Here is a 144179-nt window from a genome sequence, read left to right on the forward strand (position 1 = left end):
TTATGAAACAGCAAGTTTTCTTTTAGTTTATGCTCTATGTAAAACTCACACCATTCATAATTTGGAGAAGCAGGGGAGATTCTTTGTAAATCTCATCTACTTAACTAATAATGAAAAAAAGCTGAGAGAGACTTTGTCCTCCTGCTGCCAACATTTTGAATCACTGAGAAAGGGTTCCGGACCTGACCCCGAGAGCTGCATTTTGGCATTAACAGTGACTTCATTAGGACCACTTGTGTGCGAAGAGATGCCCGTGAAAAACAATTTGCACGACTAAGTCAGCAGAACAACTGCTTTTCCAGACACGCTGGCTTCCTCCGCGATGCAGATCGGCGGAGCGGGGAGCGGAGGGGCTCAGCGGCGTGCGGGGTGCCCGGAGCCCCGCGGGCGGCGGCGCGGCCCGAGCGGAGCCCGGGGCGGCCCGTGCGGGGTCCGGCGGCTGCTCGGGGGCGCGGCCCGCGGGGCTCGGCGGCTGCAGAGGGCGGCGCTGGCGGCGGGGCCGGGCCGAGCCGAGCCGAGCCGGGCCGGGCCGGGGGGCAGCGGGCGCCTTGTCCGCCCGGCGCCCCCGGGGCTGCGCGGAGCGGGGCCGGCCCCGCCGCCCGTGCCTGGCTGGAAGTGAAACGCGCCCCGGCTGCTCCTTTTTCTTTTTTCTTCTTCTTCTTCTTCTTCTTTTTTTTTTTTTTTTTCCTTTTCCTTTTTGAGCCTCCAAAAGGCTCACTCGCCCCTTTCATCTGCCGCCGCGGCCCAATGGGAAGGCGGAGGCTGCCTGCAAGTGGTCTAATCTCAATGAGGTGTCAATCATGTTCCCCGGTGGGTGAAGTAAGGTCTTTTGTAACCGCCTCTGTCTTTGGGAAAGAGAGGAGAGAGGAGGAAGGTTGGAGCGGAGAGGGGGACGCCGGACCGTGCTGCAGGAGAGGAGCTGAGATTTGAGCTCGCTCGTGTGTTAGCAGGGAGAAGCGGAGCACATGGATTTCTGAACACGCTGGGATTTTATATATCTACAAAAAATAACAACAAGCGAACCTGACCCTCCTGAAAACAGTCAAATGAATCGTAATTGCAGATCAATGCAGAGAGATGGGGAAACTTCATTCGAAACATGGTTAGTTCCTTTCACTTGCTACTTCCTTAGCCCCTTCCCTTTATTCGGATTTTACTCGGTTTGTTGCTGTGATTTTATACTGGTGTCTAACGATCTTCCTTTATTATTTCCCTCACACACTTTCCTCCGGATCTGCCTAGCTGCCGTTTGTAAACCCAGAGAAAGTCCAGAAGGTAGGGATGGCTCCTCACTGTTAGTAACTTTGAACGCCTTCCCCCGGTCCGGCCGGCTGCCCCCGGCCCCCTGCCCTCTCCCCTCAACTTTCCGCCGCGCTTTGCTCTCTGCGGGGCCGCCCCGCTGCCAGCCCCAGCCCCGCTGCCAGCCCCGGTGCCAGTCCGGGCTCCAGCCCCGGTGCCAGTCCCGGCCCCAGCCCCAGCCCCAGCCCGGGATGGCCGCGGGGGTCGGGCGGGCTCTGCGGGCGGCTCAGCGGCGGCATTGTCTCCTCTTTTCTAGGTGATAGTTTTGCGGTGAACGCCTCTCTGGCTCGCAGAGGGCTGGAGGACTGGATGGTGAAGCAGAAATACTCCGGGGGCAGCAGCAGCGGCGGCAGCAGCTCGGGACTCCAGCACGGCTGCCAGCACCGCGCCGTGTGCAGGCTCTCCAGCGCCAGGGTATGTCAGCTTCCTCGCTGCCCCCCCGCCCCTTCCCTTTGAAATACTGAAAGGCAAAAGCTCTTTCTACATCCCTCCTTCCCTCCCAAGGGGCGGTTGTGCAAAGGAAGGTTTTCTTTGCCCTAATGTTGCTCCGAGGCGCTGCCCCGTGGGTGGTTTCCTTCAGTCCTTTGATGAAGTTAGAAGCTGCAGAGCAAACTTGGTGAGGGTACAAAAGCCAGAGGAGTAAGGGAACCTGACTGCTGGTGTCTGGGCAGCAAGATTAGAACAAAACCTTTCACAAACAGGAACAAACAATATCTGGGGAAAGCCCAGCACCCAGCCAGTGTGCGATAGCTTGTGAGCCCTGATCAGTGCACAAGTTTGCCTGTGACATTTTGGCAGTCAAGGAGAAGTCCCCGAAGAGTTACTGTTATTTATTTGCTCTTTGCTAATAACGTGAGGCTGACTTTCCCCGCCAGAGTTACTGTGCCAGTTGCTTGTCCCGGCTGTTTCACTGGTCACTTTCCACCCCTTCTCTTCCCTTCAGTCCTCCCTGTAAAGCTGGGCTGGAGGAAACATTTCAGTTGCCGTTTTCTTTTATTTATTTTTAATGTTGTCTCTTTAAACAAAGAGGCATGATGGGAGGCAAACAGACTTAACATTACTTAGATATGGTCCTCATAGTGTTTCAGGGTGTGATCCAGAGCTTATTGATGTTTACTGAAAGACTTCCATTGACTTTGGATCAAGCCCTGAAAGTTTCATCACTGGAAAGGTAACCTGAGAGATGGGGAGATTGGAATCTGTGCTTCCCAGCAAGCAGTGTGGCTCTGAAAGCACAGGCAGAGACAGGGCCACCAAACCTCCTGCAGGCTCTTTGCTTTGTCAGCTACCAGTTGTATTGTCAGAAGCCTGGACTTCTTGTGTCTCAGGAAAAATTCACTTGCAAGTCAAGAATGCTTCATTTTAGGTGGGATGTGTGAGTAGAAGATGTGTAGTATGGGAAAAGCTAATGATGATTTTTCATATTCCACCAGTATTGTATTTTGAGGAACATTAATTGTGTGAGAGTCACTAGAAGTAAAGACAAAGGGGTAAGATATTGATTTGTTGTAACTGATGAATATAATCGCCTTCAACTTGCAGGTATGATTGGTTGAAGTGATATTTATTGTGCTTTACTAGGAAACAATATGTTCAAAGAAAGAAGTTCTCATTAACAAGAGTATGTACTATGATACAGATGCAAAGAGTAAGAGCACCTGTTTTTAATTATTTTCTAATTATCCCAGTTTTTGTAAGTCACGTTCTTTACATATGTTCTACCTTTCACATGTATGTTTTCTAGAAAAGAAGCCCAACTCATCAAACTAAACAAAGATTTAATATAAAGAGTTAAAGCTGAAAACTTTGACTTTAGTTTGTGAAATGTATTTTCTTCCACAAGGGTGATTTGCTTTCTGAAAAGAAGAAAATATATTTTGTCAAAGGTCCTTTCTATTCACAACCCTCTTCAGTTGGTGAGGTCTGCTCAGCTGGAATGGCAGTAGAACAGTATTTCCCCCTCAAGAGGAAGTCCTCCTCTTGATGGCTCAGCAATTAGCAAGCCGTTACCTAAATATTAGTCTACAGTTTTAGTACATTATAAAACTGTAAATAGGTTTAAGTGTGTTAAAAAGCACTGTTCCCATGAGGCCTTTTACTGTCATCCTTATTGAGATGTTTCTGAATGTTCAAAAATATTTGCCATTTATTGGCTAATGTATAGGTAGTACCTGTGTGCGTGTATAGCCTGCTTGTTGATTTAGTTTAATTGTCATCCTGTCACAGGCACACTGAGACAGCTACATTAAAGTTCCTTTAAAATACGAACTTTTGGAATATGGAAGGATGCGTTTCTAATCCTACATTGGAACCAGATGTGCCATATGTACAGTCATTTTGACAAGGATTACGGAGTCACAGCTATTGACTCCATAACTGAGACTGCATGGCTGCTTCTCTTCTGAGATCTCTTTGATCTCTTGTATAATTATACCAAGATACAAAGGGAATTGTAGCCTAACCTCTTGGTTCTTTGGTCTCCTCAAGATGTACAAATAGTAGTTTCTTCTGCTAATGGTTAGTCATGGGGTCGTGTGGGACAGTGGTGTAGTCCCCAATAGTGTACTAGTGTTGCACTTTAATATACCTTACTGCGCTTGAATCTTCTCCTTACTGCTTCAAAATTCATCCTAAAATGTTCAATAAGCTTACAAGGCACTGTGGAATGGTACGGTTTTATTGTGTCACAGCTGAAGCTGTGACTTCTCAGCAAAACATAGTTTTTCCCCCCAAAATAGATCCCAAATTACCGTGTTTGTGACTTATGGCAGAAAGGGCTAGATCAGACACTGATGAAAATACCTGCATTCACAGAAACATACAGCTGTGTTAAAAAAAATAATGGTCCTAGAAATAACTTTCCTAGTAGGAATTCTTAACCAGAGCTTTGTTGATGATGATTTTGTTAGAATGTAGGGCCTGAATTTGGTGAAATTCAGTTTACTTTCAAAGAGCTGTTGATGGGAGAGGAGAGGAGAGCACCTAGCCTGAAGAACTCCCAAGACTGAAAATTCAAAATTTGAATAATTTTAATCAAAACTTGGATGTGATAGTACAGTTTGATTTATTTTACTGTCTGCAAGCCAAAAGTCCTGTCTTGGTTGTAGGTGGAAGGCTGTTTCTCTCAAGAACAGACAGTGAATTGTTCTGCTAAAGTTAGTCATCCAGGGGAGATGACACTGAAGTTCAGGCAATTCATGCAGTATTTTACAAGAGGAATGAGTAACTAATACAGGAAAGCAGTAAAGTTTCATTTGTAGTCCTCTCTAGAATGATTGAATTTACAATTGTTGTGGAGGGGAGGTCTTTACATCACTTCACTCAAGGAGAGTTCCATTATACGACACCTCTCCTTCTGAGAGTTTCTCAGAGAAGACTTCCCTCAGCTGATGTGTTGTTCCTGTTGTGTCCTGACCCTGTGTCTCTCCCCTCCAGTTCACCGGTAGAACAGTGATTGGCGTCCCGCTGTTGCCAGAGGTGCTCTGGGAGGGCTCTGCTGGTGGACGCTCGCTCGGGTGAAGGTGTTGTGGTGGGTGCTGTGCTGGGTGGGAGCTCCGGGCTCAATAAACCATTGCCACCCGCCCGGCAGGGGCTGCTCTGCCCCAAGGGTTTCAATGACTCTGCTGGCCTGCAGCTTCCACATCGTGGGGGATTAAAGGGAAAAGGAATTCTGTTGCATCCATGAAAAGTATGAGGACCAGAGTCATCTTCTGGTTTCAAAGCTAATTGAAACCACTGAGGCTGTAAATCTGCTAGCAACTGAATACGCTTCTTTTGCTGCTTTATGAATGAGTTAACTTGTATCCAGAAAGGTTTTTCTGATACTGTGGATTATCCTGTATAATTCTTACGCCTAAATTTATTCAGTGTGTTTACTTTTACAAACTATTTTTGGAAATCAACATTGTTTGCAAATATTCATGTATTTATTTATTTAACTGAGAAATGGTTCTATGCTAGAGGGGGGAATATTAAATATGACATTTGCTTAGTTCCATTTACTTTTATCTTCAAAGCCATAAGAAATTTTGCTAGGTTCTTGTGCTCTCATTGACATCTGTGCTTGGGAATGGAAAAAATATCCTATTTTTAATTAGATTTCAAACCAACTCTCAGTGAACCACATTGTAGGTAATCATTTTAGGTAAAATAGAAATGACTTTAGCTTACCACTTCCACTGGGCTTGTTGGTACTAGTGATCCCCATGTTCAACCCTAATTGATATTAATTAGAGTTGAGTATCTGGTTTGGGACTGACTCAGTATGAAATTCTGAGGCGCATCAGTCCTTCAGAGGTGGGGCTTGTTCTCCATTTGTTCTGTGCCTGTAACTGCCAGTGACATTAATGGGCATTCCTTGCATGGCTGAGAGGAGACAACACCAGTGTCAACTTCACTGCTCCTCTAGTATGATCAATCTTAAATTAAAAAAGAAGCTCTTCCTAGTCCCCCACTGTTAAATTGTGTGTGTGTGTGCATATTAAAAATACATCGCCTTACAGAAGACACAGCTGTAGGTCATTCATCCAAAATGAAAATAATAAACAGAAATTAGATTTTTTTTGGTGTTATGTACATAGTATGGCTTAAAGGCTGTTGAAATACAGGATTTAATTGTAGCACTACTTTGGGGTCATTTAGTGGGTAAAGTGACATTTGAAAGTCTGCCTTCTTACTGGTATGGTGACAAGAGCAATGAAAGTTTCCTTGGATGTTATCTCGAGTGATTGCTTGAAGTGATTTTTTTTTAACTGAAATGTTTTCAAGTCCATTAATGTCAGTACTATATAAATAATTATTTTTATTGACTCTGAAGATGAAAATAAACAACAGGCCCAGCAGTTCTTGATATTGGTATGACTAAAAAGTATTTTAGTACATAAAAATATTATCTATGGCATTTAAAATAAAATTACCAAACTTTGTATTGAGGGAGAGAAAAGCAGAATCTTATTTAGTGTTGAAATTTGGTGCCAACAAACCAAGATAATTTAATTAGTGGTGTACATAGTATATCTTGACAGCTCTGGTTTGGGAAAATTATAATATGAATATTAACAATCAAAGAGTCTCTGCAAGTATTAGTGCCATGGTGATGAGATTAGTGAATTGGCCAATACTGTAGCAGAAAGCTGGATTCCAGGGGAATTATCCTTGAATGATACCAGTTGGTGCAATTAAAAGCCACAATTCAGTTGCCATATGGAAAGTGTTAGGCATCCTTATATGGTTTCAAAGCTATGTGCCAGAGGTTAAATTGACATATGAAGAAAAGCATAAATTAAATATTTTGTGTTATGAAATTAAAAGTTAACTTTGCCTGAGCCATATGGAGGAGGTAGATGGAAGACTGTCTGTATTTCATCAGGGCTTGTTTTATAGGTGTTTCAGATTTAATGTGGTGCACTTTTAATTTGGCATGTTGATTGGAAAGCCGAATGGCCCATGAAGTTTCTGCAAACAATCTCATTAAAGGAACTCTTTTTTTGATCTCTAACAACCCTCTTTCTCCCACCCCCGCCAAAGTGCAGTTACTTAGGTTGGTGTTTGTAAGAAGAAAACATTTTCTCTGTAGTAGCTGGGTCAGGTCCTCATCTGTGTCTCTTGAGCTCCTGATAGTCCCTGTTGGCTTAGTGAAACTTTAATTCTTCTGAATGAGAAGGCCTTGGTTGTGGAGTGTATTCTCTTCTGTAATCTGGGATGAAAAGTAACAACAATTCGTTATATTCTTTAGTATCTTAAATGTAAATAATGCAGTCCAGACTTCACACTAAAACTTTAGTTATAACAAAAAAGAGATGTTTAGAGCACATGATAGTTGACATAGGGGAATGTTCTTTACAGCAGCATTCATTAACAGAAGGGTTTTCTGTAGGTTTTGGGATCTGTAATAAGACCCAGGAGCAGCTCAGTAAGTAGCTATTTGTATGCACCCTTCAGAAGAAGATCGCAGTTGACTTTTATGGTTTCTTTTGAGTTGAGTTATGAACAGAGGAAAGAGAAGTCTCTTGAGTACTGAAACTTTGTAGGAGTTAGTTTTTCCAAAGTTCGGGAAATAATTGTTCAGCAATGATATTTAAATCAGAATGGAACATTGCTCCCAGTGCTGCAGATGTTGGCCTTTATAGAAATCCTTGCAGACGGATTTTGCTTCGTGAATGTCAGCATCAAACCTTGGTTGGAAAGCAAATGGTAGATGTTCAGACATATGAAATACTTGAAGTTGTTTTTTTGGGTTTTTTTTTTAATGGAACTAATTTTTCTTCATATCCCAGTTACTTTGAATACTTGAGAGTTATCTATAAATATCACATAGTTTAAAATCTTTTCATGGAAAATGAGGTAAAGTTGTAGTTAAAAACATTAATGTGAAGGAAGGGTCAAATATACTTTCTCTGTGAATTTATTTAATCATATCTGCCAACATTGGCAGCAAAACTAAGCCTGTATTTACTCCTACAGAGTAACTACAGCTAGGGGAGACTGAGTTGGACTGTATTGCATTCAGGAATTATTAACAAAGTTCCAAATGCAAAATCTTCATTGTGTCTGATTTTTGAGCCAGCAAAGCGTGTTTGTATTGCAGTATCTCATGACATTTCTCATTGCAGTGGTGGAAAGCCAGTGGTGTTAGCTGTGGTGAAAGGGTTGTGCTGGCTTTTATTGTAAGCTAAGAGAAAGGGGAAATGATTTGTGTGCCTTCAATCACTACTCCCCTGGTGTCTCTGCAAGGGGATCTGTTGTACAGGGCATTCACTTTCTGTAGGCTTCTGGATTTATTGTCATCAGAGCAATATGGCATGTTTTTTATTGCCTTGTAACTTACTGTCCACTGTTTAATAAGGTGATCCATTGGCTTGCCATGGGACTTGGCTTTCCAACAGGCTTTTGCCTGTAAGCAAGTGTTCAGCTGGATTCCCAAATGTCTTTGTTTTGTGTCTCACATCACCTGATAGGTGCCTATCATACCTCAGGAGTACTTCTGGTTTAGCCATACAGAATTTAATTGTTTAAGGAGTGCTGCAGTGTCTTTTGGGGTGGTCCTGTAGCACTTTCAGAAGGGGTGGCTGAGAGGGGCCCTCATCACTGTCTATCAGTATCTGGAGGGAGGGTGTCAAGAGGCTGGAGCCAGGCTCTGCTTGGTTGTGCTAAATAATAGGAGAAGAAACAACTGGAAGAAACTGATGCACAGAAATTTCCACCTGAACATGAGGAAGAACTTCTTGTGCAGTGACCAAACCCTGGATCAGGTTGTCCAAGAGGCTGTGGAGTCTCCCTTCACTGGAGAGATTCAAGAACCTTCTGGACACAATCCTGTGGCCTGTGCCTAGGGATGGCCCTGCTGGAGCAGATGACCCAGATGATGTGGTTCCTTCCAGCCTGAACCACTCTGCAATTCTGTGGTTTGGCCTACTATATATTATAGAGCAATAAATGATCCTATTGTTTTGGTCTGTAAAACTTCTGCTGGTATAAATATTTTTGCTCCTCCGATGACCTGACAGTGGCCACAGGAGACTGAAATGCTATCAGTGCCTGAGATGCTCCTCAGTGGCCAAGAAGAGCCCTGTAAAAATACACCTAAAGGGTCCCAGCAGTGACCAACCCCTCAGCAGGGGAGAAGAATACCCTGTGGTTCCTTGGTTCAAACCAAGGTCCCTGCCAAATGTACATAGAAGGTAGTTGTTCCTTAAACCTAGGGCTATTAATAAAGTTTAATACTTGTCAACAAGACTTATCAGGCAAGCAGTTTTTCAGCTTTTTGTCAATGTTACAATAATTTGGTAATTTTATCCATTAACCCTCCTCAGTCTGAGAATTCAGTGGACTCTGAAACTCATTGAGTTGGCTGGTGGGGTGTGGGTGTCTCGATTACACCTTGAAAGGGGACATCTACCAGCCTTGCTTTCAGTTTGAGTGGGTTTGGATTTAAATGCAGGCTCAATGGCTCTTGTTTCTTTGTGTCATTTGCAATGAGAATGGCTTGAGAATGTGAGATCCTCCCTTAAATGTTCAGTTATGTTTCGAGCAAAATTTGCAGCATAGGACATTTCAGGTGTCTGGAATTTTCAGCCATGTATCCTTGGACTTCTGACTAACAAATGCAGGCAGTGTATGCTGCTTTAGCTCAGAGGTGGATTGGCATGTGGTCAGAACAGTCTGTGCACTGTCCACCCAGAGAAATACTTTGTATTTTGCGATTAGGGTGGAATTTAATGCATTTGGGGGCATTACTGTGGCAGCTTTAAAGGGATTAAGTATATTGAGGTTCCTATTAAAGTATAACATTGTGATTCAAGATCTGTGAAAGAAAATCATGCATGGGTGTTTGATCTTGGGGTGCAGCCACACATGCTGTGAGGCATAAAATAAGGGGATAGACTCAGTAGGGAAGTGACAGAACAAAGTACCGTCTTGCAGGAGAAATGGGATTTGGGAGCAGCCTCGGATCTTTTGATCCACACTCTGATGCGGATGATGAGTGGTATGGAGGTGACAGATTTGTCTTGGGGGAGGAAGGAGAACGGTGGGTAGTGTGTCACATTGCCCTCGGAGATAGTTTGCTGTCTGATTCCCCAAAGATTTGATAGTGGTAGGTAAGGACTAAGCTGCTTCTTGTCCTATCTTAAAAATCTTTCATACTTCCAGGACAGTTAGTTTCAAGAGAGTTGGGTAAAGAGGGTAGTAGCTGTAAGGCTAAGCCTTGTGCCTTTTGTGAATAGGAAGAACAAATGCCTGTTTGGGGGAGTGGGGATTTTCTCAGAGCAGAGTCCCAGCCCTGAGCTCACAGAATAACAAGCAGTCTCTGTATTGCGTAAGATGCTGCGGTTAAGCCTGTATCAGTGTTGCTGTAATAAACTGCTCTTTTTGAAACAATAAATAATAATTTTGCCTGTGAACTCTCCAAGTCTCTCTCTGTTCGTGTAGTGTACGTGTGTGTACACTACGGACACTCATTCCCCTGTAAAGAGAGAACATCACAGTCCAGCAAACAGAATATCTGTCATTCCAGCTGAGCAAAGGTCTAAGGCAATAACCCAAAATATCCTGGAAGAAATTCTAAAAAGCATTGAAGAAATCAATCGTCTGATCCTAGAGGAAGGTCTTTGATGTACTCCTGGTAAGTTTATACTGGGAGCCTGCCTATTTATGGTCAGCCATAGACTTTCTATATGAAAAGTGGATCAAATAATTTCATAAGCTCCTGCTGTAAAAAAAGATGGTTGATAATTTTCTAAAGCGTACACACTGTTTAAATGTAGATTGTGGCTTTTAGCAGAAGGCCAGGTGGGGAGGAAAGGCTTTTCAAAACAAGTACCTACAGGAAAATAAATAATACTTTGATATTTTTTCCCATGGAAAAACTGTGCCTCATTTAGCCATCCTGAATATTTAATTTTATTTTGAGGATAAACTTCATAGGTTATCTCAGTTAAAGCCACTTTTATTTATGCAAAGCTTATGTGCAAGGTCTTGTTCCTGATGTGGATTTATATGTAAAAGGAGTTTTTTCAAATCCCATAAATAAATTACATTTAAATGTATATTTTTAACTAACTCGGTGCAGTCAGGTAAGACTGTTTCTATAATTTTTAAAAATCCTGCATTATTTCTGTGATGCTTTATGCAAAAGTCCTGCTGTAATAGAGGGGAAGCTTCTCATTGGTTTTAGTGGTTTTGTATTGGGTTCTCTGCCACATCAGTGGAAGACGAGGGAAGGTTCACGAGACTAATATTCTTTTAATCTGGCAGCTACATTGCTGGTGTAATGGCAGTGTATTTTCCCCTGCAGATGCAGTTTATCTGATCATTTTATGACAGGTTCACAAAAGTTTTTCCCAGCTGTACTGCCACTTAAATTCCCATTTGTAATTAGCAATGTAATTTTCCAGATAGGTTTAAAAAGCATGTTTTGAAAGAGGCTATTCCCACAGCACTGCTTAATACCCATTAAAATGCCACATTTTTATTGTATGAAGGTGGTTTTTTATCTAATTAGGTTGGTTTGTTAAAGTATTGAACCACATCTCATTTTTTTTCCTTCTACTCTAAGGGTGTTTTCAATCATTTATTTATGACTAATAGGAAGCACACAAAATCTTTAACTCTGGACTAATGCACAGCATAAAGAAGTAAATGAGATCTCTTCCTGTGTAAGCTATTGTACAGGGCTTTACTTTGAATGATAGTTGCTCTCAGACTGCAATGTGGTGATGTGTAACAAAAAAGAAAGAAAAAAACCCATAGCATTTGGAAAGGAAGTATTGTATTCACTGATGCTATATAGACTTCACTGGAATTTGGTCATCAGCCTTACCATTGCACTCTTTTCCAGATGAGTGTTTGATTTCTTTTTTTTTTTTTTTTTTAATGCCATATAGGAAAAAGAAAATTGTGAGAACTCTGTACTGAAATTCAAAAGTAAGGCACATTGAAGTAGCTCTGTGTCCTTGGGCATTTGCTGCTATCCAGGAGGGACCAGCTAGACTGCAGCATGCAGGTGTTTGTGCTTATTCATTAAACATACATGTGTTCAAATACAGAACAAACCTCTGCTAAAACAATCAGCCCTTAATCTGTGACCACCTCTGCTTTTCCCCATTTTGGAAAGACAGAAAGCAAAGGCACTGCAGTGGGAAGCCCCCTAGATTTGTCAGTAATTGAATAACAGACAATGGGTAATGTCCTGTGGGAGAAGCAGAAGGGCTGTGAGGTCCCTTATTAGCTCTGCCAGGGTAATCTGACCCTCCTCATGTGTTTCTGATGGCAGCACTGGCAGTCCTGCCTCCTCAAAAATGAGGGGAATTTCACCACCACTGGGGAAAGTAGGAAAGCTTGTCAAAGAGAAGAGCAGAATGGTTAGATGAGAAAGATGCTAATGATGTGCCTTTAGGGGTATGTTTTAAGGAAGGAAAGAGTCCTGGCCTGGTGTGCAGTCTGAGTGTCTCCTGATAGCAGCAGGAACCCTGTCCAAAGGCAGGGTGAGGCTTGCTCCTTCCACTGTCTCAATGGACATGGGCTCTAGTCAAGCTCATCTGCTACTGCACATCAATTCCAGTATCCAGCAGGGTGAGGACTGGGCAGCCACTGCTGCCTTCAGTTAGAGACTCTTCTGAGAGGCACTCCAGCCTGAGAGTGCCAGATCAGGGGGTGGATGTGCTTTAAACTGGGCTGGCACAGCTCACTGCTGCTAGGGAGCTGGGTGCTAGTAGCTGGTGGCAGAGCTGGGCAGAGGGAGCTGCCTTTGCTAGAAAAGTCTTCTGATGTTCACTCTTATCTGTGTGTTGGTGGGAGAGGAAAAACCCCTTGTGTTACCTGGACTTAGCCTTCCACAGCCAAGCCTCTTCCTTCTCCTGCCAAGGGTGATGAGCAGTGTTCTGTGTCATGCCTAGCTGCATTCCTGACTCTGTTGTGCCTTGTGCAGCTTTTTAGTGGCCCATCCCTCTGTGTCAGCACTGCTGTGGCCAGGGACAGTGGCCTTTCTTCTGCTGACCAAGGTCTGCTTGTGGCTGGGTTTCCCCAAACTTCTGCTGGAACTGCCTGCCTGAGCTGTACAGAGAGGGAAAGGTGCATGCTTTGCCACGCAGTTTGTGACTGTGCTGTTGATAGGAGGGATTTTGGAGTGAGTGATCTTGGTGGAGTAGAAAGGGTTACGTTGTTGAAGTTGCCCAGGCGCCAATCCGCTGGCACACCGCAGGTGATCGCTAGTGAATGTTGTTTAAAGCGCCTGTCCCACGGCTTCACAAATGTGCTCTGACCAGAGGATGTTTTTCTAACTTCAAAGGGCTTCTCAGGCTGGCTCGGTGCCTCACAGACTGAGTCCACAATTCCTCTCTGCTCATGATGTGTTCTAACCATGTGTGATTTTTTTGGTATGTGATGTTTTCTTAAAGAGGCATTGACCTGTGTTCAAGTGAAACTTGCTCTTAAGCTTGTAAACACAAACTTGTCGTGTGGGCAGTTTTCATCTTAACTTGATGTGTGTATTTTTATTTTTTTTTCAAGAGCAAGAATAGATATCAAAAGGAGGGATAATTTATAGGGAAGGAAAAAAAAAAAACAAGAAATAAACTTGCAGCAGCCTTTTGAGTTGCACCATCCAGAGTCTTTTCCTTGAAGATCAAAGCGTGTGTCCTTTGCTGGCCATAAGGCGAAGAGCCTGTTCCCACCTGGGCACTGTGAGTGTTACAGTGGCTGCTTTGTCTGAAATGTGCCGCTGCACAAGGAGAGTGCAAGGGGGAAAGCAAGGCACACAGGGGTAGAAAGCAGAAAGAACTTAGGACACTTGTGAATGACCTGATTTTTTTTCTTTTCTTCTCTCCTTCTTTAACAATGTTATATTAAATTAAACTTTTAGGAACATGTTTGTATGTTTTTAAATATTTAAGGTTTCTTTTCCTTCTGTAGTACTTTGTAGTGGAGTTTTTTGAGGGGGACTACATTTGCTTTTTAGCAGTGAGAATTAGAAATGGCTGAGATTTTGTAGGCCAAATCCTTTTGCTATGGAAGTTCAGTAACTCTCTGTTAATTCTGCTGAGAGCGGGATTAGGCCCTGAAATATCTTCTGAGGTACACTCTGCTACATTTGCTGTGGTTGTGGATCTGGGAAGGTTTAGTTAGTGTTCACCTAAGTTGCACTGGTGGACACTATTTTTTGCAATGTGTTTTTGCATTTAGTAAGTCTAGAAGAAGTAGGCTAGTTTGAGGTTTCAAAGTAATAATTCTTAGTTTACCATTACTGCTATTATTGATGTGTTTGAGTTATTTAAAAAACCCCAAAACCAACAAAAAACACAGCAGCAAAACAAACTCTTTCTTCAAAGAAACCAATACCTTGTAAGCCAGACCATAATGCTTTCTGTTTGGCAAGGGATTAGGAAGTATCATCTGCTGTGGGAGTAAAACACCACACTGTGAATGGCATGCCGTGAACAATATATCTCAGCTGTGCAATGAAGGTTTGCTCCTCTTGAGTAACAGGACTGCAAACTAGCACTTAATAATTAATCCAGCTTTCAGATGCAGCTTGATCCCAAAGTCTTCATCCAGATGAAATCCTGGAGAAGTTAGTGATGTCTGGGACCTGAGCCCTGGCAGCAAATAACCTGTGCTGCCCTGCCATCCCATGGCTATCAACAGGAACCATCCCACCACGTTTATTTTGGCTGGTTTTAAAGCAGGTGGCCAGAATGAGTTCCTAGTTTCAAAGTCACAGCTGCTGCTTTGAAATTGTGTAAGAAGGGCTTTGGTTTCTTAACACAAAATAACTGAGCTGCTGTTTAGTATTAGAGCATCATTATTCTGGGAAATGCACTCTTCGTTTTAAAAATATCTTCCCTGTGGAAGTTGAAAGTTTATACCTCATGATTCTAAGGTCAAAGAGCTGAAATGGTTCCTTGTTTGACTGATGATTGTAAATACTTAAGAATTGCTCAGTGACTTGAAATGAGTGAAGGTAGTATTAAAATTGATAGCAGTATTAGAAACACAGAATTCACTCCAGGGATCTCTTCTTTGTTGGCATTAAGTAAATTAGGGGAGGACTGTTTTGGGCAACTATAATTTAAGATTTTACTCCTTTAACTGGATGTCTTTGTGGGAGTTATCCCCAAAATATTATATGTTCATCATTAAATCAATTAAAAGACCAAATGGACTTTATACCATCTCAGTAATGATGCAGCAATTAAGTAGAAGGAAATGTTCCATTACAAATCCTCATTTTGTCTCCTTGTAAAATTTTATTTTAAAATGAACCATCTTGGGTGACTTTTTCAGTAGTGTCAGCAACAGTGTCAGCAGAATGGTGAATTTGTGTCGCTGGAAGTATAAAGAGAATTCATGAAGGAGTTTGTGTTAAGCATAGTTTTCTTTTTTATAAAAAAGGATTCTGTTCACTGTGGTTTTTTTTCTTCTTTTGTATCCCTTGCCACCTTATGATATTATAATGTTTTTTGCCTACTTTCAAAATTTCAATATATATATATTTATAAAAAATATATGTCATGTAAGCCTTTTTCTAGTGTAAGAGAAAGTACATTTTATGCAAGGTACACAGCATGGGGCTTTCTGGGCCTTCAATCTCATTTGATCCTGTCTCACAAGAATTGATCAAACAGGTAAGAGCAAAATGCAATCCCCTCAGACTGGGTGAAAATGTTCTCCTAAGAAAGAAGAGAGAGAGGGCTGGTGAGAGGAAAGGCTTGACCTGTCCTCTGAAGGGAGGCCTGAAAGAAGCAAGTGGACAGAGGAGGGAGTGCATCTTCAACTTATGTAAACAGGCTTGGTAATGGATGGAAAGGCAAAATCAGGGTATTGAGGACACAGTCCAAGACATGAGTTCAAATAGCATGCATATAACTTGCAAACAACATGCAAACATGCAAATATAACAAAATCATTGACTTGGTTGTTAAGGGGAGGAGGTGAGAATGGGCACATCAGAAGTATAGCCAGTACAGATGGGATATCTGGGCTGTGCCCCTTTTTGTTTCAATCGTAAAATAATTTTTTGTATTTTCTTGGGACTGGAATTTCTAGTAGCTCAGTCTGCTGGGAACTGCATGTTCTGGTGCAGCACTTCTCAGAGTTATCCATTTGCACGTGGAGCTGGACCATGTTTTATATTCAGGTTTGTGTGGCAGGAAGATCCCTGGGGGTTAAAGCTGTCTGTGGTTCAGACACAGGCTCTGATAACAGCATGGGCCTCTCCTAACTGGGCTGCTGGTGATGCCCCTTGGGTCTCTGCTTAGTGGTTGGGATTTTCATGGCTAGGATGTCAGCCCTGTGGTACTTAAGGAGGTGGAGTAATAGGTTAAACACAGCTTTCTTAAGCTCCCTGGATTGCAAGGCAGGTAGGCTTTGAAGTCATCTGAGATTAGCAGACTGGTCTGGGCTGGGATGTGGGGCTGGGAGGTGTTTGTGATGTGGGTGGCCAGGGATGGATAGCCACTGCTGTGGTGCTGCCTGCTCTCTGAAACTCTGAATTTACGGTTTAGGAGTGAGATCCAGGGGCCATGCATTCTAGTCCAGATCCTAGCTTCAAGTGTCTGTCTTTTCTAAGGTTGTTCATATCTTCACAGAAATACACTCTTCACCCAAAATAGCTAAACACTTGCCACTCCTTTAGTCTCATTTGTCTTCTCTTAGAACCTACTGATTTTATGCACTTTTTCCCACCTTCTCCATCAGAGAAATATTTATAGTTCATTAAGAACTTCAGTGTCAGCTGTACTCTTAATTCATTGCTATGTTTTTATGAACAAGCCAGGTATTTATCACCTACCTTCCTGAGCAAAGTAAGAATGAAAAAGAATGTTTGAATTCTCCTTGAAGTTTATATAATCTCCCCTTGCAAAATAGCCCAACCTCTTACATTGTTTCTTTTGATCTACAGTAATCTTCCTAAAATGTTTCTGAAAGGGGCCTTTCTGAACTGTCCAGCTCTTGTTACAATCCAGTAGCTCAAGAAGTCTAATTCTAAAAAGTTTTTCTTAATCAAAGCAGTTCTGACATACAGAGAGAAAAGATATTTTACTTCTCAGTCATGCTGATGAGACTTTGGACAAGGGAGTAGAAGGTGGTGAGAAGGATGTGTCTTTCATGTATGAGCTGAATCTCCACTCTCATGGAGGCCTGTCCAAGGATTTGTGCATACAAGTGATGTCGACTTCTTGCTTTTTGCTCTACCTTGCTATTGGTGATGCATATAAAGCCAGGGTAAGATTAATAGGAATGTAGGGATGGCATGTGTGTAACTAGAATAGGTATAAAATACAGCATGAGGAGAATGCCAGACTTCCACCACTGTTACTAAATGAAACAGATTACACAGACATAACTAAATTGGGAAGGAAAAGGTTTGTTCAAATTCGACTGAGGACAGGCTCTGATGCACCAGCTCGACTGGAAGCTTTGCAAGGAGATGAAGTTTTTCTGGTGTTTGCTTGAATAATGAAATTACCCTCTCCTGAAGGTTATTCTCTGGAGCAGCAGAGTTTGTCCATGAGTGAAATGCATGTCAAAATGTTTACAAAGAACTGAAGTGGGGTGGTGAGTCAAAGCAGTAGGCTTTTCTTTGCACTGGCTTTGTAATGGAGAGCCTTATAATGAGGGTGAACTATGCCTCCGATCCGGCGGCCCTTTGTGCTGTGTGGAGCACAAAGTGGGGCAGGTTTACAGGTTAATTAACACCTCTTCCCTCCTGCTTTGGTGCTGTCTGTGATGCATCACCCACGGTCATGTTTAAAAGGCCTGATGGTGACTGATGGTTAGTGACTGATGGTTAGTGATGGGTACTCCCAAGCTTTTTAGTTGGTCCTGCTAAATTCTCTGCTGCGAATGTGATTTGTTCTTTTAAACAATAGAGAGCACAGCTAAATATATGGTGCTGAAGAGGCACTCATTGTCCTGTCAGCCTGGCAGCAGTGAGCACAGCCCCAGAGCTGCATGTTGCAGCCAGGCACATCCCAGTCTGGAGCTTCCCTGCTCCCCACTCCTTGTAAATATGGAGAGAATTCAGGAATATTCTGCCTGTCTAAGGAGGATTTTATGGCATCTCAATCCCTATTATTATGTATTTAAGGATGATTTCTCTGAATATTGAATTGTAAGGATGGTTTTAATCTAGCAGCTCTGTGGTTTTGGAGAATTTGGTCAGTCTGGCTGGAATCAGGGTTCTTAGTCTGTGTGTTTTTATTGTTGTTTTCAGGGTTTTTCCCCTCTCCCTTTGGACACTGAAAGCTGTCTTAGCCACCTATGGCTCACAGATCACACTTTCTCAGTCCTTGCCCTGTGCCTCCCTTCCCTCCCAGTTCCTCAGGCCTCAAAATGTGTTAGATGCTTCTATTTTAACAGCTGTTGCCTTTCCTCTAGCTTGATTTAAATGCTACATTCTTCAGAAACTAAGTCTTGGGGGAGAAACAAAGCCATGTGGTGGTCTAACTAGCAGGGTGTGCATTTGGTGTGGAACACCAGGAATCCTTTGCAATCATGTCTTGTCTAGCACACCAAACTAAGGCTTGAGGCAGGTACACACCGCATCTACTGAATAACCACACCTTGCTCTACTGTACAGATGGCTAACATAAAACATGTGTAGCATGTGCATATTTCTGGAGCTTAAAGAATTTCTCCTCAAATCTCCTACTTCCTTACTTGCCTGGTTTTGAGTGGAAAGACAGTGGAGCATAGCCCAGCTCATGAGCAGAATCATTTAGGGAAGAGGACAGTGCAGAGGCAGTGCTGGCTGTGTTACTTGAGGCAGAGTGGAAATTGGAAAGGAAACTGTGATTCAGTGAATCACAGTCATCTCTCAGACAGCCCCAGGCCAGTGCAGCTCTCTGCTGCTGCCTTGCTCACAGTGGATTACAGGGTCATAATACAGCCCACTATGCTGAAGCAGAAAAGCAGTAAATTCATCCTCAGGAGCTGCTTTATGTTGTCTAGAAATGAGGAATTCCTCTGCAAGAATGTAATACTTTTTATCCAACTTCCCAATTCCCATGCTTCAGCTGTATATTTATCTTCACCATTTTCATGCTGTGAATAGAGGGAGGCCAAGAAACTTGTATAAAGGACTTCCTTTGCAGCCACTGATATGTGCACTGTAGCATCCTATAAAGTTAACAGGGATTAAGGTGAATGAGCAAGGGAGGCATCCCATCAGGAAATATGTCTATTTCTGTGTAGCAACTAAAGCAATACTATCTACAGACTTTGAATCAAAGGTTTGGACAGCTAAACAAAGCTAATCCCCCAAGATGTACTATTAAACTCATTTCCTGTGTATGGAACAAATATTGTAGGAGATTCTAAAAGCATTTTCCAGCCATTGTTAAGAGAGGAGTTGGGCTGTGAGTTATAAAATTCAGATCTGCTTTCAGACTTTCACCATATTTGTGGTTTTTGGTTTGAGCCTGTGTCTAGTTAGCAGGGATATAAATGTTAAAATTCACCCATGTGGCTTGGGAGATGTCCTGTGCTAGTAGTGCAAGTCTCACTTTTTCAGCACGTCTTTGTTTTAGAAAGTTTTCTTTCTGCTGCAGTCAGATCCTTTCTTTTACTAGGCAAATTCTGAATTTTCAGACAAAAAGGACAACTAGTCTTGTAGAGCAGAAAACGTACCATTAATTGTCTGTTAAAAATTGTAAATGTTAAAAATAGTACTTCTATCATATATTCTCTTGAAGTGAAAACTTGTATGTTCTTACAGAGAAGAAAGTAAATGTCCTGTCATGCTATCTTCTTAGGAAAGCTTTTCTTTCTTTGTTTCAGTTTGATAGTCTGATATATTTCATTGCTCAAGTAATTGAAATTCACTGTTACATGGTAAAGGGTTAAACTAAACATGAACATCCTTGGTTTTGGAGAACTTCAAACAGGGAAGAGGAACACTAAGAAACTCTCTAAGCTGCCTGCTCAGATCTGTTAAGCTGGGTCTGACTCAGTGATGTGTTTGTAGAGGGGGAGGTTAGGAATTAAATCAGAATTCTCTTCAGAAGACATGCTTTATGAATGGCAGTGAGAATCACGTACCCAAAAGTGAACAGGACAAATCAGCCGGGCACAGAAGATGCTTTTCCCTGTGCTGTCACCCATCGTGTCTGTAGCCTGATGTGTGACACTCAGTGTAATTTCAGACTGGCCTCGACTCTGAGCAGAGGCTGATAATGTGTGAACACGTGTGAAGGTGCTGGGATGGTGGGCAGAGAGTCCATGGGCCCTGCAGGGTGTCTGCTTTCAGAGGGGCTTTAGTGCTGACTGCCTAGAGTCAGCCTCTGGCTGTTATAATCATGTAGCAGAGAATATTACAGAACCAGCGATCTCAAATGCTTGGCACTTTGTTGTAAATTTAATCTATTTTCATATTTCCTGTGCCACTGTACAAACAAACCAGTGGGCAGAGTCCTGAAACCATTTTCTCAGGCCAAGTTCCAATTGATACCAAAGAGGTCAGAATTGAAAGTAATCGCTCATTTAGAAGCATTTGAATGTGACCTTTGGAGAAATCATTTTCCTTTTGTGGACTTTTTGCCCCCCTCATTAGGGAATTATTGAAGGTCAGTAGGAAATCTCAATGAGTGCAGGCTACAACCCTGGCTGAGTTGTTACTTGCTGTTCCTTTTGGACTATGGCAGGGGCCATCACTTCTTCAGAAACTGGCATGGATCTAAAGCATCGTTACTCTGCCCTCCCTGTCGTTCCTTGTGGAGTTTGCAAATGCTCACCTTGGCCCTATGAGATCTGTGGGTGCCAGTGTGTGTGGGCATGCACACTGGGCTGTACTTCAGTGTGGATGCTGAAGCAGTCCAAGGCTGGTAGTGTGCACAGGCAGTGTGCAATTTGCGATTGTCTGCCACCATTGTAATATCTTTTTGTTCCCAGAAAAAAAACCAAAACAAAACCAAAAAGATAATGGGCAAGCTTGAAGAAGTTCACAGAAGAGCTAAGGGTGGTTGAACCAAGAAGACTGAAAGGGCAGATTATTTACTGCTTGTTTATGTAGGGAAGCTGATAAGACCCTTTGTTATAGACATAGAATGAAAGAATGAAAAATGCTTTTATTTGTCAGTAATTAATGTGCTTACTTGTGCAGACTTTTATTGTGATACAAAGTGTTTGCAGAGCAGCTTTTCTGGAATACCTATTGCAATCTGTTTCCATGTGTAAACATGCCAGTAAATACTGAATTAGAGACTGAATGAGAATTTAGTCTATATTGTTTGATGCCTGAAAAAAAGGTTACTCAGATCTGTGAAGGAGAATGATGAGAAATAACAGTAGGACTTGGCAAAAATTGGTTGTAAAGATATGGCAGTAGCAGTCTGTTTGAATGTGTAATAATTATTGGAAAGTGGTGCCGATTTTAGTTCCACTCAGAATTGTTAAAGGTGCAGTTTACCTCTCTTAAACTTTCTCAAGTATGTAATGGAAAAGGATCTTCAAAGTTCAGTTCATTGAACTCTGTCCATTTCTCTTTCTTCTACTGAAAATACAGAATAACTGTGTGTATCTATGCCAGCAAAACTGAGATGTATGGGATTTTTTTTCCTTTCAATGAATATATTTTACATGATACCGTTCGACATAGAAGTGTTGTTACTTTAGGCATGGCTTTAGCAGTTAGTTATAACTCAGAGCTCTGTCCTTTATAAAGATTAATGATCCTTGAAATAATAAATATATTGGAAATGCCAACCCTGGAAGTTGTTTTCAGTTCATAAATAGAATTGTTTGTGTAGGAGCAGACATCTTTGCCTGCTATTTCCTATCCTAGAGCAGTAAGGTTTCAGTATCTCAAAGGTGCTGTTGGAGAGAAAAGATCCCTTCATGAGGAATATATGTGTTGGGAAGGGCAGGAAGAGGGTGATGACAAGCCATTTTGCAGTATCACATTTGCTTATGGCTTATGGGGAGTGCTGCAAAGAGCTTGAAGCTTTTAACACATCTGAGAATTGTTGACTTTTATTCTGGTTGCCATCATTCAGTAGGCAGAAAACAGCTCAGCAGGAACAGGGACCAACAGCTTGGCTTTTGTGGGTGGGCATTGTTTGAGGGAGAACCAGTAACTTAAAAATAAGTTTGTTACAATATAGTCCTAACAGTAAATTAATCATGACATTAAGGGGGAGTGTATGCATAGACATTACTTCACAGAGTTGTCATAAATTCTGCTCTTGCCATATTTTAATTTCCAAAGCTTTTGAATCTCGGACAAGGTGCTATAGATGTAGTTATTAAATTCTGCAGAAATATTTTTATTGGGTAAGACATTGCTTGATGATGTAGCTGTGAAAGGCAAATTCAGAGACTAGCAAAAGGTTCTTTATCCATGCATTTAGGAGGAAAAATACCATTTTGTAACACTCACTTATTATTGAAATACTTGTTTTAAATTTACCTTCTTTTTCCTGAATGTGTGCATATATATGTAGTCACAGTCTTGACAATGTGGGGTTTATTCTCTTTGTTACTGGGTCATCAATAACATTGTCACTAATAACACACAAGTGAAAACACAGCTTTGGAAATAGTGAATTTTACTCTTGTGGTGCAGAAGACAATTCCTACTGTAGAGTCACCTGAGGAGATGTTGCCCTTTTCCAGCTTTTTTGAATACTCTTGAGAGAAGACACTGGTAGGATATAAAAGAAAGAAAATGTTAAAAAGTTTACACAGTGTATTTCTTTCAGTGCAGAAGTGATTGTAGGTGGAGGCTGAGTTAGACTAAATATTGCTGAGAAAAGAATATCTAGTTCCCTGCTTTTCCAAGCTTTTTCCTTTGTGTGCCTTGAAAGGGAAGACCACGTTCTCTGCACCCTTCTGTACCAAAACACGTTACTAATTATTTGGTTTCTCCTAGGGACTGTTCTTTTGCATGGTGGTCTGCCATGCCCTTCAAGCCTGTGGGGACAGCCAGTGTCAGAGGGACCTTAAAATAGGTTGTTTGCACTGAAGATGTTTGGCAACCAGGCAAAGAATGGTTGCCAAAGAATGGAACGGGGTGCTGGGAGAGGTGAAACCCCCTCATCCCCTCTTATCCATGTGGCAAACTGTGCCTGGTTAGGGGGGAGATCTCAGGAGCAAGTGCTTTGGAGGCTGCTCTGAGAGTCTGGTTGCAGTTTTGGGCAGATGGTCTCTGTGTGAGTGAGGTAGTGGACACACCAATAACTGGCTGCTCCATGGAGTTCTGTCTGCATTCCCCTAGACCCCACAGTAAATACAAGGTAATTTGAGGCAGCTTATGCCTTTATTTACCCCAGTAGAAGTGTTGACACGAGCTATTACTGTGGAATGCCTGCCATGTAGCCATACTCTCAGATGTCCTAATGTTGAGAAACTAGCCTGTAGCACTTTGCTGAGGTCCATCCAGTAAAATTTCATAGCTTAGTCATTTGCTCCATAAACCATGATAACAGAGCTGTATCAGATGGCAAGGTCCTACAGCTACTAGCTTCAAACAAAATTTAAGAGTTGTTTTGAGTTTAATTTGATGCAATAATAATTTATATAGTGTAAACACACTAGACATATATCCCATTGCTGGGATTAATCAGGCAAAACTCTTGTAAGTAAAATTCTCCTCTTTTAAAAACACAAGCTCACTCATGATTCCTGTTTAACAGCACTGGTTAAATGAAGCCTTTTGCCACAAAACAGGTGTAAGCCACTGTCCTGCCCTGGCAGCACACCTTGGTCACAGCCTGGGGAGCCAGGGCTTGACCTGTCTGCTCAAGCTGCCAGTTGTGTGTTGAAGGCACTTAACAGAAACTGGAAGTGAAATCCCGATTTCATTCAACATTGGCCACCTGTTGGATAATAGCTTTCACCACCATTAGACTGGGCTGACTTTGGAACAGCAGCCTGTTATTGAAAGACACCATTTTGCTTTCTGATCTGCTGAGCCAGCTCGTCCTCCAGAAGCACTTGAAAAAATGTGAAGGGCGGGCAAGAACATGAAATTTTCCTCCTGCTCCAAATGGGTTCGCCTGCGACTCGTTCTCACACAAGCTGTTTAAGTCTTCAGTTCACTGTTCAGCCTATAGCTCTCAGGTGCCATTTGGCTTCAATTTCTGTTTAAAGTTTTTGGAAATCAGAGATGATTTGGAAGCGGACAAAGCCCTGGAAGACCCTTCCTGAAGCAGGCAGAACGTTTCCTTTCTTGAGAGGAGCAAGTGCGTGTTCAGAGAGCCAGCTTTGATCCTCACTCCCTGCTCTCGAAACGCACGATCCAGGACGCTTCTGCCAAGAGTTTTACTTGCACTTATGTTAGTGGAAATATCCCTGATAAGAAGGAGTTGTTGTTGAAGTCTTGTGGCTTCAACTGTGAAGGATTTTAATTTTTTTTTTTTGCATGGAGACTGCTGATCCATTTGTTGTTACATAAAAATGTGAGTGAAGGTTTATCTTTTCCTTTGAGATGTATGGCACTAGCTCTGGAATTGCTTCCAAGTTTACAAAATGAGTCTGTGGTTTAGACCTCTCTGATAAACATTTTTTTGTTGTTGCAAAGTTGGATCAGATTTTTGTTGTCATAATGGTTGGTGCACTTGGCAGCTTGCATTTTAAATAATTAGGAGATAAAATTGGCCTGTACTGGAAATCCAGCATGTCTGGTATTTTTTTGCTTTACTTAGTGATGTTTCTAATCCCCCTTTTAACTTTGAAGACTAATGTTAGGCAGTTAAGAACTGAAGGTTGATAATTTTTTTGTCATTTTTGAAACCTAGATCCAAGCCAGCTTCTCTTGCAATATTTCAGCTTCAACCTCCCAGGACGCTTTGAGATACATCTGTGTCTTTATCAAAAGATGTAGCCCTTTTGTGGTGGAAGCAGTGTAACATTAAATATTCAGTCTAATTTGCAGAGTTGAGACAATTATTTTGAGGTTCCCAATAAAGTTTATTTTGGAATTTGAAGCTTTGAAAATATGCTGCTTGCTTAATTTCAATTACCAGTAGCCAGTGATGGAGTTTAATACTCAGATGTGTCAGAATCTAGATGTTTTGAAAGGCATACATTGAGGTGTTGAAGATTTGGTTTTTTGTATTTTTTTCATTTTAACCCTCTTCTTTTTGTTGCCCACAGTGCCATAGGAATGGTGACGGAGGAAGCAAAAGATAGGGCTAAATTGGGAAACAAGTTTCCACCTTAAAGAGTCTTTGCTGTATGAAAAGTATACGTTGAAAATGTCCTACAGAATTTTGAATTCACATATAGGAAAAGGATGCTCACTTGCAATATTGTTCTGCACTTTTTAGGAGCCGTTCCTTCCAGTTCTGGCCTACAAGTGGCTTCATCTTAGCAGCTGAAGTAGTAATTCACTGTATCATTACCATCACATTCTTAAAAAAACAAACAAACCCCCACAAACTTGGTATAACTGACCATAATTTCACAATTACACTCTGCATTCAACAGAGGATTAACAAGACAAAAGTTGTGTGATGTGGCTTAGGCCATATCTGCTATATCCAGGCTTGGGAAAGGAAGTGCAGTTTGGAATTAAGAAATACAGACTGCAAGCATCAGTCTAACTCCTATGCAGATGATTTTTTTTTTTTTTAATTATTGTCTTGATTTTACTGAGTTAGCCTCTTTAGCCCAGAATAAATCATGTGAGGAAGGAGAACTAGAAGCTAGTCCTGGCTGCAAATACTTCCAAGAAAACATTTTTTGTTAACAGTCTACCAGCTATGCCACAGGAGGACAATTGTGGCACCTGCTTTCATGTCAAATTCCTGTAGTCATCTTCAAACAGAAAGCACAGAAATTGAGGGACTTTGAATTCAACTTGTTTCCTTTGTAGTAATGGTCCCTCAAGTACAGAATTGAACATGGCACCTTGCTCTTGTCTGAGCTGAGCCTGTTCAGAGGATAAATTGACTACTCAATCTGCTTTCTTTCAAAGGGTCTAAATTCACTTTAGTGTTTTTACAGTTGATTTTCTGTAAAGATTAGGCTTCTCAATTTTTTCCTCTGGGCAGCATATGGGAGGACATCCAGATGCATGGGCAACTGGCAAAGCAATTTTGTTCTGCTGCTGCTGGTGGCCTTAATTAATTATGTCTAGATTAATTAGCTGATCCATTTGTGAATGCGGTGTTTAGGGAAGAAAGTAACTGGGAGCATTGTGAGCCAAGAGTTATGGCACTTTCTCAAATATGAGTATGAAAACATATTCTAGCTGGTATTCTCAGAGCAAGTGGGCTCCCTCTTCATATTTCCTCTGCTTAGAAATACACAGTTTTTAATGGTGAAAATAGAAACTTAAAAAAAACCTCACTGAAGTTTGAATGGTAAAACTATATACATAAAATCAAGCTGTTTCTTTGTGGAATGTGACTTATGGAGAGGAACACCCAAGTTTTAAACTTCCTCCTTCAAAATTTATGGAAGCCTTAGAAACTTTCCTTTTTCCCCTTTTTTTCCTCATGTTTTTAATATGTCAGAATCTTTTTAAGATTTAACTTTTTTTAAAACACATATTCCAAAGTATATTTCACAACTTGATTTAATGTAGCTTCCATGTGTCTTGAATACAATAGTAACTTCTGAAACCAATATTTCTTTAGAGAGCAGTAAAGTTGTTTCTTCATGACACCAGTAAGTAGTTTTCTTGCCAAGAAGTATATTGTAAGATTTATTAGACTCTCCATTGCCCTCCCCCAAGTAACCCAGATTTTAGCTTCAAGTAAAGCAAACATGTTCAAAAAGTGCTCTTTAACTTTAGGCTAGGCGGATACAAAATAAAATCCTTCAGGGGTATATTACAAGTAAAAGATTCACAAGCCCTCCAGGGGGTTTAACTTTTTAAGTAGGCATTTCACAAGTATTTGTTGCATAAACCATTGTATGCTCCAGGCTGGGGTTCTTGTAGAATTTTATTTTTTAATTTTTTTTTTTTTAATATAAGGCATTCAGCAATAAATGCATTTTTGTGAAAAATTATCATCTCATCTTTGCTTAGAAGTGATGTTATGTTCTGTTCTTCAAAGCATGTGTTTGCTTCATTTAATATCAAATCTCTTGGACTGTCATTTTAGTCCATTCAGTACCTTGAGGTGCTGCTGAGTGGAAATGGGGATCATCCATTCCAGTTTACTCCTTTCACTCATTTTTCAATACCAATTGCTTTTGGTCTTCTGCAAGTTCCATCTTTGGCACTTGGAAAAACAGATTTTGGAGACTGCAGAAGTCAAATGACAGTTATTTATCGGTTGGTCTTTCATAATTGAATAGTTCAGATAGGCACAAGTGCCCTGGGAAAGAGAATATCAGAGAGAGGAGATAGGGAGCCTTTCAGCTCTAGGAGATCTGGCCTCTCTGTCTTACAGAGACTTCCTTGGAAGCTTGGGCAAGTCTGGTGTCTGTATTTTGCTTGCTCATCCTTCCCACAAAGATAATGATCCTTTCTCTGTTTCTTTCCATCTCTAACTCCTGGGGCAGAGCCCCTCTATTCCAGAGCTGTAATGTGCAAACCTCTTCTGACAGTTTCATCAGGACCTCCGAGGGCTACTGAAGTGCAAATGACAAAGAAGTACATGAAGAATGGAAAGAAAGTAATGCAAGACACAAAAAGAGTCCTTTTAAGATTGTAACAGGAGCAATATAAGAAGTTTAATCCAACCTTGAGTCTTCTAGAAGTGAATGAGGAGCTGTAATTCAAAGAGATTTTGGAATAGAAGCCCTTGAGTATTATAGGCTAGCAAGTGACAAGGAAATGTAGGAAAAGGAGTCTTGATTATCTTTTTAGACAACTTGTTAACTGAACTGTTGCATTTAAATCAGAACGATGATCAGTTCGGAGTCAAAAGAGTAACAGAAGCACTTGTAAGGAGGGAAATGATGTGTCTGTCAGAACAGTGAGATTCAAATATCAGACATGAAGGATAAAGACAGAATACCAAAAGCTTCAGAAAAACAGAAAGGGAATATAAATCCCAGCAAATTTCTTCCTTGCTAGATCAGAGGCCCTTACAGAAGAAAAAGGAGAGCCCTGATACCTGCAAGAATGTATTCTTGAAAGAGGGGCTGAGCCTGATGTACTGTGTGCATCAGAGTTGGGAGTCATGGAATAGAAAGGCTCTTTGATAGACTGGAGAGGGGTGGGCAGCCACTGTCATCTTGTATCCAGAGATATTCTGAGATCCAGATGGTGGAGAATAATTGCTAGACATTACTGAAGTGAAACAGTACTTGTCTTGAGACTTCAGTGTTGGCAAGGCACTTGAAAACACAAACTCTAAAGTGGTCACTCCCTATACCTCCATTTCCCAGAAAAGCCTAATTCTGCCTGGTTTTTGCAGGGGCATCCTTTTCTCCAACAGGAGCTCATCAAGCTCTGGCAAGAAGACAGATATGTTTGTTTCTGCCAACCACTGTTTTCAGAAATGTAATCCAAGAGCAAGCCTTGCTGCATAAAGTTCAGTGCTGTATTGTCTGATTGCCCAAGGACTCTGCTTATGCTGTGCCTCACACAGGAATCTGAAATCTGTTCATGAGAGAGCAGATTTGCTCAATTATTGATTCATTCCACATGCTGTGTGATTTTTAAGTCATATTTTGCATAAAAGCACTCAGCTGTCACAATCACAGGGATATCAGTAGTTAAACTACCTGGCATCATATCCCCCTGGATTTGTGCACAGCATAAATAAACTGCTCCTGGTGAGGGCATGTACTGGTTAGGGAGGAAAGAGGTGGCAGTAGAAAGTTACTATTAACTGGTTTTGGGGTTTTTCTTATAAACAGAGGCATGCTAGTTGTGATAAATCTCCTTTTCCCCCCGCATCCTGACTTCCGGATTCTATTTTGCCTTTCCTGCACTGGAGGAACTAATTTTATTAACAGGCTTGTCCTCATTTATTTTCAAGTTCGTTTCTCTGTAATTTCTGTAAGTATTTTGATGTCTATTGCAGATCCTCTTTGAGGTTTTAGTGCTCTGTCTCTGTCATTTCCATTTGTATTCTTGCATTTGGACCTGACAAATTATATCCATTTCTGTTGTGGTTTTAGCTGATGCTGGTTTTCCATTCTATGGGCCAAATAAGCTTCTTGGATTCATATGTGCAGTCCCCATTTACTTCAATCTTCTATATATTTTATTTATAGTATTTTTTTTCCTCCCAGATGCTCAAGAGTAGTATGAGAGTAGTATCCAAATGTTGCCACCTCCTGGTCTTGTGTGGCCTAAATAAAGTGAAAATGAGCCAAATATTTTTTCATGTTTACACTTTGGGAGTGAATGTGTGAAAAGGAGAGATTTGTTTCAGTGTGCCAGAGGCCTTTATGCCTCATCCTTGTTGATACAACTTGTGCAATTTTTGCAAACTCTAGTTGCATTAATTACAAAGCAAATATGGTTATTGGTTATTAGGAAGCAGTGCTGCTAGTCAAATAATGTGCGGGAATGAGATAGTTGGCAATAAAAACTGGTATTGTTTGAACCCTGTCTCATTGAAAGTAACTAAAGTGAAGTCTAAATTGTATAAATAAAACTGCTACAGGGCCTTTGAGGGCATCATTGTTACAAAGCAGCTCATTCATTGTTCACCTGAGATGGACAGGAATACTTGAATTTGAGAGGATTCTGTAATTCAACCTGTCTTGCTTCACAAGTAGAAATAAAGCACAGAGACTGTTCTGCATGTTTAGATATGCATTTCTAGTGTCTTAATGATCGTCTAAGAGTTTGTTGGTTTGGTTTTTGTTTGCTTGTTTGTTTTTTTCCCAGATTCTTACTAGAAATAAACGCCCCTGATAAATTCACTTTGCATTTAATTTGTTCATGACAGTTTACAGGGCAAACAGTTCTACAAACTGGAGATTTAGGGCACAAGATCAGATTTTTTCCATCTGTGGGAAATTCATTGCAAACTTATCATGAAAAGAGGAAAACTACTATAGGTGTCTTTCTGGTGAATGTCTTCATTTCCGTGAATTACTTTCTGAAACAGAAGGAAGCCAGGGTACATTTGCAGAGCCAGAGAGGTGCCTGGATGCTGCCCCAGCCTGGGCTCCTGAGAGCTCTGCTCTGCACAGTGCCCTCTTGGCTGGGACAGGCTGTCCTGACAGTTCATGGAAAATCTAACCCAATTTGAGATTGCATTATCTTTCCTTGGGGACTAAAGAGGATTTGGAAGGGAGGCAGGATGATGAACCTCATGAGTTTTCTTTCTCCATGGGTTTCTCTTGCTGGCCATGTGACATGAAGCATTTCCTTACAACTGCAGAGCAGCAGTCACTGCTGTGGCTGCAATGGAAACTCATTTTTGTGTTGTAGATCCAGCTAGACTCCTTTCTACATTTACTTACAGGAGGAAGGGGGAAGATTAACCTCATTTCCCTGCCAGCCTATTATCTTGAACAGTCTGGACTGAAATCTGAGCAGTGGCTATGGCTGAATTCTTCCTGGCTGATTTTTATGGAAAGCTTGCATGTCTCATTTTAATTTTTCTTCATTTAAAAAAAATATTTCCCGTTGATTCTTCTTTTTTTAGTCACTTGAAATAGGGAATGTAACTTGAAACTGGAAGTAAAAAATTTGCTTTGAGAGATCAAGAGTCTTTTTAAGCAGCTTACTGGATCAGCAGTTGCAAAGTTATCATGAGGCCTGAACTCTTTCTATGGGTTTAAGGGAGGCAGCACAGTGCAGGAGCAAACATCACAACTCTGTATCCTCAAGGGAAGACTTAGTGCTTTACACATACAAGCAGAACTAAATACTGTACTTTGATGTACTCCTCTCTCTTTTTTTATTTTGTTATTGGTTTCAACCTGTTGGGAGCAAGTTTTTCTGCACTCCTGGTTAAGATTTCCCTTGATGTTTTGTGGATCTCATGTACATTATATAAAGCTGAAAAGAAGGACACTTCATGTAGATAGTAAGCACCCTAATAGCTATTAGCTATGGATTTGTGTCAATGTGAGGGAGCTTTATGCAGTCCCACATGTAAAACAGAGTCACCACATGACAGAGCTGTTGCAATGTGTAATATTTGATGTTTTCCTGCCACTCTGAGCAGTGTTTGGTGGAAGCAGAGTGGATGCCCAGTGTCCACTCCACTGGGGTGGGTGAGATGTTGTTCCCTGTGTTGAGTAGACCCAAAGTGTCAGGTTCAGTACCAGGGCCCAGTTCTCAGACCTGTGTGTGGGTTTCCTACAGCACACTGTGCTTTGTCCCTAGTCAAAGTTTGCTAGTTTGTATTGTCTGTCAAATCTGGGTGTTGGCAGTGGGCGTCACTCCAGCAGAAGAATATTTGTAGAACTCGGAGGTCTGAGTTGTGTGCTGTCTCAGGGTGGGAGCAGAGCAAACACAAGGTGCTGTACAAGGAGCTCCAGCTGTGCCTGGGGCTTGGCCACACAAGGCCAGCCCCAGCCAGGGGTGGCTCTGTCTGGTTTGCCAGATATTCTAAAACCTTCTGTCTCTACCTTGAGTGTCATGTGTGCATTAGAAAAGTTGAGGCAAAATGGAGTAATCCTCTGGTTTTTCCAGGTTATCCCCTATGGTTACAGCCAGCCATATAAGCACATTTATAAACTGACCAAGATCCATTAAAATAAAATAACCCAATAATGCTGCAAGGGTTTGGATTGCTTTGGGGGGCAGGAAAAGAGAAGGTTTCCCAGTTTTCCTGTTGGGAAGGTTCCTCTTTTCTTAACCATTGGGTAGCAAACTATGTCTAATTTTAGCCTAAGTTAGTTATCTTGAAAGGTAGAAACACCTTTTTAGCAGGAAAAATAAGACCTCAGAGAAAGAAAACTAATGACTGGTTGTTGGAAGCATCAGGTTTCAACCTCTGAAATGCCCTGGCACAAGAGATCCAAATCCTGGCAATGTCTCTGTTTGTCCTTCAAAGGTAAATAAATTAAGCACTGTGGATTTCACTGGCTGGAAATCTGTCACGTGAGTGTAAAATTTCCTTTTGTTCTTTTTCTTTAAGAATGTAGGATAATCTCCTTGATAAATACAAATTGCCCTGATGTCCCTAAATTCAATTTTCTCTTTCCCATTCTTCACTGTGTAAGGCATGTTGAAAACTTCCATGATGTGGAAATGGTAACAGCTGAAATACATTTGTTTATGTGAAACACAACATAACAAAAAGGTATTTTAACCTTTTTCAGGGTTAGTTTCAAAGGGAAAATTTTATAGGAAAAAACTCTGTATCTATCCCTTGTGAGGTTCTGCAATATCTGTGGTGCTTCTTCACATGCCAAAATCTGGACTCAACCAAATTTTCTACTGAAATCAGCAATCTTGCTTGAATAATGTTACTAAAGAGAGTGGGATATCCCAGAACTGGTTTGGGATCTTGTGGTGAATTTTATTTCCCAGACAATGTAATCTGTCAAAATAGACAGACTGTGTCACCAAAGTCATTCTTAAAAAATCTGACATTTTATTCAAAATTGCTGAAACATCAGATTTTTACATGCTTGAAACGAATCTTTACTTCTAATGTTTTTATCCTTCTTTAAGATGTAATTTTTCTGAAATTTTAAAAGTTCTTGTTCAGCTGTCCAAGTTTGTTGGCTCACATTCCTGTGGGTAAGTTGTGGGATCATCACAGAATGGTTTGGGCTTTAAGGGTCTTTAATGACAGTCCAGTTCCAACCCTCTGCCACAGGCAGGGACACCTTCCCCTGGACCAGCTTGCTCACAGCCCGTGTTTAAAGTTGGCTTTGATCTCTCCTGGTGTGTAGGACTGTGTGCTATGAACATTTTATAGTTTGTTTGTTACCCAGGGTAATTGGGACCTGCAGTGACTGTGAGTGCAGCAGCTCTGTAGTGGAACAATGCTGAACTTGCCATGTGCAGCACAAATGTTGCCTCAGATCCCAGGGCTCACGTGACAGCTCCTCAAGAAGGTTTAGCTGCACTTGGCTTTAAAGGGTGTCTGAGCTAATTAGTGTATTAGAACTCATGGGCCACGGCTTGTGAGTTCAGAGCTTCTGCTAATTAAGTTTTGAATGTAATTTTAGTTAAACTATTAAAGCTTTGTCCCAGGGCTGTTCTCATTAAGCAGAACTCCAGCTCTCCTGGATTTTCTTTGTTCAGAGCTCTCTTGCAAGTGCGTGGAGGCACATCTGGTATTGGCTATGGCATTCACATGGGTCTAAAACTGCTGCAAAAGAAACAATGCAATGAAATTTATCTGGGAAAACAGTGAGATCACAGCATAACATTTCCCTGGAGAAAAGCCTGAACCTTTTTTATGATCTGTCTTAGTACTTAGTACGGCACTTTTAACCATCAAACTTCAGGGCGTATGAAATCCCAAAGGGTGGAAATGGAAATATTTTTTTGTTTAGTGAAGGCTAAGTATACCAAGATAATTATTTCATCTCCTCTTCCAGGAAACATTTAGGGGCACTAAGCTCCAGTGTGTAACATATACAAAAAAGTACAGTAGGTAGTTGCTGCAAAGGGGTTCATGGACTGTGAACCACCTGTGACTTGAGTTACATTGAAACCTCTCAAAACTGTTATATTTCTGGTGTCATAATATCACATTGTTTACCAGCTTTGGGCTTTTAATTAAATTTTACAGGATACTTGCCCACAATATGGATTAGGCCCATTATGCTACTTGGGGAAAAAAAAATAGTATCAAGCAAAAGGCTTTAAATTTGGCAGTTGCTCAAATTTATTTTTTCTAAGCCTTAATAGGCATGTCCAAATGAACATGGCAATTTCCTTAGAATAGAAATGAATACTCTGTTTTGTTGTATCTGAGGTCTGTGCAATGGGCTGTGACAGTTCCTGCTGTGATACCAGGTGAAACCCCTCTGCAAGGGCCAGCCCCTGGCCATTCCCCCTGGAGGCAGCTGCTCTCTGCAGCACCCGGGGTGCAGGTGGCTGAACCCCACACACACAGGGAGAGAGAAAACTGCCCAGCACAGACAGGGAGAGAGAAACTGCCCCAGACAGGGAGAGAGAAACTGCCCCAGACAGGGAGAGAGAAAACTGCCCGGCACAGACAGGGAGAGAGAAACTGCCCAGCACAGACAGGGAGAGAGAAAACTGCCCCAGACAGGGAGAGAGAAACTGCCCAGCACAGACAGGGAGAGAGAAACTGCCCAGCACAGACAGGGAGAGAGAAAACTGCCCAGCACAGACAGGGAGAGAGAAAACTGCCCCAGACAGGGAGAGAGAAACTGCCCAGCACAGACAGGGAGAGAGAAAACTGCCCCAGACAGGGAGAGAGAAACTGCCCAGCACAGACAGGGAGAGAGAAACTGCCCAGCACAGACAGGGAGAGAGAAAACTGCCCCAGACAGGGAGAGAGAAACTGCCCGGCACAGACAGGGAGAGAGAAACTGCCCCAGACAGGAGAGAGAAAACTGACTCAGGAACTTGGAAGCTGATGTGCTGTGGAGGTGAAGGGAAATAGTTAATTCTAAATAGAGGCAAACATTCCCCCCTTTTTTTCTCCATAGAGAGCCCTGTGTAGTAGAAGATACTTGTTGCTGTTTGTCTTCCTTTTCAGCTCTTGTGTACTCCAAGGTTTTCATCCCCCTCTGTGCCTTCTGAACGTGTTTTCTTTCCTTGTTGTTGTGCAGTATGTCTTATTCCTGATTATTATTTTTGTTCCCTCTGTATCTGCCTTTCCCCAGATCATTCTTTTCCCCTCTACTTCTCATTTTTTATTTGTCATCTTTCTGTTTTCGTGTGGAGCAAGAAGCTGCTGGAGTGGCAGCCCAGGGATTGGGTGGCTCTGCTGGGGCTGCAGCTGCTGGTTCATGCAGTGGTTCAGCACCTGCAGGGAGCTGGAGGCAGGCTTCCAGGTGGGAAGTGGACAGGGAGGAGCAGAACCTCACTTGGTTTGCCACAGCAAATGGTGCCCAGCACCTCTGTGTGGTGATCCCACCCTGGGAGATGCTGAGAGGCCATTGCCTGTCCTGGGGTGTTCACCTGTGTTTCTGTGTGTGTGATGAGTGAGCTTTCTCTCTATTGTTGAGTTTGGCTTTGAGTCCCTGGACTGAGGGGGAAATGAACTTTAGAAGCTGCTTTCCTAGGAAACCATAGCCATGACTTTGTTTTATCGGAACAGTGGCACCTCTTGGAGAACCTTTGTTCATGTTCAGTGATGATATTAGCCCTTACACCTGGCTCAAGTGTAACCTGTTACCTCACCTGTTCACTTCCCTCCATGTGAGTCACAGTCCTACCAGTTCTTCCTGAGGCAAGAGTTCAGCCCAAGCACCAGCAGCATTTCAGATTCCAGCTCTTTCTTCGTGTTGTTTCTCTGACAGCACTTGTTGGGACCGTGGCATGTTCTACTCAAATTTTGGTTTTCTTTTTTACCAAGGAAAAACCACACTATTCCCTCAGCTGGCTTGGCAGGCTACCCCAGGGAGTTAGCAGTCTGAAGCTCTTTGAGGCTTCTGTAACTGCCCAGATTTTGAACCCTTTCATTTATTATGTGTCTGGGAAGAGTTGTTGCTTCTGAGACTGCAGAAAGATAGCTCAGCTCTCATCCTGTGAGCTGATTGTCTGGTATTGCATGTTTGCTTCATCTAAAGTGCCAGTACTGAGAAACAATATTGCATATAAGGTTTATCTGTTTCACCTTGCATTGTTTTTTCTCTTCACATACCCCAGGTTAAACATCAAAAAGAAGATAATGTCTTGTGGGTTTAATTTGTCATGTAGCAAGTCTGATCTTTACTTACATCTTTGCTATTAATAATATGCGATACTTTTATGGTGGCAAACAGGTTTTAAGGATGAATAAACTTCGTTAATGTGAGACCAAACACAAGGATAGCACTTGTCCTCTGACAAAAGAGATGTTTGCTTAACAGATGTATTGTTGTATTTATTGGATGTTGCCTTGGGATGAGAATGCTGCTCTTGGAGGCAATGAACCATTCCTCTTGTCCTGTCAAAGATTAGCACCTGATGGATAGCAAAAGCAAATGCACCAGCAGATCTATGTTTTGTGTAAAATATGGTTATTGAATGCTTTACTTTCTCTAATTGTTGATCCTAAGGAGTGTGATCATGTTGAGGCAAAACCTCACAATTATTTGGTGTGAGATTATTATTACTAATAATAATTGTGTCTAGGTGTTATTTGACATGATAGCCTGAAACTGAGCAGTGTGGATGATTAGAATGGTGCTGTTGGCAAAGAAGATATTCTTTGAATGGTTATAATTGTGCTCGGAGCAGGTCAGTGTACACCATCAGACTGAGGGGAACTGCAGCTTCCATGGGGAGAGAATGAGCTGGAGCTGGGCACGTTTCCCCAGGCTTTTCATGCTCCTGTTCCTTCCCTGCCCTGCAGTGAGACATTGCCTCCAGCACCGTGTCCAGGTGTCCCCACCTGCTCAGTTCCTGGGAGCCTCCTCATTCCTGACTGCTCAGTGCAGCCTGGTGTATTGGCATGTCACTGATCAATGTGCCAGAGAAAAGGAGAAGCTTCCCTGGAGTTCTCTTGAGAGCCCAGTATTAAGAAGAGCTCTCCTAAAGCCATGGACTAATATTTTGCTTTTGCTTAGCCATATTAAGTCTTTTAATCAATATTTTCATTTTTTGTCTCTTGTCACTTTCTTTTCTCCAGCTCAGCTTCTAACCTCAGCATGTCTTGGACATTCATTTTTCTCTTCCTCTTCTCTGACTTTTCTTTCTCTCCATGTCTTGGTCTCTGTAAAACAGCAAAATTTCTTCTGTGTCCTAGGGCAAAATTTTATCATAAGAGGTTTTTGCTCCAGCACACCAAAGCTGCACCTGAGTCTGCCTTTTCTCCCTCTTCCTTAGAGGCATGAAATATCCAATATAGAGATGTGGGAAAGAATAAAAATTTCACTTTTCTTTGCATACTGCTAAAACTGCCTGGCATTGTGTCTGTGTCAATTCAAGAAGGATGACAAAGCAAGTATTACATGGAACATTTTATTATACTTCTGTAATTATGTACAGCCTCAGGGCCATCATTCAGGAGATGGGATGGAAGGACTTCCACACTATTTTCAATTCTCTATTGAATCCTTCTGTGACTGGAAATAAGTAGTTTAATTTCCTTTGGATCTTTTTCTCCAGTACAGTGTTTACTTTAATGTCCCTCACCTCCTAAGACTGTGTATGGCAGAATAAATCTTCCACTTGTGTTTATGAGTGAATACTTGGATTTTTAGACATTTCCAAAATGCAACTGATAATTTCAAAGTTTGCTTAATTGTGTAATCAACTGCATTACTATGATCATAAAGTTCTCTGGTTTTGGCCATTACAGCTATTCTCAAATCTATCATAGCTTCCATTTTCGAGGAAGTAGACTTCCTTTTGTATATATCAGATTTGTTTAGTGGAATTAATTCTGGTAGGGAGAATGGTTATTTTGATGACTTAATCTCTGTGGAATTTGTTAGAAAATGTAATCTTGTTCTTGCATGTGGCACTTTAGTTATGATCTGCACAGCTGTGAACTGGGTTTCCCTTATTCCTGTTTGACTTCCCCTGCCTCTGTTAATACTAATTTGGCCAAGTGTGGTTTACAGTTCAATTTCATGCTCATTACAGTGTGACATGAATTGGTAGCTGGCTGAAATGGGCATTCAGAGACTTGAGAGTAGGGAGGCTTGCTAGTGCATTCAAAAAATAAACACTGTGAGGATGTTTCTTCATTAGATGGAGCTGGGAGCTATAAACCTTGGGAATTTGAGAATTATCTATGTACATATCTGAGCACTTAGAGCTAAACCAGGGAAGGTGTGAGATTTCAGCTAAGTCATACCTGTCAAGGGTTAATGGGAGTTGAAGCTGGGCTACTTCCTTTGCAGCAGTATCCTTTTACACACATGCTTTTAAAAACCTGCTAACCAAATACGAGCTGGCCCTCGCTTAAAAACGCATTCTCACTTTCCTGAGGTTTAACTGGGGCTGACTGTGACTGTCCAAACCTGCTCATGGACCATCTGATATCACATGAAAGAATCACAACTACCAGTGCAAGAGGCCACACATTTATCCAAAGGGCAAAGTTTTCCAGGAGTCCATCTTCTAAATGACACCTGAGCTGAGAGCTCAGGATTGTACCTGCTTCAGTTTCCCTTAAATTTGATACTTGTACACAAAGTTGCCCCACATTTTATAAATACATAGGAAGAATATTTTCTTTGGTGTTTTTCAGAATTTGCCTTTAACATATATGGTGTTCTCCTTATAAATTTTTTAAGAGGTCATCTGATGGCTTGAATGATTGACACAAAGAAAAAATAACAACTTCAAAAGCACTCAAGCTGATAAAAATGGCTTTTTTAATGATTTGGAGTTAGAAAGAACTTCTGCCAAATAGAGGTGTAGGCTTGCCTGTTACAGCCTTCTCCCATGACCAAATTTGTCAGAGGAAACTGTTCTCTTTTAAATCAGATCCATGAATGATTATCACGAATGTTAAGGAGAGCTGTCAGCCAGAAGAAGTTGAGGGCTGAAAGAGTTCCACAGGTTACCAGATGTGTGTGAGTTCACCTTCCTTTGAAAATTCACAGTTTTTAATCCTTTCCCTGGGACTGGTATAAATGACTGCTCAGATCAGTTTGAGGGATGGATAGGAAAGCCTGTTTAGTTTTAGTTTTTATAGGGCATGGTGAATGGTGGAAGCCTCTAAAGTCTGTTTTCCTACTGCAAGCCCAGCATGTGGCAGAAAACGTAGTGTCTGAACATGTTTCTTACCAGATAGGGGTGAGAGTTATTTTATTTTGCTTCTGTTATTTTTTTCTTCCTAAATAATATAACAAATTTTCAATAATCTAGTTAGCTCCAAAAATGGCTCGGTGTTTGTGAAACAGTGAGAGAGTTTGACTCTTACCTTTAATTTAAGCACAGCAGATGCTGCTAACAATACTCTGCTTCCCAATGAAGTTAATTCACCTTGGAGATGAGAAGTAAAAGCATGTTGTTTAAACAGCTGACTGGATTGCTCAGAAATGAGGCTGACCAAAATGACTTGATGACTTGTATCTGAGGACTAGGTTATTAAACAAACTAAGCATACAATAATACCAGCAAGAGCTGTCTGGGGGAATCAGCCCTCATTGCAATGGGGATGTTATGAGCATTTTTTAAGCAAATAAGCATATTGAATCAAGCAGTAATGAAAGTAATGCTGTGATTTGCTTTCAAAATTGTCATTAAAGGTTAGGAATGAGAATAAATGGGAAAAACTGCAGAGCAAAGAAAGAGGGTACTGAAGGCACGAATGTTGTCTTTAACAACAAATGAGAAAAATGTGCTGCATATGACACAATACAGAAAAGTGTTCTGGATTTGCTACTGACTTGAGCTATGAAGAGTTTTGTGACTTATGACTAAGCTAGAAAAGTTTTAAATCTCAACTCAGAGAAGCTGCAGACAAAATCTGCAGTACCTACTCAGATAAATTGCCATAGTTTTCTTTATTCTAAGACTTTCACCTTCTACAGATAGGATCTCCATTTCTAATTTGACAACAGTTTTGTCATCTTATTTGAATAAAATGGGCACAGGAAGATGTCCAGATTTTATAGTACTCCCATGCAGAACCTGTGTTTAATTTCTGGTTACCCTTTGTCTTTACCAGCACCCCTCATCACAGCCGCAGGGGCGCTGTGCAGTGCTCTGTACTGCTTGTCATGTCTGGGGCTCAGTCCAGCTCAGCTAACTTTAGATGTCTACAAGGTAAATGTTGACATCTGAGCCAGCCATGCTGTCTCCTTTCATCAGCGGCGAGCAGCAGGAGCGGCAGCGAGGTCAGTTTGGAGCTGGGGCTGTTTCTGGGAAGCCGCGTGAGCAGGGCTGTGTGATGTGCCGGCCGCGCTCCGGCCGCTCCTCGGGCGCTGCTGTATTTATAGACCTGGGGTGAGAATTTTCTTAGAGCATGGAGAACGCTGTTATTTTTGAGTATATAGCAGGAGGTAAGTAAGGTAGGATTAGCTGCTCAGTGTCTAGCTGCTTTGAAATTTTACAGTTAGTTGTGCTATTTTAACCAGAGGAGATAGATCAGGTTTCCACGGGTAGACTCATGTCCACTCTGTGTCCTGCAAGTCACTGTGTCCAAAACTGTCACTGTCTCTCAGGGGAAAAGAAAACCCAACCATGTCCAATGGCTCAGAAGGGAGAAACTTAACAAAAGAAATGCTGTGGTAAAAATCTGGTAGAGGACATGTATATGTATGAATGGAGAGGAGCAGATGACAAAAAAAAAAAGGAGAAAGGAAAGCTGCTGATTGTCCTTTATTCATTGCTTTAAGGAAGACCTTTAAGCTGGAGAGCAAATTGGAATGTCAGCAGGCTGACACGAAAACATTAATCTCATCTATCTGAAAAGGGGTAGATTTAGGACCCTTTGCCTGTGAAGCTTGGCCTCTGTTGTACTTTGTTAAGTGTGGTGTTTAAGGGACAGTGTGTTTGTGTGTACACATGTCAGAGGGAGAGAAAACAGAGGACCAGGGACTTATCTTTGCAGAACTAGAACATGACACCCATTATCAACAGTGGGTGCATCTCTTCTGCAGATAGGGGGGTTTTGTCCATTGATCAATGTGTTCTCTATGTTTTCAGTGTTTGCCTCTGTGTCACAGAACTGGATAAGCACTTGAAGTACTTCTCAACTTTGTGTTAAACTCTGACTTATCCCATATCTCTTTGTATCTGCCTTTTACAATGAACAGACAGAAAATCCTTGCATTTTCCCCAGCAGCACAGCTCAAAATAACAGCTCCACTGTGTTAGAGGTGAGACTTGTGTATCTGTGTAAATAATAACAATGATAAGCTGTTTTAGTTTGTGGTTTTTTGTTTAGAGGTTTTGTTGGGTTTTTTTTTAGTTCTCAGAATGGTTGAAAATATTGGATATCTTTTTCACCATATGTATAATTAGCATAAGGAAGAAGTAATAACCCTGTCACTTTGCTGTGGAAGGATTATTGGTTGAAGGTTACAAAGTAGTTGAGGTTATAAGAAATCCTGAGTCCTCTCATTGGTTCTCTCAAATTCTTTAGCTTCTGCATGGCATACTTTATCTCTCGTGAAAATGCCTTAAAGTTTTTCCAAGCCCCCTGCATTCTGTACCAAGCTATCACTTGCCATCACTGCTTATACCATAGCTGGTTCTCGTGCTTGTTTTAGAAGGTTCTCCCAATGTGTGTAAAGCAGTTTGTAGTTATTTTCAGTCAAGGATCTCAATACTTTCTTTGTATCCTCCTGGTGGCAAGGTATTTAGGGACAAAATTTTGTCTGTTGAATAATTTTCCGTTTGAGAGTGAGTAATACCATTGCCAGAGACTTTCTTGAACAAAAGATGATGTCGGCCTCTTGCAGGAAGGAAGAAGCCTTGCCTGTATTTCAGTGGCAGAGATAAGGGGAGGGGAAAAGAATTCCTTCCCTGAATAGTTGTGCTTGAAGTAGGAGGAGCTCCTATCACTCAGATCTTGAGCTGCTTTATTGTAGCCTGCTCTTCCTCTTTGATGCCTTTTTTTCCTTTAGAGCCCTGTAGTTAATTAACTCACTTGATTAAAAGCAGAATGTCCAAACTCATGGGTCGCCACAGTTGGGAAGTTTAGATGTCCTGTTTAAAAATAGGCATCAGCACCTGATATGCCTTTTGAAGACAGCAGGAGCCAGTCCTGCATGAGCTGGCTAAATATAGTGGCAGCCCCAGCACTTGCCAGAGAGATTAATAAAGGGAAGAAATTCCATTTGGCAGGTAGGGTGCAGCAGATCCAGATCTCCCTGCTGCACTGTCTGGTGGTGTGGGCTCTTAGTTAAGAGGAGAATTGCTTTGATTTCTGTTTTTTCAGTATAGCAGTGTAGAGAAACTTGTTCTGTCAGATGTTGTCAAATTGCAAACAAGAAGGGGTTTAGATCCCTTTTACTCAGTTATTACTTGGACCGAGCAGAAATACTTGAAAATTGCTTTTTTACTTCACAGTCACTTGCAGAGATCAGCCCTGTGCAACCTTCACTTAGTGAAATAGAAAATTAAATGATCCTAATTGCACAGTGCACCATGACTCCATGTTGCATCTTTCTTTCCTTTTAGTTTTATTTTTGCTATCATTTCACACAGACCAATTTTTCATTTCACTTGTATTATTGCAAATTATTGGTATCAGCTGAAAGGAGGCATGATGAAGATGAAATTAGAGCAACTGGTGTGGTAAATTACTTAAAGTTAAATTCTGCAAATTTATTTCTTGTGTTTCTCAATTTAGGCACCCATTTTAAGTAAGTGAGGTTTGGCATGTAGGAAGGTTTTGATGTATGTTGACTTCTGTACATAAACACAATCTTCCCAACTGTCCAGAAAAAGAAAAGCTAATGTGGTGAGATTTGAAATGAGAGATGGAAAATGTGGGGAGGAGCAGAAATGGGAAAGATTAGACATAATAAAGATGCAGGAACTTCTGAAGGCTGACAGTTTGGAGTTTTCACTAGGTAACCCATCCTTTGAATTAAAGCTGAAAAAATTTACCTTGCACCAGCCAACAAGAAGCCCCGAGTGAAGGGGTGGGAGTCCTACTGAGGAAGTTTTGATCTCTGTGATCAATACGAAGTTCCTTTGCCTGACTGTACACTTAACCCAACCTTCCACTTCTGGACAGAGTGCTGCTGAGCAGGATGTCCTCACACCTGCCTTTGTCTGTAGGCAATGCCAGAGCTTCTGGTAGCTTCTGCAGCACTCTTACATTTCAGAAGTGTGAGCAGTTACTGTCTAGGGCAGTTTGGAACAGCATCAAACAATCTCCTGCTGCTTGGGAAAAAATTGTAAATCATTCATGTGTCATGAAAGGTGTAAAATAAACTCATTGTTGGCCTGATTTCAACACAATGCTTTACAACAGTTCACTGGCATAACCCAAATTCATCAAAGATCAATCAAATGCAGCAAACAAATCCAACATAGAAGGCCCTGAAACACTGTCAGAGACAGTGCCCTTCTGTGAGTATGGCACCTTCAGCAACTGAGAAAGAGAAGGTTGATTATCTACCATAACCTTATCTCTCTGCAGATACAAAAATAAGTTGATATAATGACATTTGGCCCTATCATTGCATTTGGTGTATAGTGAACAGCTTAGGGGTGTACATAAAGCAAGTCCCTTGGGAAAGACATGTACATAAAGCAAGTCCCTTGGGAAAGAGCTTTACCTGAAAAGAAAATTTTAACCTTGATTTGTAGGGTTACTATTTGAAGTAAGTGATGTGAACAAATCTTTCACCTTTGCATTTGTAGATTATTTCATCTCCAAAAATCTGATATTTAGAAACACACCTACTTACTGTGTACAGATGTTCTGATCTGGGGACCCTCTTCAGGTGGTAATTTGGCCTCTTTGAACTTTAAAGCTTTGATATTCCCCACAGACCACTTGAAGCTGAAACAGATGCCTGCCTGACCAGGAGGGCATGCTGATGAACACCAGACTGTCTAAATACTAGTGAGAGAAGGAAAGAACAGTGATATGAAATGGGTGGGGGAAAACTTATTTCAACAAACTTGCTATGGCCTCTGGGTACATGGTCAGAATATGCTGAGAATGAGTTCAGGCACCCATAACACAGTGGGGGCACTCCTCTCAGTGAGCTGTGTGCTGTATTTCCTCCCAAGAGATGCGTGATGCAGGCAGGCAGATCCAACATTTCACATGGGGCTTCCCTTTAATTTTTGGGCTCAGATTAATGAATATCAATTTCTGATAGAAAATTTTTAGCAGTGCCACCTTCTCATTCCATACTGAAATGTGCTGTTGAAATAATCCCTGTCCAAGAATGTAAAAATAAAGACAATAGAGATATGGAACTACTAAAGGTGGTTGGTTTCAGCAGTTGCATGAGAGAGTTAGGATCCAGATGAGTACTGAAACTGAATGGAAAAGAGGCTGAAAGAAGTATGTATTCCATGGGGACCTTCAAGTAAATTCTTTTCCCTTTCATGAGAAGGAAAACAAAAGCATGTTCCTCAGCTCTGCTTCTGTGTTGTTCATTCTCTGTTTAATCTTTTAGAAGGCAAAAGATAGAGAAGCTGTTCCCAACAATCTGTCTGCATTGGGCAAAAAAATAAATGTGTTTTTGGTACTTGAGCTGCTCTGGCTGTGGCTTGTCTTTAGGGAGCCTGGTGTATTCCCCCCTGTGATAATCTAGTGCAGTTGGGGCAGGGTGGTGCTGACTCCTGGGGGAAAGCTTTTCCTGTGGGATGCCAAGGCGTCCTTGCACAGGGACAGCCAGGAACCTGCCAGCACTCACAGGCTCAGTGCAGTGCTCAGAGTGAGGGGCTCCCTGTGTAGGCATGGCTGCAATGCCAGTAACTGTGGTTACTGTCGCATTTCGGGAGTGAGTAGGCATGGAGGATAAGATGCCATGTGAAGTGGAGTTAGATGGAGGCAGCAAGGAAGAGCTTTATGGCCACTTTATGGCCACTATTGAGGAGAGCAGCACATAAAGGATGTCAGGCTCATCTACTTTGAGGGGGTCTTCCTTTGTGCAAAATATTCATACAGAAGTTAATTCTCTCTATAAAAATCTTCTAATGTTGAAACCTCCTAGACTCTCTTCTTAGAAGTTTTACTTTTGGGAAGACTGAATAGAGGAAAACTCCCTTTCTTTTCAGAGTATGTGCTGGTAACATCTTCTGAATACCCAGCTGCTTAATTTTTTCTTTTTCGTTACACCCTTTTCCCTTTTGCAGAAGAGGATTAAATATTTTAAGTGTGTTGTATCATTTTTTTTCTTAAAGAAAAAGAACATATGGTTGAAACTATGCAAATATCAGATTAACCTGGGTGGTGGTTGTTACTCTCCTGAGATGTTGACAGCATTTCTGATGGTAGCTTCATTTTATACTGAATTTATACTGATATTATTGAAACATAGAAAACCTCAAATCTTCTGAGTTTCTTCAAACTCACATTGTCTTTTTGCCTGTATTTCCCTTAAAAGTAGTCAACTCTGATGTCTCATGAAATTGCTGAAAGTAACTTTTTTCAAAAGACATTTGTTCTTTAGAAGATATTTTTCCATTGTCTGTGTTCCTAAAACAGTAATTCCCTTTCTGAACTCTTGAGCTCCTTTTGCTTCGGTTGAAAAACTTGGCCAAATCAGATTTAAGGAAAAGAGAAAGAGAATAGAAGATCAAGAGAGATGGAAAGTATTTAGTGGCATGTTTTTAAAGAAAGTGTTGTATGAAGTGTTGTACAAAGATACTGCAGTATCGGTCTGAGTTCCTGTGTAGTTTCTAAATGTGTATGTTTCATGAGTTTTACGGTAAGGAAATTACATCTTTTTGTAGGAGTTGTTTATTTGGACCCTCTCACAACTTTTCTTTAGGTCCCAAAGAAGGTGTATAGAAGCTTTTGGAAATTTGCAGCATTCCCCTATGCAAACTGTGGGACAGATAGGTAAATCCTGATAGACCAAGACAAATTACATGCACTTGCCTGTCTGTAAGAGACAGTGATATACTGGAAAAATATTTCTTTGCCAGCACCTTTCCTGCTTTGATTCATCTCGTTCCAGCAGCTTAATCATGGCCATTTAAATGTGCTATTGCCGATATTAATTCAGTTTGACACATCTATTTTCCATACACTTGGGAAGGAAATCTCTTTCTACTGGTTGCCTACTTCAAGACACAAAGCAAAACAAAATACAAAGGAATGTTATGTGATTGGTACCAGCACCGGATGCTCTACTTGTTTGTAAGTTCTTGTTCTTTTTGAAATAAGCTGCAGTGGCAAGAGAGGCCTTTAGACAATCTGGAGGGGATATAAAGAATGTGCTTTGTTTATACTGAGATAAAATAATTGAGCTTTTCTGTTGCTGCCTGAAAGCCATGTCTCCAGTTTCTGGGACCTGTTTACTGTGTGCTGTGCAGAGCCTGCAGCCCTTCTGGAGCAGATCGGGACTCCCCTGGCCTGTCTGCTGCTTCCTTTTTTATGGCTGGGCTTTTGAGCAGCACTGGTATGCCCCAAACACCTGCCAGATTTGCATATCATTCTTGCTTGGCTTGAGCATCCACTGCAAAGTTGGCACATGAACTGTGGAGAAGCAGGGCTAGTGTTTTGATTGCACGCCAGAGCCTGATACTGAAATAGGCAGTGGGAAGGAATCCAGTAATTGTTGGCCTCTGATCAATGAAAACTGTCGTTAGGCCAGTAAATCGTCGGTATGTGGGCTTAGTTCTATATATCATCTCTGGGCTGGTGTCACCCTGACTCCAGGACGAGAACATTATCAACATGTCATCAAGTCTGCCGGGAGCTTTTTATTACTTTTTCTCCCTTTGATTTATATCCATTCTCAAATTTCACACAGGTCAGGTTCGACAACACACTGGAGGGACGTTGAAGGGATTGTTTCTCTGGCACAGAAATAGATTTGCCAGCCCCATCCAGCAGGAAGCCCCTCTTCCCTGTATAGTCCAAACTGGTCTTCCTCTGGAGTGAAGAGCCTTCCTCCCTCATTGCTAGCTGCTGTGACAGGAAGCAGAGGTTGCCATTATCTCTGCTCAGGCTGTTTGCTGAGATTGTGATGAGACAACACTTGATTAGCTTTGGCCTTGTCCATGCACAACAACTTAAGTTTAAATAAACTGCTACTTTAATTGGGATTGAATGGTGAAGACTCTATTGTGGGCATTAAGGATTCTGGCTATCTTTTTTATTTGGCTTTAAATGATTCAGAATCAATTAAGCCAAATAAAAATAAACCACATGAAATAAATGTCCATGTGGCTTTTTGCACTTGAACTCTGTTTAAAACTAAGCCTCCTGTTTAAATTCAGCAGAGCTTCCTTTTGCAGACAAGCCCATCCACAGTAATGCTGTGGGAGCAAGGCCAAGCAGCCTCTCTGGAGCGTGCAGATGTACCTGCTCAGGAAAAACTTCCCCCTCTTCCCACTGGGAAAATTAAATCTGTACTGGCTATAAAAACTGCAGCTTCTGTGGCTTGGCTGATGTTTTTTTAAACAGCTAAATGGATGGTCATTGCTATGTGTGTATGTGGGATAATGTAATTTTTTCTCTAGGTAACTTTCTGTGAAATAAAGATATTTTCTGCAGTAACACCTGCAAGAAGGCACTGCTAAAGTAATTGCAAAATAATAGTAATTGTGATAAAGACCTAAACCTGCTTTTAAATGAAATTGTGGATATTCACAGTGTAAAACAAAGGCCTTATCTTTGAGTTGGAGATGAGAAGTACATGGTATTTCTTCAGTAAATTTTTTCCTTATTCCTAGCAACATTCTGTATTTTGAAGGCCAAGTGAGGCTATTTCTCAGTTGCTGCTCTTGAGAAGGATTAATGTTTAAAAGTATGTGGTATATACAATTAGAGCCTATTGTAGCATTAAGGTTTGAATTCAATTCCTTTTGCATGCAAGTAACGACTGAAATCTGGAAAAAATCATAACTGAGAAGAGCTTGGCCAGAAAATACAGATGTTGCCTGTTGGGTTACAGAAGCAAAGCAGCACATTCAGAGTTAAGGCTGAATGCCCAGGTGGCTGTGGTACACCAGGGGATTATGTGCTGCTGCCTTCTACGTATAGGCACAGCAAGTCCGGATACAGCTTAGGGTCCAGGCTCTGATTTTTCCCAGATTTAGCTGAACTTGAAATCTTCTGTTTAAAATAACTCTCAGTGGATTCCACCCTTGAATGAAGGATAGCTTAATTTAAAAGCAAAATTAGATAAAAAGTTGCTGGTTAAGGTGAATGGCTGGCTTTTAACAGGCTGAGTGGCTTTTCTTTTTTTTCCTAATGAGTAAATCCTCATTAAAGGACACTGTTTAAATCTGATCATGGCCCCATTTCAGCAAAGCACTTAGTGTTTCCTGAAGAATGTGGGAAGTCAGTGAGATTACTTACTTGCTTTAAGTTAAGCAAGTGCAGTACCAAATTGGGATGTGCATGAGCACAAGATTAGTTGCTACACAAATATAGACCTTATTACCCAAAGTTAAATATTTTGAATTCTTTTTTAATCTTCTTAATGGGAAAGTGAGTAGGCTGCCTCGAAACTCCTTTCTTGCCAAATTCCATTTCTTAAATCAAAGCTCGCATTTGAATTACATGACCACAAAAAGCATTATAAACTAATAAACCTCTGAATTTGTTTACAGTTGTGTAAATTGAAAAAGACAAACCAGCTTAAGATTTCTTTGTTCTTTTTTTTCCTTTTCCTGTTTTTTTTTTTTTTTTTTGGTTAGCGTTTGCTCTGAGGCTCAGCCTTTGAACCGTGCTCCTTCCCTGGCTGTGTTTCACTCTTGCCGAGGTCGAGCAGGCAGGCAGGGCTGTGGCAGCCTGGTTACCCTGCACTCAGACTGTTCCAAGGAGCTGCATCTGCTGGCAGTGCAGTTTCACGTGTCCAAGTGACAGACCTGCCTGCCCTGGGCTGTGAGCAGAAGGCTGGAATGCAGCCCTGGCCACAGAGTGTCCTGGAGAGGTGACCTGCTCTGTGTGCACTTGGGAAACTTGTTCTCCTCCAATTCCCCTCCTGCTTCCATGACATGAGGAGAATGCACGCTGCCAGGGGAGAGCTCAGGCTCTCTGTGCAAGGGCATAACAGAAATAAACACAGTGACCAAAACCAAAAAAGAGCAGAGGTCTCTAAACAAGGTTTTGTGTGTTATGTCCAGCAAACTTGTAAGAGAATTCACAGCGTGAATCTGTGTATGTATGTGATCAATGGCATGTGGGCTTTAAAGTCTGGTGCAAATTGTATTTGTTAGCATTGTCCCTTGTCCTAAATTCTATCCAGAAAGTGAGATTTTGAAGCTATGATAGTTTCCTGGTCCATTTATTTATTAATTTTTAAAACTTTTGAATTTGTTACTCTTTAATGGAAAAGACACTAAAGTAGAGGGGAAGGAGCTTTGCCTATCAAAACAGGCCTATGGAAATATTTCTAGCTAAAATAAATGGAGCTTTATTGGATACATTCAGGATTCAGGATGCAAAGGAGTACCCAACCCATAACAGGCTCAGAAGCTGCAAAGTTTTCTTTGCAGGCATTGTCTAAGAGGTTCACAAAATTACGCTGTTAACAGGGACTCTGGTGCCACATTACAATGGACAAGTACTGGGTATCCAGAGTTATTTGCCATAAAAGCAGATGAACTTGAGCTAAAATGCTCTGGGTTTAGTAATTTTAATTTCAGCGTGAAATCCATATACTGCCAGTGTATATGAAACACCTCAGCCCATCCTAGGGCAGAGGATTTTTAATCTGGTGTGCCAGAACTATCCCACAGACTGTGCTTTGTGATCTAAGACAGGTTGTGTTCAGGTTTCCCAAAGTCAAAAGCTTGTCACATATTAACAGTCTCCCCCAAGGGCTTCCCAGCAGCATTTGAGTCTCCAGTATCCATCAATTCAAATGGACCAGAAAATTGTGTAAAGTTCTGTTCCTGTGCTCTCCAAACCCTCTGTATCTTGTTTGCACAGCCTGCAACAGGTGAAGTTTTAGGGACATTCCTCTTAACTGAAGCTGCTGGGGTTTCTCCTTTGGCCTGGAGAGCCTGGAAATACTGTGGGATTACCATAAACATCAGAGCAGTTCATTTTTCCATCAACTTGATGTGACTTTCAGGACCTTTACTTCTATGATATGTGTTTTTCTAGCCTGTCTGTGCTTTTCCCACTGCCCAGGTCTTTTTTGTTCTCTAGCATCCCTGTTATGGATTGTTATGTTTGAGCTATGTCCCTGGAGACAGTTTCTGCTTCTCTGCCACATTCAGGGGTGAGGTCTGTACTGAAACACTGATGTGAGAACAGCTCATGAGGATCTTTGGGGATTGCTTTGACATGGGTGCTCAGGTACTGCTGACAGTGCAGGGCAGCCTGGGTGAGGACCTGCACTGTCAGCTGCCCACGCTGTTAGCAGGGTGACACCCTTGGCAGAAATTTGTTCAGAGAAATTTGACAGAGAATTCACAATTCATCTGCCTCTCTTTCCATAATATAAGTTTGTTGAAGAGCTTTACTGAAAAACATCATCCGTGGAATTATTTTCTTCATATCCAATTTTTTTTCTGTTGAATTCTTGCTAATTTGTTTTGTTTTTATTTGAAGCAGTTTCATTTATGTATTAGGTGTTGATACCTAACCTATATTTTACATATACATGATCTGAGGAAATACCATTTACATGCCACAGCAATTTTCCTCACTAGGGCAGTGTTCTGAGTGCTCTCTGGTGTCAGCCAGGAGCCCATCTCATTTCTGTCAGATGAGCAGTAGAATTTGTTCGTAATTTCTTGGAAATATTAGTCTCCACTGGATATCTGCCTCTGCATTGCACCACATTTTGTCACACTCCCAGCAGTTCATTCTCACTTGGATAAGGCTGTGGCTGTTGGAACCATATTGAAGAAATTTGGAACTCAGAAATGGCTGTGAGCTAATGATCAAACCCTGCAGATGCTCATGTGTGTGCTCATTTTGAAGGGATGCCCCTGCAACTCCACATCTAGGAATATCCTTAAGAGTTAGACCCAGGTTGTTGAAATTCACAGTAATGGCTGTGGTTTTATTATTTTCATCAGGTGTCAAATGTTTGCAGGTTGTGGCCCTGAATAAATCAGGAATCAAACATCTGGGCTTGTTCTTCATGTACATACATCCCATCTTCCTTCCTGCTTGTAGTCCTTGCTGGCTTCCCTTTTTGCTTTAGTCTTTCTGATTATTCCCTTTTCACTGCATGTGCTATTCTATACCTTAGCCTTGTTTCTATCATCACTTTTAAATCTTGCCTATATTACCATTTAGACTTTTTGTTCCACTTTGAAGTTTGTTTCTAATAAGGGATGATTAGTATTAGTGTGATACAGTACTGGTATTCTGATATCTTATATCTTTCTTCCAGTTATTTTAAGCATTCATTTTAGATGATTGATCCAACAAATTTTAATTTACTCCTTTAAGGAATCAAGTTGGTTTCAAAAGAACTATTCATTTGAGTAAGCTTAGTGCCTGTGTGAAGGTTTCCATTACTGGGTGCATTTAATTTCTTCTCTGCATCTGTTTTCCAGTCACCATGTGTTTTTTAAGCCTTGCCTCTTAACTTCTTCCATCCTCAATGTTTTTTGTGTTTTTAAAAACAGCAATAATTAAAAAAAACATTTAACTTCTCCTAGATTTCTTACTTTATCGTCTTCTGTTGTCATTATCCTGGGTCTGTGTGAAGCTGCCTTGCTCCTTCAAAAACAGTCAGTTGGTAGTTTCCAGTAGTAACTGTAAGGTGATAGTTGAAGCAAATGAAGGCAGATTGGCAGCAGTTTGTTTGGGATGAAAGACAGTTGTACTCTAAAGTGAGATCTGCAAGGCATGACATATGGTCTAGGGCATTAACCTGCAGCTGGCCTATGCAAAGCATTGGAAATAAGGTCTCCTTCCATGAAAATCAATGACAAAGCTTCATTTACTTAAATGGGAGATGTTGCAAATCCACAGCATGTATTTTGTATATTTGCACACATCAGAGTAGACTCATACATTGAAATTTCTGTTCTAACATTTTGAGGAATTTTGTATTTTCCATTGCAATGCCCAGGTGAGTTAGTGTGGTAAGATTGTTGATGTCTCATCTGGGAGAATGTGGAGGTGAGCTGTGAGGTTCCAAGCTATGCTTCTCCTTGTCCAAAGTCCCCAGCTGCCCTCTTACTCCACTCAGTCATTTTTCTTTCTCTCTCTCATAACTTTTTCTTTTAGAAGCAAGAGAGCAAGGCAGGCTTTTATACAAAGCAGGTAAATAGAGCAAAGTCTGTAGAATGCTTAAGGCTGTTGGAGTGAAGAACACTACCTTTGATAGATAGTTCAGATATTGTTCTCTGGTTTTTAGGACCTGCAAGTGGCATAGATCTAAAGAATTAAGCAGTTGGTTAGGGACAATTGTTGACCAGCCTTGCTTCAGTTATATTTGTGAGCTCCAGAACAATTCTTCACACTTTGTGCAGCCATGTGCCCTCAAACCAAATTGTGCAATAGAAAACTTGGTAGAAATTGATAATGAAGTAAAAAGTCTGTCATGCAGTCAGAGCATCCTCAGACTGTATGGGAAGAATTAACCAGTCCTTGTTCTGGTTTTCCCATAGAACACTGAAGGTTGTGCATTTGCAGTATTGAACCTTAAATTTTGTGTGAGTCTGAATCAAATCTGCATTTAGTTGAAAATGGCAGTGTATCCTAACTGGAGAACAATAACCTTTCTATAACTGTTGTTGGGATTTATGAGTGAATTTTTATCTTAAGGCAATGCTTTGTTCAGCTATTGTACATGGCTACAGCTCTGGGCTGGGGCACTGTTAGCAGTAGTGCCTGGGACATCTGGAGTAAATTTTAATAGTATCAGGAGGACAGACTGATCAAAGTTTCAGGTCATTTGCAGCCTTGTGCTTCCTTCTTGTGCATCAGGAATTTCTTGCTCACTGCCCTCTTTCTTTTCTGTTTGCAATACTTTCCTTTATGGTTGAAGAGGAACTGTAGCCTCCCAAGAGGTAAAGAAAAAAATGAGGAAACTCTTCAGTGACTAACGTGAGCAGACAACTGACTCAGTAATGAGGTTCATTAAATATGGTGTAAATAGTGGTGCAAATGCCTTCGTCAGGCACGTGGCCCCCTAGAAGACTTAGGAGCCAGGATATTTTCTTTCATCATCAGGCCTTTGTCGAGGTGCACTGTTGATTAGGAGCACAAATGTCAGGTTGTCAGTGTGCTGAGTTGGGAAAGCATGTCTGAACAGACTCCCAGCAGGAAAATCACTGAGCTCCACTTAACAGGTGAAATAAGGGAGGAACTGAGAGAGAAAACCACTGTTAATGGAAGGCAGCTGACTGGGGAAGAGTTGTTGCAAAAATCCTCATTATTATTATTTGTTTTATGATAGATGTCATCGTCTCTCACTGTGTAGTGTCTTCTGAGGAGAGACAGTGCACAGTAAACTGAAGGTTCCTTTTTGCACCATCACTGAGGCTCTTCACCAGTCACTGCTGCAGACACTTGGGATGCTCTAAGAAAGATCTTTTGCAAGGTGCTTTTCCCCATTATATATTTAAAAGGCAGAATGACTGTCCTTGCAGACAGTAGGGATACTGCCTGGCTACTTATTGAACTTAGACATGAGGATAAGTCCAGAGCAGTGCAAGGGAGTAGGACATGAAAGTATTTTACAGTAAAGTCAGTAATTTAAAACCAAACCCCTGTTGTATGGCTTTTTGATTTCCACTGTATGTCAAAAAAGAGTGACCCACTAGATGTAAATATTTCTTAAAAGATAAAAGAGTTGACACGACTTTTCTAACACAGGGTTGTCACAACACAAACCTCAGCAGAGAGGCAAGATGGTGTGCCTGGTGTCAGTGCAACCACTCCTGGTTCTGTTATGGTCTACTTAAATATCGTGAGGCTTATCTGCCCACTGCTGGCAGGGCAGACTCCCGGACCAATGCTCACCTATGCTGTCGCATTCATGGGTTACTGTGTCATTTGGAAGTATTGGCTTATGCCTAAAAACATTTCTGTTCCCTGCAATGCAGTTAGAACTAAAATTTGTCCTTGCAGTTGAGCTAGAAATATAAGCTACTGCAGAGCAGACCACAGGCAAGTGCTGCTTATACTCAGATTTTGAGACCTTTAATACAAATATGTTAATCTCTGCTTGTTGCTTCTGATTTACTTGGTTGTGTTGGCCCCCGAGTGCACTTCTGGCCCTGTCAGTTATTGTATTTCCACAGAACAAAACCTCAGGCGCAGACAGCAGTTGGCACCATGAGACCCTGTGTGTGGCAAGAACATGGCAATGATCCACTTGGAGTGGGGGTGACTTTGGTGTCTTTGTAAGGTCCTGAGAGAGAACGTGATGCCTGAAAAATCCTTTTGGTTAAATCACCCTCCATGGTCTGTGACACACACATGGCAGCTGAGGTGCTTCCAGTGGCCTCCTGCATCTTCCCAGTGTGTGTTCCTGCCTGCACAGAGCCCACAGCCCGTGCAGCAGAGTATCTGTGTGTCTCAGCTGTGCCTGTGCTGCTGACAGCTGGGGCACTGCTGGTAGGGTGGGCTGCTCCAGGGATGAGGGATTAGACAGCAGCTTGGAGTGGGAGCAATGTAACCGTGTTGGCTTTGTGCATGGTTAATGGAACAACTTCTTCACATGGCTCCTAGCCCTCATTTTAGTGATTTTTAAATAAAAGCTTTCCTTTTATAAAGGATGTTGCTGGTTCTTTTTAATGCACCTATTTGCAGGAATGGTTTTCATTCTTCTCTGCTTTCCTCCCTTTTTTTTTGTTGTATGGTTTGTTTCTTTGGGTTTTGTTTGTTTTTTTTTTTTTATTTGTTTGTGCTGAGACCTTTTTTCCTTTGCAATTTGATTGATCCTCCTTCTTTCAATTTCACATTGGCTGCTGCATATGGAACCCCGCCTGGCTTTAGCTGAGACAAAATCGACTGCACACAATTTCCCTCTGACAGCTTGTACAAGAGCAAACATTTCCGAAGAGCTGAAAGTCTAGAAATTCAATCAGCGGAAAACCTACTGTGTGGAACAGCTTTGCTAGTGCTACAGCTCCCTGCTGGGTAGAAAAGCAATCCAGTTACAATAAATCCTTAAGAGTGGAGTCATTTGGGTAAAAGGAAAAACAAAAGCTGGTTTATACAAACTGATTGGAGTCAGACGTTTTGACTTCCCATTGAAAATGGAGTCAAAGCCCAGGCTTGCTTAGTAATTTAAAGGGGAGATTGGCTCCTTTTATCTTTCTTTAGGCCAGAGTTCTGAATATTTTGCTTGTGGAAGAAATATTAAGAGTTTTCAATTTAAGTTAAAATATTTACATTGATGTTGATATTGATGCTATAACTGACTAAAAAACGAGTTGGTCTTTAATGTCCAGTGAAGGCACAATTTTATTTCCAGCCTCTCTGATTTTGTTCTGCTGCAGTTACAGAAATGTGAAACTAGGGCAAAACTGGGATCAAAATCAAGGTTTGCATGTCCTGCCAGGACAGCTTGGGCTACAGTTTGTGCTATGTGCTGGTGTGTCATGAGCTCATGAAGCTGTTGATGCAATCTGGGCTGCCTGACAGACTTTTCTGACTGAAATTAAGAGTTGTGCCTAGTGAGAAAGATTTGTTTGTCTTAATTAAATTTCATTCTTTAAATACAATCTATTAAAAATTAGCAGCATTAAAAAGCATTTGACATGAAAATAATGTCAACTGAGATGCCCGTAATGACTGTGATGGAATATTTCCCCTAATTTATATTGTAAAAGTTAAATGAAGGTAGCTTGGGGTAGTAAAGTCTCCTTGTTGTTTTCCTTTATTTTCATTATTATTTGCACCACTCCTCTTTTTGTTTCTTTCTTACTGGAGCACATTAAAAGCAGCACCAGGCTTGAATTGAAACAGTCTTTCTAAAGTCAAAATGAACTGTGTGGAAATGCTGAGATTTTCTTCTTCCTTTAATGCCTTTCTGGCATTTACATAAGACTAGGTAAAACTTTTCTGGGTAAATGTGAATTTTAAAATGTTGCTGTCCCTTTATTAGCTGCATGGGGCCAGTCAAGCCTGCTGCTCTTCATGTAATCTGCATTGGGTTGTCATCCTTCCTCCCTCCCCTCCCAGATGTGTCTGGTCCTCATGGAAAACATTAAAAATTGTAAAAACATTGTAAAGGATTTCCACCGGCCTTTGTGTTTAAATAAGATGTTATAAATCATAGCAAATGAGTACAAAACCTTGCCACAAAGATGGAGTTAAATTGGTTTAAAAAAGAAGGGTGGGATGGTAACCTGATGAGACTGTTTAAACTCCAGTTTCCGTCACAGTCACATGCTGAGGGCTTTGTGGATTGGTGATGAAACTGAAGTACTGAAAGTACTGAAACTGAAGTTTCTCTTTCAGCTTTCTCCCACCCTCTATGGGAAGAGAAAATGTCTGTTGTGATCTCAAGTGGCTCCACTTTTGTCCAGGTGTTTTGTGCTAGTCACAGAGCAGTGTTTCCTATGGCACCTGTGTAAGGGAGCTGTACCTTCCAAAGGGAGCTCACTGAGGATTTGCAAGCCCTGCTGATTGCTCAGAACATGGAAATGGTGCTCTCATGGCTTTTGAGAACATCCCATATCCTTGGTTTGACTGGCTTCTCCCAGCGCTTTGGCCTCTCCCATTTTGTGTGGGGTCTGATGCCAAGGCCAGCTTTTGTCAGGGACCCTCACTGTGTCTGAAATCACGCATAACATTGTTCCTGGGGTCACACCCCTGTCACTGGGGGTTGGTCTTGGAGTACCTGTGAGCCCTGGGCTGAATGACACAGCTTTGCTGCCCAGGACCTGAGCACGCACCTTTCTCTGGGCTTGGTCACTGCAGGGAGCTCAGTGGGATCTGCTCCACTGCAAGCACCTGCAGGAGGTAAAAACTGACCCCCCATGTGCCTTTTTGGGTGTGCTCCCCTGGGCTGGGGAGGCTTTGTGTGTCTGTAGCACCATGAGGAACAGGCTGTGCTCCCTGCCAGGGTGTGCTGCTCAAGGGGAATGGCTGAGCAATACAGTGCTGCTAAGTAATACAGTAATTCTTGTTAATGGAAATAGGGGAACAAGGCAAAAAAAGCCTTTGAAAGAGGTCCTATAAATATTACCTCCCTCAGTGCTTCAGCAACCCAGGCTTGGCTGGGTCACTGCAAGTTCAGTTCCTTTGTTTGAGGACAAGAACTGTCCATAGTTGTGAGGCTCCATTATGTTTTTCTATCAGTGTTTCTTGAGATAAAACTTAGTATTTGGCAAAATTCATCTTTTTTTTTTCTGTTGTTATAATGCAACAAACAAAACCCACACTCTCCAACACACCCAATCAGAAAACCACACATTTTCGCTGAAATGATGAAAACCAGCCTCAAATGCCTTTGCAAGGTCTTTGGATGTCTCTGGGCATCATTCTGCCCAGTTCAGATGACAAAACCACAGCCACTAAAAGTAACAGATACTAAGTTTTTGGTCTGGGTGAGGTATTTTCCTTCTAATTATTAATTGCTATTTTTTTCATCCTAAAAGCCAAATTATTTTGCTGTCACAAAATAGTCACGATAGGGCTGAGCTGAAACTAAACCCAGGCCTAGCCAGGAAAATGAAAACATAACATTTATATTATATTGTATATTTCATGATTCTTGGGGGCTGTTTTCCTCACTGTGTTCTGGTGCACATGGGACAGAAGGAGCATGGAGTCAGCCCACTCTGGAACATTCTGTTTGACAGGGGTGAGAGACACAGGCAATGCACGCAGTGTTGTCCAAAGGCAGTTCCTGGCCCAGTGCTGCCCTGGTGCTCAGAACCCATGGCCTGATGGAGCCAGTGCCACCAGGCAGCCCCACAGCTGAGAGCTCCTGGTGGGGCTGCCCGGCCTCCCCACTGCTCCACAGTCCCTCAGGCCAGAGAGGGTGGGGAGTTCTGAGCAAACTTAGAACCCACATCCTAGAGGTGCATTGTTTTGAGAGTTCAATAAGAGTTTGAATTTATGGCATACAATTCCAAATCTTCTGGTTCCCTAAGGGGCTCAGTAGTGTTCAGTATTTCTGTGCCATCCCCTGTCTTCTCCTGATGTTTTCCACCTTGGCCCCACTCAGTCACAGACTAGATTTGAATTACCTGAGCAGCTCTGCTTCCTTCTCTCCTGATGAAGCTTCCTAATGCTCTGCAATGTGGTGGATGACCTCAGTAAAACAGAATTTAACTTAAAAAGCCACAAGGCTTGAGGATGCCTTCCTTCTGACTCCCTAGAGGAAATGACCTATCCCCAAACAGTGAGGCAGGAGAGATAATAAGGAATCATTTTACGAGGAACCACATTTGATCCTCAACAAATCTGATAAAGGACTTTAGTTCTGGTTTTCCTAAGCTGTTTGCCAGTGTGTTTGAGGGATAATTATTTTGCAAAGAAGATGTGAATGGGAGTAGCAGCAGCTAAACTGGGGAGAGTATTGAGCTGCTACAAGGAAAATTTTCATGCAGATGTGAGTGGATGCAGTATGGTGCATGCAAGCGAGCAGCAGTGAAAAAGTAATGTTTCACATATTGTGCTTTTGTATTTGAATGGTTCAGAAACAGACCATGGGTTGTTGCTGCTGCAGTAGGGCTGTCTTTGTTTCTCCTCTTCCAACTAAACCCCTGAAAGAAAAACAAGCAATAGAATACACCTGCTTGTCTAAAACCTTTAAAACTCTTTGCTTTCTAGTTGTTAGATGAGAGATGTCAATGTATGCCTCCCCCTGATGTTTTCTTTCCCATTGTTACTTGCTTTGTGTGAAATCTTCAGTACAGTGGCGGGAACTTCATACAGACTTTTATACAGTAACTGCAGTGGTGGATTTTTAGGAGTTTGTATATGAGGGGAGAAGGGATTTAACATTGGTGTTATATTTTTGTTTGTTGTGATTTGATATCCATCCTGGTGGAGGGCAGAGAACCGCTGAGAGAGGTGCTGCCAGGTGTGGCTTCCTACTGCTTTTTAATTCTGTGATCACAGAACACGTGATCCTGCAGTCCCCGCACAGACGAGTCTCCCACTGATTTCAATGGGAAATTTGCCTGCATCAGGGATAAAAGAGTGGGCCCCAAGTTGTGTACAATGATGCAATCTGATCCCCCTGCTGTGGAAATTGATGTAATCGCATTCTCGCCCTCCCCCCTTTTCTCAACCCCGCTCCCTACCAACCCCTGGTGACTCCTGGGGGGCTTCTCACCAAACAGAGGGGAGGATGCAGCTGTGTGCTGAAGCAGCAGAGGAGAGGAGGAGACCTGCTAGCAAAATTTATGGAGGGTTGTATCCTAGATGTAATCCTAGAAAACAGCTCAGAACCTGCCTGCCCTGAAAAATGCAATCACCTGCTGCTAAATGAGGGGATGTTTCTTGTTTTTAGGTGTGACATTCATGACACATCCTCCTCATGTGTTTAAGGCTGATTTACAGTGCTCCATGAACTGAGCAATCTCGTTGCCATCTGCATTCATTCCGTGCAGAGGGACAGGGTTAGCTTTTTCTAGGGCTCTCTGTATTGTTATTGTTGACAGTCTCTGCTTTTCAGCGATGCTTTTGTGCCCTGGCACAGTGCAGGTTGCTTGGGAATAGTGAACCTTGAGAATGCTGCACTTTGTTGTTGGGCCAGCCGGGCGACCTCTCAGATGCTTCCCTGCTTTGCCATTTGTATGGGGTTTGGGCTTATTTTTTTCCTTTGGGAATTCTAGGCTCAGCTGAATTTGTTCTGTGTTTTGCGGAAGAAAGAGCTTGTTAAAGAATTCCCTGATGACTTTGAAGTGAACTATTTATTTTCTCTCAAGGCTTACTCAGTGTAGCCATTTGCCCCCTCTCCTCTGTTTTTTCACCCCAGTGTTTCCTGAGCTACAAGCATTCTTGGAATATATTAGTTGTAATGAGTTATGTGGGCATCAAAAGTTTTCTTTGAAACTATATGGCATCAACATCTGTTAGCTCTTAGAGAACAGAGACACAGACAAAGGGGCTGATGGGGGGAGGGAGGAAAAAGATATTAAATTCTGGAGTATGAAGTCTCCGTCTCAAAGACTCAGGGGGAGGGGAAGGGGAAATCTGCTAAACTCCATGCTTTGATGTGGGCCGCTGGCCCTGCCATTCCATTTATGGGAATGTGCGTGGCAGACGGGCCTGCACAGCTGCCTGCCCTGCCTGCTTTGGGCTGCCTGCTCTGCCCTGTGTGTTCTTACTGCCTGCCCTGCCTGCTCTTACTGCCTGCTTCATGCTGCCTGCCTTCTCTGCTCTGCCTGCTTTGAGCTGCCTGCCTGCCCTGCCTGTTCTTACTGCCCTGCCTGTTCTTACTGCCTGCTCTGGGCTGCCTGCCTGCCCTAGGCTGCCTGCTCTTACTGCCTATCCTGCTCTTACTGCCTGCTCTGCCTGTCTACCCTGCCTGCTCTGCCCTGCCTGTTCTTACTGCCCTGCCTGCTTTGGGCTGCCTGCCTGCCCTGCCTTGCTTGTGCTGCCTGCCTGCTCTTATTGCCTGCTCTGCCTGCTCTTTCTGTATGCTCGTATTGCCTGCTCTGCCCTGCCTGGTTTGTCCTGCCCGCCCTGCCTCCTCTGCCCTGCCTGCTCTTACTGCCTGCACTTACTCCCTGCCTGCCCTTAATGCCTGGTTTGTTCTGCCTGCTCTTATTGCCTGCCCTGCCTGCTTTGGGCTGCCTGCTGTTTCTGCCTACCCTGCCCATTGCCTTGCCCTGCCCCACCAGCCCAAGCACTCTCTGTCACCTACCTGCCCAGCCTGCAGCCCAAATCCTGCCCCAGCCCTTGTTGCTACAGTAACATTTTCAAGGAAAATGCCATATGCTCAATTTTTAGCAAGTGAGATAGGGAATTGGAATTTCTAACAATAGAGGCAACTCTTGAGTTAAAAAGAAAATGTTTGGAAGGGAACTTTTTATTTGGTTGTAATCCTCCTGACATCTTTGTGAATCAGCATGCAATTGTTCATCTAAATCAGGTTTTTAAACGGTGTGCATCTGTGGCTTTTTATTGCCTGTAATTAAAAAACATGTGTCTGTTTCCATGTATTCAGCACCAGTCACCAGTCAGGCATGGTCACAGATGCTTACAGGAATGTGTGGAGATAGGTTCTGTTTTTTATTTTATCTTTTTCTCCAGAGCCTCACAGTGCTTTCCTACATGCCAGGCTTTCCTCCATGTCTGTCTTTTCCTCTTGTCGGCTCTGTTTTTAGCCTTAATGTTGATGGCATTGTGCTTTGCTGGGACTTCCTGGCCCATTAAAACCCCAACCAGTTATAAAATGATTAGTTGACATACCTGGGCTCTTGGGACAAAGAGGTGGTTTAAAAAGGAATGTGAACCATCTGTTTTGCCAGCACCTCTTGTTGACAGATTTATGGCTCAACATTAGCATATGTGTCCAGGGTCACACACCTGTGCTTCCTAACAAGGTAATATTATTTAGCAGGGAATGTTTTCATCCTGAGGATTCAGAGCTCTTTGCAAAGGTGGGCATCAAGAATTCCGCTTTGCAGTTGAAAAATGAAGGCACAGAGAGATTTAAGTGATTTACCCTACGCCACACAGTGAGTCTGTGGTGGAGCAGTTATTGAATCCAGGTTTCCTCCAGCTGCATAAATACACGTCATCCATTAGCAGGAAAAGCCTTAGAGCTATAAACATAATAGAGGAGCATTGATTATCATTCTAGGGGAGCCTTAAGCCCTTGTGCTGTATGAAAACCTGAGCCTTATAGGAAGACACAGGCTATTCTCACAAGAAAGGCTCAGAATGCAGTATGGTAAAGCTGTAATGACCACTGAACTTGGTGATCACATCTTAAACCAGCAAGTTATTCTGTCCTCAAGCTCTGTAGCCATTTTCTACAAGCCTGCTTCCCAGTGCATGCCTGGGTACAATCACCTCAGTGCACTTCAGTCTGTCTTGTTAAAGAGTTTTTTGGTAACCAAATCTATAATGAAGGGAGGTTGAACAGAAAGTCAGATTTATTACATAGCTACACCCATCCGTCTGCTGTGGTAAAAAGCCCAAAATAAGCAATTCAGAGAAATCATTGAGCTTCTCCAGGCTGGAAGGGAGATGAGGATTTGTCTTCTTTCATTCATGTCTTTAGACATGTTCCTCAGTATAATCTATATTGAAGATGAGATCTTGGGGACAATTGATTTTCCAATCAGCAAGGAGATTAGAGGATAGTTAGAATGAAGTAAGGTAAATAGCTGAATCTGTGGAGTGAGTTCATTTATTCTTCTGAAGTAGCTTCAAAGTGAATTTAAATATAGCAAAAAGCAGTCATTTCTTGTTTCAGCTCTATTTAATCTCAAAGACTGATGTTCTTTTTTAGTTGAAGATGGCTGGACCCTTCAGTAGGAAAGTAACTGCTGATTCTGTACATTAATCTGTTCTAACAGTTGCTCTCAATTATATGGTCTCTTATCTGGCAGAAGTCCTTGAAAAACTGTGTTTTATCCTGCCACCTTAAAAATTAGAAGCCTTAATAGTTACAGAATTCCAATAATAACGTTAATGGAAGATGTCACTTTGCAAACACCTAGCAGGGGTTTATAAATATCCATAAAATCCAGCATTAAAACAGCATAAAATAGTAATGTTCTGTCTTGAAACTAGAATAATAAACAAATAAAAGTGTACCCTAAATTAATGTTCTGAATGTCTACAGGCCTTAACATACATTGGATAAAAGTTTGTGGTGTTTTAAGCTATTATTTCTGGTCTGTTTTTCCTCTATATATTTTTATATAGTTAAATGTTAATGAGTTAATGAGTTAAATGAGCAGGCAGATAGCCTTTGTTGGGTGCAGGCTGCAGTGACTGACCTCTGAAAAACGATGCTTATTTGCCCACTACAGTAGAGGTGACAAAGGTACTTGCAAAGAGCATGTTTCATTGTTGTCACTGCCAGATTTCCACAGGCTGGTGAAAAGAAATAGGTTAGAAATATGAAGAAAGGATTTGTGTTCCATCCTGTTGCAAAGCCTGGTCCACATGTTTGTTTTGGTCAAAAGAGGTTCAGCTGCGTGGTGCTAGCAACCTGGAACAAAAAGTACCCTGTTTCCTTTCTCATTGGGGTGGCCACCATGAAGGCTTTTGTGCAAGTGTCCATCTGCTGTCCATGTCCACTTCCTCAACAGCCTCATGTTCACATTCCTGTGAATGGGCTCTCCTTGAAAGTGTATCATACAGGAACTGCTCCTGGTACCATGTGAGGGCCTGTAACAGGGATATAAAGGTACTGGGGATGTTTTCTGCCTCATAAGCCTCTAATAGTCCATAATTGTGACTGGAGTTTAACAGTGGATATTTTTTGCCATCCTGTCTTTATCACCACAGTATTTTAGCAGCAGCTGGAATTGCTCTACAGGTGACTTCTGTCTACAGGTGACTTCTGTGAGCTGAGACTGCAGGAGTGCCAATTCTGTCGAATTGGTGGACACAGATGTGTGATTTCAAGCAGTGTTGCCATGTTATTGTGGCTGGGAGTTACTGCTCCCAGAGAACAGAGGCAGCCAAACCGAAGGCATTTGTGTTTCACCATTTTATTTTTGGAGCTGGTAGATTAGTGTGATCTTTATGCTAAGGTCCCAAGGGATGAATTTTGGTATCACCCATTGTGTCCTGCTCTCTCCGTTAGGAGGACCATAACTCTGGGCACAGAGGCCAATAAGGCAGATAAAGGCAGTAAAATCCTAAGCCACAGCAGTTAAACCCATCCAAGATCATCTGTCACAGATCTTAGAGGAAAAGTCTGTTTTCTTAAGAACTCTACCTGCTGTGGTTATATGGTGAAGTAATTTTATCTGAGAGAAGCTTCAATGCATGGTGAAGGAAGAAAAACCTTTCTGTAATGACAAAGCACAGGTTCTTATTTCAGAGAAAGAAAACATTATAGAAGTTGAGCTTGCTTCTTCTGCTGAACAATCTACATTATTGCAGTTGCAGTGTATATTTCAATGTGATCTAAAAAGTAGAGTCACCTTGACTTCTTCATGTGTGAGATGGTTTATGCATTCTCTACAGAATGTTGCATCCTAGTGAATTATCTTTATTATTAAATTATCCAGAATGGCAAACTTCAAAACAGTAAGACCTCATGATTGCAGAAGAAAAGGGGAAATATGCTGTAGAAGAATAATATTAGGCTTAAAACAAGGCATAAACATATATTGCTCTATAGTGTTTTTCTGTATGGCATGTGTTTAATTCTTACATGGATTCACCTGGTTTCAATTTTCATTATAGTGAGGTTTGGCATACCTACTTTTATCTGTGTAGGGCCCTGGGTTTATAGATTACTTATGAACAGAGAAGGAAAGGAAGCTCTTGTCCTAAATAGAATACTGAAATACAGGAGTGTGTGGTTTATTTGAAAAAGCTTATGAGGGGGATCTTCAAGCGTTTTTGGAAGAGAATATTACAATGAAGTCTTCATTTCCAAATGCCAAGAGAGCCAGATGCATGCCCAAAGCACATTCTTCTCTTTTGCCTGTAAGTAGTGATTGCACAAAATTGTGTCCATAAATACCTACTTTCATGTATGTTTGACTGCATGGGTACCTGTACATGGAAGCTGCTGGCCTGGCACAATATCCGCTCCACATGTCTGACTGTGAGAAGTTTATTTATTTATTTCCTTATTTATTTCATTTTCAAGTGTTAAGCCTGGCTGTAAACCTGTATTTAAGGAATGATGACCTCAGGATAACTGAGTATCTGCTTCCACTTACATTAGATAAATAAATAAGATAAATAATAAAGTAGTGATAAAGAAACTACACCATTATTTGAGGTGTGAGTAGGCTTCCTAGTGCTGAAGCCTGGCTTGAGCTGATCATATTCACACATGGCTGTGTTTCTAGTCCATGGGAAATTTCAGATACCCAAAGGGGAACAAGGTTCCTTCCATCAACTGTTTTTCAAAAGTCTTTTTCCTCTTTCTGTTCAAGTCTGGACAAGACTGAAAATAAAGTACAATACTAATGTGTGCTTTGGGATTTGGATGGGTTTCCTGAAGCATCTTCAATAGATGAGGTTTTCACATTTTCACAGTCTGTTAAGGACTTGCTGTATGAAAATCAGATTTATTTTGGAAACTCCTGCAAGTGAGACTGAAACATTCAGAACAGCCACTTGGCACCTGGCAGGCCCTCAGTGGTTTGGTTGAAAGGCCAAAGGGCACCCTCATTCTCCTGAGCCTCTATTTCTTGGGATTGTTTTTTCTACATCAAGAACTGAAGTTTGTGCATAGGTGACACAGCATTCTCGTTGGCAGTGACTTTAAAACCATTTCAAATCTACACAGCACATTAGAATTACCACAGATCTTGTCTCTTGCAGTCTTGTTGTGAAATGCATTTCTTCAGCTTCACTCATTCCAAAACTTTATTGCATCAATATGAGAAGAAAGAGAGAAAACCCCATGTTTCAGTCAGATGGTTAAAAATAAGGGGGAAAGGTTTTTGGTTGATGATTTGTCATTCTGCATGTGTTGTGCAAAAAAAAAAAGTATCTATGATTCCTCGACAAAAACTTCATTAAGCAGGAAATATGTGCATGTTTTCTGCCAAAAACGTGGAAAATTCAGTATCTTAAGGCTAAATCAAGGTATTTTAATGAGGTGTTTGGAGAAGGAGAGAGGTAAAGCGACTTGTTTCAACTTGACAAGAGCAACACCTTTTAGAAAAATGTTAATTAATGCAATATTGACTTGAGATGTAGTACAAGGAGAAGGGGGCCCAGGCTTTAAAAATGTGCTTGCTATCATGATAATCCTCTTAAATCAAAGGTTATCCTTTGAAATATGTAATACATGTTTGGATGTATCTGTCTGTACTTAACGCTGGAGCAAAACTGTGTTGAGCACTGTGTTAGGTCAGGCACAGGCTGCTGAAATACACCCTCTGGTTGCCATCAGAGGCTTTGGCTCTCATGTACCATAAATGTGCTGGGTGTTGTGGGGGTGACATGGAAAGGCAGAGCCAGGGCAGGGCGGGGATAATAGTGCAGAGCAAGGTTGGAGCAACCAGTGGATGTAGGGACCAGGAGGCAGGACTGGGGGATGTGACTGCAAATACGCCTGTGCAGAGCCTGGAAGGTGCAGTCAAGCTCAGCTTCAAGGTAGAAGCAGAAAGGGAGCCAGCAAAGATGATGTAGGCAGAATGAAGGGTCAGTATTTGACATTTGCAGCATTTTCAGATGGCTGGTGAGAAGGAAGTCAATAGTTGGAAGCCCCAGAGTGAGTGCCTGGCCTTTGTCTCCAGAGACTTGTATCAGGAAGAAGACTGCACAGGGCAGTTAGGGCTGAAGTTGAGGTTAAAAAAATTAAAATTTCCATCGAGTTAGAATTCATTGATGTCTGATTGCACAGCAAAGGTGGGAAGTGAGTGATGATTGCTGGACTTGTACCCAGCTGAATAGAAGCCCTGGGGTGTGGGAGCTTTTAAAGGTGTTTTTTCTCCTCATGTATGTATATCCTCAGCAACATTTCTGAGGGAGTTGCACTAATTAACTCTTCTTTCCACCCCCACACTCTTACATCTGAGCTGGGTACAGCAGCACCTATCAGAGTGGGATGGATGGGGCACAAGGTCCTTTCCAGCAAGGCCAGGCAGCTCTTCTGGGCTGTGAAGCACATGTTTGAGCCTGAATCTTAGTCATTCACTGTGAGCACTGTGGATAGCCAGCAATGGCCAACTTCTTTATCTGGGAAACTCCTGGTGAGGTAGAAACACTTAGTGTAGATGGGTTCCTGTCCAGCAACCCATAGCCATGGCACGCTAGAATAATCCTTCTGTGTAAATGTTTCTTTTCTTTATTCTTTCAAGTGCTCGCTGACCTCATTTGTGTAGTATTTCACAGGGTACATCTGGTTTTGGTTGTTTCATGACTCAGTGTTGCAGTTTGAGAAGGCAGTGCTGTGATTTAAAGCACTGTGTCAGGGCAGTGATATACAGCTGCCTGTGACCCAAATGTTGTTGCTGTTTGGGCTCTGCTCCTGCCCTGGTGGGTGCTGAGGGCCCTGTGGCAGGGCCTGGCTCAATGCAGAGCTGTTCCTCCTTCTTCATCCCCTCTAGCCCCTGTCCTCCTTATGCTTGAACACACTTGATCCAGTGCGTTCCCTGTAGTGATTGCTTCCCACTGGAGCTTCTTGAGCTGTGGGCTCTGTTTTACCCACTGGCCCTTTTCTTTCACTCCAGCCCGCTTTATGAATTTGGGTTGCTTGGAGCAGATGCACTGTTTTATCCACTCCAAGAGAATTTGTGTGGGTCACTGGGAGAATATTATTCAGGATGAGTTGCAGTCAGAATAGTTTTCTCTGATATTTGCTCAGCTTTTATGCTTTTCTGTTGCATGAGTTTACATAACCTGCCCAGAAACCTTTTTTCAGGCAGGTGCATTTTGGTGTTTATCCAGGTGAGATAGATGTTTATGCAACATCTATCTCAGTGGTGCTAAAAATACTCGGGTAACTCTCTTGCAGTTTTTTTGACAGAAAAGTTAATGATGATAAGATGAATGAGAGAGTATATTTTTTTTCTCCTGCATTTTTTTTCACTGCAAAATCTTAAGAGTTGCCCACACCCTTCTCAGATACATGTCTGTCTATCAAAGATAATACATGTCAGAATCTTCCACAGAGGAATACCTTTGAATGGGAGCTGAGGAAGTCTGCTTAAAGGTGTCACTAACTGTTCAAACGATGCTCTCATCAGTTTCAGGATGGATTGTCAATTTATGTGCTGTCTAGCAGTTATATTATGGTTCAACAGCATGAAAAACACTTTTTAGAATGTGTTAATTTATAATAATTTGGTTTAAGGCAGAAACACTTAGTGGAAATTTGCTTGCATTAAGTTACTACTTTAACTTAAATAACTAGGAGCTAGAGAAGGAGTGAAACTAGACTGGAATATAAAACATATTTGCTTAAGACCCATGTAATGATTAAAAGTGAGGAAATAAGGCAGCTAGTGTAATGAATATTAATGCTTCACTCTGCTGTTTTACACTCCCTGTCTTCCACTGTTTTCCTTTGAGTTACTTGATAGTGCATTTTTCATCAACAAATGTATGCTTGTTTTAAAGTGATATCTTTTGACATATGAAAAATCACAACAATTAATGACTTGTGAGTTTTGTAGAGCGTGAGATTAATGGCATTTTAACAGGCAGTGTTTGATACTCAGATGCAATGCTTGCCTAGCTAAAATTTTAGGAGGTGAAAGCTACTATCTGATGGTGTTCTCAGAGATACACCACAAGTACCTACCCATTGCATAATTGCTGATCATAAATACAGAAAATAGTTTTTTTCCCCCAAAGAGAGTGGGAATTCCAACACAAGAAAACCCCAAATGAAACAATTATTCAGTATTTAGCATTGTGGGAGAGCAGAGTCACTTCTGTGTGTCATTATCTATGGGAGCAGGCAAGGCATGCTCTCACAGCTTCATGGAAAATTGTGAGATGGGGGAATTTGATCAAACAAATAAATGTGTACTAACTTTTAGGTGGTCCTGAAAAGATCATCATCTTGCAGCAATATGCATCATGCCAACATTTTGTGTATTCTTTTCATTCTGTTTGTGCCTTCCATACTTTTTAAGGTAATGATTGATATTAATCAGCACATGCCCAGAAAAAGAGAGTTTTGTACTGGAACAAAAGTAGGTTTTTTGTGATTTTCTACCTGGAAAGATAAATCCAGAATGTCAGCTTTTATAGCATCATTGTGCTGTGCTGTATCCCAGCATTCAGGCCAGTTTGCCAGCCTTTCTCAGAGACATTTGTCCTGCAAGGTCTGACTTCAGGGGATGTGATTGTGAAGAGGCAGTATTTTCATGGTTCCTGGGCTAGGTATCCCAGTATTGTTAGTGAAATCTAATTTTTAACATGCTGCTGCAGAAACTGATACTGGAGAATTCCTAAGATATGCTTTTGTGGCTTAGTTACTCTGTTATAACTAATCTCAAAGGATAACATTTGGGCATGTGGAAGGTGAAGAACCTCTGCCAGCTTTTTCAAGAAAAAGAGGTGAACTGCCTTTATCATGATCAAATTCTTTAACAATAAAGCTAATGAATCCAACCAGACATTAATTTTCACAGGTTACTCCCTTATCCTTATCTTCTGCTAAAAGCTCTCCAAGGTCAGCTTCCATCCCACAGGTTGATGCTGAGAGTTCTGGCTCTGTGCTGCTGCTCTGTTTTTGCTGTGAGTGCAGCATGCCAGTTTTTTGGCCCCATATCCTTCTTTGTCACCATAACTTTATCAGAGGCAGAGGGTGTTTGGGGAGACTCCAGGGAGCTGGACTGCAGTGTAAGGTCGGTGGCACTGGTGCTGCCATGGCTTGGGAATGGCTGAGAGCAGTGAGGACATGAGGAAAGCTGCCAGTGCTTGTGGTTCAGCTGGGCTGGGTGATGGAGCTGGAAGGGTTTGCTAATAGGAGTGAGAATGCTCTTCAGAGTGTTTGTAACTGGGATTAGCTCCATATCCCACTGCTGCCCTTTATAACTGCATCAGCACCACTGGAGAGATGGTTTTTGGGTCTGAGATAAGTCTGTCTGCATATCTATGGCATCTGCTTCTGTATTGTTCTAGACATACTGGGGTTGACAGAATTCCATTAATTTCAGAGCTGAAGGCTCAGGCAGCTTGTCAGAATCTGTTATCTGCTTTTCTTGGGTGACCTCTGGCATATGGAAGTTTTCTGTTTGTTGGTGGAACCAAGTGATGACATTCCTCTGTGGGTAGTGAAGGGCTTATTTCTCCTTTATCATTTCCATTTGGAGTTTTTAATCTTGCTTGATTGAAAGGACATTGAAAGACTAAAGATTACTTTATAAAATCATTTAAATATGATCCTTTTTTTTTCTTTCCCCTGTGTAGTCCATTCATCTTCACCAAATTTTTGTCCAGAAGTATGTCCAGAGCGTTGTAAAATAGCAGCAAATGCATTGACTACCACTAATAAGGTGATTGACTTTCTTGGAAGACAGTTTCTGTGTTCTCATTCATGTTATAAATTAATTCTGGCAATAATAAATACATATTTTAAACACCTCAACACTTCCTGTGCAGTGTATTTGTAGTTAATTTGTTCTGTTTTGTTTTAAACAGGATTTATCTGGGGAAGGCTACAGAGACACTATTGGTGATGAACACTTTCATCTAGAAGGTATTTAAAGAACTACATTTTTTGGTTAATATAAAGGAGTATTGGAATAAGTTAGTGAATAAATAAGTGTAAGAATGCATTTATTTAGTGTGCAGTTCTTGATCTACCGATGTGTTGTTTGCTTGAAAAAACTGTTAAGATGGAAATAGGGTATTATTTCTGTATCTGCTACTGTTGTGTTGGAAAAAGTCACCCAGCTGAATCACAGGGACCAAGTGTTTTAATTCAGGGTCTCACCATTATCTCCAGGTACTTCCCCTGGCATTGGTAGAGTGATGGATGTCCCTGTCCCTGGCAGAGGTGGCAGATGAGTGAAACTGTTAGCTCTGATTGTGTGGGACACTGCACTTCCTTCTGGCTTGCACAAACCAGCCTTAGAAACTCCCACGTTAATTTCTAGTAAGACTGGAGACTCTTACTCAACGCATTTTTCTGGAATATGAATGGAATCATTATTGCCTCAGACAGTTTCTCTTCCCATCTCATCTCCTTATCTGTGGTCAGGCCGTTGAGATGGAATCACTCTTGTGCTGGGAAGGACATTGGTGCCTGTGAGTGTGGATGCTGCATTCTGCCAGAGAACACATCCAGGGTACCTTGAGCTTCTGGGACAATGGGGGTTCTGAGTGCAGGAGATTAAATTGTTGCTCATTCCTTTCAAGGAAATGACACTTCAGAAACTCTCTAGTGTAACAAGAGGTTGCATGGGCTGAGTGCTGGATTTATATTATACAGGACTGGAAACACTATGCCCAGTTTATTTAGGGCAATGAACCATGTCAAGCTTAAGCTGGAAATTTCTATACTTTTATAATCCAATCATTTGTTTCTGGTATTAGAAGCTTTTGTATAACATGAAAGATTCTCTGTTAGGAATGTCTGCCTTCCAGTTCCTTACCTGTGCAATGTGTTAATGCACTGTAAGTCTTGGATTACAAATTTCTCTCATCTCTGTAGTTTACAAAGATTGCATGTCTCATATGTGCCGTAACAGGAATTTTGGCTGGTGCTTGTAAGCTACTGTTAATCACAAAGGCAACCTATACTTGCCATCATGGAGACAGTGTTTGTTGGGTGGTTTTGTATTTAACTTCACCACAGTTTTCCAATCCTCCCTTACTAGGATATCGGGTAGGATTTTAATTTTAGAATGATAGGAGAAACTACCTTAGACAGGATATTAAATGTCAGCAAGGTGAATAATTCCATTTTCTTTGTCTCATTCTATCTTTCCTTGCCTCTAATTATTTTTCTTTATTGTGTGGCATTATCTTGCATAGCAAACATAACGTTCAATATGTAATATTTTTGAACTAGTCAGCAGCAAGATTCTTTTTATTAGAATGTAAAGCCTTTTAGGTAACTGTAATTTCAGTCTTTCAGCAGTTTCACATGATTGCTTCTGATGAGTCTCCTTTGTTACGAGGTAGCTGGGTAGTGAAGACCAGATTTAGATACCGGCAGTGGTCGATCCTTTGTGTGCTGTCACCATGGGAGAGCTGTTCTGTGGCATCTTTCCAGCTGGGAGGGAGATGGCTGTTCCCACCCTGTGCTCAGGCAATGCATGCAGGTTGTCAAAGCTTGCTCCTCATCCCTTCTGCTCTCAGATCTCCAGGCTGTGCTTTCCATGCTGGGGACAGTGCTAACTGTTTCATTCAGATATAGAAAATCTTATAATTATCAGATAACACAACAATCATTGTGTTGAAGCATCCTTTTTGTGTAACTTTGTACTTGCATCATACTTTAATGATTGTGCTAGTACTAGCACAAAATCGTGGTATTAGATAAAGTGAAGCTGAAACAGATTTGAGATCTTTGCTAGGGCACAGATTGAATTCTTAGGTACAAAGATGGCAACTGTGGTACCTCTTCTCTGCATAGAAATGTTTCTGTGGGAAAATGTAATTAATATTCTAAAACATAGAATGATCTTTCCATCTAAAGTAGTTGTCCTGCCTCTTTTGCTGCCTCATGATCTTCACGTATGTACTGATGTAACACATGTGCTTCATGAATATATGCTCGTGTGTCATGAGATAACATCAAAATCACCAACAGCTTCGCAGACAGGGAAATGGTTGGTTGGACTAAGCTCAGAGAGGATGATGGCAAATACCATGCATCAGTGAGCTGTATTCTGTCTTCATAAATTCATGGTAGGGATGAAAAGGAAACATTTCTCAGATTTGCACAAAAAGCACAGCAAGTTCCACAGTTCTGGTTTAGGGGAACGTTAGAGCCTTCTCTCTCAGGAACTTTATTGGAGAATAAATCTGAGTTCTTTGAAAGACTCTCACTGAAAAGGCAAAGTGGCAATAAGAGAAATAATTGAATTCCTTATTTTGTTTTACATAGCCAAGTTCATTACCTTTTTTTTCCCTCTCTTAGCTGTCTGAGCAGTACAGATAAAAAGAACTCTCTTTGCTGGATTTAACTTCTGTGTTGTTATGTAAAGCTTGATCAAATCCTTTCGTCTTAACAGACTTAACTGGCCAACAGCAAAAGGCTCGGGATTCTGGGATTAAGATTGTATTTGGTAAGAGGACTGGTGCATTAGTGCTTTCTTTTGAACTATACAAAGAACAAAGTAAACATCAAAAGCATTAAGCCATGAGAGCGGATTGTTGACTCAATGTTGCTGCATGACAAGAGGTTAGAACTCAATAGCAGCAACTCTGTTATTGAGTGCTGTGCAGAGAGAAACAGTTTGACCAGCATTGTCTGTTGCAGCCACCACCTGCCTTTGATTCTGCTGCTGGGCAAGTCGCTAAATTGAAATTTCTGGATTTTCTCTTATGTGGTCAGTCGAGAGACTGATTCCTTAGATAAGAGACACCAGTGGAAACCTCAGTCTCATATTACTCTTGCTCTGTTTTCCTTCTTCCTCTTTCATTAATAACACAACAATTGGGTATGCTGGATATAGATTCTTCAGTGGATTTGTTCGCATCTTGCGTTCCAGGTGATTTCCAAGTGCATTTCAGAGCCTTCCACTTGGCAGACTTGAAGTGCATGTGCAATCTGCTGTGGCTGTGTAGGAGTGTCTCGTGCTCAAACTTCCTTTTCCCCCAGTTTCTGCACAGCAAGGAGATGCTTCATCACCCTTCACATATAAAGGAGCTCCCGTTTTCCCTTCCTGGTCCCTAGCTAGAATAATGGGTTACCAGAACTGAATGGCTGGGGTTGGCTCTGGAAGAAGTTGCAAAAACTAGCACAGACATTAGGAGATGTTTCCCATTTTGTGTCGACGGAGAAGCTAAAATGGCAGGCAGGAATTGAGTGCAGTGTCAAATGGCAAGTCACTCTTCTGCCATGGAGACAAGCAGGTGGTTCAGAAAGACATCTGCTATTTGAGTGCTTAATAATGACATCCCATTCTCTCTCAACTCTCCTAGGCATAAGTAAGCTTCTGATGAATTGTTCGAGAGTCCTGCTCTTGTTCTCCAGAACTTTTTTCACCTCATTTCCCTGGACGCTTTTAGAAATTTTTGCAGCTAAAACTTGTAGACCAGGAGAGGTTTCTTATCTTGGCCACTCCATGTCTTCTTGAAATGAACTGGGGTTTCTCCATCTTATCACTTGAGCATTTAAAAACTTCAGAAAGTTCAGCTCAGGAAGGAGCTCCTGATGCAGTCCTCTGATGCAGACTGATTGTACAAAGGGGTGATTTCTTCTTGTCCCAGTACAAGCTCTTTGTAGCCCTGTGGGATACAGCTGCCTTTTGGAGTTCACAGTGAAGGCTTGAGCTTCACCTTGATGCCTAACCTATTGTCCCAGTTATTTATGCAATAATGTGATTTCTCATGTCACTGTTCTCTTGAAAAGTATGACCTAAGTATTTCTCTTAATCAGAAATCTTGCATCTCTTGAGATCAATCTAGTCCTGTAGCTGTCAGAGGAGCTGCCTCTTACACTGATAGCAATCTGTTCCCTGTTTCATTTGTCAGCCAAGGGTGATGTCTTGATTATTATTCTCTCAACAGAAGACTGGAGAAGATCCAAGCCTTCCTGGTGCCTTATCTGAACATGATATCCAAAGCCCTGCTGAAAGTACTGACAGAGCTTGGCCTGAATCAACAAACCCAATTTTTTATATATGTTTCCTAAGACAGATGTATCTAAAGCCCTAGATATAAGATGTTCTCTGTTCTGGTACCAGAAAGGACAAATTATTCAGGTCATCTTCTTGCCTATTAATATTAGAAAGCCCTCCAACAGAGTTCAAAGTACATGTTGTTGCTGAAAAAAAACCCTAGCAGATCTGTACAAGAGCTACTTGTTGAACTTTTCACATATTTACAAGCCGTTATGTAATTTTTCAACCTGCAATTAAAGCATTTTGTATTCAGCAAAGCAGAAAAGTTATTCTTTATATTCTTAACACTGTTATATGTTTTCCAACATTTTACTGGTGTGTGCAGTCTGTCCTGCACGTCTTCCTCCCCAGCATCTGTGGCTGAGTGGGAGCTGAGGTGTGGTTAGCAGTGCTCCAGCATGAGGAGCTGGGTTAGTTTCGACTTTAATGAGAACTGATAAGCAAACAAGGGACCAATAACAAAGAATGAACTGGTGGTTTAAGGCTGCTGATCTTGTGCCCAGCTCTGACAGCCTGCCTGGACCCCCCAGCTGCACGTGCTTCCCCCTCCCCACTGATCCCAGACATCCCAGTGATGGGAGCACGTTGGCTTCCAGGGGATGCAGCAGCAGGGGAGGCATGGGGGAGCATCCCTGCCCAGTGCACCCCACAGTGGGGCTGCTGCTGTGTGAGATTACTCCCTTTCCTCTCTCTCCATTCAGGAAAGAAGTCAGTGAAGGCTTTAGTTCCTGGAGTTTTCTCTAAAATTAGTAATTGGAAGAATATTTGTTGGGATGTCAGCTCAGAGGAAGGGTGATAAGGTATGGTACTTGGGCCCAAATTGTTATAAACTTGTCAGCAAATGAAAACTTGAACAAGCATTTTAGTTAGTTTTAGCTGATCTTCTACTTGCCTGGGTGACACTTTTTACCATACTTCGTTAATCTTTTAACTCTAATAAATTAATGTATTTTTCTAAGCTGAGCTGTGAGTAGGTAATAAAAGGCAGCTATTTCAAATGGCATTCCTCTCCCTAGTTAATGCTTTCAATTATAATAGTTCTTATTTTTCTAATGCTTAAATAATTTTTTCTATTTTAAATACATGACATTCCAGTGTATTTATAGAAAAGGCATAGATTGCATCTTGCACACAGGCAAATTTTCTTTATGTTGGCACCACAGTTATTACCTGTATGGTACCATTGATGCAGGCTTGGTGCTTTTTAGAAAATGATGGTCCCTTCCCTCTCAGGTTCCTAAACAGAATACCTATTTATCCCTGACATTGCAAATAGAGTGTTAATAATTCTACCTTAAAAGTGCTCTTGTGGTCAGCCTTCTGGGATGTTAGATGGGAACTCTGCATTTTAAGGACTTGCTGCTAATCCTGTGCACTTACCATAGTTTTGCTGTGCACGAGTACATGCTATGTGATCACCTCAGGCTGCTGATCACTGGCTGTATTTTCTTTCAGCTCCCGAGAGGTTTCTGCTGTATCCTTTCCTACTACTCAATATGACATGGAACAGCTCTGAAAAATGTCTGTGGCCAGGGGGTGACCCGGTGGCAGCAGCCAGCAGCGTGTGACAAGCAGCAGGTCCCTGCTGAGGCTGGCAGATGATAAGCTGGGCACTGTGGGCTGGAAGGAGCAGCGAAGGACGTGGGGGTGTGGGGAGGAAGGAGCAGGGGAGAGTGCCAAGAGAAAACTGCTTAGTTTGGCAGTTAGAATAAAAGTCACCAAAGAACATGAGACTGGTAGGATTAGCAGAAGTTTTCCTGTGGTTGTGCACAGATCCAGGAAATTATAAGAAGCAGGTAGGCTGCTTGCCATGAGTGGGAGGAAAATCTTACGGCATGAGGCACTTTAAAAAAAAAAATTTAAAAAAATATAAAATTGTACAAGTGTTTCTTAACATTAGCTGTTCCAGTTGAGGGGGGTTGGTATTTGGATCAGAAGCTTTTACTTCTGGAGCTGCTGTTTCAAGTGCAGCCAGGTCAGTAGTGATGAAAGACTGTTGCCATCCAAGGGTTGCCCATGGCCTTTGTGTAATGAGTTAGTGGTCTCCAGGTGTTTCCAAGTGAACCTTTACAGTGTGTCTAACAGCTCCCACCCATGTTGGCAAGCAGAGCACAGAAAGGCAGTGAAAAAAAAGTGGGCTGTTAGGGCACCTCAGAGGGTGAGCTTTCCTCCTCAGTGTGCTGCTGCTGTGTGGAGAGCATGTGCTCTCCTCGCTGTGTTCCCTGCATGGGGCATGTCACTCTCTTTAGCTGACACCCACCAGCTCCTGCTGGTGCTGCCCAACAGGCTGTGATAGATGATGTTTCGTCCATGGCTTGAGAGTGTTCTGGGTTAGAATCCTCTGCATTGGGCTGGGAAGATCATACCTGCTGTAAGTAGCAGTTTCACATTGATCTCTGTGTTCAGATCTTTCTACACAGCTGGAAAGTTGTTACATTGAACACAGGCAGATTGCGTATTTGGTTCAGGAGCAGGCTGAGAATGAAACTTGGGATTTTCTGCAGCCATGTCTGTCCCTTAGAATATGATAAAAAGAGAATTACAAAGTAGAGTGCTCAAGAAAGCCTTCCAAACTTACAAGTGGTCTATATTGTTTATGATAGCTGAAGAAAGCCAAATGTTGATAGGGAAGTGAACAAAAACCTCAAAAAAAGCAAAGAGTTGATCCTTAATGAATATCTTAAATATGAAAAGCTTTAAAATAATATTATGTGCATAGTATTTATAATAATATTGGTTTTCCATGTTCTTTCCATCTACCTAAGTCTGGCAGCTTTTCCTTCTGCTGTGGAGCAGCTAATGCTCTTCCTGAATGGTCATTTTAAAATAATCAATTAACAATAAGAATATTCTTTTATTCTCAGCTCTGGGGTAGTCATGAACTAGTTTGGTAGGAGGCAAAAAAATCACTTGTTGGTAAATCTACATCTACACATCTCTCAAGCTGCTTCTCTTGTAGCCTGTGAGCCAGACCATGAGCGTGCGTGTGGGAAGCAGAAGAATGGAAGGCCAAAAGGGTGTAGCTCAGGGAGATGTCATAGAAGGCAGGAAGGCTCTTGGGCTTGCTTTTGGCACCCCAGAGGTGAGCAAGGCATGATGGTGGATGTTGGGCTGTCAGGTTCCAGCAGGCTGCTCACTCAGTGAGTGGAGCTCAAGGGAAGGTTCCCTGCAGCAGGGCTGAGAAATGGTGCCAGGGCTGTGGGGCCTGTGGTGTGTCCATGGAGCTGGGCAGTGGTGTGTCCATAGGGCTGGGCAGTGGTGTGTCCATAGGGCTGGGCAGTGGTGTGTCCATGGAGCTGGGCAGTGGTGTGTCCATAGGGCTGGGCAGTGGTGTGTCCATGGAGCTGGAAGGGCTGGGCAGTGGTGTGTCCATAGGGCTGGGCAGTGGTGTGTCCATAGGGCTGGGCAGTGGTGTGTCCATGGAGCTGGAAGGGCTGGGCAGTGGTGTGTCCATAGGGCTGGGAAGGGCTGGGCAGTGGTGTGTCCATAGGGCTGGGGCAGTGGTGTGTCCATAGGGCTGGGCAGTGGTGTGTCCATGGAGCTGGAAGGGCTGGGCAGTGGTGTGTCCATAGGGCTGGGCAGTGGTGTGTCCGTGGAGCTGGAAGGGCTGGGCAGTGCTCTGGGCTCACTGGCTGCTGGTCAGGCTGGGCAGGGTGACTGTCACACAGTGCAGGGGGAGGCAGGCTGGGCACAGCTCTGCTCCAGCTGTGGCACAGCTGGCTAACGCTGCCCAGCCTGCCCGGGCTGCCCTGCCCTCCTGCCCCGGCACTGCTGGGTGAGCTCAGCTGTGCCTGGGGAGAGGCTGCACCCGGCAGAGAGCAGCCCCTGTCTGTGGGCTCAGATAAAGCTGCATTACTGTACATGGCAGCAGTGTAATAATGTACTGCAGCTTTGCCCCAGGACATCCTCCACCAAGAACAAAGAATGAAATATGGGAACAAGTCAGGAGTTTGAAAACAATCTCTCTGGAAACATGATGAATACCAGTGGTTTCATTTATTCTACTTGAACAAAGGTCCTTTTCTACTTTTAATTTCCCAGCAACGATTATTACCAGTTATTTTTCTTGTAGCTTTGACCACAGTTCATGGAGGTTTTATTAAACATATTTTTGAAAAGTTATTCAAAATGCCATTCTTCTCTGATTCTCTTGCGACTCTGTCTTTTCTTTTTTTCTATTTTTTTAATCCATGTGAAGCCAGTGCATATTTCCAGTCAAAGATTTTGGACTAGATAACACTCTCATGCTGGTGTTCCTAGAATTATTCCAGTTTTTTGCACTTATAATTGAAAGAAGTTTTGGCCTTTGATATTTCAGAAGACAACATATATGTTTCAGATCCCTTGCCTTTACATGAAACACTGCACTCATTTTTAGAAACCTTGAACACTGCATTTAATAGGCAATATGTCCTGCTGCAACTCCCAAATATTCCTGATGTTTTAAGTTTTCCTGTGTTTCACTGACCTGTGGCAGAGCCAGGCAGCTGAGGTTGAGTGCTGCCTTTGCTGGGGTTTGGTAGCTTTCTGCAGAGGGTTTTTGTTTGTTATTCTGTCAAGGCCCTTCTCTCCTGCCCGTAGGGATTTCATGTCTTGGAGTGTCTCGTGTGGATGCACATTATGACAGGGTTGAATGGTTCTTGCATTTCTGGGGCTGAGTTTAGGAGCAGTTGTTCCATCCAGATGGCCTGCCTGATGGATGCAGAGTTAGACAGAGCCTGAGCCCTGTGCCGGGTGGGTTCAGCCCCAGCAATGCTCTGAGACTTGCAAGCCCTGGGCTGTGTGGATGCAGAGCTGTGGGGGCCATTGCCATGACAAGCATGTTGCTTTGCCAGTTGCTGTTCCAAATTCAAAGTGTGTATCAGGGTGCTTTTGTGTGTTTCAACTCCACTTCTGCTGCAGTAGCTACAGAAACCCAAAGTTTTACCTCACCAGGCAGAACAAGTGCCCTTTGTTACCTAGACAGATTACAGGTTTTTCTAAAGTCTGCTCTTCATAAAAGCCCAGCTTGAACAGTGGAAATTCTGACTTGCCTCAGATACTGAGGAGACTTTTATAGTTTCAAGTAGCTCCAGGGTTATATTTTAAAAGTTGAATTTCATCACATGTTTCAAGTTTGGTGGAAAAAAAAAGGCATGATATTTTTAGCAGAAAAAAGTCCCCCCACACCTTTTTTCTTAACAGATGTTTCATCTCAATCATATCCAAACCTCAAAGCACAAGTAGCAGTCAACCTTATTCTCCTGTGGAGCAAGAGATAAAATGTCATTTGTTTGGAAGACAAGCTTTTTTTTGTAACCACAACTAGTTTGTGAGTAAAAGCAAATAATAAATGCAGCGCTGTGGGGTTGTGGAAATGAACCTGAAGCAACATTTCTGCTCTTGAAAGAGCTTGGAGTCCAGCTGCTCTTGTTAGATGGAAAGTCCCAACCCCCAGTCTACAAAAAGAAAAAAAACAACCAAAACTACCAGAAATCAGTTTTTTCATGCTTTATAAATCTGATCCAGCAATCCAGGTTCTTTTACCAATAAAATACGTCATCCAGAGTTCTCAACTTTGTACCAAAAAGGATTTAAAACTGCAAAGGTAACAGAAAGAGAGGAAAGGAATAGTAATTGTAGCCTGAAATATCCAGAAGTAAAAGAGCCACTACCCAAGGAATTTTGAGAGGGCCCTGGAGGAGTGGAGAGCATTTCTGTGCCTGGCAGCCAGGGCTGCACTCAGGGCTCCGTGCTGGCGCGGGAGCTGCTGGGGGAAGCCAAGGCAGCCCTGGACTCTGTACGTGGAAGATATTTTTAGGAGGGAGTTGCAGTCCATCCTAAGGATGTGGAGGCATAAAGCTGAAGTGTGGTGCTGCAGACCCTTGGTTTGGTATTTCAAGGAGGCTTTGAAGAGAATGGAGCCATCCAGGTGTGGTAGGACATGGTTGGCAGATGGGGTTCAGGCCAATCTGCTCCCTGGGAGCTGCCCTGTGCCAGCTCCTGGGCCCTGCAGGGACAGCTGCCAGCCCCTCTAGCACATCTTACTGCTGCCCAGATTCCAAGATGCTGCATCTGAAGGTAAAGTCACAATGACAGTGTCTAGGGGAACATCACAGGATCTTCCACCAGAGGGGTGGCTCAGAGTGGGAAGCTGAATCTTGAGTTGCAAAGACTTGGGCTCTCTAGAGCAGCAGGAAGGGCTGGCTCCTCCTGAAAGGGTGTTGCAAATGATGCTCCAAACCATCTCCTTTTCTGTGTTTGAGCAGTATGTGGGCTTCCATGTCTGGCCGAGGTCCTTAGGCTCAATGGTGAGCAGATTCCTCCCTTTGCTCTGTGGGAATTGTTTCTCTGATGAGATCCTGTGTACTCTTCAGACTTCAGGTGGTTGGGTCAAGCTTGATAAAATTTATTTCTCTGCATGTTTAGCAGGATGTGATGTATTATCTCAGTACTATTCCTCACCCGTGCAGAAATATGAAAAGGGAAAGAGACATGTGCACATGTATATGCTGGACTACTGATATTAATCACAATAATGCTTTTTTCTTGTTTGTGGATCAGTCTCCATTCTCCTCCCCCCCACCCCCTAGAGTAATATGGGAATGGCTGTGAGGATGGGACCACTGAACCTGCTACTGAATATTAACCATTAACTATTAAAGAGTTGTCAGATCTGTAACAATTCATCACAACCAAAATAATGTTACAGCCATAGGTCAACAGCACTGCTCTCTGTAACAGGTTAGTGCTGTGAGGGTCAGAGTGACATTCATCCTCATGGGAAGGCAATTCTGAGGAATTGAAAATTACAGTTCAGATACCTTCAGAGGCCCTGTTATCACAGCAAAGGTGGTGGAAACAACATTTTTCTTATTGAGCAACCAAGTTAGATGGGAGCAAGTTAATATCAAAGACTGCGTTATTAATAACATTACCTACTCAGTCTTCATTTGAATAAAGGGTTATGCAGGGGCTGGGTTCTTTTCTTCTTTTCCTTTCTTGTGAATCTCAGGGGGAAAAAAATCCAAAGAGACAAAGGCAAAGGAAATGTAAGATAGAAAATTCTATATGAATGTGCGTGTCTGCAACTTACAATGAGAATGGATTTTTAAAAAGCAAAATTGTTACCAAGCTCTAACTAAAATCAGTGTAGAACCATCTTTAGAGAAGAGAGATCTTTTTTTCTTTTAAGTCACAAGTGATCAGTTGATGTCCCCATCTGTCCACGTTCAGTAGCTGAATTCAACACTTCACAGTGCCGTTCAGAGCCCTGGGACACACAGCACTGTGAGGAAGTGGTAAGTGGTCCATATGACGCTGACAGTTTTCACTTAAGGAACACTTACCATGTAAATGATACAACAGATTGCATTCTGTTCATGTGGGTTTGGATATGTCCACTGATCAAACAAAATCTTGCTTCTACAGGTATCATCCTGAGCTATTCTGACCAAAGCTTATGGAGATTCTTCCCTGCTTTCATCTTCTTCTTTTTTTTTTTTTTTTTTTTAACTAGGGGTGGGGAATGAGAAATTATCTTCTTTGATCTCCAATGAGGAAGGAAAAAAAAGGACTGTTCTGTTCAGGCTTTTGGCTAACACAACAAACAGTGTTTAAAATTTAACTTTGCTTAATTAATTAGTAATTCTGTTTAGTGCTGTCTGATCTTCATCCAAAAGGTATTTTGAAGCTTGAGAACTGAACATGAAAGTGTTTTGGGTGAAGATGGTCAAGTAAGGCATTTAATCTGGCAGTTTCTGTTGATGAAATATAGCCAGTTGGGGAACTAATTGGAAAAGGGAATCATAATCCGGCAAAATTCAGCAAACTCCTTCCTTTTAGCAGACTCACTCCAGATAGAGTGTGGAAAATCTAGGTTTAGTGTTTATGCATGTATGAGTTACACCCTAGTTAGCAGAAAGAAACCATATTGTCTTTTGTATCTGCATCTTTAGTACAAAACCTTTCTTGTAAGGAGATAGTAAAAAATGCACCTCCCTTTCCACAACATAATAGGGAAAAAAAACCCCAAAACGACCAAACCAAAAAAGCCAGACTTAGATAGAAACCTGTGAATTTGCATCAATGTTTGGAAGTACTTCTACTTAGAAATGTCAAATTATTGGGATTGGCAAAAGGAATTGAACCTTTAAGGAAGGTGATGTTGCACAGACCTGTGAGTTTGACTACATATTATTCGGGAGAGAAACTGTTCTCGGAATTTCGGAGTGAATTTCAGTTTAGCCATTCCTCACTGTCCTAGTCGTGTCTTGTCAGTCAGAACCATGCCTGAATATTTAAAACATACTTTGGTTGTCTATTTTTGTTAGGGTTTGGTCTGGTTTGGTTGGGTTTTCTTTTTTACTTTTTTTTTGCAAGCTGCCACAAGGTCTGAGTCACTGTCCCTCTGCTCTGTCTGCTCCTGGTCAGGTGCTGTGAGTAGATCTTGTGACATTGTGACTTCTTTTCCCTTATGGGTTGCAGTTGAGTCTTTAATTTTTGTTCTAACTGTCAACAAGAAACCATGAAATAGAACATGGGTTCTCTCCTGATTTTCAGGTTGAAATACCCATCCCACATTGGTAGGAGGCACTGCTAGTACAGCTCCCTCTGAGTTGGTTTTGACTTGTCCCACTGGACATAAAATGGACAATTAATTTTCCTACAGCAAGTTTCAGAGAAGGCAGCTTGATCTTTGTTGTTTTGGAGGGTGTGTCTAATTCATCAGCTTCAGCTTTCGGTTAGGGAAAGCTAAATACATGCTTCTGGCACTGCCCCAGGATGAGCCTGTTTTTCTATGGGCTTGTTCTGGTGGCTGTGGAACAGGAATGTTCCTCCCTGATCCCGTTCTCCCTGTGTTCATTTCCCCCTGGAGAAGGGGGCCTCTGCTCAAGCAAAGTTATCTCCATCAGGGGTAAATTTCAATCAAATCATTGGAATAAAACAGTGTGCTTAATGATGGGGGTGATGTTTCCTAATCCATGGCCTCCAGGAGAACTTAAAAGTGAAATCTGAATGTGAATGTAATTGTTAATTAAAGGACTTCTCCTCAATTTAGACTTTCAAAGATGGTTGTTACTGCTCTGGTTGTTGTGCAGTCAGTGAGGAATGTCAGTTATGAATGAATGTTTATTATGTTTGCAATGAGAAAAATGTTGGCAGATAACTTAGACATCAGAGACCTCAGATAAAACAATGAAATGAATTCTCTTTCTGTCCCTTTGGTTCTCATAGTCCCTAAGTCCTGCTGCATCTGCTAGGTCTGTAAATTGGAAGGGAAACCCTGACCCTGTTGATGTCCATAGGAATTGCACTAATGAACTTGGCCAGCTCTTGGGTGCTCAATCCCACCAGTCAAATTCTGCTGCTGAAGTTCAATTTGACTGTTATAGAAGTACTTATGACTTCCCCTCCTTGTCTTAATATGTAATTTGTTTAATTTTACTTTTATCCTACTCCCCCACACGTCTCAGGTTGTAGTGTGTGGTTTTTTGTTCTTTTCCCCATGTACAGATAATCTGTCCCTTTGCTTCTTGTAGTAGTTTTAAGGAATTGCTCTATATTGCAGCTCTATTTTGGTGCTTTGTTTTTTCTCCCTTATTGTCAGATGCAGGATGGAGGCAAGAGAAAGATTTTTGCTTTCTGCCTGAAGCTTACTCTTCTAACTTCATTCCATACACAGATCGCAGCAATCAGTTTACCTCATTTCTGGGATATTTTGGTGATTCCTAAGCAGCCTTTTGAATTATTACCCCCTTTCCTTAGGAATGAAAAAAAAAAAAAAATCAAAAAAACAAACCCTAAAAAAAAAGGCTTAATTCTTCTGGGATGAGTCTTAATATCTTTAAACTGGTGCTCATTCTCTTACTCTTTTCCTCCCCCACTTCAATTATGAGCAATTGGGTGGTAGTAATTAATAATTGTAGAGAGAAACATCTGCTAATACACTTAAGCCAGTCAGTTTGTTTTTCGTGAAAGAATGGTATTTCACAATTTTTCCAAGTTAATATTTTTCCTTTATTGTCTTTCCAATTTCAAATATTGTCCAGACCCATTTTTGTAGTGTCTTAAGGTTATAGAAGTGAATACAAGACCATTAATAATGAACAAGAAAAGAACATAATAAAGAAAACATATGCAATATTTCAATTCATGAAACGTTCTGTTAGGGAACATTGTTTTTGAGAGCATATGGTTATTCCCATGAGAAGCAAAACATAATATTTTCTCCCCCTCCAGTTGTGGATTCCCACAACAAGGGTTTGTTTCTCTGCGTATTTGTCTATGTAGCACGTTCTTTTTGTCAGGACTTGTTATCTGAGCAGGGAGGTAAGTAAGTATTTTTGCACAGATGATGTATTGTATGCAGACCTATTTCTGATGGCCTAGACTTTGGAAACACAAGTCTATTAATTCTCCACAGTCCTTTGAGATAGCTATCTTGTCTGGTCTGGTTTAATATCATTGGCAGAGCTGAAAGGAAGTTCACATTGTGAATATATCTGAAACCTTGGCATGTGGCTCACTGGTGGATCTCTGTTTACAGGCTGCCAGTTTTAACTGTCCCAAGCAGACATTCTCATTTTATTTATAAGTAGGCTCTGCATGTGTTTGTATCCCTCATGAAATTGAGCACATGTCAATAGTCAAAACTAAGTATAGCAGCAAGATACCAAACACTTCTGTTCTCAGACAAAACAGTATGTATTTTTAAATGTTCATTCGATTTGGATAAGGCATATGGGGATATATGAACAGACACATTATTTGATCACTTGTTAATATTATTTTAGTATCTCTATATTGCCCTTTAAAGTTTCTTCAGTTAGATTTCATTTTTCTTTGCTGAACGAAACTTGACATCAGGATGAGATCACCAGATTTCCCCGTTTCATTTGAGCTCCAAAATGAGTAACTGATTTCAAAGGATAATTCCCTGGAGCAGCAAGGCCAATAAGTTCTTCAGATCAAAGGTCAGTGAGGCTCAAAGAGGATAATTTCTGGCATACAGTATTTAAACTCTCCCAAGGAGTGTACTGCAAGATGTATCCCCTCCTTCTCCAATAGCTGAACCCTTGTTTTTTGAGAAGACTAATTTGTCAGTGCACATTTTTTCCTCTGTTACATAAATTATACATTAAAGTGAAAGCTTCCTATCTGAACACACAAACTGTACATCCAGAAAGGTTTTTAACCGTGCCAGGGGAAGGTAGGGCTGCTCCTTCAGCACAAGGTGACTCTGCTGTTCCTCTCTGAAGCACCTGCTGGGTGCTCTAATGCCAGTGGCTGCTCAGTGCAGGAGCATGGTGCTGGGAAGGAGGGAATGCTCTGTTAGACACTTTGTTTTGACAGAAAACCCAACAAAGGGCTCTGGGGCAGGAACAGCCACCTCCTGCAGGATCTGCCTCACAGTGCTGTGCCCAGTGCAGTCTGCCATGCCATTGCCATTTGGGATTGTCATTTGGGACGCTGACCCTCAACAGAAAAAAGACAACTGTAGAAGTCTTTTGGCCATCGTGTACTTTTAAACATTTAAAAAATGTGTGATAACAGGAGTGGATGTTTCACTGTCCCAAAGAAGGTAGGGGTCATACCAGCCCAACTTTCATTTATTTCACATTCTTTAGAGCAAGACTGGGAGGGATTGCAAAAGCCTCTTTTAGAGAAGTTTTAATCAGGTTATAACTGTGCTTGTGGAAAACCAGTCACTGGTGCAGATGAGGCACTGAAAATCTATAGTTGTGTCTAATGGCTGTGAAGAAGCACTATCAGTGTAACTGACCTTGTAATGAAGGCCCAGGTTACTTTTTCATTTCTTGTTGATTTTAGAATGTAGCAACAAAGTTGGACTGGAGTAGACAAACAAATGTTGTCTTTTGTTGTATGGGAGGGTTTTGTCACCTTAGCTTTGAACTTGTGGGAATGTAGAGTTGTATTCAAGGGGCAAAGCGAGTATAAAGCAAACAGCACTTTGCCAGATATACTTCAGTTATGTATTGGAAATAATATTTATTTTAACACCTGTCTTACCTGTGATAAACACTATACAAAAGCCTCCTAAGAAGCAATTCCTACTCAACCAATAACACCAGCTTAAAAAAGTCAGGGAAGAAACTGCTGTGAAGCAGCTTTGTCTTCCTTTGTCTGACCTTCCTACTAGGCTTATGTTTGGTGTAAGGAATCCTAACATGACTTAAAGTAGAAATCAAAGCATATCAACATGTCATTATGTGTACAATATACACCATCACATTGGTATAATGCAAATTACATGTATTGGGAAGCTGTTGTTAGTATAACCTCAAAACCACCAGTAAGTATCACAAGACAGGAAATTCCCAAGGTCAGCATTTCAAATTTATTCCCTTTTCTTTACTGTACATCCATCTTATATTGCATACCACAGTTTTGAAAACAAACAAACAAAATACAATAATGTTAAATTTAAACAAACAAATGTAGTGCAGTGTTACAATGTGAATGTTGGGGCAGAAATCTTCTGGAATTTCTGGGAGTATGAAGCTATGGTAGTGGCAGTTGTAAGAGTTTTATTTTGGTTTGTGTTTTGGTGGTTTGCTTTTCGTTTTTTATTGGTGTTGTTGGTTGGTTGGTTTCTTGAAGCTAATTTTTCTATTTTAAACATGAAAGAAAGCCCAGGAAAATGGCTAATGAAGTATCTTAACTTCTAGCATGTTAGTGACTTGCTTTCCTGGAAGAATGGTTGGGAGGCAGCTCAGCAGTGTGGGACACCAGGAGAGCCAGTAAACCCAGTCTGAAATGGGTCACCCTGAACTGGAGGGGATCATCATGTCACCTCTTTTGTAAGGAATCTGTCTTGTTTGAACTGGCACTTAATGAGATGCTGCTGCCAAAGGCATCCCCAAGAAACAGTTCCTAACGTGGCATTGGGATAAAGGCTTTGGGTAGATGAAAATGCTGACTTTAGGACCTGTGTTTTTGCAACATTGTTAGGCTTTGGGGAGTTGGAAGGATTGCTGCTATATGTCATGGAGTGAGGGCATAATGTTGGCAGAGGTGTGTGGATGTGTAAAAAATCTTGTCTAAAAGTCTGAGGGTAGGGTTAAAAAGTTTGTATATATTTTCATAATGCTAATGAAGATAGGATTAGTTTTCTTCAGATGTAGGGTTTCATCATGTGCAAGGCTGAATGCCCCTGCAGAAGCCAAAGGAACAGCTATTAAGTTCTAGACCTTTGTCTTTTAATCCACATGAGAAGCATATATCTTTCTGTTGTATATCTGATATATGTTGTGATAGATATTAATATTGATGCTCTTTATGAGTGCTGTTGATTTATGCAAGTGCCTGATGTTTTAACTTGAAACTTGAGTGAAATATGCTATTTCATGCATTGAAAAAATGCAGCTTAACCTTTTTGGCAGGTAGTGTTGCCTTCTTGGAAGGTACTAAGCTTTGTGTGTGTTTGAAGAGTGAAACTGGAACAGAATGAGGGCTTTATTTCAGCTTCATTACTTCACTCACTGCTGGTGAATGTGATGGGTTTTTGCAATATGTCAGAAACTTTCAATATTTTGCAAATTATTCAACTTATTTGCAGTAACAGTTCTGCTATTTTATATTCTCATAATACTGTGTTTGAACTTCCTGTGACTCTAGTGATGTTTGTAGGAGAGGCTGTGTACCAAAAGCTGTTGGTAGATTGTCTGCTGAAATTATCCCAGATGTGTAGTGAACACAAAAGCAAATCAAGTATAATGATCCTCTCATACAAGTGTGCTGATATCAATTTCACCCTAAATATAAAGACAGATTTGCAAATATGAGCCTGCTTTGACATTTCCTTATAAGCATTTTTTCTTAAATATGCTTTTCGCAGTGGCTTTGCCTCCAGAGAAGACAGATGGAGTTTGCAGTGGAGATGAAAAGAAAGCAGAAAAAGAAAGTGACACACGCACAAGTTCCAAGAAGCAACTGAAATTTGAAGTAAGTCCTTTGTATTTTAAAGTTTCGCTGTACTGACATAATTATGGAAGAAAAATAACCTGTGGACCAAATAGTGTCATCTGATGCATGTTTATTGCTCCCAGTGTTTGTAGTGGTACAGGAGGCAGCAGAAGTGGCACAAATCAGTGCCTTGCTGTCAGTGCTCCATATGAGGTGATTAGTGACACTTATTGCCAGGTTTGGAGAGAATCAAATGATGGTTATTTCTCTGCAGGATCTGAAATGCATAGTAAGAGGAAGCTTTCAGTTGAACCCTTTATTTATTAGGCCAGCTACCATATTATCAAATATTTAGATTGACTTTCATGTGCTATTGCATATGGTTAAATCTGCCTAATGTAAAAGATGCCTGTGACAGCTTCTGCAATGATTGATCTTCAGTGCCCAGGTCTCCAAAGTGAAATAACCCTGACCTGCTGTATGGGAAACCCATCAGGTCACATGGCAGGAGGAGGAGGGTGATGAGTCCTATGGGCTAATTTCTTGTAGGCTTGCATCTGTAGAACATCATATAACTGTCAGACATTGTGTGCAGTTGGCAGATTTTGTTTCTGTAGGGAGTATTTTCATTAATGTGAGTATGGAAACATGCAGTCACCCAGCCAGTGGGTTGTCTGTCTTGGTGAGGAGGAAGATATTCTGGCACCAGCAAAAAATAGCACAAATACTCATCTCTGCACTCCAGCCTTTTGGTGCTGTCAGCCTCTGTGAGTAATGAGCTTTGCGTTTCCTCAGTTGATATTTCGAAGACCATGCAGGCACCTTGCAGCATGGCTGATGTGTTCTTTTCCATCTCACTCTGGTACAATTTTATTTTTTATTGTTTTAAAGCCGATTAGGGGGAGGTAGGTTTCCCATGGGTAGTTCAGGTGTTGCTTTTGTGCCTTCTGGGGAGGTGACTTTTCTTTTTTCCTAGTTGTTTGGGTTTTTTTCCCCACAGCTATAACTCTTTTTCCAGGCCTATTTTATATTCTACCTCAAGTAGCAGACATTTGCAGACAGGAAAGGCATGATAAATTGCAATTAACAGTGCCTTGACATTTGAACGTTGGAGGACACCTGTCAACATGGTTGGTGCCAGAGTAGCTGGAGCTCCACTGTACCAGCAAAGTCTGTGCTTGTTCCCAAGTAGTTCTTGGCATGCCATAAAGGTTAGCACTTGGTTCTAGGCACCGTGACTAATGCACGGAAGGTTTCCATGGCTCTTAACTGAGCAGAGCACATCCTCACATAAAGATGTTATGTTAGGCAATGTGGGACAGGGAAGTATTAATATGTGGCAAGAAACCAAGTATTGATATTTTTTTCCCTTGTTCTACAAATGAAAGTTTTCCAGCAGTGTAAGCTGGGAGCTGAGAGACTGGTAAATGCTTCAAAGGTATAAAAGAATCACAAAACGCAGTGTTGCGACAAGGGGTCTAAACCTGAGGTGAAAGTGATTTGGCTTCTAAAGGTGCCAGGAATGTTTATGTAATACGAAACTGTGTTTCCACAGCGGAGTGTGGGGCACTTGGCAGCTCTCAGCCGGGCTTGTTACGACTGAGAGGAGTGAGAGGAGCTGCCTTTGAACTCGGCAGGGGACGGGTGCCCATAGCTGCTGCAGGGAATTGGTTTCAAGTCGGAAGATCAACCAGGTGTTTTGAGGTCTATAGTGCTGAAGCTATTTGGGGCTGTTTATTTTACTTGCATACAGTGACTTTCATTTTAATTACACTGTAACTTCTCTGTTTTGCCTTATTGTGGCTCTGGATAATTCTGATTGCACAGGCCTTGAGAGGCAGCAAACGATTTGCACCCAGGTGACTGGAGTCAGTCAAAGTGCATCCTTTGTTCTTGGTTTTGGTTTGGGGATTTTTTTCCCCCTTTAACAAATTGATTCTTTCAGGTTTCCACAGATCACACTCTCGCTAACAGAAGCATTGTTAAAACAAGGAGCAGGCTCGACTCCCAGGTTGTTCTTGCCAGTTCCAAGGCAGGCTCTGTTTCAGGAGCTTCAGCGATGTTGTACTGCGCTAACTCTGACAACCTTTTCCTGTCAAATATCTGTGTTGAGGACAGGTCTCTCTGGTGGGGATCTGTTCCACACTGCATCAATCCTTGCTCCTGGCCCTGTGGTTTGCCACCTCTGCTTCTGTTGTCTTCTTCTTCCTGAGTTAAGTGTAGTTTTGCTTCTCACATTTTAGTGGGGATTCTTACCATGTTTCAAGTGCTTCAGGGAACAGTCTTGTACCTTTTCCTGTTTTCTAAAATGTAGTAGAAAGATGTGAAATCTCTGAGGTGTAGCCCAGAGGGTTAGGAGTGTTGTGTGATTATGATGGGACCTCTTTGTTGTGGTGGACAGAGACCTCTCCAGGACATACCCTGGGAGCTTCCTCCCACAAGGGAGGGAAGGAGGAAGGAAGAAAGCAGCATCTCACAGAGCCTCCTGTGCAAACAGGCCTTTTGCTGTAGGTAATCAGCTGCTCTTTGCATGTTTCTTAGGAATTGCAATGTGATGTGTCTGTAGAGGAAGATAACAGGCAAGAATGGACCTTCACTCTGTATGACTTTGATAACAACGGAAGAGTCACACGTGAGGTAAGCAAAGCACAGCTGCCCCTCTATGTGCAGCACTTGCTGACAAGAGAAGTGTTTTATAACAGGAACATTTTTTCTACTATGAAGTAGAGGTGTCCTGCCAACTTAAACAGCAGTTTCCATGGACCCTTCCCTCCTAGGAACAATCCCACCAGTAGTTTGCTGTTTTCAGATCTACTGTACCATTTTTTAAGCTGGTTGTTGTTTAATACCTGAGATCAGCCTTTAAAAAGTAGTACTGGCATTTGAGGAGGAAAAATATCTGAAACAAGTGAACAGCTAAACACATTGTCAAAATAAACCCCTGCAAATGTATATTGTTCTGGCTTCTCTCCTGCTTTTCAGAGTTAAGCTAACCAAATAACAAGGTTGCTTGCTGACATTCTTTCCAACAGTACTAACTATACTCTTCTATTGTTTTTATGAATATTGGGCTGATCTCTGCCTTTTCCCTCCAAGTATAAATAACACTGATGATGTTCTCTGGAGGACCATAAAGAATGGCTGTCAAAGCATATACCTGTGTGTATTTTTTATTACCAGGATGTCTTCAAGCCAAATAACAGGATGTATAGATTAGGATATAGTTCTTTCTGAGAACTATTTCAACCCAAATTGAATAATATTTCTTCTAGAAGAATGTATTTTACTTGGGATTTATGCCGTCTGCTGTCATTGATTTTTGTGATGTGTGTTTACTGGCTCCCATGCCTTTAGATAATCAGCTGAAAATCAAAGGCTTTTTTCTCTCTTAGATCTGATGCTGGTGCCTGTGACAATTACTAAAAACTGTTTGAAAGCAATAGGGCAAAAACTGAAAGTGTAGTGGCCTTAGACACCAAAAAGTCTGAAGCAAATTTCTTTTGACATTGCCAAAGATGGTGGTTGTTCAGGGTTTTTAACGTGTATTTGAACATCATTGCAAGGGTATTTTTATTGTCTCTCCTCTATAGAGCTTTGAATAGTCAAGTGAAGTCTGTGCCCCTCATGCACAAGAACAGGCAGATGAAAAGTTGCAGGCTAAGTCCAGAGTTTCAAATGGGAAGATGACATAGAGAGGGCAGGAAGGATGGGTGAGGTAGTAGTACTGTATTTGTTAATGTTTGTGGAACAGACTAGAAAAATGAAATAACTTGCTTGAAGTCTCACAAGAACCTAGTGGCAGATTGAACCCAGGTCTTTCAAGACCCAAGGCTAAGTCTTCATTACAAGATTATTGTGATTCTCAAAAACAGGGGAAAAACACACAAAACCCAAACCCACACACATGGGTGTCTTTTACATTCAGGCATGGAATTCCCATTAATGTCAGTGGGGGTTCCATGTGCTGAACATAACGAGAATATGCTTTCAAGTACATATACAATAATTACTTGTGATTTTGTGGTACACCAAAGAGCTTAATTTGACTGTACTTTGAGAATATGTAACAGCCAAATTCTACCTCTCCCTGCTACAAGAGCAGACTACAGCTTAACTGAAACCAAATCTGTGCAGGGATTGAATATTATACTGCTCTGAAGTCTGGAGGTTGCTACATGCAGGCTTGAACCTGTGCCAAAAAAAATTCTTTCAACCAAGGGACCAGATAGGTTGATAATTTTCAGCTCTTTACATGTGACCAAAGATAGAAACAACAAGTATGCACCATTCCAAATCTTCCCCTTTATGTCACACACTTCTTTTGCAAATGGTTCCAGGGCCATTTGTATAAGCCATCTTCTTGGTTATCTTCTGTTGAATCCAGGTGCAATTTATGAGGGTTTTTTTAGAGCAAGAATGACCAACAATAGCAGCTCATAGATAATCCTGGCCACAAAAGAGGAATTTTAGTCTCTTAATATGACATAGAATTTCTTGTTCTCTTGGCCCCTGGAGATGGGCAGACATAGTGTGCCTGATACTGTCCTTTGCTAAGCAGCTCTGCTCCCGTTCCTGCAAATGACTTAACCAGGGGGAACATTAAACATTTGAATAGTTTCAATTAAAATTAATAAGAGACATGTTTTCAGTCAAAAGTATGTGAAGTACATTGCTGGAGCAGGGACAAAATGGGCAGTCTGAGGAAGAGGCAGATCTGTACCAGTGCCCTTTAGTCAGCTGATGAAAATGCATTCAGAACCAGGCAGCTTTTCTTAACAAAGGTCCAGTGTTCTGGTGAGAAAAGCTTAATATGGACCTTTTCTCCTTCTTGGAGAATTTCCCTTTAATGTCTCCTGGATTTATATCTGGATTTAACAGAGAGATTTTTTCAGTTAGTTTTTACCTGTAGACCTGGAGGTGCTTTGCAAAAAGAAGTCAGTAGCATTATTCTTGCTTTTCACCGCATTGAAAAAGTGAGACAGTGGAAAAGAAGTAGCTTGCCCACTCACATCTATTTCATTTGATTCCAAGTCATTGTGTTTAAAACATTGTACCTCATGTCCAGAGAGTTATTTAAGGAATCTAGTGTTAAATTAAGTTCGTAAGACACACATAGGTGGGGAGCAATTTTACTGATGGATTGAATTGGCTTTTTCATTCAAATGTATAAAAATTGTAAATAAGGTGTGTACTTTGTTGATACAACTTCCCTTGGGTTCTACAGAATGACAGATCACTGCTGAAGCATTCACATTCCATTTTAGTGAAATTTCTCCTGGATCTAACAACATCTTCAGAACTTAATGTGCTTTGATTTCCTCCTAGAGTCTGCATGGCTTATTCTATAGTCCTTATAATTAGAAATTCACATCTAGTCATGCTTCTTGAAGAGATAGACCCGTTATGAAAGCACAATTATTGGGATGGCAAATTGTAAATTAACATTACTGTATGTTATTAAACTTCTGCTTTTTCTGTCATAAAGATGACCAGTTCTCAGTCCTTTTTGGTTTAGTGAAAGATAACTTTTCCTGCTGTAATATGTATATTGCAAAACTTGGCTAATACCACTTCCCTTCATTCCATAAGCCATAAGAGGACAATTCATTATGTACAGCAGGCCTTTTTAGAACTGACAGCTGCGCTGTAATTATCTTCACATGAATATTTGTAATCGGACTTGAAACTTGGATAATTGAACTAATGTGTTTTGATCCATGAGGTTTTATATTGAGCTCTCTGAATGTAATTATGCTTCATAAACACTAGCTTTTTTTTTTTTTTTTTTGTAACCAGTTCTTCCTGGTAATATTCAGTTTCTTTGGTGAGCGACTGCACAGGAATAAGCACAAAAGAAAGTTGCTTGTCAGGACCAAAAAAAAAAAAAAGGAAATTTCTTCTAGAGCAGCTTTTGAGCAGATAGCAAGTGAAGTTCCTTTTGCGTTCCAAATAAGAATGATTCAAAAATGTATGTGATCAAACAGAGCTGATGTTGCAATAAAAACATCCTGCTGTATGTAGAAATCAGACTACAAACAAAGTACAAATGAGACATTTGTATTTATGTTTTTCCAAGGGAAAAGTAATGAACTGATATTGATGTTTCTCTTCATGCATTTTTAATGCTAAAATTGTTCTTTGTATCTTACATTAAATACCCAATTTTTCCTCTTATGTTTCCTTTGTGACTTGTTCTTTCCCTTTTTAGATTCTTTTACTCCTATACTCTGATGAATAAAAGGGTTTGAGGTTATATCTGCATTCAGAGCTCAGCACCAAGTCATTGACTTGGGGAAGGATATTGGCTTTTTTGGGGCAACCATTTATCAGCATGACCCTTTTCTTGAAATCTGTTGGTTTTCACTGTGTTTGTGCTGACTCAGGATATAGAAAGAACAATGAAACCAATGGACAGAGCAGCAGTGCCTGTTGTATCTGTGGCCATCACTTCAGTCCTTAGAAATGATGGCTTCATGTCAGATAGAAATATTAAGAAAAAATACAACTTTCTCTCTTGGTTTTAAGGGGAGTCAAAGAATTCTGTCTCAGGCAAGCTACTAAGACTCAAACTGAATCTTTCTGTTTTATTGAACTCTTTGGTTTTGGTGGTGTTCTCTGGGGCTTTATTTGTTTGTTTGGTATTTTGGTTTTTTGTTTTGTTTGGTTTTTTTCTGAGGAGAGACTGGTAGTTTAGGGTTTTTTTGTTGGTTGGGGGTTGTTTGTTGGTTGGCTTTTTTTGGGTATAAATATCTCATTCAGTTAAATTAATTCTAATGGAAAAATCTATTAATGTCTTCGATAAAAATCTCTTATTTGCTAACTAGTGATGATAATCTATGCTAATGTGGGGAAAATAAGGTCATCCCTGTACTACTAATATTCCTTAAAACCAGAAAATAATACTTGGAATAGGGACTTTCTCAGTCTCACATATGTTCTGTAAGGAATGAGCAATGCTTCGGTGCTCTCATTCTTTTTCAGACCCATTGGTTCCTCTGAATGTTACAAATTTCTCTGAATGTTATAAATTACTGTTAATCTCCTACAGGAGATCCATAAAGTATTCTGCAGATGGATGTGTGAGAGCAGCATACATGTGTGGACTTAACAAATGGAAATATTTCAGGCAATATATTAAATTTTCTCTTGTTAATATACTTCTGTTGAATTGGCTGCTTGATAAAAAAGGATGGGATTTTCACCCTGGAAAAACCAACTGTGGTGTTCAATAAGCAAAAAACAAATAAATCTGGGTATGGCATGTGCTGGTTGTTGGATACTACTCAGTGAATATTTGTTTTCCTCTCTGTGGAAAAATACCCTAGTTTCAGTTTTTGTACTTGATTAACCTAGAGAAGTTCTTCATACCAGAAGCCCCTCAGAAGTTAGAATCATGCAGAATACTGCCCTCTAAATATATTCCATTTGCTATGAAGGAGAGAAATATTTTTGTTCACTCTTGTTTCTCCTTACCCATTTAATATAGTAGTCTAAAAATACACTTTTTGTGGGGGAAGGGCCAAGCAGTCTAAAGCAAAACAGTTGCAAAATGCCATGATTTGTAAAACTCATCATTCATTCTGCATAAAAGTTTGATTCTTTGGTAGGTGGGCTCTGAGTCATGCTGGTTTATGTATCAGACAAGAGAACATTTAGCTAGGTTTTATTCTTGATCTTTGATGCTAAATTTCTTGAGGATGGTGAAATGCACAGGCTGGGGTGTAGAAGGTACAGCTGTCTCAATGGATTTAGGCAGTTTGTAATGAATTTAAATACAGATTATGTTCAGTGGGACAGCTTTCAAGGGAAACAAGTCTGCTGGCAGGCTACTGGAAGATGAAAATACTTTTGGGGTAAATGTAGATGTAGCTATAAAATACAGAATGTATAACATATACCTCAATGGTCTATTGCTACCAATTTGACAAGAAAGCATTACCATATTAGCTGTGAAAACAGGGCTGTGAGAAAGGAATTTTAGTGGCAGTTCAGATTTCATTGACCAAGATCATTCTCAGTAGATCAGTGCCTCAGAAATTCATGTGTTATCGTTGTGAAACAATAATTGTGAAGCAACAGGAGGCTCAAGCTGCCTTGTGGCTGGTACCTGCTCAGCCAGAACTGTGGTGTACGAGACAGAACAACCCAAGCAGCCTTGTTCGACCAAATCAGAACTGCCAGTTTGCTGAAATTCCCAACCCCAAATTAGGACCACAAGTAAATGAATCCTGTAATGAAAACATAGGGGTCAGTATTTAGGAGATCAGCATAAGCACTGAGTGGTTGCTCACGGCTGTCCCCAACCTCGATCTTGGGACACATCCAATGTGAGCCCCAGAATGCAGAAACTTCAGGGCTGCACCTCAAACACGTAACAAAATGCAGAGGCAGCAGTGTGTCAGTCCACAAGGGTGCTGACTCCTCTGTGCAGTCATTTCACAGCCTGGACATTAATTTGGGTTAATTTGGGCCTGTTTGGCTGAGACATGCAACTTGTCCTGATGTGACATGCATGTGCACATATTTTTGATTTGCCAAGTATGTGTCACACAAATGCCACATTTTGCCTTCCTTGACTGCCTTTGGGAGTTGTTTTTAAACTGCTGAGTCAAGCAGCTTGTTGAGAAAGACCCTCACAGAACACAAGGGGCAGATTGTCAGCCAGTTAGCAAGTTAGACCTCAACCCTGAAAAAAATAATGTAAAAGGGCAGTGGGGGATTTTCTGTCTTTGGTTTTTGAAGCTAAAATAGACTGGATATACAAACATCTGGCTTTACAACTATCTGGCATAGCTGAAAAAAGGAAGAAGGGCAGATTATTGTGAGTGAAAGAGTTGATAATAACCTCTTGATAGCAGCCTTGTGTGGAAAGATGACATGTTGGCTAACCAGCACTTGTCCAGGAATGTATGGGAAAAGCCCCAGTCATCCATGTGCTGAGATGGAGCCCAGTTAAGAGTAAATACTGTGCTTAAGTGTTTTGCTGAAGGAGAAGGTTTATCAAAGTGTGGGATAATAGCACAATGCTCCTGGAACATGACTTATGGAGGGTGTATAAAATAACAGATATGGCTTGTTTGTCTGTTTATGTGCTTGCCTGGGTTTTTCTTCTTAGATGAAATAAAAATTCAGGCCTTCAAGCTGGCCGTTGGATGTGGCTCTTGTCTGGCCACATTTAGAGATCTGGCTAGGTTTCAAATTAGGGTGGAAATGTGAGAATGGAGACATGTTAAAGAGCTGTGAGGTGTCCACCAGATTGACACAGAGCATTCTGTCCCACACTCAAGCTTTAGACAGGGATTGTCAAGAGCATGGAAAGCAGCTACTGACATGTAGTAACAGCCCATATAATGACTCTTGCAGCAATGAGACAGAAAATATCAGTGGAAAAATAAATGAGACACTGCAAATTCGGCTCTCTTTTTATGAATATATTATCTTGAACCTACAGGTCTGGAGAAATTCTCATGAGTGCAGAAAAGTTAGAGAAGTTACATGTTAAGACAAAGTCTGGACCCTATAGGGTTTAGTTATTCATTCTTGCTATTGAGCTGGAAAATCACCCATCATAATATCATTGGTCCTGGCCATAAGGTCAATATTTCCCTAAATTCGGTGTGAGTAGAAATTAGTATTTCTATGTCATCAAACTGGTTCCATAATGAGGACTGTGTGGTGTATTGACTTCTAAAGTGGTGGGAGGCTCCATTAGGGCATACTAAACTTTGAGCTGCCCATGTTACAGGTGGGACTCCTGAGCATAGGAGAAGTTGTAGAGGGTTTGAATTTTTATAGACCTTACTCTTAATCCTCAGAACCAGTTATACTTAAAAAATGATGATTCAGGTATTTCCTTTGTTCTTGCAGGCATCTGGAAAGAGCTTAGGTAGTAGGATAGATCAAGGAAAAGGAAGACCAGCATGAGGAAGTTCTCAGATATGCATTCAATGGGCTCTTTATAGCCTGCAATGATCAGAATGCTTTATCAGAATGCTTTGGCCTTAGTTTGGTGCCCAAGACCAGTTTGGGTGAAATCCCTTTGTGGAAAAGCAGTGAGCCAAGAGATCCCTTTTTCATGCTGGCAATTTAAGGTAGTGCCCTGTTTGAGCCTGGCTGGAGTAAATCAATCTGGGAGACCTCTGAGCATCACCAGCTGCTAAACAGTGTTTCTCCTGTTTGAAACCATTGCCTTGTTAAAATTGGCTGGTGTTCTTTCCAATATAGCCAGACATGTAAGCCTCTGATCACATCCCATTGCCTTCAAAGAGATCTGTGAAGAAGGCTCTGTAATAAGCCTGAGTGGATAATATTTGCAGTTCGAAATGTGTGTTTAAAACTATTGAATTTTGCAAAATTACCTAAACCCCTAAGCACAGATGGTAGGGTGACTTTGAGAGAGACACAATTTCTTTCCAATCATGAGGTTTACAGTTCTGCCACTTTTCTTACTGATTTTCCTCTAGATAATCAACCATTTAACTATGCCAAGTGAAAAAAACCCACCAAAACAAAACCAAACAAATAGGAAGACTGTGATGCCCAAGGTTTTCTTCAATCGATGTATTGGCCACATGAACTCAATTTTTAGTGGAGTATAAATTATTATCCCTGGGTTCTGTGTAAATCGAAGAAAAAAGAAGGCAGAACACCATTTTGCAGATTCAGAGCTTGGGAAAACTGCAGATCTTGTGCTGTTGTTATTGTTTTTATCTGCTTTGCCCCAATTCATAAACCCATTTGATGAAGATTGTAACACTCCTGATTGTAACTGTGCAAGTTGAAGTCTTCTAAATTCAGTGACTTCTGAGGATAGCTCAGCATTTAGTAGTGCCAAATCGAAAACAATTGTAAGCATTGGAGCTGTGGGTTTCATGCCATTTTCACAGTGCTGTGTTCTTCTGTGTTTCAATCCTTCTCCAGGACATTACCAGCTTGCTTCATACCATCTATGAGGTAGTTGATGCATCAGTAAACCATTCTCCTAGTTCCAGCAAAACTCTGAGAGTGAAACTTACTGTGGCACCAGACAGCAGCCAGAAGAAGAAGAGTATCTTGTTAAATCATACTGGTAAGGATGTGCAATCAGCCATTGGAAAAATACAAAAACCTCCAGAGTCCCTTGAAAATCCATGTCTATGGTTTGTTAATACAAATTCATATATACTTAAAAGGCAAATAATTATGTGGGTCTTTTAAACCCCATGAGCCTGCTTTATGATCTTAACTGTAAAATTACCTGCCCTCCTCTCAGTGTCTCATTAGCAAATGAGGGTTCCCCCTTCTGATGGATGGCTTCTTTTGGAAGCAGCAGTGACCCAAATGTAGTGCAATTGTCTTTGTGCACTGCAAGGCACATCTTGACTTGCACCACTCTATCTCTGCTGATATTGCAGCCCTTGGTTTGTGTTGGAGGAGCTGTAGGGGTATAAAATGTTTCTTGCCAGTGCATAGCTACCAGTGCTGCTGGGTAAAAATAAACAATTAAGCATAAGGAAACTTAAATAATCTGTGCATAAAAATTGTACATTTTCTGTGCTGGCAGAGTCTGCCATTATAAAAGTGTTTGTACCATGATGGATCATCTAGCTTATCTTCACTGTAATACCAATTGTATCAGCATAATTACTTCAGTAGGTAGAGTAGTACTAAATTGAAATACTTGAAAGTATTTAAAATAATACTTCAATAGAAAATGTAGGCATCAGATCTAAAAGGAGAGCCTGGTCACCTCAATTTTAATAAAATAATCACTCCCTTAGGAGCAGACACAGGCAAATTCTCACAACTGGGGAGCTCTGTGGTGCATTAGGACAGCACTGAGCCTTCAGGGTGAGTGTGGCTCCACCTGGGCTGCCCATGGAGTGCATGGCTGAGATCCTGCAGTCCAGGCCACCTCTGAATAGAATCTGTCCTTTGGGCAAAGCAGGACTGGGGAGGTTACAGGGAATGCTGCGCCACATCTGATCTACTGACACAAGCAGAGGTGTTTGAATGTGGAATGTTGGTTGTGCTGATCAGCAAGCACAGCAGTGTGACAATAATGTACTTTCTGCTGGCAGATTTGCAGAGTGCCAGGCACAGAGCTGAAAACAAAGCTAATGAAGAAGCAAGAAGCTCTGAGAAGAAGCAGAGAGCTTCCCTCAGGTAAGGGGAATGAACCCTGGCTCCTGACAGGTGCTTTGAGGAAACTTCAACCATTCCTTCCTTGCTTCCTTGTTTTATTTTAAAAAAATATTTTAAAATAGAAGAATTACAGGAGTTTTCATTGTGGACTTAAGAGCACATTCCATAGCTGGATACTTATATTAAAACAAACAAAAAAGAAAAAAAATTCCTGGAATTTTCTTTTTCTGTGAGCTCTTTGGAGGATCTGAATTGTCTTTTTAGATGCCATCTGCAAATAAGTGAGGTTAATAGCAGAGCTTTTTGGCTAAAAGTGTCCTGAAACCTTTTCCACTCCTTAGAGGGCATCTCCTGCCTTTCTCTGTCCTCCTTCCAGTCCATCTTTTTCACTCATCAACTCAAACAGTGCCAAGCTTTGCATGGGCTAACTTGGTTACCAGCTCATAACCCAGGCAGAATGCTAGCAGGTCCTCCTGGTGTGGATTTGATGCATTTTAGGATTTTATGTTTCATAACAGAAACCGCTCCTAAGGCAGAGGGAAGTGTGTGCTGAAATACTACAGTAATGACATTGACTCATTAGTTATGTTTGTTTCTTCAGCTGCAAATTTTAAAAAGAAAAAAACAACAAACTTTTGGCTTTCCTTAGATTTAGGAATATTTGTCTGGAAACATAGCAAATTTATCAGGAGAAGAAGCATTCAGTCTTATTGAAACTGACAAGAGAACAGTACCTCCCTTTTTTGGATGGAGAAAAAATGCTAGTGAGTTATCCCAGTCAGCAAATCCCAGTACAATCAAATTTCAGATTAAAAGAAGAATAAAATTACTATTAATCTTGTGTCAGCAACTCTGCACAGAATCTTCTATGAACTGAAGAATACTCTGTGGTTTTACTTGCTGGCCTAGATGTGGTGTGCAGATTCCCTCTGCCCATTAGCAAAGTTTTGCCCTGTGTGAATTCAATAGATTGGTTTTGTTTGATAATCTAGTGCAAAAATCCCTTTTCAGTTTGAAGTCCTTATCTACCTTAAAGTCCCGGCTCTGCAAATGTAGTGTTTTTATGAACAGCAGGCATTTCCAATTAAATCCACAGTCATGGAAGCATCAAAAGTTGGGCCAAAATGTTTATCCTTCTCCTTCCTTTGGTGAGAGGCTTCCTCACAGAAAAATCTATGTCTTGAGCTGAGCAGATCAGCATCAGACACTGGTCAGCAGCTGCCAGTTTGTGTTGGATCCCACTAAGTGTAGACAGGATGAAGAGTGTGCTGTTCACACTGTGTGTGTTTCAGGGATGTTTGTGCACTCTGGCCAAGCTGACAACCCTCAGGAAAGCTGCTGAGGCTCAGGTCAGAATCTCACAATATTAATGCAGTTGATTCCCCTTTGAAAGCAGCAACTTGTGAGAAGCGCACACATTTCACACGTTCAGTCATTTAGGGAATTCTAGGCAAGATGTGATTAATATTCAAGATAAAATGGATAGAAATGTTTTTGTCCTGAAGGCTGGGAGATAGATGGGTTGGATTTTTCATTTGCTGAAGGCTCCAGGCAGGAGTTTTCACCTGTAGGGCTAATATGAGTATCCAGATAAGTAGCTAGATTCATGGCTAGATAGCCTGGCTCTCCCTGGCTGACTTAAACTCTGTGTTCTCAGTGAGTGAGGCTCTCAGGGGATGTCCCTGCATTTTCTGCCCTGTGTTCCATTCCCCTTTCCTGCTCTGTTGCTGTGTGCCATCAGGATGACACATCAGTGTGGGAATTTTAGAAAGGACTTCCATACACCCCACAAGCACTCCAGCAGATGCCCTTTTTTATTAAAACCAGAGCCTTACCAAGCCCAAGCCCAGTAACAACCCTGCATTTTGCACAGTCCTCAGTGCATGGTTGGTGCCTGCCCAAGGGCTCCCACGTGTTTGCAGGGCAGCACTGAGGGCCTGGGTGCCAGACACTGCAGTTCTCACAAGTGCTTGGAGTTCCTTTGACACTGAGCACATCTCTCATCAGTGGATAATTGCTTTGCTGTGTGTATTTGCATGAATATTGCTGAACGTCATCTTGCATGCAAGAAAGTTATTAGAGTGTAGGGCTGTGGCACTACTGGCATAATTTTTTTTCCTCTGTCTTGATGAGAGATTTAATTTATTACAGTAACAAAATAACAGGTTCCCTGTTAGCTTCATTTCCAAGAGCAGTGCTGTATGCGGTGTTGCTTAATTGTGTTGGATCAAACTCAGTGATGTTTTTTCTGGGTTAACTGTGAATTGTCTTTAGCACATGGGTTCAAGTCCCAGTGGTTTCTGTAAGTGATTCATGCCTGGCAACTGCAGTTAGGCAAGTTCTAGCCCCAGAGATCTTTTATGTTGACATGCTAAAGTGTAACAACCTATAAAGTTGTGTCTGATACAGGAAAGGTACTGAGTTGGTTAGGTATCCAAAATGTAGAGACTATCTGGACATTCCTTTTTTTTTTTTATTTTTTGAGAGTAGCCCATGTCACTTTTCAAAGCTGAGTAGAATCTTTAAACCTTACCTGCTTTCCAGGCAGACTCTTCTCCATTCAGGAGACTCTACCTCTATCAAAGTAGAGCAGAAATGATCTTCCAGTTAGGTCAAGTCTTGTGACTTTGATAAAAGACACTGCAGGCGTGACAGAGACACGAGGGGCCTCAGTTCTGTAATGTCCCTGAACAGTACAAGCTAGACCAGGAAAGCCATTTGTGCCAAAGCTCAGGGGATCAGCAGCCTCTGGAAACTTGGAAATGTGTTAATAGACTAAAAGCAGAGTACTGGGCACCATACAGGACAGAGCCCATATTTAGCAACTGGTGTAGGATACAAGGCCAAATTCTGATGTTAGGCTGACTTCAGTGCACTTGCACAGAGAAATAGCAAAGCCAATCTCGTGGTCTTGGAGACTGAATTGTCTGAATGACAAGCAGCAACTTAATCAAGGGTTTTCTGCTCATACTGTTATATTGAAAATATTGTTCATATTTGCAGACTTCCCATTTAAATTGCTGAATAAAATTGTTTATCATTATGGGCTACAATACTGTAAACTTCTGCCTGATTTTTTTCTGTCTCATAAATGAATGGTATTTCAGATATTCATTCTCAGGAAATAGTTCTGCTATAAATAAAATTGCAAAGCTGAGCAGGAAAAGGAGTTGAGATTCTAAAGCCAGCGTCTGATCTGACCTTATTAATTATATTTTGGAAAGCAGCAGTTACCTCTGAGTGTCCTGCCAACACCTTCTCTTCCCAGGCTCTCTCTGGTTGCTACACCTGTGCTGTTGCCTGTCTCTCTGAAGCAGGAGCACATGGACATTGATCTGGATTACCCCAGCACTTCCTCACAGTGGTGGGAATGGTCATGAATCAAACAGCAGATTTTCTTTGGCGTGTCCAAATTGGAGAATCGGTTGAATGATTTGGCCCTAAGACAGAAAGTAATAAATGCTAGGAGTGGTTTTATTTGCCTTTGCACATGTGATGCAATTGGAAAGGCTCCTTTGCTTTGCAACACCAAGGTTGATTTATGTGAGGGGAAGGAACAGTCAGTTTGGGCCCATCGTCATAGCAGGTCTGGTCATCCACATTTCAAGCGTTTGTTGTTTCTTTGTGAGCACCTCCTGTCACTTCAAAGGGTCCATTAGTTGTTGGTTTGCAGATGGTGATAAGAACTTTAAAGAAGTTCTGCTGAATGGTAATTTTGCTTCCTGCTGACAGATACCACCAGAGTGAGAACAATCCAGAGCAAAGTGGGTGCTACCGTCATTGTGTTGATGAGAACATTGAAAGGAGAAACCACTATTTGGATCTTGCAGGAATAGAAAACTACACATCAAAGTTTGGGCCAGGTAATTTATGTTGTAACCTCATAATCTTTTGTTCCTTCAGTTGCATGTTCCATGCCAGGGACAGTAAATTGTGGAGCTGTGTGATTTGTCTGTAGTGACTCAGGAATAGGACTGTGAATACTGCAAGATAATTAGTGGTGAAGGTGATATCACTACAGAGTGGGTAATGTGCTGCAAGGCTGCTTTGATGTACTTGTTTGTGTAGCTAAACTTGGAGCTGAGCCTAGGAGAACAATCTTTACATCTAAATTATTAAGTTTAGTCTACGGGTGAGGTAAGGATTGACTTTTGGATGTTGTAGCTTGTCCCCAAGATGAGACCAGTACATATTTTATACTCACTACTGACCCAAAAATAGGAGAATGTGTGTTTGTACCTGGAATTTTGGCTCTAGTCCCCACATCAAAGAGACTTGGATTTCCTTCATTTCCCTGCCCTCTGCCAGGGTTTTACTATTCCCCTGACAGTTAATTTGATGACCAAGAGTTGGTAACATAAAGATTTTTATACACATATACACACACACAGTGTGTGTTCAGTCTTCTCTAGATAGGTATTCATATTTGTGTATTATTTACTGGCCAGAATTATTAAGTGTAATTAAACTAGACAGCTATAATTGCATTCACTTCCTTAGGAAAAATTTGTTCTGCCGATAATGCTATCCCTGCCAACTGCATGCTACTAATTAGAACTTTGAAATACTAGATGACTAACTCAGCTTGTTATTTCCTAGGATCTCCTCCAGCAGCTCAAAAACATGACCCACCAGGCAGAATTGTGAATCAAACTAGATCCCGTTCTCATGAGCCTGAGACCTTCCATGCTCACCATAGGAAATCCCAAGTGGTGGATCCAAACCACATCAATCTGGCTGAAAGTTCCTATGCCAAGATTGCAGAAATCCAGCAGAGGCTCCGGAACCAGGACTCCAACAAGCACTTTGTGAGGTCTCCCAAAGCCCAGGGCAAAAACGTTGCCCCTGTGCATCCTGGAAGGGCAGTTAGGAATAAGCCTTTCCAAGGGGTGCCCTTGCCCATGGCTTCCCCAAGTGCACGGGTGGGCCAGAACCTCCCGTACCTTCCCTTGCAGTCCCAACAGATCCACAAGAAGCATAAGCAGAGGGCGAAGGAGAATCACCAAATGTGCAAAACCTTCCAGTCTCCAGGGACAGTTGTGGAAAAGGAGCACGTGAGAGACCTGCCCACAGTCATTTTATATGAAGGCCAAGTGGGACAGATGATACAAAGACATGAGCACCACCACCACCACGAGCACCACCACCACTACCACCACTTCTACCAGACATAGAAGGGCTCCCACCAACACCCTCCAGGAATCATCCCAAATGAAGGAAATGCGTTCTTGTGATACCAGAACTAAGGCATTACTATTATTAATGTTATCATTACTCCATTAATATTCAGCTAACATATATTTTAGAGGTTATATGGAACTCTTGAAACTCACACTATTTATATGTTGTGGAACCGCATAGCTTACTCAAACACCTTGTGGATATTTTTTTTTGTTGTTTTAAGTGGCTTGTAAAACAGCAAACAGCCATAGCTTTTTGAGCTGTGATTTAATACAGATCGTCAACGCACTTCTGTACAAGTACTACTTCCAGTGTACTCAGAAAGATACTTCAAACACTCCTGCAGACATCCAGCTTTCCACTCTGCTGTACGCCGGCTGATCGCACACAAGCCTTTCATCAGGGGAGCAATGTTCGAAGGGTTGGACTCCAGAGATACTCAGATAATGGAAAATACAAACAGCTGCTACCTCTAGTATTATTCAGATTTTATTTTCTTTTTATTGATTGTAATGTGCTACAGGGGGGAATTTTAATATACTGTGTTCGTGTAGCCTGTTTGTGTTCACATCCTTTCAAATGATCTTAATTGCAAGGAAATATTAGCTAAACTTGTCAACAGGGCTACATTTGTATGACTTACACTTTATTTTCTTGGAGATTCTTCATTGACACAAGTACAGTCTGTTGTATACTGGGTAATATTTAAATATACTTTTATTTTTGGTTTTTTTTTGCTTATTCTCCACTCTGTTTGGGATACTATTTGAAAAGAGAAGGATGTGAAATGGGGTTTTCCAAAGCAGCACTAGACTTTAGTGCTTGGGCCATAAGTATCATTCATGGGGCTTTGAGAAGGAGAGGGGTCGATTGGGGGGGTTTGTTTTGTTTAAATCCACAGTTCTTTGTTTTGAGAAAGAATTGAGGAAAATATACTTTCTCACTTTAAATGTTGGCAAATATATATAAAATATAAATATAAATATATATATATAAATATGCACACTCTCAGGTACATTTTGTTGTGTTTTAGAAATCTGTGGTTTGAATATTAACATTATATTTGTTTTTTCCACAACAGTGACTTTTTAGAAACATATGCCATGGCATTTTCTTGGTGCCTCCAGTTTGAATTTCCCAAGCACCTATCAATTTGTGCTTCTCCCATTTTAGAAACATGTATAAAAGTATCATTCACAATCTTCCTAGATTCTTCTACTTTTTCCATATCAAAGGGCTTCCATTCCATGAAGGAGAATCAGACCACACTCTCAAGACCTTAATGGTTGCTGAGAAATTTGAAGGTGAAAAGAAAATTGGAAAAGTGAAAAAAAAAAAAAAAAGGGAGGGAGTCAGTGCATTGACGTTTCGCTTTCTGTGGAGCCCAGATTTAAAATAGATTCAGTTGGGTTTTGTACAGATCACCATTTTGCAGGTAGAAAGTGACTGGAAAACACCTACATTTCTTTTGGAACATTAGAGAACTCCTACATAAAGACATAATTGTTCGATAAATGTATTTGCTTTTGGTTTTAATTATTTTTAATGTTGTGGTATTTTGTCAATAGTATATATTGTAAAATGTAACTATCCGACATTGTTATAAGCCCTTTATGGTTGGGGTATTTTTTGTTTTCTGACTAGAGTTTTGATCAGTCCAAAATGGGGTCTTACCTTACTGCTGACCAGGTTTAGGGGGATGCTGTCCTTTCTGAGAACACAGAGACATCACCTGGTAAAGAACAGGGGAAGCTTTGCCTTCTCATGGAATTGGAATGGAATCACTGCTTCATGGTAATTAGGTCCGTCTCTTGTCTCCCTGGATCAGCAGATGTTTAGACTTATTGTCCCCTTGAAAAAATCTGGTTTATTTTATTTTACTTTTTTTAGCTGTCAACAGCGTGTTCTGTAAAATCTAACAAAATGTTTTTAAAATGTGTTTGATCTGTGTGACAACTATACTGTTCTGTTTATTTTAAAATTCCTAAAGTCCAAAAATATTTATATGCAGAATTTTCTGTGTTGAGAATATGAAAAGGCCACAAATTTGGTTAGTTACCACTGAGTTGTTCTAGTCTAAGCCTTTTTTGCTGCTTGTGTATCATTCTTTTTCAATGTATATATAATTATGGACTGCAAAAAGAAAAAAAAAAGGCATTTATATGTCTAGTAGAAGGAATAAGCTTATTTATATTATAGTGTTAAAAAAGTCTGATGTATTCAAGTGACTTACATTATACCGCATGCAAACACACAGTGTACATTCCATCTCAGAAGGGATGCCATGCTATTTGCTTTGAAGAAGTAATTAAAGCTGTTCTCTTTTCAGTAGAGCACATGCCACAAAGGCTGAGAGGTGGAAATTGTTCTTAGTCAATTTTTTTAAGTGCAGATTGTTACTGAAAACCAGAAAGCATTGTGGAAAACTCGAGTGCTTTCAGAATTGTGGGGTTTTCTACAAAAGGGCAGCAAAGGGGTAAAACTGCTTCTTCACCCAAAGATATTTTGGTGGAAAAGAAAACAGCACCACTACCAAAATCCATCTGAGTGAGAGGTGTGCAGTGCTGGCTGTGCCAGGTGGACTCTGATGTGGAACACAACTGACCATTCGTTACTGCCTGGCGTTGCTTTGGTTTGGGTTATTGTATTTGGACATTCGAAAGACAAATTCTGCCTTGCCCACAGTCTGTGAAACACAAATGCCTCTTAATAACATGGCATCCCCTTATGAAAACCTTACACCAGCCATGTATGAATATACAGTATCTAAATACTGTGTTGCAGTTGTGTTATGTGCATTATAAGTGTGAATAACATGTAGCACAGTTTCTTTTCACAAAACCTTAAATTTCTGTACCTTTTAAATATGTTTGCTTTTCAGTATTTTGTATAGTAAATATAGATGGTTTTGACTAAATGCTTTATTTATTTAACAGCAAAAACTGTGCCAAGAGAACCCCCTGTTAATTAAAGTTTTACTAGTTCAGAAAGTATATTTCTTTCTTCTTGTTGTGGATTTCAGGGGCCTGTTGCAATTGCTGTCAGTGCTTGCAGATCCCACTGATGAAAGAGCTTGCATTAACATTTTTGGGAACAGGATCAGGAAATTACGTATGGGCTGGGTATGCTTTGGTCTAGTATTTAAAATATCACGTTTCAAAGTTAAATTTCTTGTCCCCTGCTGTTGGACCTGTGTTGAGTAACTGATATTTCATCTTGCTATTAATTCTGAAAACTTTTCCTTAAAAAAAATAAAAATATTGGTTTAGGTTGTTCAAAACCATAGCTGAATCAGAATTTGACAGAGTTTAGTTTCTGGTTGATTAAAACATTTACTTCCAAAGAAAAACATACCGGAGTTGAGTATATTGTTAATATTGAAAAGGAAAATGGATTGGCATTAAGTAATTTCAGATGAAAACTCCAGACTTTTCACTTCCTTCTTCTGTTTTTACATAAGGCAGTTCAGCAAAATGAAGTCAATCCTGAAGTTTGCACTATTTGCTGAAAAAATTAAATTGAAAACTTTTGCTCATCTCTACCAGCTTCAGTTCTGGGTAGGGCAGTGTTTTGAAAAGAAGGGTTGCTAAGATCTTCTCATAATACAAATTAACCTAAGCTAAGGCTGTGAAGTAAAATCTCTGTCCCAGTGAAATCTCTGGCAAGGCTGCCAGGTTCCCACTGGCTGCAGGGTGCCTGTAATTTTATTCCAGGAAGGTGGGTTTGAAATCTACATAATGTGCAGCCAGTAACTCCAGTATTTATTTTTTTCTGCATCTTACTGCTGATGGGTTTGCTAATAGTAAATGGAAGTTTTGCTGTAAGAGATCAAGCTGGTAAATGAATTAACATTAGCAGCAAATACTCTTTACACTGATGTCATTGGAAGCCCTCAAGGCACTTCCAAAACTCTTTGAAACAGCCTCATATCATTTTGTCATTGTTAGAAATGGAGACCCAGTTCTGCCCTTGGATGATGAGGTACAGATTTTCCTGGCATATTGGCAGAGCAGCCCCAAATATATCACCAAATACATGACCTCTATTATGGTTTTTCTACTCTAGTCATTGTGAGGATAGAAGAGCAATGTTTAGCTGGAGAAGTACTTTAAAGGTGTGTGCTTTGTGTGTGTATATGTGTATATATATATATATATATATATATGTGTGTGTGTGTGTGTGTGAGTGTGTGTGTCCTCTGGCAGAAGTTAGTGAGTGGAACAAGATGGACTCTGACAGAGGTGATTTTTTCTAAAGGGATGAGCTCTGTGTGTGCTCAGCAGCCCACAAGTTGCCACATAAACACCGAGCTCTGATGAATGCATACTGTTCTCCATATGTCATCGTGTACCTCAATTACTGAATGACAGATTTCATTTGTATTCCAATTAACAGGAAAGTTGGGCCCCTTTGGGCCTAGATTATACTTGAGAAAAATTCATCATGCTAGAAAATTTGCAAAAACATTCACCATAATTTTTGCCTGGAGTACAGGCAAGAATGTTCATGTTTGGAAACATGTCAGCTAATCAAGTCTCACCTTTAATTACCTTGATGGAATTCATCAAGATCTGAAAATACATTTTCAAACATGACTTATTCATGGCTTTGCTGGGAACCAAGTCTTATTCAGCATCCTATTAATTGTCAGACTTCTTTGGTTTTGGTTTGGTTTTTTTTTTATATATATATACCAGCAGAAACATGTTTGAAAATCCATAAACTAAAAATTGAACTTAATGTATTTTCTAAATAGCTTCTGGAAGAAGATATCTTTCCTGATGCACTTATCAGTAAAACCAGCCTCTATTTATGACATAATAATGTATTTTGTTTGCATATTTGAACAGATGTTGAGTTGATTTGATTTGGAAGGGTCTGCTTTGGGGTTTTTTGTTGTTCTGTGCACATTTAAAATGTGCTTTAAATGGTCTAAAAGGAACAGATAGAGAAAAACAAATTATATTGAAATTATTCAATATGCATTGAAATGCATCCTATTTGAAGCTTGGATTGTAGTTATTAAATAATGAGGTTTTCAATGATGCTTTAATTTACTTTTATATTTCTATATATTTCTAGATAACTCAATCCTAAATGAGCTGAAATAATAGGAGTCACATGGATGAAGTCTTCTAATTTCTTTGGTTTAAACTACCAGGATTTAAGGGCTGTTCAGCAGATTACTGTGAGGGTTAGAGCTGTGAAGAAAGACTGGCAAGGGAAGGATGGAAGGATTTGAGAAGTGTAGGGATAGCACAGAACTGTCCAACAGAGGAGCTGGGAGAGACACACCAGAGGCAGGAAAATCCTGCATGGAAAAATTCTTATTCATATTACTTTTGTGAATCTCTTCTGGTACAGTTTTTGCTCATAAAACAGCAGCAGTAGTTTGTAGAATGCTTTTCACTGGGAAAACTTGAAAGACTTTGTTTAAGAGGTGAATCTCCAGCGTGCAGGGGGAGGCACAAGGCAGGAAAGGTGCAGATAATCTCTGGGGCTGTGGCAGAATAAGGAAGGATCCCCGGGTCCCTGTCCAAGCTGAGGGAAGTGGTTTTGGAAGCAGAGGTGTTTCTACAGATGTTTTAGATATTCCTTAGAACACATTTTGAACAGTGACATCAGTTCTTTTTGATTACAAACACACAGAAATTGGTCAAATGTTACCCAAAGTTTCCGTATCTGTCCTGATTTTTCTAAACACTGAGCATTCACTATGCTTATGAAATCTACTGACACAGGGTGATCTTTATAGCACAAGGAATGACAAACAGGCTGTGTTGGTTGTCTCAGGCTGGTGTTCTGGGGTCTGAGAGTCGAAAGCTCCAGAAGATTTTCAAGGATGTTGAAGACATAATGTTAAGGGGCTTCATAAATTTGGCAGTGGGCAAACATTAACAATAGCAGGCATAGTGGTAATGGTGAGCATTGTTCTTGCTGGTTTCTAGGACATGTCTGTGAGGTGGGGTGTGTGTCTTCCTTTGAGTGCCTAGTCCATAGAGACAAAGCTGCCTCTAATGGCTACCAGCTAAGGGATGTATGTACTCCTTTGGTGTTGTATTTTGTGGGTGAAGATGTGGGGTTCAGATCCTTCTGGTGCTGAGTGCTTTTTCTTGCATTTAATCCTTCCCATTCTGTTCTATTCACGAAGTATAGCATGCTGAGGCTTTGTGAATTTTCTAATAAAGCACCTAACAAACTGGGCCAAATTTGTTTTCAGCTTCATAAATGGAAGCAGAAGAGCCCCATGCATGTCTTGGAATTTGGACCTTACAAATGCAGTTTGCTATGATTCATCATTTTTTCTTGTACTAATTTCAGATATTTGATAAGCTCTTTTTATGGTTTACAAGTTTAAAAAGACAAATAAAACTTTGTAGATTAAAACATTGGTTTGGAGGTTGTATTTTGTCTGCTCTCTGATGATCTGTGAATAGCCTTTTTTCTTTGGGCTTCAACTTAAACCTACAGAGTGGCTTTGGAGTGGGTGTTTATAGTTCTTTGCTTGCTTGTTCACAGGGTAAGGCTGTTGATAGATGAATAAAGTGCCACTTGAGGTTGTTAACAACCATGACTGGTAATGCTAGTTCGACTAAGATAAACAGTGAAATGCTACAGCAATTAGCATTAAGGTCTCACTTGGCCAGTTCTGATTTTCAAAGCCAGAGATAGGAGCTCTACAGATACCCAGGGCTGGGAGCTCTGGGGCTGCTCTCATCCCATGGATAGGTCTGGAGCTGCTCTCATCCCATGGCTGGAGGTCTGGGGCTGCTCTCATCCCATGGCTGTAGGTCTGGAGCTGCTCTCATCCTATGGATAGGTCTGGGGCTGCTCTCATCCCATGGATAGGTCTGGGGCTGCTCTCATCCCATGGATAGGTCTGGAGCTGCTCTCATCCCATGCATAGGTCTGGGGCTGCTCTCATCCCATGCATAGGTCTGGGGCTGCTCTCATCCCATGGCTGTAGCTCTGGGGCTGCTCTCATCCCATGGATAGGTCTGGGGCTGCTCTCATCCCATGGGTGGAGCTCTGGAGCTGCTCTCATCCCATGGATAGGTCTGGGGCTGCTCTCATCCCATGGATGGAGGTCTGGAGCTGCTCTCATCCCATGCATAGGTCTGGGGCTGCTCTCATCCCATGGCTGTAGGTCTGGGGCTGCTCTCATCCCATGGGTGGAGCTCTGGAGCTGCTCTCATCCCATGGATGGAGCTCTGGGGCTGCTCTCATCCCATGGATAGGTCTGGGGCTGCTCTCATCCCATGGGTGGAGCTCTGGGGCTGCTCTCATCCCATGGATAGGTCTGGAGCTGCTCTCATCCCATGCATAGGTCTGGGGCTGCTCTCATCCCATGGCTGTAGGTCTGGGGCTGCTCTCATCCCATGGCTGTAGGTCTGGGGCTGCTCTCATCCCATGGCTGTAGGTCTGGGGCTGCTCTCATCCCATGGCTGTAGGTCTGGGGCTGCTCTCATCCCGTGGATGGAGCTCTGGGGCTGCTCTCATCCCTGCTCCCAGTGCTGGGGCTCCTGTTGGTGTGTGCACTCAGCATCTCTGCATACTCAATGTGCCAGTAGGAAGTAGGAGTACAAAAGCTGTAATGTTTCAGTCCAAAGCAATTAACCCTCTCACCCTGCGAGGAGTGGAGGGGAGGAAAAGCCCAATTACAGAGACTCTGAGTTTCCAGTAAGTGCAGAAGTATGAAGGGAAGCAATAAGGCAGCACTGTGGGCCTCACATTCCTCTGGTCTCTTTACAGCCTTTTCAGGGAATATTTTTTACTTTTGATGTCTGTAATCATAACTTGCTGTTTGAGTGTGCCATCTGCTAGGGCCACAACCCTCAGTGGCTCTGAGCATGTGACCTCCATAGGTTTCACTGGAAATTTTGTTCAGCTTCACTGGATCAACAGAAGTCCTTCAATTTATACTCTCATGTAATCAGGGCCCTGGGACACTCAGAGCTTGCACTGGTCAGGGACAGGTTTTTATTAGAACTTTCCTGGTCTAATAAATGGATGCTAAAATAAATTAATTTAAAGATTACAATCTTGATATCTTACTTGAAACACGGAGTCATTTGAGCTGGCAACTGTGAATTAGAGCAAGTCATTGTGTTTTCAGGAGCAGGGCAAGACTTTAATTCCTTTCTCTGCTAAAAACATCATCATTGCAGCCCCTTTTGCTATAACTGAATCAGGAATTCAGCATTCACAGGATATTATGTGTCTGCTGATCTTTCTAACAATAGTTAATGAAGTTTGTTTTACTTGGAGCCTGTGCTCCTTTGGATATTGCTGCTGTAGCCTGCAAAGGAAATCCCCTGCACAGCAGCTCTCACCAGGAGCGTCCTGCCTGCCCTCGTGCTCACCTCCCCAAGGGTGTGGGGATGGAGCCACTCCAGAGGAATGGTCCAGAATTGCTTCTTCCTGGCACTCGAGAGGTATGTTCACTATGTCTGTGGCACCCTCAGGGAAAGCTGAGGAGCCAAAGCCATTGAGGCAGTGGCTGCCCCTTGTCCTCAGGAGGGGTGTTGGTGTCTCAGTGTCTGATCACCCCCTCAGCCCCAGGACTGGGTTCTCTGGAGGCTCTGGCACGTGTGACAAGCAGGTGCAGCAAGCCCTTACATTCCACAGTACTCTTCCATCCCTTTAGTCACTTTAGAAAGATGTCACCATGAAAAGAACTCGAACAAGACATTTTTTTTGCTGTTGACTTTCTGTTGTGCCCTTTCATGGGTTTAAAATCCACTTATCTGAAAGTGTGCAGTTACATTTTGTCCTTTTTCATCATTTAAATGCATCTTCTTGATCTGAAGAAATAAAAGCAATTTAAAAATTAGAGATTTTGTTTTCATATGCGCTGCCAAGTCTGATACTGCAAAGTAACTGCTGAATTGGCACAAGCAGTTTGAGAGAGCCAGCAGATTTAGGAAGGGAGAAGATAAACCTTATTATGTTTCTTTGCCAAAGGAGAAAAGAAACGATATTGACTTAAATGTGGGAAATTTAAAAGGGGCCATATGTTCTCACTTTGTGCTTTGTTTCTAATAGATAGACAGAAATCTTTGAAGTGTGGATTGGCACAGTAGGGTGCATGCTTCTGTAGAGAAAAGATGCTAAATGGGGAGGATGTGAGGGGGCACATGAAACTCTATTAGCCATGCAACAGCAAAGACAGAAAGGCAAATCCAATGATAATGTACATCTGTTTCAGGGAATTTATAAGCTTTGAACATTTTTTATGTGCAGATAAGTGGATCCTTTTCTTACCATAACTTAGAACTTCAAAGCAGATTGTGTGGATAATGCAAATTGCTGAAATATGAGATTTTCCTACAAAGAGGTTTCCAAAAAAGAAAAAAAAAAAGAATTAAGGCTAATTGATGCCACAGTCTTTTATGTACAGTGTAAAAACTCTACAAAAATTGATTTTTATGAACTAAGAAATTGATGAAAAAATATTGAAGTCTGCTGTTTGCATTCAGGGACTGTAGTTTGAAACTGAGTTTCTGTGAATTAAACATTTGTCTCTGATATTACTGCAGCAATATTGTAACACAAATTAAGATATGTAGCCCAGCTGTAATTGTATCAAAGTCTGGCATGTCACAGGAATGTAAAACTCATGAGTGTGGCATGATGTGCAGCACCTGACATTAACATCACTGTCAAGGTAGCAAAGCAGGGATTTCTGGAATATGAGAAAAAAAATGATTACAAGAGACAAAAACTAATGGGGGGAGGCAGGAGGTGGAGGATACTGATATGGATAAAGCCCGGGAGGAGATGAATGTGGAACTTCTGAACTGCTCAGAGAAATTAGCTGCTCTCTGAGCTGGAGGTTACAGCCAGGCCTGGGGATGCCAGCTGCATTCCAGCTGGGAGATAGCAATGTCCCAGTGAAAGGCCAAGGCTGTGGCACCCTGTGCAAGAAATGACATCAGCCAAGGGATTTTGAAGACCTTCATTTATTAGATGCAGAGCGCAGGGGCATTCCCTCCCTCCCTGGGCAGGCTCGGGCCATAGAGCAGCTTTGTCCCGTGCTGTGAATGGGGGGCTGAGGCTTGACCTGGTGCTGAACACAGAGGCAACCAGGAGTGGGAGCTCATGCCTCATTCCTGAGTCTTTCCCCAGTTTTGGCTTCATTGGCCAGCTGGGCATATTCAGAAAATAGATTTTCCTGCATTTTAGTATGAATGGATCACCACAATCTCAGCACGATCTCCTGGAGTATTTTTTTTAATTCCTAAATCCTTGCACAGTCTTGATCACTGTGTGCCATGGCAGGCTGTTGGAAAAGTGCCATATCCTGAAATAATCTATATCCCTTCATACTTTGTGTCCAGAGCTCATTCTTCTTGCACCTCAGCAGAGGTGGGAAGCAGAACCAGCTCTCCTCACCTCATGCTGACAATGACTCAAAAATGCTTCCCCCTCACCCCAGCAGGTGACTGCCCTGAAAAGGGTTGGGTTTTTTGGGTTTTTTTTGGCTCTGAAGGGTGGCCCTGTGATGTGATCAGCACCCTGAGACTGTGGGATTCCTCCCCATCCCTGGCCATCTGGGAAAACTCCCATGAGCTAATGAAACCATTTACAATCTGGGCTAAAATGTTTTGTTCTAGGCAACCAGCAAGGGCTGGCAGAGGATTAATCTCGAGGCAATCCCTCCTTTCCTGCTCTGGACCCCGAGAGCAGGGCAAGGGCAGCGGCAGCGATGCTGAGCACAACAGCTGTATGCCATCAGACTAAAGATAGCAGCATGAAGCATGTGGGCTAATTAAGTTCCCAAGTGGCAGCGTACAGAGTGTACAGCCCAAACAGAACAGTGCCTTCTGCCTGTTTTGCTCAGCTCAGTTTCCTCACTTTGATGACAATAACCGATTGGTTTGTGCCCGGCTGCCGCGGGAGCGCGCCCAGCCCGGCTCGGGGCTGCCAGCCCTGCACCAGCTCTGCCTGCCCTGCCCTGTGCCCTGCCCTGCCCTAAAGGGGCCCTCAGCAGCACCAAGGCTCGGGGGAAAAGCCTGGAAAACGCTCAGAACTTTTGAATTAAGTTCCTCGCTTCATAAGTTTTTTTTCCAGTCAAGTATAATATTAGATACTTTCACCCTAAATAGGATGAAGTGGGCATGCTCTGACCAGCTTAGCACAACAGGATAGACTTTAATTTTTCATTTTCCCTCCTCTGATATATTTCAGTCATTTCTTTTCTTCCTTCAGGGGGCCCAGCAGACTCTTGGTTAGGTCTGTCAGCTTGGCTTCCTAACTGGTTTGTTGCCCTGGTAACTTTTGATGTAGGCTGCACATGAGCCAGAATTCACCACACCCCCCACACCCTCTGCCCCCCTTTTCTTCCTCAGAGCTCTGGGTGGAAAACTACCTTAAGGATAAACATGAAGAGAAAAGTTAATCTGAAAATCATCTTCCATGTGGAAAATGAGTTTGTGATGTTTCAAAGTCCCTTGTGCTCCAGCAGGAGGCAGAAGAGACACTTGGGGCAATAATCCCACCAGCTGCTCCAGCAAGCTCCAAGGAAGGCTTGGCTCAAGTGTGGTTTTAGAGCAGGTTGGAATTTCTAAAGCTTGAGGGGCTGTGCCAGGTTTGGATTGTTTGCTTGTAATGGTGCTCAGCTAGAGACTGAAGGATGAAAATGAGGACAGATGCTCTTTTTTCTAAGTATAATAGTTGTGGAGAGATAGAATATAAGAAAATAAAGATAGTGCAGAAGGTAGTCTCACCCCTGAGGAGTTGCAGCTGTGCTAATCACCAAAGATTAGGAACAGGCCTGCCCTTAACAGGCCACAGCTGTGTCCAATGAGAAGCTGAGTGCTACAAAAGAGGGAGTTAGCTGGCGGTGGAGAGAGCTGCAGTTTGTTGGCTGTGCTGTGAAGAAGGAGGAGTCAGTGTTGTGAGGAGATGCCCATGAGAAATCACCAAGAAGGTATGGAATTTTTGAAATATGATGATAATAAATAGTCAGCTTTAAGTTTGCCTTGCTAAGCTGCTTCAATGCAATTCATAGGACAGGCTTTCTTTTACTCCAGTACAGTATCCAGTGAACTCTGGAGTTTAAATTTAACTCTATTTTAATTTCAGACTTGATCTCTCAGCTGAAACCTTGAGTTTTTCATTGCTGGCTATACCATGTCTGATCACCAGCAATCCAGTTATGATGGGATATATGCACTTTCTTTATTGTGACTTTTTTTCCAAGATGTTCCTGGTTTATTCTTCTAACAGTCCCATTTTTCAGTCTTTGGGATCTAAGTGCTCAACCCAATCTTTTTTAACTACAACCCATGAGCTGCTGTCTCCTTGAAGGAACTGTGGGTGAACAAAGCCACATCTTCATGCACAGAAGAGCTGATATCCTGTGAGCTGTCAGGCCTTGGAACAGACAAACACATTGTTAGGCTGCTATGCTGGGGATGAGTCAAATAAAATATTGCTAGTTTTTTACAGTAAGAGCCTTAATTGCTCATGTATTTTGTTAGACCCAGCTAAGTCCTTAATAATTTTGATACTGTAGTACCTCAATTAGCAGTAAGTGTTAGGTCTTACTTGCTGTATTGGCCATTTACTATAAATTGATATTTTTTTCTCCTCTTCCTTGTTTGCTAATTGCTGATGGAGTTCACATGTCTAAGGTCTGCTTCTTTGGTAAGGAGACAAGCGTGTAGATGATATTTTTAGATGGACGTGTGTAATAACTCAAAGCCTGGTAACATTTCATGGGTCTTTAAAGACAGGTGAAGTGGTTTTCTCCCAAAATTGCAGGAGTGCAACTGGGGAAAAATAAATGAGAATCTGACATCACAGTGGTGCTATGTTCTAGAGCTGTAATGCCAAGCAAAAACTACAACATAGCCCTTGTTTTGTGGAAGGTTTCACAGAAATGTTTGGGTCACTGCTGTGTGATGCTTGCTATCTGCCAGCATGGAGGAAATGGACCAGTTTCCAGAGTTTAAACCTACAGGAGATCAGTTCATTATGCTAGTAAGGAAGGGGTTTATTTATGAAATTTTCAGAGATCATGATGCAGCATAAAGGTCCTAAATCTGTGCAACCAAATATTGCAAAGAGGCAATGCTAGCCAGTATTTCAGCATAGCAGTACAGTTCTGACAGCAGCCAGTGCTGCATGTGTGTGTGGCATGGGATGGGGTAGACTCCTGAGTGTTGAGAAGTTTCTTCCCAAGGCTTCTCAGCAGCCAGAGACTCCTTGGGGCATGAGGCAAACAGGGGATCCTGCCCTCTGCAAAGCTCTCAGGCCTTTGTGCTGGGTCATGGTCTCACTCTTGGGATTCTGCTGATTCTTTTTGCTCTTGTTTACTGCAGACTATTTAGGCTTTTACTTCTGTTTGTGGCTGGTTTAGTCTTCTAGTGTGGGGTGGAATTTCAGAGCAGGTGGGAGGCTTTGCTTTTGCTCTTGGGGAGATACTGAGCGTGGTCAAGCAAGATATGGGGTGTCAGAGGGGTCAAGCAAGATATGGGATGTCAGAGGATCCTGGCAGGGCTGCAGGGAGAGCAGGAGCTGCAGTCCCTGCTGGCTGCAGCTCACCGAGTCCTGGGGTTGGCTGAAACCATGCCTGGAATTATGGTCCTTGCAGGCTGGGGAATTTCCCTGATGCCTGAACACATCAAAAATGACAGAGAAGCGACTGCTGCTGCTACAGACAATGGTGTAGTTTGTCGTTGTGGGCATCTAAAACTGGAACAACTGCATGAGAACTTACCGTTTACCTTCCCATCTCTAGCCTGCTGCTGCACATCTTTTACAAAACCAAAAAGGGCTTCTTGCAGTTGATACTGACAACTATTTCCTTAAGCACTAGCTAATGATTCATGAGAGTATTTGTGTTGATTTGACCAGACCTTATTTTGGGCTCACTAAAAAAGGGGCAGAAGTGTGGCTTATAGATGGTGTGCTTTCAGTGTTTGGCCTGCAAAACAAAGGCATCACACAGGATTTCACCTGGCTAATGCCTCCAGATAGTTCTTTTCAACATCTGCAAACAACAGCCTGAAACTGGGGCCATGGTGTGGGACTTGGGCAGTAGCAGCAAAGCAGGTGGGAAGTGAATGGGATGCTGACAAACAGGCCTTAAAAATGTTCAACTTTCAAGCACAGCAAAACACTAAAATGTGACATTTCTTTTGCTGGGAGTGAAATAAATAACATTGAGAACATATTTTTTTTCTGTTAAACGTTGTAATCCTGGCATTTTTGCCAGTTATTAATGATAGCGAAACTAGAAATATTCACTTGTCTCTTAGAGATGAACAGATCCTTAGAGTTTTCTAAGGTGGACTCAGTGCTTTGACAGGAAGGGAATCTCACTGGAATATTGTTGAAAGCAGAGAGCAGAATAACAATGAGTGTCAGGAGCACTGAGGGTTCAGAAGAGTTGAATTCAGAGGGCAACAGTGACAGAGACTAAACTCCAGAAGGCAGAAATAAAAAGAATTAAGTCGCACACACAACTTTATATAGTCAGAAGGTGCTATAGAAACCTGCCAAGTCTGTCAGAAAAGCCTGTACTAACAATGGTATTTTTAGGCAATATCATTCTCCTCAAAATCCACATTAATTCATGAGAGTTCTTTCCCCTGACACTCAAAATATTTGCTGGAAAACCTTTTCTGTTCTTTTGCAATACCCTGTCAGCCAAGGGGAAAGGACTGATGCTCTGAGGCTTCCATTCTCAAACCTGGCACATTTCAGGAGCTGTCTCTGAAAACTCAGTGCTCTTTGGTCAGAGGCATCCTTTTCATTTGTTTGGCTCTAGCAGCCCAGGTAGGTTTTTTCATCTAATGTATGTTTGGATTGTATAGGCACAAAGGACAAAATAAAACCATATACTGAACCATCTTCCACTGTGGGTATCTACAGACTTGCTCATTCTGTGCTCAGTAATGGCAGTGAAGACAGAACCTTTACAATAAAATGGGCTCAGGTGCTTGTTTTGTTGAGAGGCACAAACTCCCTTTCTGATGTCTTCAATATTTCAAGTTGCATCGACAGCTTATAGGTTTGGATCTTTGCAAGAAACCAGGAGGGGTCACTTGGATTGACCCACTGTGTGAGTGATTTGCTCTTAAACCTTGGCCCACTTTTACCTTGGTTTCTGCATCTTTCAAATTAAGCTTTGAACCATGCCATTGGTGGAGAAGGGCTTCCTCAAAATATAGTCTTAATAAAAGGCTTATTTGGTGCAAGCTTGAGTGGACAGAGATTGCTGGCAGTTTAATGAAGGCAAGCTAATGAGGATTGTCTCTTGGCTCTCTGGACACTCTGGGCCAGAGGAGAAGGTTCATTGTGAGTGGAGCTACTTGGGTTTCACCCACACAGTCTCATCTGTGAGCTTTTGCAGAGCCATCTTCAAAACTCCATTATTCATTTCTTTCCGAGACTGGCATTGACGTGGTTTATGCCAAACTTAAATTTTAGGTCAGTCAGAACTTCACAAGCTTGAATAAATAGAAGCAAGGTAGACAAGGTTTAGCTATTAAACCTCTCTGTGGCAATGCTTAGCTGCCTGGCAGAATTAGCATCACCTGGGCTCCACTGAGCAGTAAGGGCAGAGCAGCAGCTGTGGAGGTGCCACCTGGGCAGCGGAGTAATAGCCCTGGAGGAGCCTCTGTGGCAGAGAGGGCAGTTACAGGATTAGACACACAAAACCCCATCCAAACTCACAGTAAAATCAAATGGCATCTTTCCTTCTGCTGACAGAAGCTGGATCAGGCCTCCCATGAATTGTAATGAATAGTTATATTAATCCACTGCTATGTAGCTGTGAAAATCCTGCATCCCCTTCTCTGGGATGACGGTGCAAGGCTAAATCACCATGGATATTCGATTGCATTCTGGCTCATGTAGCTGTAAGAGCATTACCAGGCAGCATTTTATCTGAGACAAGTGCTCTCTACAGTACTCACAACAAATCTCAACTTATTGAAACTCCAGTGATTAAATGTTTTACAGATCCCTGCAACATCAGAGGGCTCTATGCAATAGGCATGGCTGCTTTCAATATGATCTCATAGGGATGTGATTACCATTTTGGCTCTCTTCTCACAGCCATTTAAGTGGACCTTCCAGGAAGTGTAACCCTTTCACTTTCAGATTTTTTTTTCATATGCAAAACACTTGCTCAAGGGTAGAAACCTTGAGTACAAAACCTATAACACCAGAGCCAAAGAGCCAAACTGATCATATCTGTGCTGGTCTTGAGCACAATACAACAATAAATGAGGTTAAAACAGCTATTTGTGTTGTTTTGGAAAAATTCTGGTCCTAAACTGAAAATAAAGTCTTTCTATAGCAGAAGGTCTGGACTAAACACATTCCTCCTGAATTGGTTGTGGTTAAGTGTTTGACACATGTTCTTGTGTTGGCACCAATTATTGATAAAATTCTGTTTGAAAGGAGTGGCAAACACTGCAGTTTGTGCATAGTCCGTTCACATCCAGTTACTTAAAGTGTAGTTCTTGCAGATAAACAGTGTGACCAAAGTTTTCATTCCCCTCTTTTTTGGAGCAGGCACATTACAAATGCACATCAAAGAAAATGAGCTCTGTTCTGACTTACAGTCTGGGCATGTTCCTGACAAACCACATCTGATGAGGAGTCTTAAAGAAATAGCACAAGCAACACTGCCGGCAGCAAAACAACAAAAGGGCTGGCCCCTTCCTCCAGTGAGGGAGGCAGTGAAGGGAGGCTGCTTCATCAAAGGATTTTGTGCCAGGGAGGGGGACTGAGCACTTTATGTTGGAGCAATGCAAATGATACATATGCAATGACCTAGCTTGGTAGCATTCGAACAAATCACATTTAATTACGTATCTTTTCCTCCCATGATATTCTTCCCAGTTCCACTGCAGTCTGGGAAATCAATAACAAATGTTCATTTTGAATGTCTCTGTTCTCTAGCCTTGGACTAATTATGCGCATTCCTTCTGTCCTTACAAGGAACTGGGCAGCTCTTCACTTCAAACAATGAAAGAGAACACGCAAAGAAAACTCCCTTCCAGTGCTCAAAACAACAGGAATGTGAGTTCTGGACCAGATCTGGCCTTTCCTCTTGTGCTCTGTGGCACCTCCTGACAAGGTATGCCCGGCTCCTCCCAGGATTATTGGCACTTTTTGTGTCTGCTGTGGTGCTGAGGAAATAAATCACCTTTGATTTCATGATCAGAGTGAGCTGCTGAGCCAAGTGCCCACAAGGAATTGGGACAGCTCTCTTTTATTACTGGCTATTTGCTACCATGGCCAAACCAAATAACATCTCTCATTGCACAATTCCTTTATCTACAGCAGAGGAATGACCATGTTTTTCTAAATCCCTCTCGGTGACCTGTGAATGAAGAACACAACACGTGTGCATGCACTATCAGCATCATTATTAGTGAGGTGATGCTGGGGGTCCTGACACTCTGAGTGTGCAAAGTCACAGGTGAGAAACAAAAACTCTCTTTAAATAAAGGGTGTGTTCAAGGCCACTGTAGTTTAGGCCGTGGGACCCATTTTTAACACGCTGCAATGAGATCTGGCTTGTTTTCTTACTGGGAACAAAATGTTTATACAGGTTTGGTGAAAATGGCAAAGATTTTCACATATCCATGGGGAAAGCAGTAGTATTTCTTTAAGGGAAAAAAAAAAAAAGAGCAAACTACAAGTTCCCCTGGTCTTGGCAAATCATGAGGCGTTTTTCATTTTGTAACATCAAAGTCGGCTCCTCTTCTTTGATGTCTTCGCATGCTGTTTAAGGTAAAGCATGAATGAAGAAATGTCAATCTGCAAGGTGTCCATGTAGTTTATGCTGAACACTGAAGAGGACTTGTAGATAAAAGGCAAACACAAGGTTTGATAATGAATGTCCAACAAGGAGGTGTGCATATCTAAAAGGAAACACTCAGCTGGAGAACAGCTCTGCAAACCTCAAAACTCTGCTTAGCCCAAGTTTAAGAGATTAAGAAAAAGTGGATTTTTTTAAAAGTGTGGAACCAAGACAGGAATTCTGTAAAAATCCTTGTTGTTCTATAAGAAATGAATGTTCTTTCATTGGCTTTACTTAACAATAATAAATGTGCCACCAACTGTGCTTAATTTGACAATGTGTAATTTTGAGAAGATACCGAGTTAATACTGGGAAAAGCATCAGAGAGGAAAGTCTACACCAGCACAGTGCATTTTGGAAATTTATAGTGGCTGCTTTGTGGTCTCTAGTGTCTGAACACTGGCAAGAGCTGTATGCTGAATCAAACAAAGGAAAGTGTCAATTATTTAACTCGGTTTGTTCTGAGGATCTAGAAGCCCTAACAGAGTGATAGTCACTCAGGGAGGCTGAGCAGTGTTGGGATCAAGGGGAAGGCACTTTTTGGACCCAAACCCCACAATTTTCAGGAGCACAACATCCAGTGATGTTGTTAGAGACTTAGCTGCAGAACAGGGTGTTTCTACTCTATCTTCCAGCTGCTAGCATTAAATTTATGCTTCCTTTCCATTATTTCTGAAGCTGTAAAAAGTTGGTTTGATGAGCTGCATGTGCTTTGCTTGATTTACTCCCAGAGCAAGTGCAGGGCACACTGCCCTGGAGAGGGGAGCACCCAGGGGAGCCCAGGCTCTGAGCCAGCCCGGCTCTGGCTTTGCTGAGACAGCTCTGCAGGGGTGTCCTCTGAAATGCAGCAATGTCTTAATATTCCATCTGTCTGCTGCAAACAGGACTGAGGCAGCAAATGGTTTAGATTGATGAACGGGGCACAGAAACCTTGCAGTGGTGCCTGTTGCAGTGGGGTGTATCTGAATAAGGCACAGGTGAGTTTCCAGGCATAGCTAGGCTGCTTTTGTCTGTATTGACCTGTGTGATATTGAGTCCTGCCCATTAAGACCAGAAATACCTGTCAGAACACAGAAATGACTGGATGTTTCATGTCTGGTAGTTAAGGAATGGATATCCACAGGAATCCAGGGAAATAGGAGGTAAAGCTGCATAGCTTCAGTTCAGGCACTTATATTCTCATCAGGCTTTTCTTCTGTTAGTTGAGAGTAACCACAAGAAAACAGTATTTATTAGTACTTTGAATATGGGGGAGAGACAATCATAAACATTGAGTGACCTTTTTTCTGTTTAAGAACACGTATCCAGAGCTGCCTAAAAATCCCTTGAAATTTTGTAGCTTTGGGATAATAACTTCTAAAAGAGAAATGAGGGTGTAACACATGGGAACATTGACACATTATCTGTTTTCATTCTTACAGGAGGGACATCTTGTAAGAGATAACAATATTTTTCAAGAGAATTTCTACGTTTTCTCTGGAAAGCCATCTATTACTCTAAAGAATCATCTCTTGTATTTCTTGAATTTTTCTTCCTCTGTTCTACTTTAACAAAATAATGTGCAGAGACAAAAAAGAAAATCTGGACAAAAGGGGACCTTCACTTCCTTCCAGATCTCCTTGCCAGATTCAGGCTATTTTGACTGAAGAGGATTAGGTATGGAAAAAGTTTGGGGAAAGTCCAAAGTCAACATTGAGATGTTTTTTTTCTCAGTTAAGGTGGGAGAAAAGTGAAAAGAGATCATCTGATTGTGAGTTCTATGAGCTGCCTAAACCTACACATCATGGATATAAGCAAGGGAGATCTGGCCCAATTTTAAATCTCAACTGCTAAATAACTCCTCTAAACTTGGGTTTATTTCATAGTTTTATCATCAACCTCTGGATTTCATGCCCAGTAAAGAAATGCTTTGGAAAGTTCAAGAATGGGAAAGCTTTCTTGCAGATTCTGTGCAACTGCCCTGCCCTTTGGGGAGCTCTTGGAAAAATTCCTGCTGAATGTCATTGCACACAGATAGAGCCTCCCTGAGCCAGGCTTCAGGACCATGTTTTGGGGTTTGAACAGAATATGGGAGCAAGAAAAAAGATCCTTGTGCAGCAGTGGTTACAGGACAGAGCTAACACCAACCATTGTGTGGGAGCAGTAAAATAGAGGGTGGGTTCTTCATCCTTGCACCAAGCTCTCACAGAGATCTGTAGTCACATCTCATGCTCTCAGGCATAGGGACACAGCTACAGAAAATGTTTCTGCAATAATCTCACTGATTAGGCCAAAGGGGTGACCCATAGCAAGAGGAACAGCTGAAATAATGTGTCTGGTCATCAGCTGGTGTGCAACATCTGAGACTTTCCAACTTGAGGTCTAAAAGGAAAGCCTGAGGTCACTCGCTGCCATTCAAAGTTTAGGATTAATTTGAGGTGCAATTGGATTGGATAGTTCTAAAAAATAATAACAATTTCTAAGAAAAGAGATGGCAAAAATATTCCTAAGACACTGTCAAGGACTTCAGATGTATTCCTAGTGCAGTGAGGGGTTTCAATTTACCCTCCAGCTCACCTTACTGCCTCTGGAGCAGGTGCCAGGGAAGCTGTCACAGAGTGAAATTCAGCCCAGCTCCTCTGGGCTGCTGAGCGCACTCAAATCTACCCTGTCACACAAGCACTGAGCTGTAGCCACACTGGGCTGAGAATGATTTGATGCTCTGAATGCAGCCATCACACCTCTCATGGCAGTGTGGATATTTTCTTTGCCAGGAGCCACGCTAGTATGCTGAAGGATTTGATGCACTATTCATAGAAACTCTGGATTCAGCAGACAACAGTGTAAACAGTATTGTATTTTCAGAAGAAAATTTTAATTTAGATTATTATTGTTGTTTTCTTAAAGAATTGCAGTTACATAGAACTCCAGTCTTAAACTGACACAATTTTGTCAAATTAAGTCCCATTCTTATATAGTTTTCATCTTTTTAGTTGAACAGTTACGAGGAACACTTGCATTCATTTTATTTGTCTAGTATACATCCAAATATTTGCTGGGAAATATAACTTTTGAGAAGAGAGATTAGCTTTCAAGCTCTGAGTCCTAAATGTCATCTCTGTGAAAACTACTGACAGTCAGTAGGTGAGAGTTACTATTGTCTGACAATGATATTCATGGGGAGCAACTTCAAAATGCAACACAGAAGAAAAGAATTTCAGGACTCTCAGAAGACTTTGGAAGTAAGAAAGTTTTACCCCTCAACACTTGTGCAGAAGGAACTGTATTTGTTCTAGGAGGCTAAATCACCTCGTTTTGTTATGATTCTCTCTCAGTTCAATTTCTTCAGACAAAGGGACTTGAAATGGGACTGGCAGGTAAGGGGTGATGTTGGCATTTGAATCTAAAAGATAGAAGCACCAGTGGATTAATTAAATCAAGGTATATTCCCTCTCTCAGGCTGCAGCATGCTTCAGTGGGGTGCACAGTGCTTCAGCCTGCACTGGGGGTGAGGAGGGTGAATTGTTCTGAAGTTGGGTCTAAAAGCCCTATTCAGCTTCATACAAATCTTATGCAAAGATAATTCCTGCTTAGCAGAGCAGATCTGTTACAGAATCTGAGTTCTGTCACACTCCAGCTCTGCAGTTCAGGGCTGTTGACACAGGAAGGCAGATGTCATTGCAATAGCAGAAAAAGTGGGGATCTTCCTACATTTTCTGACATTAGAAGGTATGTGACAACCAAAGTCTCCCCCTTCCCAATTTTGAAACTTTCTATGCCTTTAATCCCTTTCATATAATTTAAAAATTTTTTTTAGCTTTAGAAGCTTTGATCTACTTTGTCCCTAGAGAGCAGCCATGATTTTGTTCTGTCCCTCCTCTTGTTCCTTTTGTTGGCTTCACACTCTCCTGTCTTTAAATCTGCCTCCTTGGTCAGCACAGTGTCCTGTGTTGTGCTTCCTGAACCTGCAGCTTCCCTCCACACTCCAAAGCACAGCTGATAACAGAATGTACATCCTGTCCCCTTTCCCATTCTCTGGAACCTCCTGCGGACCCTCTGAAGGGGAGCCAGCTCCTGGCTCACCCTCTGTCTGTCTGTCTGTCTGTTTGCTGCTCTGCTGGGATGAGTGTCCTTGCTCTCCAGGGCTCCTTGCATCCACCCCTCTCTCCTGTGGGGCAGAAAACTCCAACAGCACTTAACAAGCAGTGACTGGTAACAATAAGAAGAGTCTTCAAAGAGTTCTATTTACATGTAAAAAGACACAGGGACATTTATGCATACCAGATGGCCCAAAGCAGGTGGATATTATAATGTAGCTGTGGATTACTGCAGTGCCAGAGGAGCAGAGGGATGTTGTTACTAAAACAGCACCTCAGGGTCCTAACCTGGGCTGTGTTGTGACTCCTGTTTTACTGGCACCGTACAAATGTATCATGTCAGTCACTGACACCAGGAGATCACAATCTAAACAGACAGGATAATTACAGACTGCAGTGGATACAGAAAGGCTTTCAAAGGTCCTGCAGCCTGCCAGGGCTGGGACTCCAGCTCAAGGCATCTTAATGCAAACTGAGCCCCTTGGTCATTAGTCCTTGCTGCTGTTGTCTGAATTGCCTGGTTTGTTTATTTGCCCTGGATCCTGTAGATCCCTCAGGCTGCAACCCCAGCTGTCTCTGTAAGCAAAGGAATCACTGGGAGCGAAGCACCTTAATCTTTTAAAGGCTCTGTGTGGTCATTCTAAAGAATCTTACCATGGGAAAAAAATTTTAAAAGAAGGTTTTACAGAAGGGGCTGATTTGTGGCAGCACTGAAGGTACAAAATGTTGTGTTTATATCATATATCTAGGGGCAGCTGCAAGCTTTTGTCACACATTGTGCCACCAAATGGACTGAGCCCCCAGGATGCTGCAGGCTGTACTGATGGCCAGAGACCATTCTCACTGTAGCTGTGGCACTCCAGACATGAACTATGCTGGGAGAACATCAGGGATTTCAGACTCCACCTGAGTGCTTCTGTCTGAGGTTACTCAAATGGTGACTTAAGGAAACCTTAATAGAGCTTTAGAGGGGATCCTGGGATAAACAGAACAGTGAGGGCAGAGTGGGCAAGAGTTTCTGGAGAAGTCTTGCCCCTGACCTGCTACAGTTCAGTGAGGAGTCAATAAGCATGTGCACATCAATATTTCGATTTTCAAAAGACCCTTTTGAACACACAAAAGGCTGTTGAAGAAACTGCATAGCAAAAATGTTAGTGGGCAGGTTATTTTACTGAAAACTGGCTAAGATATAGGAAATAAAGGGCTGAGCTGAGAGGTAATTTCTCCATTGGTGGAGATGGAACACTGGTCTAGGTGCACCACTGGCCTAGTCCAGTATTTCTCATATTCTGGAATCAGTCGTGGTGTCTTTTGCAAAATAAGTTTGAAAAGTGGCCATGTGAATGTCTCTTCTGTGTTACCCAGAAGCAACAGAAAGTATTCCTCTGCCTGTGTTTAGTCAGGAGGGATTTCCAAAGGAGTGGGATGTACATTATGCAGAACTACAGAGAGTCAACTTTGGGCCATCCTTTTAGAAACTTCTGAAGTAAATCCTAGATTCTTGAAGGATCTGGATGTCAATGTCTTGATCTTGGAGCACCTGGCAGCTAATTTACTTGTGGAGAGACAATTCCTTTTTACTGTTTCTGAATTTTGTTTGAAAACTGCATTAGACTGTGTAGCTTTTTACAACATTCATTGAACAGCTTACTGAAGAAATAAAGGGCAAATGATCTGTTGGAGACCCAAAAGGGATGATAGTAATTTTCAGTTTATTATGAGGAGAAAATACATGTGGAGTGATCAAAGCCCAGAGCTCTGCCCTCTGGAGCCAAGGCAGCCCCTGTGATGAGCAGGCACATTGTGGCACACCTGGAGGTGAGCCCTGGGTCAGATGCCTCAGTCTTAGATTTTAAATTTTCCATTTGGAGGAGGGGAGTAAAAACGAGAGCAAAGCCAAAGGAGGGGCAGGAGCTGAGAGGAAACAGAGCAGTGATTTAGAACAGACCAAAGGGTCCCATCCCCAGCTGGCACAACTTTGCTGCTGGGGCTCACATGCTGCCACAAGTTTTCAAAACCAGCAACAGCCTTGTCTCACTACAGAAGGAATAGAACAAACTTTAGCTCCTGCTCAGTGTCTCGCCTGGAAGAAAAACTATCAGTGTCAGTCAGACTGGTTCTTTTTTTTTGACAGAAGAAAAGAGTTTTCCAAGATGTTATGGAAGAGGGGGAGAAATGTAGAATCTGCTTCTTTGTAATCTAAGGTACTGGGAACTGCAGTTTAAGTGTGTTAGCCTCCCAAAATGGGAGCCTGGAGGACAAGCAGAGCACATGGTTTTGTGACTCCAAGGCAGCTGGAACTGTAAATGAAGTGCATTCCTTCAAGGTACCCTGAGCCCCAAAGGATCATTTGATATCATATCCCATCATGAGTAAAGGGAATATCCAAAGTGACCTGACTAGGAGAATGAGGCATCCAGGGCTGTGACAAGAGTACTCTGAAATTATAGGAGACATTTGAATTGAAGATTTGGTATTGGAGAAAGTATTTGCTACCACAAAATGCCAGTGAAAGCAAAGACAAGAGGACAGCTTTATTTGTGAGAATTAGAGGTCTTTGTGCTCGTGATGTATTTAACAGTTCCTATGTAAATTCAAGCAGGGGAGGCATTCTGTGAGCCCTTGGTACAAAACCAGGATAATACTCCATTCCTTGTAAAAGATGCATGTAAGTGTCATTTAAGCTCCTTCAGATCCAGCAGAGAAAAATCTACAATCGTGGAGAAGAGTGATGGGATTAGAAAATGGCTGCTCAGGATGATGAACCTCTGAGAGAAATGTCCTTTTCATTCCTTGAGGTGTGTCAAAGCAGGCACCTGAGGTGTGTCCTGGGCTGGGGTGGGGTAAGAGTCCAGAAGATGGGCAGGTTTTTATGGGCCTCAGATCCAACAAAAGGTGCTGCCAGGGAGGTTTGGGTGGGCAGGATGGAGTTGCCATGCTGTGCTGCACAGATTGTGCTGTGCTGGGCTCTGTGTGACTCCCGTGGCTGAGCTGTGCATGGTCAGAGGGGATGGATGGATGGATGGATGAGCAGAGCCCCACGGCACTCAGGGCACAGGACCCTCTTGACTGGAGTGGAACTATGGATTATTCTCAGCCTGAGCACCCAGGCCAGGTGTTCCTGCAGGAAGGAGGGGTGCTGGGCACTGAGGAAGTGACAATGACAGTAACTGTGTATTTCCTTACTGGACCAAAGCTGGTACTTGTGTCTCATCAGTGCTAACAGCAGTTCTGGTTTGCTGCACTCCTCCTGCCTCTCAGTGCCTGAAAGGAGACTGATGAGAGCCAAGCAGGTCTGTTCTGGTGTTTTTAATCCTTTGATTCTTCTTCTTTTCATTCTGCAAATGCCATATGAAAGAAAAGAGAATATCCATCCAACTTGAGGCTTCAAAACTAGGGGAGGCATTTGACTAATGTATCATAATGTAAGTTCCAGTTTAAGCCACAGGAGAAGCCCAAAATGAGGCCAGAGTGTTCACAAAAAGCTTTGGAGATGGTTTTTTTCTTTAGATGTGCTGTAACTTGACACTAAAGATGCTCCTAATTCTTCAAGTACAGTCAATGTAGACTTCCAAATCATTTGGCTCTTTTCATGCTGAATTACTGCCACATGAAGTGGAAACCAGTGAATAACTCTCTTCCTTTACTCTGCTCTTGTTAAGCCTCCCTCACCCCCCTTGCCTTGGTGTAAGGAATACAGAACTAAAGATCCATCAGGTCTAATGAAGTCTTGCCCTTTACAGATCCAAATTCACCTCTTTTTTCCCTTTCTCTCTGAAGCACTTCTCGGTAAAACAACTGAGCTGAATTAGATTCTATTTTAAAATGGCCTGCTGCTGACAGCCCCAGTTCTACAAGCAGTTGAAAATGGCTGGCAAACCTTTATACAAACAGCATGCAAAACATCACACAAAGCCCAGGGAAGAAATGGCTTTAGATGTAGGGATTATAAAAGAGTGAATACAATTTTAAGATAAAATGCAAGTGATTAAGTTAATGATGGATAATTTCACCAGTTTGAAAACTATAATTAATAGGAATTAATTGTATATTTAGACATTTAGCATAACTCCACTAAAAACACTACATCAAACATAATGATATTGGAAGCCTATATAATGAAGAAATGATCCAGATGTTCATAAAAGCTTATGAAGCTTTAGAAAAAAAGGGTCTGCATGAAGAAGCTCTAATGATAAAAAGATGCCACTTGCTGTTCTGCTCTTCTTTTAAATACATCCTTTCTGAAATAATGATTATCATTTGCACTTTCATCTTAAGTGAAATAGCATATGGCTTTGGCTGATTAAAGCCCCCTCCTGGTATTAATCAGCATCTTAGTATCATGTTTCTAATGGAGGCAGCAGTTGCCCTGCTGATATTGTAAGCTTTTTAACAACATCTAAAGTCTGCAGATCACTGCTGCTGGCAAGAAATAGCTTTGAGCCTCCTATGTACAAGAGCATTGCAAAGATGTCACTTTACAGGTGCAGTTTATATGAGCTCCTACCACACATTGTATTTTAAGCATTTGCTGAAACTTGAAGTTTAATAATTACCTTTAATAAATAGTTACCAGTTTTTAAAAGAAAATCAGAGGACTTTTGGGCCTGGTAACCTTTGGTGCATGGAGACATCTTGGAACCAGGGAGGACATGCTGCAGGGAAGGGTTTGTGTGTCTGTATGTTTTTTGGGGGTTTTTGAGTGTCTATAAACCATGAAGTCTGTGTGCATGGCCACTGCTCTGGGCTGAGCCCTGCCCAGCAGTGATGCTCAGCCCATGCAGAAAGGGCCACCTCCAAGGGCCCAGCTGGGCTGTAGGTTTGTCACCTCAGCAGGGAAATCCCAAGGGAGAGCTGCAGGCAGAGCTGGGGCAGTGCAGAATCTCACACAACCACCCTGGTGGGATTCCTCGCTGGTGGCAGCCCCTGCTCCTACAACAGCAGGATGGAGGGAGCACAGAGAGTCCAGGCTGTGGATTTAAGGGAGACTGCACTGTTCTGTGGCACAGAAATACATGGGGATGGGGGTTGTTCTAGTCTGGCATCTCTCACAGGGCCTGTGCAGGTCCCAGCTGGGCTGGAAGGCAGGAGAGGAGCCCTGGGCAGGGCAGAACAGGCTCCACCATCCTTGCTGTGCCTGGCTTTGTTTCTCTGCAGACTTGCTCCCACTGTCCCACTGGGATCAAAACGTGCTGAGTGGCACCACTGAGCTTTAACCATGCCCTCCAATGTAGGCACCAAGCTTGTTTTGTTTCTGCTGGGTGGTAAACAAGCACAAACCAGCAAGCAAACTGGTGTTAACAAAAAAGGTTTAATAACTGTTATTGTACTGATATTGCCAAGGGAGGAATGACCTGGGGAGGCTGACAGGCCAGGCAGATCTCCAGCATCATTTTTGCTAACATGAGGCAGCTCTCAAGAGTTGCTATCTTGTGCATTTCAGTGATAATAGCCTGCACGAATGGACACCTTCCCAGATCTGGTATTTCTGCTTCAGCACCTGGGGATGCAGTTGGACATTGCTTCCATTTGCTCTTTGATGTAGCTACCCCAGGGCATTGTGGATGCACAAAATCCTACAGCCCTCCACCCCCTTTCTCTCTGCATTGCTGTATTAGAGAAGTCTAGCATGCAATGCTTAATTCTGACTTACAAATAAATTTTAACAAGACAGTATTATCGTAACTCCATTTTTTCACTTTCTCCTTCATCAGCTCCTATCTTTCTTTCCTCATCATGGTAAGATGTTCATCTAACAACTTTCTATATGCCTGGATAAAGAATCCCTGCTTTTTTGTAAACAGCTGTTCCTAAACTAATGAACTAATGTTTTGTCCTTGTCTTTTGAAGCTCTCTGGCTATCACCATCCACCACAATCCTGACAATTATGTCAGGACAAGTCTGTCATGACTCACAGGAGACTTGGATGTTTTGACTGTTGTGTTTCATTTATCTTACACATTTTTCTGGTAGCACATTGCAAAGGCCATGCTTTTCTGCTGCTTCTGTCCCACAGGTTAATTTGAATTTTGAATCTTTGGCAGGTCATTGGAAGTTGAATTTTTTAAATACTAAAAAAAAAAAAGAGTTGTTTTACTTACTTGCATTCTTGATTTTGGAAGTAATCTAATACTCTGATTTTTAATATATAATTTTCCTACTCTCCATTTTGTTTTGCAATCAACTTTTATTAGAAACTGGTCTCTAGGGTCCATTTCTTTTTCTATGTCCCTGACTGTTTTCTGGAATGAGAATATTTTTACATCTTTATAAATATTATTTACCTTGTTGATAATCTTTGACCATCTAAATACTTCAAACTATTTAGAATACTAGGGTACATGCATCACGCCTTGAATACATCAGGCAAATTAGGCAAGCAATTTAATCTCTTTTTCTCAGTCAGAACTGGTGTTGTAAGGGCCAATTTACTCCCCAGAAGAGCTCCTTTTTTGCAGTTTTATGACTTTTTATTCAGTTATTTGCCATCTGTAACTTGTTCCTGTTCTGTTTCTTTATTGGCTATTGATGAGGCCAAGATGGTGATTTGGCAGGGGCTGCTGGCCACCTGCTCCCAGCCCCTTTGCCCACATGGCTGCCACCCCTCCTGAGCAGAGCCTGCCCCTGTCCAGGGGCTCACTTGTAATCCATTTCCTTACAAGCCACAGGGAAGCCCCTCCTGAGGCCCCACACTCCATCCCTGCCAGCAGCTCCAGGAGGATGCTCCTGAGCAACCCCTCTCAATGGCCACACCAATTTCCACCAGGGACAGGAGAATCCACTTCCTGCTTTACAAGAACCACTGACATTGTGTTTCAGTTAGCAGCCAACCACACATGCCTCTGTGCAGAATTTCCCCTTTGATCACTGCAGTTGCCTTCATTTCTCTTCCCCACTAATTTGGCATTGCTGGGTTAAAAGAGGAGAACAAGGAGTTGCCACTGGCTGTGCAGCTCGGGATGGGAGCAGCAGCCACTGCCCCTGGCTCTGGAATCTGCATCTGAGGAATGGAAAACCAGGACCACATTTCTCCCAGATTTCTGCAGGAGAACCTTAGTAGTGGCACCACCACTGAGCTTCTAGCAGCTGTGAGCATTTTGTACTGGTGGAAATTATTCTTTGGGGACAGAAAATATAATTGTCTTGTAACTTCCTTTCCCTCTCCCCTCTTAATGAGAAAGTACTGTTCTTAGTGATTTTATAGTGGCATCTACAAACCAATGCACAAAGCATCAGCACACTGTGCTAAGTGTTGTCAAATGAGCAGGGTGGGTTTCTTTCAGGGGCAGATATTTGCTTACAAGTCTGCAATTCAGCTGCTGGATTCCAGAATTCCACACAGAGCTGTTGTACAGAGCAAGCAGAGCTGAAAATCAAGCTTCATGCATTTTGTTGTCCAGGTACTTCCTAGTTCCTTTCTGAATTCTTCACACTGCAGTCCTGATATTTGTCTGATTTTAGGAATAAACTTGAGGGAGTAAACATGCCTAGTAGTAGAAGAATTTGTGCTTGCAGGGAGTTTCATCTTTGGCCAGTTGTGGTTTTCTTGGGGGCTGTTTGCTACCTGAACCTCTGAATGTGTCAGGCAAAGCCTCCAGGATCAAAAAGGGCAGAAGGACTGCACATTTCCAGTAGTGAAATGTGAAATGGCTTTACTTTAAACTGCATTTGCCTGTGGTAATGTCTGCTCCTCACATTTCTTTTGGATTCCTCATAATTTCTTCAGATTCACAAATGTTTGACTAATAATATACACAATGGTCCTGTCAGTCTCAGTGCAGAGCCTGCATAGCTATAAATTGCATGACATGACAATTATCATGCAATTTGGGGGTTGTGGGAGCTGTAAACATTATAATAATCTGATTTAAATACTCAGTGCTCCAACAAATTAGGCATGATTACAGTGAGTTGAGTTCTCCCTTGAATGCAAATGCAGCTTCATCCAACTCCAACAGCAATTCCATAAAAGTACACAGAGAGAGCATGTGGCTCATAAAGTGTTTTTAAAAAGGAAAATGTTGTATATATTAATGAACACAAAATAAAACCTAGGGGGAAATATAAATACACTTTGTGATGCTTATCTCAGGGATAATTGTTTAGATTTTTACATCTGGAACAGCTAGCATTTCAAAAGCTAAATATTTGATTTATACAGTTTATTTTATTTATATTAGGCATTCTCCACGTGTCTGAAATTTATCCCTTTGCTCTGGACCTGCATCAGTTGCACCCTTATCTGGGACCCTGGAGCTGCAGTGCCACACAGCCTTGCATGGTGCTGTGCCCAGGGCAGGAGCTGGGTGTGAGTCCCTGTCTGCTCCTCTGGGCTGCTGCTCGTCCCCTGCACTGTGCAAGGGCTCTCACTGCAGCCTGGTAACCCCAGATCGAGCTCAAAGTAACAACAAAAAGTTCATTTGCCAAAAGATGCCATTTCTAAGACAAGCAAAAGCAGATGGAAGGGGAAAGGTAGGGAATAAAGAGAAGGAATGACAGTACTGCTCTGTGCAACTGTGCACACCACTGTGTGTTGTGTTCAGCTGTCTCCTTCCCAGTGTGTGAGGGGAATCTTTACACAGCCTGGCTTCATTTTGCACTGGGAGAGTTGGCTCAAAACTGAAGGATGAAATTCCCACTTGGGCCTCAGAGATAAAAGTGCCTGTGGGTAGCTAGGAGTGCCTGTCTGGAGATGAGGGAGAAGCACAGATGGAGTGTTTTAAGCATCCACGTGCCACCCTCTCAGCTTTATTAATTGTTGTGTGCTGGAGTCCTGCAGATGAATGCGGAGCACATCCCAAAGCAGTGATGCACCAGGGCTTGTTCATGAAATGTCAGGAGGAGCTCTGTGCTGTGGCTGCAAACTGAACCCCTGGAGCACAAGGATGGAGTGCTTTGTCATCCTGGCAGGGAGGGACATCACCATGAGCACTGTGAAAGCAAAACTGAGAGGGGGAAAGCCTCTCATCCACAGGGCGCTACTGTGGATGGTAGAGAGCTGCCGCTGGAAATCAGAATAGCTCCAAAGTCACCCATTTCCTTCCCACTCTGTGCATACTCCCCCTGTGGCTCTCTCTCCAAGTGGGGCTGCACATTTCCCTGTGCAGCTCTCTGTGCCCCTCTGAGGGGACGCCAGTGGCACAAACTGGCCCATGCAGGGTGGCAGCTCCCAGAGCAGCCCAGGCAGCCCTGCACCCACCACTGCTGCTGTGCCAGGGCTGGGGCTCTGCTCAGCTCCCAGTGGTGCCAGCAGACCAACAGGGGCTGAAATGAACCAAGAGTCAGCCCCTTGCATATCTGCTGCGAGCAGAAACATTTGCAGTGATCAGTCAGCAGTTTATTGGCTGAGATCAACAACTGAGATAACTACAAATAAGTGGCTTTGCAGCCTTTTCTTCTAGCATGTCTTTTGCAATCAGTATGAATTATTACAGTGGGTTTCAAGACGTACAAAGAAAGTTCAGCTAACAAGCAAATAGATATAAGAGGGAAGGATAAAGGGAAAGCCAATGTTAATGGCTTTTCCTTACCAAAGACAGCTGGAGTTCATAACTGTACTACTATTAGTCTGCACAGTGTCATTGTCAGTCTGAAGGAAAAAAAATCAACGTGCTGTTTTCTTTTTTCTTTGAGAAGAGAAGAATGCAAGAACTGGATTAGGATAGATGAGTTCAAATATCTGGTCTGATGGCAAATTACATTGGAATCAGAGAATGAAAATGCTGTATGGGCTCTGATCAGAAATTCCACATTTACCAGAACTCCTGTAGTGCTGTTGCTCTCTTCTGGGCTGCTGTGGTCCTCAGGGCTGTCCTGACTGATCATTTCCTTAGGTTTCAAAATCTTGTGGGGAGATTGATCCCATTTTAGGCAGGATAGTTTGTGCCATGACTGGAACTGCTTTCATTATTTAGAGTCAGTGCTCAAATAGTCTTTTTTAAAAAAAAACAATCCAGTTCTAAACTAGTTCTAAACTTGCTCATGATCAGCATCCCAACATAACCCAAGGGGGAACTCAGCTGGTGATGGTGCAGTTCATGTCGGGGAATGATGAAAAAACCAAATTCCCAGTGATGACCTATTGAAAACAATTATTCCTCTACAAGTAGGGACTTTTTGAACAGATTAGAGCATGGATAATGTTGCTGTTGACCCCTCCTCACTGACCCAGGCACTTCTTGCTTCTCTTGCTGCCCAAAAGAGCTACAGAGAGTTGTTGTGTCCCACTGAAGAGCTGATGTGCTCTTCACATAAAATCACCATTCCAACAGTTCCAATAGCACTGACAACTCTTGAAAGTCAAATGAAAGCCTCACAACATTTTTTAAAAACTTTGGTTCCTTGACTGAATGATTAGGTAAAAATCTTAGCTTTCTTAAAAGTAAACACTTTATTTTATGTAGATGGATATAGAGAAACAAATTGACTATATATAATTTTATAGGATCAGGAAATATCAGACTCAGAAGAAACTGAAATCTATTATATTTTTTAGAACACTCCTGAGTTTTTAGATTGACTTAATTGTATTTAGTTTTTGGCTTTGCATACTGAAAGTAGAAACTGCAAATTATTTCTTTGTACACTATTACATGAGATAGTGCTGCTTGAATCCACCTTAATTAAAGAATTTGATGAACCAGAATTGCAAAAAGATAAATTGTTGTTTTATTACTTGATAAATAAATTATGAGATGGGAATATAACAGATTCCTTCTCTGAGAGAGAGTTAGGAAATACCTGATTGCATGCAATGTAGAAAATGGATAATTTAAATTTTTATTCAAGTACATACTTCTTCTTGTCCTAAGATAACTTATGTCCAAAGGAGGAGAGGGGATAATAAAGGCGAATTTTCAGGATTTTTCCCACATTTAAGAAAAGAGCCCAGAATCTCTTGACAGGTAGTGACTGGCGATAGAAGGGTAAGAAATGACATGTTGTGGGAAGGCAGACTGGGACTCCTTGGGTTTCTGTGGCTCTTCCCACAGGATCTTGGGACTGGCCACCACTTTTGGCTGCATCCTTTGTCTTGGCTCTCAAGTGATGCTGTGCTGCTGTCTGGTACTGAGACTGAATTTCCCAACCTCGTCAACTGGCAGTGGGATCAGCACTGATTTTATTATATGTGCTTTTCCACTTCTATTTGTGGATGGAAATGAAAGAAAAACGAAAACAGGCTTCTAAAACAACTAGTGCCACCTAGTGTCACCGAACCCGGCAAATCCCACACGGCAGCTCCCACTCTTCCCACTGGAAAAATCCTCGACAGAAAATCAAATTTCCATTGATTTCAATTGGCACTGACTTCCTCAGACATTAATGTCTCAGCTTGAATATCAAAGCCTATGTATTTTCCACCACTGTATCCAGGGAAATTGTTAACACAGGAGATTGCAGAATGTGTGTATGTGTTGATGTGATGACAGAGGATTGAATTCCATCCTGCAGCCTTGTCCCCATGCAGAGATGGACATGGCTTGGCAGCCTGGGGCACTGGTGCTGCAGGTGGAGAAATAAATGTGTTTACCTGCTCATTTACCAGGTTCAGAAAGCTGCCTCTCAGCAACATAAAAGCTTTTAAAATGTGTTTGCTGTACCGAGTTAAACACCACCATTCATTTTAGCATATTTTAAAGCACTGTAATAAGTATGTTACACCTGATTTTCTTGTGGTGGAAAATCCTTACAGTAAAGCTTACCACAAGGAATTTGTGATGCAGCATTCTGTTCAGAATGATACAACTCCTAATTATCCTTCATGTTGAATAAAAACTATTATGAGACAAGGCACACCAGAAAATATTAATTACATTTCTTGGTGCTTGTGGCAATAATTCTGATTGAAATGAATTGCATCATTTATTAATATGAGGCTTGATACACTATGTGGTGTTAAATATCCTTTCTACAAGACAAAAGCTCAGTCAGAGCAGCATTATCACCACTTACCTCTCAGGGCTGGATGCTGAAAGCCAAGTGAGATTATCTCTGTCTGGTCTGAGGTTTTATTAGCAATGGAATCCACAGGACTCCTGCAGATACTTTGGGCTCAACTAGTGCCTGTTCTCTGAGGTCTTAAGTGGTCTTAGAAATTAAATAATCCTCCTAATATTTCTCTCTTAACTTGGTGTATATTATAGAATATATTTTGTAGACTCTTAAAGCAAGGTGGGAGGATTGACACGTGAGATTATGGGCACAGCCTTTTGAAGCAGGTTCTTTGTTGTGGGCTAGCTGCAGAGTGAGGCCCAGAGCCCAAAAGTCTTCTCTGTGTTTCCTGCTCTTGGATCAGCACTCCTCTCAAATTACTGCAGAATTTAGAAAATGAAAGGAAAGGGGGCACTAACAGTCATGGCTGTGAAAATAGCAGGAGTTGTCAAGAGCTGTGGGTGAACACTCCTCTTGCTCCTCAAAGGCTGCAAAGCAATGGCCAACATGGCACAGGCACATTCCAGAGCAGCCTATGACCTCCCCATTTATAAAATGTAAAGTGACTAAAGGTAAAGTAGAGGAAGTTGGGGAAAGTAGAGGTAAAGAGGTTCCTCAACTTCCTCTACTTTACCTTCTAAAGGAGGAAAGTTTGAATATCATCTTCTTGCACATCTTTGTGATAGTCAGCAGATCTGGAAAGTTTAGAACTGCAAACTAACTGAGATTATGTTCTTGCAAAGGCCATGAAAGCTGGCAGAGCTCCTCTTGCATAAAAAGGCTGTGCAGCCCTTGGGTTTTCAGCACATGAAATTTAGTGTATACTGAATCTTTGCTGGATTGGCACAATGGAACTGAGGGTTTAAAGGACTATTCACAAACCCTTCCTTCTCAGTGCTTTGGAAAAGTGAGATATATTTTCTCTTACACAACATTTTGATTGATGCTCTACATAATGTCCTGCAAAACATTGCTGGTATTGCTCTCCAGAATGTCATAACCTGACCCTCTGTATGAGTCTGACACAGACATTAACAAGATTTTTGCAGTTGGAAGGGACAGGTGCATTTGAGGTTGATTCTGAATTTATTGCCTCATTGTCTTTCCAACCCTACCAGAAGGGAAAGAGCAGTAAAGACATATCTACTCTGTTTCTCTTCACTAAAAATAACTCTCAGTTTTAAACCATTTTTTTCTATCCTGAGGGTACACTGTGAGACAGTCTTGAAATGTTTCAGAACTTACTGAACAAATATGTCCTCACTCTACCCTTCAAAACATCCACAAATGCTTTAACCCCTGTGTTTTTCTGACATATCTTGGCCTACTCACATGCAGAAACAGGAGGTTTAACAAATGATCCTTATTTACACGAGCTCCATTGTAAATAGGGTAATCACAGCGTTGGTGATTCAGATCATCCTGATTTAGAGATATGGTCTAGCACCACATTTCATTCAAAAAGAGAACATTTGTAAATCTGTATGGATGGATTCAAGTCTTTCAGCTACAGGTGATATTAAGCTTAAAAAAAAAATCTGTGTACACAGGTAGAGTTAATCATTGTATCTGTAAGGCATTTCCTGGCAGCCTGACAAACAAAAATGCAATTATGGGACAATTGTTTTCTGCTACATGCGAAGTTAAAATCAGCCTTAAAACTTGCTTATAAAATTGAATGTCTTTCTTGCCTATTGTGGGAAAAAAGTGCATTAATATTCGTTTTATTTCATATCACTTAGTATACTGCACATGATGCTTGAACAGATGTGATAGAGTCATAACACCTTACATCTTGCATGTGGTACTGAAAACCTCTGAGTGAATTTAGATTTTCAGTGAGCCTGAGGAATCAAAACTGGGTAGGCCACAAAAATCAGAGGTTTTGTATCAGGAGATCTAGAAGAGTATTGTTGGGGTCCTCATGAGTTTTTTCTGGAGCTTATGTTCTGCCTTGCAATAAGGAGGAATTTAGATGAACCCTTTCCCTTTTTTTTTTTTTTTTCTTTTTATTGAAAACTGAGACAAATAAGCAAAAAACTGAAGCTTTAAATAACTAAAATGTCATAGGATAAGTACTGAACTATTTGGACATAGCAACACTAAGTCAAACAAGCTTGCTATTGTTTTATGCAGACATCTCCCTATTTTTTTATTTTTTAAAAAAAATCAGGGCCAGATTGTGTTTTGCACATCCAAACCCGTATTGAATAGGGGGGAAGGATCCACCAAATAATTTCCATTCTTTCCTGTGGTCAGTGATACAAAGGGAAACCAAGTGATGCTGTAGGAGTGTCAAGTGGTTTTGCCTGTTTTGCAGTGCTGTGGTTATTGACAGTCCATGGTCAAAAGGAGCCCTTAGGGTGCCTGTTGTAGCTCAGTCCTTTTCCCTGGTTTCAGAGTGCATTTTTTACTTCTAAACAAGAATTTAAAAGCCTCAAAACAGATGAGAGATTTTTTTTTGAGAACAGTCCTATGTGTCCAGCTCCTAGCTTGGGCTGGGGTATGTGCAGTGCAGCTGTGCCTGGTGAATATGTGCTGTGGAAGGAAGAAGGAATATTCAAGACTTGGGAGAGCCCTATTTTGACAATGTTTGGGGATAGCAATTCCCATTTTGATTTTGCTACAGTACTGTGGGTTTTGAATTAATCAGTGTTAGTTATGATTTGGACAATTCAGCTCCGCACAGGAGCAATCTTAAAAAATGTCCTCTTTTTAGAGTGCCTGTCCTCATATTTTGACCTGGCAAAAAGAAAAGGCAAAATAAGCAACATTTCTACTTTTTTAGCATGTGTGCTGAGATTTTCAGCTTAAGTCACACTTGCAACATTCAGCTGCAGTATATCTATTTGATCAGTAGGAGCAGAAGCATCAGAGCTCTGGCTTATAGACTCTGGACAGACCATTAAAAAACAGCCTCCTTGAAATAATTTATAATCTATACAGACTAACACAGAGCAGAAGAATAATGTCTTACATACAACTGTTTTAACCTTTGTTTTGTGATTTAAAAACTGATGTTTATGATACCTGCAGAGAGGCAGGAGCAGAAGTTGTAAACGATGACATCTCACTCTCCCATGTAGTGTGGCAGTGCAGACAGGTAATGCTTTCTGTCTGTGTGGTTCAAAGAAGATGCTTTAGAGACAAATCTCCCAGAAGGCTAGTGAAAGAAATGTGGATCTCCATTTTGGTATTCAAAGGAACTGATCTCCTAAAAGTCCATGATCTCTTTTGTAATCTTGACTTGTGGCTCTTCTGGCATGGTCTCCCTCTGAGTGGTTTCCCGTGTTTATGCTGCCTCCCTGCCCCTTGTACCTGCCTTCATGCTGCTTTATTTCTCAAGTGCCTCTTCAGGCCTATTCACTCTTTTTTTTCTTTAAAAGCTTTTTCAAAAATGTTTTGACTTGAATGATAAATTATCTCGCAATTGTTGCTCCTCTCATTTTTTTTTATTGATTTCTGTCAATTCATAGCAGAAGTTATTCATGGCAATGGCATTCTAGATTGATTCAAAAGAAGGCTATCAAATTCACTCTAATGAAAAAGCTAACCTGACATTTCATCACTTAAACTTGCATTTAACTCTTAGGCATGAGTAGTCCCACTGTTTGTCCACTGCAGGAACTTGTGTTATCTGCATTGAAAGCACTGGAGGTTAAAATACTGTACAAACTAACCAATATATTACAGACAGAAATAGGAATAGAAGGCTACAGCACTCTTGTTCCAGAGATGTATTTGTTAATTAGCAGAGAATTATTGTGTTCCATGCATTTTTTAGCCTGGAATGCAATTAAAGGATTGTCAGATGAGATTGGAACTGGATGACCTTTGAGGTTCCTTCCAACCCAAACCATTCCATGATTCTGTGATTCAAATATTAATAGGGAGAAATCCAGGCTCCATTAAAGCCAATGGGAATATTTGCACTTACCAGGAGGGCCAGGATTGCACACCTAAATGCAGATGCCCGGAAGAACATGGGAAGCAGACAGAAATTCAGCAATGACACTGAGGGCAGACACAATGATCCCCATGATGCTGTCTCACAGTGGGCTGCCTACCAGCAGTGAAACCCTAATGAAAAACATCTTTCAGAAAGAGCTTTCTGCAAGATTTTTTCTGTACTTGTGTGCAAGTTAATATGCTGTTTAGAAAGAAAGGCTCAAGAAAAGTTCCTTGGTTTTGCTATTGCAGTAACAGTGATCCTTGACAATGCTGTAGAACTTGAAGCTGAAATACTTGAGCTTAGCTGGAGGATAATGGGCTCTGTGGAGGCTGTTGTGCACTTCATAATCAGTGCTGACAAACTATGGAAAGAGACATTTTGGCTGAATCACCATCTGTATGAAAACTGTACACTAGTACTGGTTACTGCCACCTTTCTAAATTAGATAAAGTAAGGATAGGGGGACTAACATAATGACCAAGGGGGAGGAAAAATGCTTTCATATTATCTTATAGATTTTCTCCAAGAAAGAAACATAGACATAGATATGTGGGACAAAACTGCTGTTTTGTCAGGCAGATATTTCAGGGTTCAGAAGCTGACATCATCTTTCTGTTCACAGATAAATGAAACACAAATATGAGTTTCAGTGTGAAACACAGAGATCATAAATGCATCTTCTATGATTTTAATATGCACAAATTTCTTCTAACATCTCATAAGGAATAATAATATTGGTGAAAGTAGATGTCTGATTCTGAAGGATTAACAAAAAGATCTGTTCTTGCAGATTTTAGATTTTATAGGTTTATATTGGTCTTTCCTATTCTTAGCTGTAGAACAGCCTGCTATTTTAATTAAACTACTAATTGATGTTTCAGGCTAGCAGCTGTTGCTCCAGTGCCTCACCTGCACCTGATCAAATGTTTCTTTCATTCAGTAAGAGAAGAGCTGAAAACAATTTAGTCAATGTGCACCAGCTGAGAATTTGGCCAGAAAACAGGTAACATCCTTTCCTCCCCATTTGCTGTACCTATCCCTGGAAAGGACTGCTTTTTGGGATGTCTCCTTGAGAGTCCTTGTCAGCAGGGAAAAGGGTGAGTGTTCTTTCTAATTTAAAGATTATTCTAGTTTTATGGTACAAAGCACGCTGCTAAAATGTATCCTCTGGGTCAAGAATAGGTCAATGAAGAAATCATGCAAGTGCATTTCAGATCTTCTCCCTTTCTCTTTTTCAAAAACAAGGCTATTGTACGAGTTTTCTCTATAAACCTTACCCTTGTTCATCCTCTTTTTAATAATTTACTTGCATATTTTGTTCCTGGATGCTTTTCTACACTGCCATGAGGTGGCAAGTGATGGCAGGGTTGGGAATTGCCATGCATAATTTCTGGTACACAACTGTGACAATAAATGGGTTTACCAGGTCAGCTCCAACTCTAATGCTTCTGGAAATGTGAGAGTTGTACTTCTCTGTGGAATGCAGAGGGCTGGCTCACAGGAGCACATTTTTAAGCCCACAAGTCTGAGTGGGTTTGAAATGTGTGCAGCCAACCTCTCCTGGTCCTAATGGAAAC

At 41.6% G+C, this 144179-nt stretch overlaps 1 protein-coding gene across 2 annotated transcripts; it reads left to right on the plus strand.

Annotated features, from left to right (window-relative positions):
* Nucleotides 1-658: 658 nt before the first annotated feature.
* On the plus strand, nucleotides 659-111196 carry NKD1 (NKD inhibitor of WNT signaling pathway 1). Of its 2 annotated transcripts, XM_063167763.1 has the most exons (10): nucleotides 661-1102; nucleotides 1243-1275; nucleotides 1556-1713; nucleotides 69441-69498; nucleotides 87438-87544; nucleotides 90047-90142; nucleotides 98426-98573; nucleotides 99565-99649; nucleotides 103361-103491; nucleotides 104228-111196. In XM_063167763.1, the coding sequence occupies exons 1-10, from the start codon at nucleotides 1078-1080 to the stop codon at nucleotides 104800-104802; spliced, it is 1416 nt and encodes a 471-aa protein (XP_063023833.1). In that variant the 5' UTR covers nucleotides 661-1077; the 3' UTR covers nucleotides 104803-111196. The 2 variants fall into 2 exon arrangements, with proteins under 2 accessions (XP_063023834.1, XP_063023833.1); XM_063167764.1 differs by lacking the exon at nucleotides 90047-90142 and having other exon boundaries at nucleotides 659-1102.
* Nucleotides 111197-144179: the final 32983 nt, after the last annotated feature.

Source organism: Melospiza melodia, chromosome 13, assembly GCF_035770615.1.
Source record: "Melospiza melodia melodia isolate bMelMel2 chromosome 13, bMelMel2.pri, whole genome shotgun sequence".
Lineage (NCBI taxonomy): Eukaryota > Metazoa > Chordata > Aves > Passeriformes > Passerellidae > Melospiza > Melospiza melodia.

Excerpts from the sequence above, each read along its gene's own strand:
- NKD1 (XM_063167763.1), top strand. The coding sequence starts at position 1,078 with ATGGGGAAACTTCATTCGAAACATG. Across the intron at positions 1,276-1,555 it reads ACCCAGAGAAAGTCCAGAAG|GTGATAGTTTTGCGGTGAAC; the intron begins GTAGGGATGGCT and ends CCTCTTTTCTAG. Across the intron at positions 99,650-103,360 it reads AAGCAGAGAGCTTCCCTCAG|ATACCACCAGAGTGAGAACA; the intron begins GTAAGGGGAATG and ends TCCTGCTGACAG.